Here is a 106,425-nt window from a genome sequence, read left to right on the forward strand (position 1 = left end):
CGGAGTAAACAGATGACAGTCCATTGACTATCTCACTTCCATTGTTCCAAGGTATGCAGCCCTGTTCTTCTCCCTTGTCGACAACTGTCATAATCAAACTGTCCTTGCGACATAAGCAAAGGTTCTTGGACACATCTTACTATTGTTCGCCTTAGTTCATTTAGGCATGGAATGCTCTCCAGGTGAAGGCAGACTTTTGCCTGACTGTGGTGCCGTTTCCAAATCTTTGGCGTAACCCGCGTTGCGAATCTTAATAAACCTGAAAACGATGCGCCTTTTATTATTCCAACCTGTAAAAGAGCGCATTGGTTTGCCGGGGAAGACCGATGGCCTAGGCAAGTTATAGGCATGAGTTCGGCCTTGTCCTTAAAACTCGAACCATGTATATTCGTCAGAAGCCCCTGTTGACCAGTCGTTTGTCGGCAAGTAAAGCCAGGAGCCGATGCACCACCACAGCTGTTGGGTCTTTGGAGTCCATTCTACGCCTATACATGGGCTCTAGATCTGCCGCTTCATTGAAAACACGCAGAATATCATCTGCTTAATAGATAAAACTATCGTAGATGTCCTTGAGTGACTTAAATTTTTTCCGAAAAATAATTACTTAAAAGAGTTACAGAATATTCTTGTGGAACGAAATAACAATACCTTCACTCCACTCTAAAGTTCAAACAACTGAGCCACACTTAGCACAGATATTGGAAGTTATAACAAATGAACTCCTTGCAAATTTACTGCCAAACCCGATAACAATTGCGTTTCTAGGGGCTCAAGAAATCAAACCCAAGCATCAGTTGATATGGGAGATACCATATCTATATATTATCCACGCGAAAACATCAGAAAAAATTTCCGCGGCTTTCATCCTTTGCTTGTCGGGCATATGTGCTAGTGTGCGTAATGTTTCCAAGCCCATGTGCCTCACGCACACAAATATGTATAGTAGTGTGTGTGCATTTGCCCGCCACAGGTTTATATCTTTAATACAGGCCGAGATACAGACCACCGTTTGCAGAAATTTGAAAAAATGGGTTGCATTCCAACCCATCGATAAACATTTTGATACAGCTCCTATATAAGGGTACATTTCGCAAATAGAGATTTTTACACTGAGTGTCTAGAGGGAATTTAGAGTTTATAGAATCTGCGTTGGGAAATGATTTATACATCGTTCGAAAGGTATGAAAATATCCTTTAAAATAGAGTCCTTTAAAATGAACTCTTATGTTTCCAGTTACTTAAAATCCGATAGAATAGAGAGATTACCATGGTTCTGTCATGGGCGTGAAAAAAGTGTTCAAATGTGTTAGTGTGCCCACCACTGGTACGCAGGTATTATTGAATAAAAGATTTTTTAGGAGCAGAACTTCGAACAAAACTTTGAGAGCGAAGCTTGCAATATATACATGTAAGGCAATGAGGTTAGCGAATTTATAAATTGGGACATAACGGAAGTCCTTTCCACTTTTAAGGGTGTTTCTTTTAGACGTGTGGTTATAAGTCTGGCTACACTTTTTACAGATTTGATCTTTTCGGCTGTTGTCACTTTGTTTATGCTCAGTTCGGGTTGCCATTACATAATGAATAGAATGAGCTTAAAAGCCGCAAAATGTGGTCGAAAACTGGCCTATTGAAATTGAAAAAAATCGGTTCTGATTTGGATATAGCTACCATATATATGTTCGTCCGATTTGCAGTAATACTGCAATAAAATGGTCATTTGTTAACCGATTTTCTCGCAATTTGGCAGGAAGGATTTTCTTATGACTCCTGACATTACAGGTAATTTTCATTAAAATCGGTTCACATTTGGATATAGCTCACATATATATGTTCTTCTGATTAGCAGTAATATTGCAATAATATGGTCATTTGTTACCTGATTCTCTAGAAATTTGGCAGGAAGGATTTTCAAATGACGCTCGACATTACTGGTGATTTTTAGGTATATCGGTTCAGATTTAGATATATCTCTCATAGATATATATATATCGCCCGATTTCCACTCCTAGAGTCTCAGCAAAGGCATTTATTGACCCATCTTGCCAAAAAAATACTTGCAAAACGCTTTCTTCGACGACTGCCACAGTATCTGAGAAGCTTGCTGAAATCGGTTCAGATTTAGGTATAGCTAAATTTTGCAGGAAGGATTTTCTTATGACTCTCAATATTACTGGCGAATTTCATAAAAATCGGCCCAGATTTGGATATAGCTGTCATATATGTATATAGATTTTCACTCCAAGAGCCACTGCAAGCGCATTGTTTGACCAATCTTGCACAACGTTTTACTCGCCGACTACCACATTATCTGAGAAGTTAGCTTGAAATAGGTTCAGAATTAAATATAGCTCCCATATATATGTTCGTCAGATTTTGGGTAATTTGCAATAATGTTGCCATTTGTCAACCGTAGTTATTACAGTTTGAACATATTTGCTAGCCGAGGTCCATCAAAATTGGTTCAGAATTGGATATAGTTCCCACATTGTATTTATAGGTTAGGTGTAGGGTATTATACAGTCGGCACCGCCCGACTTTTGCCCTTCTAAGACGCATGTCTTAGAAAACTCACGTCAAAAAAAAAAAAAATATTTCTTAAACACAAAAACTTCAACATATATCCTTATTTAGTAAAGAAATTAAATAAAATCATTAAGTTTCAGTGCGTTTTTTATTAGCATAAACTATTAATGTAATACATGTACATATTTATTTATTTACAATCAAAAAACTATTAGAAATATAATTACCATTCCAAGCATTCTTTGGCTTCATAAAATGTTCGGCTGTTTTCCGAATAAAATTGCTGATACCAGTTCCTAAACGCAAGTATTGAACTATCTTCTTTAACAAGCTGCGGTCTTTTGCGAAATATTTTATGATTCCACATAGCAATATCTCGTTCAAACTGAAAATGAAACAAATGAAAGCGAATTACTGGTGTGTCATATATACGCTGCTGTGGGCAAAAAATAGTACGTTTTTAATTTAAATTTCGCGAACCACGAACCAAGTCCAGGACGGCAATTAACAAAGGAATTGGTGTTCGAGAATCGACTATTAACAGTCATAGACCTTACTTATATCGTTGGAATATCAGAGGGTGTAGTGAAAACCAGTTTGAATGATCATTCGGGCAAATGAAAGGCACCATCACGATTGGTTCCAAAATCATTAAATTTTTGAAACACCGTCGCATACCGCATTGATTCTTCGTGAACATTTCGCCAAAAATTCAACCAATGTCGTTCCACAACCACCGTATTCGCCTGATTTAGCTTCGTTTGACTTCGGGCTGTTCAACAAAGACTGTTTTGAAGGAATTGAAGATATTAAACGTGAATAGCTACACGCATTGAAGGCTATTGTGGAAATTGACTTTAACAAGTGGACGGCAATTGGAAAAAACATTGGCATAAGTGTATTGCAGTCGGGGGGAATACTTTGAGGGTGACGAAATAAGAACGTGTCAGCTGTTTTGTTTTGCCTATGAATGGGCATGCAAACGATTACCGAACGTTTGTCGACCGTAACCGGAAAGTAGAATTCAGTAAAAACAAAATTTTACGTTCCTACTTCATGCCAGCTGTTAAAAATTGATGTTTGAACTATTTCAAACCCAAAAATGTGTATTATTAAAACAGATAGTCATATTCTATGACTACTCTGTGCAATTTGTCAATTTATTGTGAATGGTTTAGGTGGAATGAGTAGCCCACCTTAAAAGGGTGACTTCACTCGGAGGCCAGTCCGGCCAATTGTGATACCCTAGTGAGAAAACGAAGTGTGGATGAAAAGGAAAAGAGATGTTGAGAAATATGTGAGATATACGACGAAATTACAAGAAGAGAGTGGGGGCAAGAGCATATCTTACAATCAGAATTTCTTTTGTGGCTATTGTCATAGAACAGACCTCTGCTTTAAAGAGGCATTTCTGGCCGATAGTACGACATCCCGATATTGAGTGTATCGGAGTGTACTCCCAATCCAGTCCCTGACTTCATCTTGGAGCCATCTGTGAAGAACGAGGTCTCCACAGCCTTCTATCATACAAGTGCCCCAAATGTTGGCATTGGTCTAGCAAAGCAGGAGTAAAAGGCGCATGCGCTTTTCGTCTTCTTTCCTCCATTTTCCTTCTTCAAAGCAGTTCGAAAAGAATTCTAGGCCCATACATTTCGCCTTATTCGACAACTGCAGGGTGATAAAATAAAAAGGACAACCTATGTCTTTCCTGGGGTCATCCTGAACTCATTTCTCGTAGATCATCTCGACAGTCTTCCTAATGACTTCCTCGCTGATTGTCGACAGAACTTTATTTCATAATACAATGTCGCACAGTGGGATGGAAAAAATAAGTCTGCCATTTTGGAACGGATAGAGATATCTTCATGAAATTTTACATGCAAAATGCAAAATTTGCCCATGAACATGCCTTCATTGACTTTAGGTTTTAATCTTTCACACAGTACGCTCGAGAGTATTTTGTATGCGAGGGGAGGAGGCTTTTTCCTCTGTAGTTGGCACATACCGTCTTGTCTCTTTTCTTGTGTACGGGACATAGTATGCTAAGATATTTTAACTTATACGGATGCTAAATGTACCTCAAAATAGAGAACTTTTTATTAAAAAATTGGAAACCCCTTCGAGATCAAATTTTCCAAATCCCAGACCCCCCAATGTTGTGTCCAAGAACCATCTCTCTGCACAAATAAAATACTTTTGCGATCAGAACGAACTTTGGTGCCGCCGAAGCGGCCCCAAAATGGAGATTTATCTGCAGGAACCGGACCATAGCCAGGATTCAGAATTTCCACCACTGCTGCGTTAGCCCCATCTTTTGAGTCCACCAGGAGTTCATCCTCACAAGATTCGTTCGATCTGGTCATGATGTGTTTCCTAACCCATCCAGGGGCAATTGAGCAAGCAATGGAATCACACTTCCTCAGGACACTGGACATTTGTAGAGTGGTCGATTTATCCTTAGATACTTCGGCAATTGCTGATGTCGAAGTACCTTTTGAGTTCCGGTCGAAGTACCTTTACCGCTGACGCACACCTTTAGCCTAATCCAACCGGTTGACCTAATACCATCACCCCGATTTAAAGTTTTCCACAACCTAGAGTTTGATCCTAAAATTGATCTTCTTGGGGTACTTCATTTTCTCTTAAGGCCTTAAAGTTTTGCCTTAGAACTTTAAAGGCTTTTTGGGCTTTATTCTGCTGATCTTATACCATCACCCTTGACGTGGAATTTTTCAAATCCCATATTTGCTGTTGTACAGTGTAGTTCAATTCAAAATGAACAACAGAAGCCACACCCTAGATTAGATACAGTAGTTGAATAAAAAAAATTTAATTACACTTTAACACCGGTATTCACAAAACGTAATGTAGATTTCTAATAGTTATATTTGACAGATTTCCTTTAAAGAACTGTCACATATATTTAGGATTCATAAAGTTTAGGAATAAGGACGTAATTATTTTGTACATTAGTTTAATACAAGAAATGCTTTACAAATAGGTGCTAAGTTAATTTTTTACAAAATAAGATATATAAGTAAAATAATTCAATCAACAACAAATTATTTAATTAACTGTACTCTAATATGTGTGTGGAAAATAATGAGCGAAAGAGTTCAACCCCTTATAAAAGATTGACTATATACATATGCTTTCGATAACGATTATGATAATCGTCATCCCATAGGACTTAGCGAGGATTGCATAACCCATTGTTTAAAATTTATGAAAAATTTACGACTTCACTTACGGTGAATGAACACATTTCGAACCGAACACTGATTTTGGTAATAAAATTCAATGATTTGCAAGCGTTGCTCGTTAGTAAGTCTATTCATGATGAAATGTCAAAGCATACTGAGCATCTTTCTCTTTGACACCATGTCTGAAATCCCACGTGATCTGTCAAATACTAATGCATGAAAATCCTAACCTCAAAAAAATCACCCTTTATCTTCGAATTCTGTCTCTATCTCTGAAATGTATGAGTATTAAATATTTTAACTCATCGAAAAAATGATCTGAAACCTCTCAAAATGCTTATATTTTTTATCGTCTTGAAATTCTTAGACAATTAAGTCTTTTGCGCCCGTTTGTCTATCTATCTATTCAAATCACGCTTACTAAAGAGTTAAGCTAGATGCTAACGAAGGAGTGAAGATAGAGCCTCGAAAATTTGAACAAATACTCTTTGTTGGTGCAGATTCGATTGTAATGGGCTAAATTGGTTCCACCTGAGTTTGATCTGAATCTGTGCGAAAATATATCGCATATAAACCGATCCCCGATTTGGCTTCTTGCGCACCTGGTGGTGTAATTTGGATCCAATTTTGCTACATTTTTAATGTGCAAAGCTTAATCTGATTCGATACTTAACACTATATAGCTCCTATACAACCGTTTTCCCTTAAACTTTCCAAAACAAAAAAACTCAATAAAGGCGATTTATTCGGGCCGGCTGAACTAAATGCAATTTTAGTTGTTTTTTGATTTTTTAATCGTCTATGATTGAAATTAAAAACTCTCGTTATGTTAAAAAACAATGATTCTTCATTTTGCTGCAATGTTAGACATATTTTTCCCTTAAAACATATCGTCGCCCTAATGTTATCTTGTTTCATGCCATATTCCATGCCTTTTTGGGAAATCGAGAAAAACTCACTATATGTTGGAACCTAAATTACTCAAACTTTACTTTATATGGAACAAAAGTTTCTTTGGAATATTACACGATGAGGCGTCCCCCAAACACATGGCCCCAAAATAGGTTATGAAATTCGATTTCTAATCTCAAATACCTTTCATTTGAGCCAATATGTATTGGCATGGTCGAAAAATTTTTACTCTTTGGGGGGTGGTTTGGGGAAGGGGTGATGCCCTAAATACATGGTACTACATTTGGATATCAAATTCGTATTCTACTCCCAAATACCTTTATTTGAGCCCCATATTGCGATGGTCAGTAAAAAATTGGTCCCTGTAAATAAGCCCAGAAACTTGGTCCCACATTTGGATATTGGATTCGTATTCTACTCGCAAATACATTTCATTTGAGTCCCATATTGCCATGGTCGGTAAATATGTCAGATTTATGGGTGATTTGGGGTTGGGGTGGTCCCCCTAACACTTGGTCCGACAATTGGATATCAGATATGTTTTCTTTTTCTAATTATCTTTCATTTGAGTCCCATATTGTCGTGAATGATTTTTAATTTTAGGATATTATAAGTGAGCACACAAAATTTCGCTTAAATCGCACCACCCATTTCCGAGATCTGGCGTTTCTGAAAATTGGGGTAAGGGGGAGGGTCCGCCCATTTTTATATATCTAAAAATGTAGTACCCTATTTTCACCATTATGAAAATTTGGCCCATCTGTGAAAATTTCAAGAAAATCGGTTCAGCCGTTTCTGAGTCTATAAGGAACACATAAACAAACGAACCTACAAACAAACACAAATTGATTTTTATATATAAGAAGATATGGAACGACATTCAAAACAATATTTTTTTTAACTAAACTACATCTCAATATCTAGAAAACTAAGGAAGGATACATCAAAATTGCCTGAAAATCCTAGAAAGTGATCCTAACTCAAAATAGTAAACAGTGGCGTATGGATAAAGGCCGACAATATGTTTCAGTGAGTGGGTCATCCGTGTGGGTATTGGTAAACGATGGTCACAAAATTCTTTGGTAAGGCGAAGGTTAAATAGAAGCACATGAAAGTTGCATAAACAATTTTAACTATTTGCACCATAGCTTGCATAGATCCAAGAGGTGTCAAAATATCCCATTGTGTTTTCCATTTCATCATACTTATGAATCAAATCGAACTATCCGGGCTATATTGAAAAGCGTGAATCAAACACTGAAAAAATATTTGTACAAACTTTAAGAATCCGAGCCACAGATAAGCGAACTATATTCAAAAATTACCAATTTTCTAAAACTCACAGAAACAAGTAAAAAGCCGATAAGTTCGGCCGGGTCGAACTTTGGATACACTCAACCAAATTTGTTATTCAAAACAGCCAAAATGTTTGCCAAAACGACAGTTTTTGTCTGCTGAAAATGGAAAAGCAGAAATTACAGCTGCTGCTTCGAGTACACAAGTCTGCTGAAAAAAAATTTGGATGCTACTTTTTATGGTTGCCCGTTACTTGTTATGATAACGTTAGGCATTGGTTTTTTTTTTGAATTTTTTTAGAAATTTTGTTGGAAGAGATTCATCCATTGGTATACATTTCGAAATGTGCCTGAGCTGTTCGCATTTTTAGTTATTGCTCTACTAATGTGCACATGACTGGCATGATCTTTTGTATCGTAGTTTAAACAATAAAGGATATAGAAAGTATACATTCAGTGGTGATGTACTAACATCCAATGAGATACACATTTACATATGTGTTCTACTATTTTTTTTTTTTTAACATCCCCTTCATAATTAAGCAGCAGTCATTTTCAGCAAACAACAGGCCTTGCAGCGGCAGGCCTGCTGCTCTGAAATTGCAGTATTCCTGATGTAATAGCAGAACTACTGCCACAATAGCAGCAAAATAATCTACTAATATTCAGAAGACAGTGTCTACTATTTTCAGCAAACTTTTTTCTATGAGTGTACCCACCTCGAGTATGTATGCAAACCTCTTTTCGTCATAATCCGGTGAAAAATGCATTATTTACGCACCCATAGCAGCTATATCGAAATTTGGCCCAAATCTGGCACCGACATTGAATTGTCTGGTTCAATATTAGACTTTTTGGCAGCTATATCCATATCGACCGATTTGAACCATAAAGGATACGGATGTCGAAAAGCCTAACGCAGTCAATGTTTCAAATTTCAGCGAATTCGGATAATAATTACGTCTTTTATGGGGCTAAGACCTTAAATCGAAAGATCGGTCTATATGGCAGCTATATTCAGATCTGGAGTGATCTAGGTCATCTTCAAGAAGGATATCTAGGGGTCTAATTTAACTAACCGTCATACATTTCAGCGAAATCAGACAATAAAGGTGCCTTTAATGGGCCCAAGACCTTAAATCGAGAGATCACACTACATGGCAGCTATATCCAAATCTGGACCGATCTAGCCCAAATTGAAAGAGGATGTCGAGTGGCCTACACAACTCACTATTTCAAATTTCAGCAAAATCGGACAATAAATTTGGCTTTTATGGGCCTAAGACCTTCAATCGGCAGGTCTGTCTATATAGGTCTATATCAAGATATAATCCGACATAGCCCATCTTCGAACTTATACTGCCTGTAAAGAAAGAAAGAACCTATTCAGAGTTTCAGCACAATATCTTCATTTTTAAAGAGTGTGGTGTGGTTTCAGACGGACGGACGGACATGCCTAGATCGTCTAAGATTTTTACGACGATCAATAATATATATACATTAAAGGGTCGGAAATGGATATTTCGATGTCTTGCACCGTAGCGCAGAGGTTAGCATGTCCGCCTATGATGCTGAACGCCTGGGTACGAATCCTGGCGAGACCATCAGAAAAAAAATTTCAGCGGTGGTTTCCCCCTCCTATTGCTGGCAACATTTGTGAGGTACTTTGCCATGTAAAACTTCTCTCGGACTCGGCTATAAAAAGGAGGCCCCTTAACATTGAGCTTAAACTTAAATCGGACTGCACTCATTGATATGTGAGAAGTTTGCCCCTGTTCCATAGTGGAATGTTCATGGGCAAAGTTTGCATTTGCAAAAAGAATGACAAAATTAATGTACCCCCATCCTTCGATAGCAGCAAACGCAGTCTGTTGGCTGTTAGTAGTCAATTTTACCGCAATTACCGCAGCAGATCTGCTGTTAAAGCTAAATATATGCAATTTCAAAACAACGGTATGGCTACTGAAAAGTCAGTTGTTTGCTGAAAATGATTGCTGCGTGCTAAGTTCAGCCGGTCAAAATCTTGGGAACCCACCACCATGGATTCTGCTAAAAATTTATGCAAAATAAAGGGGCATAAGTTTATTCTACATACCAAACTTCTGTCAAACCAGCAAAAATTAAAGCTTCTAGGAACCGTACAAGGATAATCGAGAGACCGGTTGATATGGGAGCTACTATATCAGGTTATAGACTGATTCGGACCGTAATTGGTCAAGTTGTTGGAAGTCGTAACGGAACATCGCATGTCGGTTTATATGGGATATCAGGTTATAGGTCGATTTGTTGGAGGTCATAACATAACACTACATACTAAATTTCAGCCAAATCGGACAAAAATATCGGCTTCCAGGGGCTCAAGAAGTCCATTCGGGAGATCGGTTTATATGGGAGCAATATCTAAATCTTAACCGATATGGCCCATTTCCAAATATTTAAAAACTTATACAAACGGAATGACTAGATTAGCATACCACCATCCTATAGTCGTGGGTACAATGAGAGAAAAAAAAAATACATAAATAAATCAAAACACCTGGTGGTAACAGGCAAACAAAAATAAAAGCCCAACATTCGACACATCACGAGTGGTGTGCGAAACAAAACAACATTCATGTGATGAAAAATAGCAATAAGAAAAGGGTTTTCAAATAAGAAACAACAACACCCAAAAATTAAAAATGGCAAAGGCAATAGAGGGGTTTCAAATAACAAACAACAACATCCAACAGGAGGGGATAGAAAATTCGAAGAAATCGTCGAAATACTTAGAAGTCACTTTAAACCTAAAAATAATATAATTGTGGAGTGCTTCAAGTTTTTCAAGAGGGACCAAAGACTGGGAGAAACTTTGCGGTCTATCAAATTATAAAATTCAGACAGAAATTCTAAATGAGAGTACAATTGAGTCTTTTGATAAAATGTGTCAATTGGCTTTATCAATGGAATTATCGAATAATAACATTGAACCTATGAGAGCATCATCAAATCTAAATCGCATTACACGGACAACTAAAGAGAGTACGGAGCCATACGGGGGAAAAAAAGATAGACAGAATTACAACAGAAAATCATCCACATGTTTCTATTGCAAAAAGCGTGGCCACGTGGAGATGTTTTGTTGGATTAAACAGAGGGACGAAGAAGATGAAAGCAGCAGAACGAGTAAAAAGGAGGTGTATTCTAATCACGAAAACAAGTACTTTAACAGTTCGATTATACTAGTGACTGTTCAGACGAAAGTGATTACAATAATAACTAGCTGACCCGGGCTCGCTCCGCTACGCCTTCTTTTACTTTATATGAAACAAAAGTTTCCTTGGAATATTTATTTTCGACAATTTAAGATCTGTTAGTGAAATACCATGTTAACTTGACTAACAGTTTAACAATATAAGTGCCTTTACCTGAATCTCAAATGCTCTTTATTGGTCTACGAATTTAAGCTTGGATGTAAGGTGTACTCCATTCTTAAAATACTTCATTTCAGCCCGATATTCTCATGATGTCTAATTTAGTGGTGTTTTCGGGGGAGAGGTGGTCCCCTAGGTACTTGGCCATGACAAAATGAGCATCGTGCTGTTCTCTCAAAAACCATTTATTTAAACCCCATATTGCCATTGGCTTAAGAGGAGTTTACAGGATGAGGCGGCCCCCAAACACATGGCCCCAAAATAGGTTATCAAATTCGTTTTCCAATCTCAAATACCTTTCATTTCAGCCACATCATGGCATGTTCGAAAAATTTTTTCCCTTGTAGTTTTTGGGAGAGGGGTGATGCCCTAAATACATGGTCCTACATTTGGATATCAAATTCGTATTCTACTCCCAAATATCTTTATTTGAGCCCCATATAGCGATGTTCACAAAAAATGCTGTTTGTGGGGTATTTTGGGAAAGGGGTAGACACCCAGAAAATTGGTCCCGAAAATGGGTATCAATTCTTGCTCTATCCCCCAATTCCTTTCATTTAAGCTCCACATTGACATGGCCGGTAAATATGCCCGATTAAGGGGTGTTTTGGGGATTGGGGTGGTCCCCCAAACACTAAGCCCGAATAATAATCAGCAACGTGCTCTATTCTCATATATCTACACATCATTTATTTGAACCCCATATTGCCATTGGCCTCAAAATTGGATATCAAATTCGTTTTCTAATCTTATTTAAACTCCTTATTGCAAAAGTCAGCAAATATGTCCGGTTTGGGGTATTGGCCCTTAAAACTATGAATATTTAGTTCCACTTTCTTCAAGACCCAAATTGTCTTGGTGAGCAAATACGTCCTATTTGGGGGTTGTTATGGTGGTGGGACGTCCCCTAGACAGTTGATATCAGATACGTGGTCTACTCCAACATACTTTTAATTTGAGCCGCATATTTCCATAGTCGGCAAACATGACCGGCTTGGGGGGTGTTTTGGGGGATGGGCGGCCACTCAGTGAGTTGGCCTTGAAAATATACATCGGATTCGTGTTCCACTTTAAAAACCCTCTTATTTGAGCCTCATATTGCAATAGTCAAAAAATACTTACTATTTGGGTGGTATTGTGGGGGTGGCGTGACACTTTTCCCGAATATTTATATCAAATTCGTGCTTTACTCCCAAAGACCTTTCATTTGAGTCCCATATTGCTATGGTCGTAAATTTTCCCCCTTTGGGGGATGTTTCTGGTGAGAGGCGGCCCCCCAACCACTTGGTCCCATATTTGGGTATCAGATTCGTATTCTACATTCAAATACCTTTTATTTAAGTCCCATATTCCCATGGTCAGTAAATAAGTCCAGGTTGGGGGGTATTTTGGGAAAGGGGTGGACCCCCAGCAACGTGGTCCCACATTTGGATATCAGGTTCGTATTCTACTCGCAAATACCTTTAATTTCAGTCCCATATTGCAATGGTCGGAAAATATGTCCGATTTAGGGGTGTTTTAGGGCTTGAGGTGGTCCCCTTAGCACTTGGTCTGGCAATTAAATATCAAATACGTTTTCTTATTCTAAATACCTTTAATTTGAGTCCCATATTATCGTGATTGGTATAAATATATGTTTGGTAGGTTTTAGGGTGGGACAGTCCCCCTAGGTACCCCATCCAAAATTTGGATACCAAATTTTTATTTTTGGGGTACTATATGAGAGCACACAAAATTTCGCTTAAATCGCACTACCTATCTCCGAGATCTGGCGTTTCTGCAAATTAGGGTAAGGGGAGGGTCAGATATCAAAAAATGTAGTACCCTATTTTCACCACGGCGTCATTATGCACCATCTGTGAAAATTTCAAGAAACTCGGTTCAGCCGTTTCTGAGTCTATAAGGAACACACAAACATACAAACACAAATTGATTTTTATATATAAGATTTATATGCATGTAATTATACACAGTCCCTATATGTGTCTCTTAACGTAGGAGAAAATTTAGTAGATATGGAGGCAGACACTGGTGCGTGTATCTCTATTTGTAATATTTCTTCTTATGGTAGTTTTTAAAGCAATATTGGCGTAGAAAAAAGACGCGTACGTTATTTGCCAGCAGAAGAGAGCGCGAGAGAGTGAAAATTTTGACAGTTCGAAAATAGAGAACCTGCAAATTTCAGCTGGGAGTTTTTTGCCAGCAGAAATTTGCAACTTTAATCAGATGTTTTGTTAAGGTCAGCTGTTTTATGAAAAGCAGCAGTTACATGAAAATACTAAAGCTAACATTAAAATGGATTAAAAAGGCAGAGGTAAGTAAAAAATAAAAACATCACTTATTGGTAATTAATACAATAAATTTGGTTAGTTTTTATTTACTTTTAAGGAAGGCAACAGCCAGTGTCCAGGTACAGAGAACTCGTCAAATGGAGTTGAATTATTTGGAAAATCTTGAAAAATTAAAAATTGATGAAGGAATTATCCTCATCGAAGAGCTACGATTAAACCAACACCGATCCTTTGAATATGTTAAGGAGGGAAGATGGTGCCATAGGATTTGGTGAGTCTGGCTGGGATGGGCTGCTAAAAGTGATGCACATTGGGATTGGGAAAAATTAGTGCAAATTAGTCAGCCAATTGTGAACGGATGCAGATATCAATGATAACACAGTGTCCGTAGCCGCCGCATGAGCAAATGGAATACTCCCTTAGCCTCACATTAGTGGTAATTTGTCTAACCACAATACCCAAAAGCATTAGGTGGTTAGTCCAAGGTTTCTTTGTCAGCACACCAAGTGCGGCTGACAAGGGATTTAGGATCGTTGTTTCCACTTTTATGTACGACGATGGCATGTAAGCAGTTGTAGTCCTATGCATGCTGATGCTCGGCGAATGGAAATTGTCCAACGGGAGGAGTAATCCCTCAAGCGTCTTGGCTACTGATGGCAGAAGGGAGATCGGTCTGTACGACTTCCCCTTGCTCGTGTCTTTCCAGGTTTCCGTAGCCGGATCCCACTGCCCATCTTCCAAACATCGGGAACTATAGTAGTGTTCAGACAGGCTGAGTACAGATGTAAGGTACTCGACTCCAGGCAGATCCGGATTCTTCGGCATCAGTGTAGAAATTCTGTCCAGAACCAGCGCCTTGCGTGACTTGGTACCACGTATGACATACGCAGCTTCGTGCACGGTAAATTGTATTGGCTGTCCAGCGGCACGGAGATCACGGATACAACGAATGGCTCCCCTTCTAGCCTTATCACTCCCGGGTCAGCAATTAGACGTTTATCTAAGGAAAATACCTCATAAGTATCAACAGGATTTTTATACCCACCACCTTAGGATAGAGGGTATATTCATTTAGTCATTCCGTTTGCAACAATTTCCGACCCTACAAAGTATATATATTTCGGATCGTCGTAAAATTCTAAGACGATTTAACGATGTCCGTGTGTCTGTCCGTCTGTTGTAATCACTCTACAGGCTTCAAAAATTGAGATATTAAGCTGAAATTTGGCACAGATACGTCTTTTTGATGCACTCTGGTTAAGTTCTTGAACGGGCCAAATCGGACCATATTTGGGTATAGCTGCTAGATAGACCGATTTGCCGATTAATTTTTTCATCCAATTTTGCTGAAATTTGAAACAGTTAGTAGTTTTAGGCCTCCTGACATCTGACCCAAATATGGTTCAGATCGGACTATATTTAGATATAGCTGCCATATAGACCGATCTGCCAATAAAGGGTCTGAGGCCCATATTGTCCAATTTCGCTGAAATTTGAAACAGTGGGTTATTTTAAGCATCCCGACATTTGACCTAAGTATGGTTCAGATGGGACTATATTTAGATATAGCTGCCATATAGACCGATCTGCCGATAAAGGGTCTGAAGCCCATAAAAGCTTTATTTATTACCCGATTTCGCTGAAATTTGAAACAGTGAGCAGTTTCAGGCCTCTCAACTTCGAACCTAAATATGGTTCTGATCGGACTATATAAAGATATAGCTGCCATATAGACCGATCTCCCGATAAAGGGTCTGAAGCCCATAGAAGCTTTATTTATTGCCAAATTAAGCTGAAATTTGAAACAGTGGGTTATTTTAACCCTCCCGATATCTGACTTAATTATGGTTCAAATCGGACTATATTCAGATATAGCTGCCATATAGACCGATCTCCCGGTAAAGGGTTTTAAGACCATAAAACCATTATTTTTTATCCAATTTCACTGAAATTTGAAACAGAGAGTAGTTTTAGGCCACCCGCCATCCAACCCAAATATGGAAAATAGAACTGTATTAAGATATTGCTGTCATATAGACAGATATGCCGGTTAAGGGTCTGAAGATCATAAAAGCTTTATTTGCTCCCCGATAGATTTTGTTGAAATTTGAACAGTGACTTATAATTATAAGACCACTCAATATCCGTGCCGAATTTGGGTGCATAAGTTATCCAATTTTGTGACGAAAGGGGGTTTACATATACACCCGAGATGGTGGGTATCCAAAGTTCGGCCCGGCCGAACTTTTATTTTAAAACAGTTGTTTCGCTAAACAAGCAAATAAAAAACCAACTAAAACAAAAATAAACTGCTGTTCTACAAATTCTTACTGGAAGTCGTTCACCTACTTTAGCTTGCAAATTTTTTAAAGAGAGTAAAATGGCTCTTACTCTCCTGCACTTTTTCACTAGAAAAGTACGCGAACAGACCTAATGTGGAGTGTAGAAAGATGGTTTTCGCAATTTAAAATTGGAGTTGTTAGAAGTAAATGGGCCAGCCCTATCGTTGTAGTCAACAAAGGCAACGGTACCATTATAATATGTGTGGACTGTCGTAGAACAGCATACCAATTTTATTGAAGATTGTTGGTGAAATTTTAAAAAATTTAGATAAAGTTCAAATATATTTTAATGATATTCTTGTAGGTGGGAATGACCTTTATGATTGTAGGAAGAATTTGACGGTAGTTCTCGATAGGCCACTACTAGATTACAATTGTACAACTTAATGTCAAAGTAAATTTGAAAAAAGGAAATTTTTTCAGACTAAGATAAATTATCTTGGTTATACTATGAACAAAAACCGAATATCTCCATCAAAAATGAAAAAAAAGACAGTTAGGAACGCTCCAGCACCGACAGATAAAGGCCAATTGAAATCTTACCTTGGCATGATAAGTTACATAGATAACATTAAATGGCCTAGAATGGTACTAGGTGGACGTGGACAGATGAGCACCAGAAGGTTTTTGATGATATCAAGAAATTGGTAACTGAAATTGGCGTGTTGGCTCACCCTTCCAATGATGCTAGCCCATATGGTGTGGGGGGAGTGCTATCTCATATTATTGATGGCAAGGAACATTAGGCGAGAGAGGGGAATTACTCGCAGCTACATCGCGAGGCTCTCGCTATGGTTGCGTCCGTCCGTAAATTTCACAAATACATTTTTGGGCTGCCGTTTACTATTAAGAGCGGCCACCAACCCCTGAGAGAGATTTTTTCTTCCAAGAAGGATTTACCATTGGTCGCATCAAACAGATTGCACAGATGGGCAATTTTTCTTTCGTCGTATGATTATGATATTAAATATAAGAGAGGGGCGAATATGACTCAAGTTGATGCTCTCACGGTTGCCTTATCGTTGCGGTACAGGTGATGAATTTGACAGCATGATCATTTTGAGTTTGATTCATGAATTACCGATAAAGATAGAAGACGTAAGAGAAGGGATGACAAAAGATAATGAACTTGGGGAAGTATACATGTACATTCCTTTTGGTTAGCCTAATAACATTTCGAATAGTTTGTCGAGTTTTTATTATAAGAGTATGCCGTTGGCAACCGAAGATGGGTGTTTATTTTGTGGAGAAATACTTGTAATACCAAGTGCTTTAAGGTCTAAAGTTCTTGAGCTGCTACATAGTGGGCATATAGGTGTGGTTAGAATGAAATCATTAGCGAGAACATATGTATGTATGGTGGCCTGGGATTGATCAAGATGTTGAATTACACGTGAAGGCATGTGATATGTATTCAGTTACTCAGAATTATCGGAAACCAATTTTGTCGCTTGGCCAACTCTACGTTATAGAATACATATATAATTTTGCAAAATTGCAACTATACTTGTTATTGTTGATACTTTCTCCAAGTGAATTGAGGCAAAAGTGATGAGGTCGACTTGTGCCAATGCCGTTAATAATTTTTACGCTCTTTATTCTTGATATTCGGTTTGCCTAATCAAATAGTTAGCGACAATGGTTCGCCTTTAAGTTCGAGGGAGTTTGTTGAAACTTGCACAAAAGTGGCATTGAATGTCTGAAATCACCCCCTAACCACCCGCAATCGAACGGATCGGCCAAACGAGTTGTACAGACTTTGAAATCTTTTCTTCAGAAATTTTTGTTGAACCCGAAAACAAAACACAAATCATGGGATTTCAAAATAAACAACTTTTAACTAAAATACAGGACTACACCATCAACTTGAACCAAAATTGCACCTGGAAGCTCAATTTTTAAATAAAACCCGAAAACGATGTTAGATCTTGAAGCCAGAAAATAAGAAAAAAATTTAAATAACCAAAGGAAATATTATTGTATCGAATAGTTTCAAATAATTATTGTAAGTGGGTAACTACAAAAATTGAATCGAAACTTAGTAATTTTAGATATTCCATTAATATATGGAGCAAAACGAGTTGTCCACATAAACCAACTCAAAAAGTTTTATGGTAAAATAATAGCACTTCCTAGAAATACAAACACTTTTGTAGCTAAGACTAAGAAAATACTGATGTATAAATATCAAGAAAAAGTAATAATAAATAAGCGAAGAAAGTTATTTAATAACAGCAGCTCTCAAGGAAATCACTAACTAGTTTCTTTTATAAAGTGGGAAGGGAATGATACATATAATACTTCCCAGCTCTGAACATTGTCAACTTATACTATTGATCATTGCTTTTGTTTATCACTTTCTATTTATCGTGTTATTGTTCTTATCTTTATTTCGCTCATTTAACATCGCTAGAACAAGCCATAGGCTAAGCTCGCCGATTGAAATAAATGAATAGTCAGTTCTACAGTAACCAACAACTTTTGCGTTTGCCATTCAAGCAAATGCTAATCACACACACAAGTGCTGTTTTTGTACCTGCTTGTTGTCAAGAGACAGTAAGGAACAAATGATGTTCCCAAAAACGGGAGAAAAATTGCAGATCTAAGGAAGTTTCAGAAATGAGATATTTACCAGTACGCATAGTCCAATAAAACAATAAATGAGCCAAAAGATAGATTTAAGGAAGTTTCATGAGTGAGATGTTGAGCAGTAGACCAATGGATATATGCGTCTCAGTGGATGTAATGCAAATGCAAATTTAGCCACCGACCAATGGATGCGATCTCATGTGTACAAGGAATCTGTTGATCAGGCAATTCGTTTTCTGTATTTTTTTTTTACAAGTTCAACAATAATACCTTCAATATTTTAGCAGAATTTTGTATTTAAAACAGCAGACTTTTTTAGTTTAAATAGCAGTCGGAAATGTTTGTTAAAACAGCAGCCAAATTTTTGCTATTTTGAATAACAAATTTAGTTGAGTGAAGTTTTAAAGGAAACATTTCCTTTTGTGAAAGATATGTTCCTAGAAATAACAGATTTTTGATCCTTGTTATTAAAATCAATCTCATTTTGCCTAAAACTTTTTGAAAAATGGTTTTCATTTTGCTTTCTATTTTTAATAGAAACAAAACCAAACCCATTTTGGTTTCAGCTGGGCAAAAAATCCAACAACAAAATAAAGTAGCGCAAGACAAAATCATAAAATTTTAAACAAAGGTCAAAATGTCCTTGAAAATTACACTAATAGAAAAAAGTCTGCTGAAAATAGCAAACACTGTCTGCTGATTGTTAGTAGTAAATTTTGCTGCTACTACAGCAGTAGTATTGCTATCACAGAATTTCAGATCAGCAGGCTTGATGCTAAATAGTCTGTTGTTTGCTGAAAATGACAGCAGCTTAATTAATGATGGGATTGTTAGAAGAAAAAAATTAAAGGGTCGATTTTTGGAAAGAAAATAAGAAAAAAGGTTGCGGTCGCACAACCACACTGCAGACAAAATGATCACATTTTGTTGTTGTTCATTGCACATTGCAAACAAATTAGGGCACAGACAGACATCGCATATGCGTTTTATGACAGTAAAAAAGGGTCATCGTTTTTGTAAACAATACACAGCACACATGCGTCATAAGCATCAAGTAGTAGGTTTGAAACACTTATGTGACATTTCCCTGTTTAAAATGCCTATGCACTGCTGTTGTTCTACTTTACTCCTCGCAGAAGCGGAAAGTAAGAAGGGACAAACTTACATGCATACACAGGTAGACCAAACAAGTAAAAGCGTGCTAAGTTCGACCGGGCCGAATCTTATATACTCACCACCATAGATCGCATTTGTCAAGTTCTTTATAGGCAGATAAAGGATATCGGATAAACGTTGCCATGCTATTCAAGCTTTATTGGGCGGTACTTGGTTTGAATGCTGGAGACCATAATAAAAGTCATTGAGCAAACTTTTAGACAAATCTGACTAGAATCGGGAGCTCGGTTTATATGAGAGCTATATCAGGTTATAAATTGATTTAGACCATACCGTAGGTAATTGGAGATGCGTGTCTCAGTGGCTGTTACATTCCGTACAGCTTTTTTCATATAATAGCGATATGAGCAACAATGAGCTAGAAGCCAGTAAGTAGCCACGACAGTGTGGGCATTAACAGAGCAATAACAGAATGACAGGAGACTTTTCGCCATCTTCATTCCAATGGCCGCAATGGCTATGTGTAAAAGGATCTGTTGAACAGGTAAATTCTTTCGGTAACATTCCACAAATTAGAATCTTCTTTGCCAACATAATTTGTCATTAGCTCGACTCCCTTTGGAAAAATAAGTCCAAAGTAATCCAAGCAAAGAAGTGATTTTTCAAAAATAAAAATTGGAAGTTTTCTGTGAAGTAAAGTAGGAATCAATCAGCGATAAAAATTTGAAACGGATGGTCGTATCCGTAAGTTAATAGGAGCTTAAATTTAAATGGCTCGTTTTCATTGCTAAAGTCTTTCGAATAAGGAAAAATCTTAAATTTTCGGCCAGCTTTTTTTTCTGTGCCCTAATGGCAGGTCAAGGAGTGCTACTATAACCCATTATATAAAAATCCATTTTAACATATGACATTTCTTCTGTGCTCTCATGGAGTCAAATCTGAAGATTGATTTATGGGTGCGACCACATCTGTCAGTGCTACCAGGTCTTTTTCGTGAAAGATTTTCAAACATTATAAAAGAAATTTTTTTCTAAATTTATCACACTTAAAATTTGCGATTTTTTTTTTTGGCAAAAAATGAGATGTTTAAAACCCGACTGTAGGTTAAAATTCAAAAAATTTTGAAAATTAAGTAAATTTGTCACATCTGGATGCCATGAATATAAATCACCACTGTAGATTTCATCCACATCAAGTGATTAAAATATTAAAAACTTACCATTATACTTTCAGCAAAAATGGCACCTTTTATAAATGGTGCCAAAATGCGCAAGCCATAGAAGCGATGTACAACTTTTTGCGTCATTGGTCCGACAGGGGTAACTGTTTGCAGGATATCTATACGACCCATTGAGGACTCAAGGCGGAGGTGCACATAAGATGGCCCAATCTGAAAAAACTCCACAGATGAGTAACAGAAACATATACAGAAAGCGTGTTAAAACAAGTAAAAAGGCGTTAAGTTCGGCCGGGCCGAACTTTGGATACCCACCACCTCGGGTATATATATATAAACCCCTTTTCATCAAACTCCGGTGAAAATTGCATACCTTATGTCCCATAGCATTTATATAGAATATGATCCGATTTGGACCAAATACTAACAAGTACAAGTCACTGTTCAATTGTGTATAACAAAATATTGGTCTTTTTGGTAGCTATATCTAAAAATAAACCGATCTGAACCATATACAACATGGATGTCGAAAAGCCTAACATAAGTCAATGTTGGGGCCATGACTTCAAATCGAGATATCGGTCTATATGGCAGCAATATGCAAATTTTGATCGATCTAGACCAAATTGCAGAAATATGTGGAGGGGCTTAACTTATCTCTCTGTCCCAAATTTCTGCAACATCGCAAAATAAATGCCCCTTTTATGGGCCCAAAACATTAAATCGAGAGATCGGTCTATATGGCAGCTATATCCAAATCTGGACCGATCTGAATGAAATGGAAGAAGGATGTCGAAGAGCCTAATACAACTCAATGTCCCAAATTGCAGCGAAATCGGACAATAAATGCATTTTTTATGGCCCCAAAACCTAAAACCGGTCTATACGGCAGCTATATCCAAATCTGGAGCGATCTGTGCCATAATGCAGAAGTGTATCAAGGGGCTTAACTTAACTCACTGTCCCAAATTTCGGTGACATCGGACAATAAATGCGCCTTTTATGGGCCTAAAACCTCAAATCGGGGGATCGGTCTATATGGCAGCTATATTCAAATCTGAACCGATCAAATTGACGAAGGATTTCGGTGGGTCTAACAAAACTCACTGTCCCAAATTTCAGCAAATTCGGATAATAAATGTGGCTTTTATTGGCCAAGACCCTAAATGGGAGGATCGGTCTATATGGCAGCTATATCCAAATCTGGACTGATCTGGGCCAAATTGACGAAGGATGTCGGTGGGTCTAACACAACTCACTGTCCCAAATTTCAGCAAAATCGGATAATAAATGTGTCTTTTATTGGTCTAAGAACCTAAATCGGCGAATCGGTCTATATGGGGGCTATATCAAGATATAGTCCGATAGAGTCCATCTTCGTACTTAACCTACTTATGGACAAAAAAAGAATCTGTGCAAAGTTTCAGCCCAATATCTCTACTTTTAAAGACTGTAGCGTGATTTCAACAGACAGACGGACGGACATATCTAGATCGTCTTAGATTTTTACGCTGATCAAGAATATATATACTTTTTTAGGTCGGAAATGGATATTTCGATGTGTTGCAAACGGAATGACAAAAAGAATATACCCCCATTCTTCGGTGGTGGGTATAAAAATATATGCATACACTGCCACTCACTTGAATAGAACATAATCAATCAATGTACTAATACTGAAATTAAAGTGTTTTTTATTGTAATAGAAAGTGGCAGTTAAGTACATCGTTGTTTCTCAAAAATTGTCTAATTTCAAAATGAAATATGAAAAATCTCTTCCCTTTCTAATTATATGAACAATACAACAAAAACAAAACAAAGTTATAAATTCAAGTAAAATATTTGGGTCATTCGAAATCATTCATTTTTAATAAAAATTATTTATAGACGTTCACAAAATTTTGGTTTAAGCAAATAAAAAATTTAAAATAAAGCCAAAAATAGCAAAATGGATCGAGCTGAAAATCCTAATGAAGAAGCCAAATTATGGCCTATAACGAATTTGGTATTTCAATTCACTATGTTGCTAAAAAGGGCAAGCTGAGGTTGAAAAGTGTTTGCTGAAGTTTTAAGAGACGGCGATATTACCAAAATTCAAGCCGAAAGTGCGTTAACAAATGCTGATAACAGGACTATTCTTAAATAAGCCATAAATATCCTTGTTTAACTACCGAAATCAAGCAAAATTTTAGCATGTCTCATTTGACACGAACATGATAAATCACCTCTAAATCATTTTTCCTGCGATAGTCTCCTATTTTTAGTCTTGTCAAAAAGATATGGAGAAAAGGGTGTTGACTGTTTCTATTTTTGGGCCTAAAAATATTAAATTATAGGGTTTTGATGATTTTAATTATGCAGATGTAGTAGTCGTTGAAAGGAAAAACACTTTATCAATTTCTTTTCGTAGTCATTGTCATTTTGTGGGGAGCTATTACTCTTTTTGGACATCCATTTCTAACATTAAAGAATATACACTCAGTGAGATTTGTTGGTAAAATCGGCTGTATCAGCAAAAAGTCTGCTGAAAATAGGACTATTGTAATTTGCTACTATAACACTATAATCTAAAAAAGACTCAAAGATGTCATACATATTTTAAAATTTTAATATTCCGTCTTATCTTTAAAGCTTACAACGTACAAGCATAAAACGTAAAATTTTTTCCAACTTTCTACATCTTACTAAGTTTTGAACAAATGTAAATAACTGCAGACTATAATTACTACTACTATTATATTTAGGCTTTTAAACAAAAAATTAACTCCTAACATAGACAGTTTTTTGCTACTATATAGCAATTGTCGTTTAGAAGTTCAAACATTTTGTATGGATTCATTCAAAAGTTTAAAAATTTTATTATAATACAATCAGACTAATTTCTCTAGGTGTAGAGACACTAGAAAAACATTTTCGGTGACATGAAATGGAAATTTCAACACGAAAATCCTTTTTTGCATATGTTCCATTGTTCCCCAGATATAAATATTATAGAAAGAGTATAGGGATTGTTGGCAAGTAAATTTTTCATTCGGAAAAACAGGTTTCTTTTAAAGAAAAATAACTTTTTGAGGGGAAAACAAGAAGGTGCGTGCTAAGTTCGGCCGGACCGAATCTTATATACTCTCCACCATGGATCGCACTTGTCGAGTTATTTGCGTGGTATCTCTTTTTAGGCAAACAAAGAATAATGAATAAGAACTGTTATGCTATTGAAGCCATATCTAGTTATAGTCCGATTCAGACCATAAATGAATTGAATGCTGTAATATTTCAGTCCATTCGGATAGGAATTTTGCTTGTAGGGGCTCAAGAATCAAAATTGGGCTCAAGAAGCAAATCCTCCTACATATATGGGAGAGCTGTATCAAGCTATAGATCGATCCAGACCGTATTGGAAACGTTTGTTTAAGGTCATAGGAATAGCCGCTGTTCAAAATTTTTGCCAAATCGGATGAGAATTGCGCTTTCTAGAGGCTCAATAAGTCAAGATCCCAGATCGGTTTATATGGCACCTATATCAGGTTATGTACCGATTTGAACCATACTTAGCACAGTTGTTGAAAGTCATAACACAACACCTCATGCAAAATCTCAGCCAAATGAGATTACTAGAGACTCAAGAAGTCGCGACCCCTAGAGACTCAAGAATCCAAGATCCGAGGTTGGTTTATATGGCAGCTATACCAGGTTGTGAACCGATTTAGACCACGCACAATTGTTGGAAGTCAGAAAAAAATTCTTCGTGCAAAATTTCAGCCTAATAGGATAAGAATTGCGCCCTCTAAAAGCTCAAGAAGTAAAGAACCAAGATCGGTTTATATGACAGCTATATCAGGCTATGAACCGATTTAAACCATACTTACATTCTAAGTCGATTCAGCCATGTCCGTTCGTCTGTCTGTCGAAAGCACCCTAACTTTCGAAGGAGTAATGCTAAGCGCTTGAACTTTTGCTCAAATACTTCTTATAAGCGCTGTTCAGTTGGGATTGTAAATGGGCCAAATCGGTCCATGTTTTGATATTCGTGCCATAAAAACCAACCTCGGATTTCGGTTTCTTGAGCCTCTAGAGGGCGCAATTCTTATCCGATTTGGCTGAAATGTTGCATGTAGCGTTGTTGTGACTTGCAACAACTATGCTAAGTATGGTTTTATATTCATAATCATATATAGCTGCCATATAATCCGATATCGGGTCTTGACTTCTTGAGCCTTTACAGTGAGCAATTCTCATCCGATATGGCTGAACTTTTCCATGAAGTGTTTTATTTTATTTTTCACAACTATACTAAGTATGGTCTAAATCAATGCATAACTAACATCCAAACCAAGTATGGCCAAAATCGATCCATAACCTGGTATAGCTTTAATAGCATGGCAAATTTTATCCGTTATCCTTTGTTTACCCATAAAGAGATACCGGCCATAAAACTTCACAAATGCGATCCATGGTGGAGGGTATATAAGATTCGGCCCGGCCGAACTTAGCGCGCTGTTACTTCTTAATTCTGTTATGGATCAACTGACAACAAAATCAAAATGACTTATTTCACGCCAAAAATAAAACGTTTGTGCATTTTAACTACACTCAAAATATTTATATCACGAAGTTTTGTTTTTATTGTAACCGTGCAACGTTTCACTTCAACATATCAAACGTTACCCATAAACGTAGTATTTTTGAACGTAACTAACTTTGTTTATTGTAAGCCCTTTAAGCAGTTACGTCTACGTTACAAAAACCGTCCTTTTTTTAATTGCAAAGGTGCTTCAAAAAGCGCAAAAGATTATTCGTGTACCGGACCAATAATTAATAATTCTCTTGTGTCTCTCCTACTAGAAAGAAAGGGTGAGTATTTGAGCGTATAGACCACGAGAAAATAATCCGAAGTAGACCCATAGGCTTGCAAATAATAGCAATAATTGCTCGTCGTCGGTGTAAACACAAGTCAAGTTTTAAGAGACGGCGATATTACCAAAATTCCAGCCGAAAGTGCGTTAACAAATGCTGACAACAGGACTATTCTTAAATAAGCCTTAAATATCCTTGTTTAACTACCGAAATCAAGCAAAATTTTAGCATGTCTCATTTGACACGAACATGATAAATCACCTCTAAATCATTTTTCCTGCGATAGTCTCCTATTTTTTGTCTTGTCATAAAGATATGGAGAAAAGGGTGTTGACTGTTTTTATTTTTGGGCCAAAAAATATATAATTATAGGGTTTTGATGATTTTAATTATGCGAATGTAGTAGTCGTTGAAAGGAAAAACACTTTTTCAATCGTTTTCGTAGTCATTGTTATTTTGTGGGGAGCTATTACTTTTTGGACATCCATTTCTAACACTCAGAGAAATTTGTTGGGAAAAACGGCTGTAACAGCAAAACATTTTTTCCTTTTTCGTTTTGACTGAGCACAGAATATATATATATATATATCTATATATATATATATGTATTTGTTTTGATGGTCTCGCCAGGTTTCCAAACCGGTCGTTCAGCTTACATAAATAATAGGAAATAGGTAATACATTTATGTTTTTTTATTTGGTAATTCATTCATATTTGAATTACCAAATAAGTGTTATTATAAAATGGCAATTACACTAACAAATTCAACCTTGCCCCACTTGCTCTGCTATAACTCTTCCCTTACTTACGAGAAACTGAAGAAACTTTGTTTACCGAATGTATTGAAACTAAATTCGAAGTTAAAACTAAAAATGCAGAAAAGAAAAAAATTCAAAATTTTATTAAAGTTTTTACGCTAAGAAACAAACAGTGAATCGTTCTAAAGATAAATTCACACAAAAATACTCGCAAAGCTTAATGAGACATTGGACATCCAAAGCTATGGTTAACAAGGACTCCCACATAAAAAATATGATATGATCGAAAAAAAACGTGGATTTTGCCATTGTCAAAAAAGGCGTTAAACTCCTACTTACACTCCAAGACTGTTCGTGACCTTATTGTCCTGGTTGTTATTGTCCTGATGGCCTGTTTGCTCCCACTCGACATCCTCGTGTGATCACCACAACACCTCACGGATTCCGTGATCGCCCGGATCTCTGCCTGCAGAACAATATTATGGTCAGATCTCAGTCCCGGGTTGTCAATGCAGGCCCCCAGGTCCATTCTGCCCCTATCCTGATAAAAAAACGGTAATTTGCCAATTGACAAAATTTTAAATTAAATTTGGTATCAATTTAATACCAGACGAATGAGTCTATCAATCATTAACGGCGGCACATTTGAATCCTTGTTATCGCGGCAAATTGTTTTTTAGCTTTGTACTTAAAATATTCACGCCGCTATAAAATATTTGTTTTAATTTAAGATTTGTCTCCGTACTCGAAAGAGGTGAAAATGGAAGTAGTACAAACTCTAAGGAAGTTATCTATATCAAAAACATGATAAAGTCTCTTGTGTGTGTTGCAGGAGACTATAAATCCCCCTGCCATAATCGATACAGGAGAGGCTAACCTCAAAACGGGTACGGATACGTACGCAAGTCCATCATGCCAAGATCTAACGAATCTTGTGAGGATGATCTCCTGACGGAATCTGAAGACGAGGCTAATACTACCGTGATGGTAGTTCTGAATCCTGACTATGGTTCGGTTTCTACAGATAAATCTTCATCATTGTAAGGCCACTTCGGCGGCACTAAAGGTCCTCCTGATGGCAGGGAAATTTGACGTGGTTCTTAGCCAGAAACCATTGAAGAATGGTTCGTGGACTAAGAATTCCGATATTTAAACTATTCAAGAGTATGGGGAATGGGAGACACAGAGCCTGTATTCTAAGCACGGAAGATGTAGTAGCCAGCCTTGAAATAGACATGTCTCATTACTGGCTCGCTTCCCTATATATAGCACACGATACAGAGATGCCGCCTTCAAACCTTAAGTTGCTTGTCGAAGCCGCTTCTGTGGGGAAGAAGATCCTCATTGTAGGAAGTGATGCCAATGCACATCACCAGATATGGGGAAGTTTGGATGTCAACGATTATATTATAGGTTGCAATTTGGCGATTTGTTATAAAGGGGATAAAGCGACCTTTATTTCCAGGAACAAGCAGGAGGTACTAGATATTACCTTTGTATCGGAAGATATAAGCACAGGAATATGCGACAGGGAATTTTTGGATGACCACAGCTTCTCTGATCATCGTTATATTAGTTTCAGCCTTGGAGAAAATACTGCAGAAGAGCTCCGGAGGCCACCGTAGCGCAGAGGTTAGCATGTCCGCCTATGACGCTGAATGCCTGGGTTCGAATCCTGGCGAGACCATCAGAAAAAATGTTCAACGGTGGTTTTCCCCTCCTAATGCTGGCAACATTTTTGAGGTACTAAGCGATGTAAAACTTCTCTCTAAAAAGGTGTCGTACTGCGGCACGCCGTTCGGACTCGGCTATAGAAAGGAGGCCCCTTATCATTGAGCTTAAAAGTTGAATCGGACTGCACTCATTGATATGTGAGAAGTTTGCCCCTGTTCTTTTGTGGAATGTTCATGGGCAAAATTTTCATTTTTGCTGCCTCGGCTAAGTAGATGAAAGGCGGATTGGGATAAATTTCTGCACAAATTCTGCACCGGTATCCCTGATGGACCAGAAAAGGATGTGGAAACTGCGCAGGATATAGACATAATGGTCAAGCGGATCACGAAGGCCCTAAATGACTCGCTTGTGTCAAACAGCCTCCGCTATGGTGGACCCCAGAGCTGGTTGGTCCAAGGAAGGACTACAGAGAACTCTTCATTGGGACATCTATAAGGCTGAGCTGAGAACATATAAGGGCGATCTTAGAAAGGCTCAAAACAAATCCTGGATGGAATTCTGTAGCGCCTTAATGAATACATCTGAGGCCTCTAGACTAAGGAAAATTCCGTCCTCGAGACCTATTACGGAGGGGTATATTCAGAAGTCCGAGAATGTATGGACAATGTCTAGTGAGGAAACACTAGAACTACTCGTTGCTAAACATTTTCCGGGAAATTTTCCAATGGACAACGTAGCGCCAGAAGAGGTTGTCATTGGTATGCATTCCTCGGAGGTTATTAGGGAAATTGTGCCTGAGCCGAAAATCCTTTGCGCTATAAGAAGTTTCGACCCCTTTAAGTCGCCAGGTCCTAATGATGTATAACCGGTTGAATTACAAGCTGTATTTGATAGACTGATTTCTTGGCTTAGCAAGATATACTCTGCTTGTATCAGCATGTCATATATACCTGTGGAATGGAGGGACACAAAGGTACTTTTCATTCCGCAAGACGAAAAACCCTACCACACGAAGGCGAAAGATTTTCGTCCTACTAGTCTGTCATCATTTATGCTGAAGACTCTTGAGAGGTGATAGAAACAAATCCTAGGGCAAAGATCCCTACAGATCGCCTGTCACGGCAGTAGCATGCATATATTAAGGCAAATGTACTGAAACAGCCCTTCACGAGCTAGTCGGCTACATAGAGGGTTCTCTCGCTGTCAAGGAATATACAATGGTAGCATTTCTAGATATTGAAGGTGCTTTCAATAAGGTAAAACCGACGCCAATCATGAAGGAGCTGGAGTTTCTATGCATCAACACTACGTAAAAACGTTTATTAATACTTACTTACTTACTTAATAATAAATGCATTAGAGCAGGGATCTGTGAATCTAAAAAGATGGGTCAGCAGAGGAACACCTCAAGCAGGTGTACTGTCTCCTTTACTTTGGAAAATAGCCATTAACAATATATTATTGTCTCTGAAAGAAAAAGGTGTAAAAGAGGTCGCGTATGCTGATGACGGGGCTATTGAGGTTAGGGGAAACTTTCCCAGCACTCCAAGAGATACACTTCAGGAAGCTCTACATGCAATAGCAAAGTGGGCTACCGAAAGTGGTGTAGGTATAAATCCATGCAAGACAGAAGTTCTTTTGAGCAGGATTTACAAGTGGCCTACAGTGGCACCTGTCTCCTTGGAAGGAGAGAATGTTCCATTTACAGAAAGCGCAAAATACCTGGGTGTTTTGCTCTGGACAGGAAATTTAACCTCAAATCTAACATTTTGGAAAACGCAAGAAAGGCCACTCTTGCCCTTACACCTGCAAGAGAGCCACTGGCAAAAGTTGGGGGTTTAGACCGCGTATCATGCATTGGGTATACACTGCAGTTGTCAGACCTACTATGCTATATGGTGTTGTGGTCTGGTGAAAGGCGCCTTGAAAAGTCCACCTACTGGTCAGTACTTAACCGGATCCAAAGGATGGCTTGTTTGTGCATCACAGCCGCACTGAGGACTACACCATCTGACGCACAGAATTTAATGCTACATCTAATGCCTCTGGACATTGTGGCTACCCAAATTGCAGCGACCACTGCTGTGAGGTTAGGGAGGCTTTTTCTTTGGTCATGTGGTCGCTACTGACACCGTGTAATCCTTGATACAATATCCGATGTTCGAGACAGTATGGATTACACCCTACCTGAGCCATTTTCTTATAAAAAGTACTGTACCGCTATGCCTAATAGAACCGATTGGAACAACGATATACCTGGTAACAGAAGTTACATAGACTACTATACGGATGATTCCAAACTAGACGACCAGGTGGACTTTGGAGTGTACTATACAGATCCAGAACTGGTCATATCGAAAAGGTTACCCGACCACTGCAGTGTGTATCAAGCAGAGATACTTGCAATTAAGGAAGTGTTGGAATGGCTAAGACATTATGTCATTACAACGATTGACGTAAATGTCTTCTCAGATAACCAGGCAGCCTGGAGAACGTATTTCTGAACACAAAAATTCCCCTCGACTGTTGCAAATCGTTAAACCAGATGGCCGAACAGTTCAAAATTCACCTGTTCTGGGTGCCGCGCTACAAAGATATCCCAGGGATTTTCTAAAGCGGACGAGCTTGCGAGACTAGGAACTACCTTACACATACCAAGGATAATGGACTCTCTGGGTATGCCTCTAGCGATATGCAAGCTAAGTTTTCGGGACCAGGCCCGAACGCCAAAGAATGATAGATGGTCACCATCTAGACTTGAAGAGGTCTACCGCGTTTCCGTCACTGGATAGAACAGACGTCTCAGTCGCTGTGTCCGTCATGACTGGTCACTGTCTAATCGGAAAACATGCTGACAGACTGAAGGTTACCAGCAACGATTTTTGTAGAAGCTGTGAGGACATCGAAGAAGAAGAGACTATTCGCAAGTTATTGTGCTTTTTAAAGCGATCTGAATGGTTCAACGTTAGGAACTAGAAGGCATCTCCCTTCGTCTGTTCATGTTGTATCAAAATGGACGTCTAAGTGAGTCTGGTGGCAGACTGCCACTTAAACCTAACATAACTTAACCTCTTGTATGGTAAAGGATGCTGTATTGGTGTATTCACATGAAAACCTTTCCTGGAAATTATAGGATATGAAATAAATTGCTGAATACAAAGAATCGACGTTGATCAGGGTGTTTTTAGTAATCATTAACATACATACATAATAGAGGGTGGAATATTTAATAATGGTGTGGTACTAAAGCCAATAACAGTTTGGTTTAAAAATCAATACCAGTTCGGTAATAAGGCTTGTACCGAAAGGTACTAAGCATTTTGTATTTCATTCATAACATTCAGTGTTGCTTTATCTCCCTCCGTATGGTGATAATTATTGCTTTACTATTAATATCGCATGTTACTGAAATGAAGACGTTTGGTATCCGTTTTTCTTTGAGTTTAGCTTTGATTCGTGTAGCATGAACTTCCAGATTTCACTGCCAGAGTTCCGACAATTCAAGTGGACATGGAGTCCAATGTTGACAGTGATATACCAAACTTGTTTGCTTGCTTTTTCCAAGCGTCATGCAGTCATGACTCTTTTTTATAATGCCCCACCCTATAACATATTCCTACTTATTCTATTGTAATATGCCCTTTCCTTTGTCTGAATCTAAGGTTTTTAATGTTAGTATTCCACTATAAAAATGCAGTCTAGAAATTTCTTATTTCAATAAAAGGCTTAAACTTCTTTAGCAGAACCTGTATTGGAATATGCATTGCCCGTTTGGTCCTCTTGGAAACAATTTTTAATCCTTGCACTTAGCTTAGAGGTCTCGGAAGGAGTGGTCTACATCTTTTTCCTCCACATATTGACCATCTCAAATTAATTGATATTCCTGCACTTGAACGTTTTGTTTTAGATAAAGTGTTCATTATTAAGATTATCGATGGAAAATACGAATCGTCCTTTACAAATAATTGAATTATAATTTTTTTTTAATGTTGAATTGAATTATAATTTTCGGCATGTTCAATTTCTATATTAAACCAGTGGATTGTGTTTTCTGCGGATTATTCAGATTCCATCCGTTACTCCGTTACTGATCGTTCGAGCACGTCGACTTAATGCATTAGTAAAACAGCTGAACCTGTAGCTGCAGGTTCATCGCTATATCCTTCGACGGGATACGAAGACATTCGGTCTCAATCCATGGCTGGTAGTTTAGCTAAAACTTTGGGGTCAGTTGATCATTCTTTGACTATTCGATCTCGTAAATCTGAGCATGCGTCGGTAACTGCGGACATTCTGGCTGCTCCGATACCGCATATATATATTGTTGTCAAGGCAAGAAATACAAACACTCCCTGAATACTTGAAAGACATTTTTGTTTTTAGATCAACGCACTAACACTATCACAGTCGAACTTCTCTATAACGAACGAATTGTTATCTATACGAATAAAAATTGAAAACACAAGGAACTACCCTATAATGAATACTTCACTGTAAAGATTTTTTTTATACTCAAGTTGAACTTCTCACGCGGACTGTTTTTAAGTTCACACAAAAAAAAGGAACAAACAAAATTTACTGAACGTTGACTACATCCACACAGACAGCTCCAAAATATAAAATGCTGTAAAATACATTATATTTTTTATGCCCAGGTTCTATGACGCTGAATGCCTGGGTTGGAATCCAGGAGAGAATACCAGAAACACTTTTCAGCGGCGGTTACGCCCTTCTAATTTAGACGACATTAGTGAGGTACTTTGCCATATAAAAACTTCTTCCCAAAGACGTGTCCCACTGCGGAACGCCGTTCGTTCTCGGCTATGAAAAGAAGGTTTCTTATCATTGAGCTTAAACTTGAACCGGACATCACTCATTGATATGTGAGAAGTTTGCCCTGTTCCTTAATGGAATGTTCATGGGTATACACCAAACAACGGCTTGTGTTTAACTTGCGTATTCGAAAGCATACAAATCAGTGGTGTGGGTGATTGATATGAGGAGCCGAATTAGCGCACACGTGATAGAGAGCCCTTTAGTATCGATTGAAATTATTGTCGACTTGAACATTGGCTTTTTTGCTTTCTTAGATTTCAATAAAGAAATTCATAATTCACAATAGAGATATCTCGAACAATTTTATTTGATAATTCGGCCCTAGTTTAAAGTAACTTTTGTAGTGGCCGGACGACAGTTTGGAAAATTACAAACAATACAGGAAAAATATCAGGTTAAAATAAATTGTCGCTAGTCAGAAGTAATCTCGAGAACGGTTCAGTGGTATGGGATCCGTACTACAATATTCATTCTGATTTGATAGAATCGGCTCAAAAACAATTTCTACTATTTTGTCTCCGTCGAAATGGGTGGGACAGAAGTTCATTACCTTCGTATGAGTACCGATTAAATCTTATAAAGCTTCCAACATTAAAAAGTCGTAGAACCAAGCAAAACATTACGTTCTTGACTAAATTAATTCATGGTCAAATAGATTTTTGCTTTTTTCTTTTGAGTCGAATTTTCTTTAAAGTTCCTATCAGACCTACCAGATATTTTGATCTTTTGAAAATTTCTTATTATAGAACCAACTATGCCAATAATGATACTTTTCGGCATCTATGTGATCAATTTATTCAACTGAAAGATATAATAGTCCTATCTAAGAATCGAGAAAGTTTAAAAAAGATATGTATATTATTTTTAAATTTCTGGGTTAATACATTTGTATATATATATTGTTATTAGTCTGTAAGGGTATTTATTATCTATAGACTTAAATAAAAAAAAGAAGAAAAGTGTCGTATTGGCTGGTACTATGTTCGTTTTTCACCGTTAAAAACCCATGTTTTTCGCGAGTACTTGTTGAAACTCTACACAAACAATAATTTTATTAAAATTTTACCATAACTAAAATTTAAAATCTGTTATCTAAAAAAAGTAATCGGTGAATATATTGGGTTGCCCAAAAAGTAATGGCGGATTTTTTAAAAGAAAGCAAATGCATTTTTAATAAAACATAGAATGAACTTTAATCAAATATATAATTGCCATTTTGTTTGATAACCTTTTGCCATCTTCCTGGCAAATTTATTATTCCACGCTCATAGAACTTCTGACCTTTATCTGCAAAAAACTGAACCAAGTGCGATTTTATAGCCTCATCATCCATTTAAGGAGTTCTGCAAAGATCGAAATAAATGGTAGTCTGATGGTGCAAGGTCAGGGCATCAAAAGTTCCCAGCCAAGCTCACTCAGTTTTTGGCGAGTGACCAAAGATGTGTGCGGTCTAGCGTTGTCCTGTTGGAATATGACACCTTAACGATTGACCAATTCTGGTCGCTTCTCCTTGATGGCTGTATTTAATTTGTCCAATTGTTGACAGTAAACATCCGAATTAATCGTTTGGTTCCTTGGAAACAGCTCAAAATATACCACACCCTTCCAATCCCACCAAACAGACAGCATAACCTTCTTTTGGTGGATATCAGCCTTTGAAGTGGTTTGAGCTGGTTCACCATGCTTGGACCATGATCGTTTTCGACTAACGTTGTTGTAAACAATCCATTTTTCATCTCCAGTTATGATTCATTTTAAAAACGGATCGAATTCATTGCGTTTAAGGTGCATATCACAAGCGTTGATTCGGTTTGTTAAATAAATTTCTTTCAATACATGTGGTACCCAAATATCAAGCTTTTTCACCAGTCCAAGACTTTTTATGTGATAATGAACGGTTGATTTTGGTATATTTAACTTCTCTCCTATCTCACGCTCAGTTACATGACGATCCAATTCGATTAATGCTTTGATTTGGTCATCATCAACTTCATTTGGCCGACCTGAACATTTTTTGGCAACCTTAACATCAAAAGTTTACGAATGCCTAAAAATATGTGGCCGAAGAATTTGGAATGGAGAGGTTTCCGAATTGACCTTTATAGTCTCTCAATACAATGTACTTAATCATATTTTTTTTTCTCTTACTCATTGTGAAGACTTTGTTGGCGAATAAAAGTTGTAAATACAAGAACAAATAATCACATCACTTCATATATAACGTATACAACGTTATAGAGAAGATCGACTGTACTCTCGTTTTTATACCCTCCAGCATAGGATGGGGGTATACTAATTTTGTCATTCCGTTTGTAACACCTGGAAATATTCGTCTAATTCTTTATTTTCTTGATCGTCATGACATTTCAAGTCGATCTAGCCATGTCCGTCAGTCTGTCTAAAGCACGCTAACTTTTGAAGGAGTAAAGCTGGACGCATGAAATTTCGCACAAATACTTGTTATTAGTGTAGGTCAGTTGGGATTGTAAATGGGCCAAATCGATCCATGTTTTGATATAGCTGCCATTTAAACCAACCTTGGGACTTAAATTCTTATCCAATTAGGCTGAAATTTTGCACATATCGTTAGACTTCTTAAGCCTCTAGAGGGCGCAATTGTTATCCAATTTGGTTGATATTTTGCATATGTCGTTTTGGTATGACTTCCAACAACGGTGTTAAGTATGGTCAAAATCAGCCCCTATCCTGATATAGCTGCCATATAAACCGATCTCCCGATTAGACTTCTGGAGCTTCTGGAAGGGGCAATTCTTATCCGATTTGGCTGAAAATTTGCACATATCGTTTCGTTATAACATACAACAGTATGTTTCAAATAATCTATGTAGCTGCCATATAAACCGATCTCGGATCTTGACTTCTTCAGCCTCTGGAGTGCGAAATACTCATCCGTTGTGGTTCAAATTTTGAAATGTTTTGTTATGACTTGTTTGTTATGACATGATATAGCTGCCATATAGCCCGATCTCCCAATTTGACTTCCTGAGCCTCTTGAAAGCGCAATTATTATTCAATTTGTCTGAAATTTTCGAGGTGATAAATATGGCATGACAAGTACGGTTCATATCGGTCAATAACTTCATATAGCTCATATATATTTGAAAAAGTAATTCAAAGAAGTTGACATATGCGATTCATGGTGGAGGGGATATAAGATTCGGCCCGGCCGAACTTAGCACGCTTTTACTTGTTTTTTTATATGTTATAAATAGTGTTTAAGGAATGTTATGTATTATATTATGTAGTGATTTATGCTTTTTATGATTTATCAAGTTATCAATAGCTGAAGTAAATATATTAAATCATATTTAAGGTATAACTTATTTTGGTAGAACAATTCTTTCTTTTCTTAAAGCGTACTAAGTTTCGCTGGGCCGAATCTTATATACCCTCCACCATCGATCGCATTTGTTAAGTTCTTTGCCCGGTATCTCTTTATAGGAAAACAAAGGATATCGGATAAAATTTGCCGTGCTATTAAAGCTATACCAGATTATGGACCGATTCAGGCCATACTTGGTTTGGAAGTTGGAGACCAGAGGGCAAGCCATTGAGCAAAATTTGAGTCAAATCGGATAAGAATTGGGGTCCTTAGAGACTCAAGAAGTAAAATCGGAAGATCCTGATATAGGTATGTTAAAGGCTATTGGAAAAGTCATTGTACAAAATTTCAGCCAAATCGTTTACTAATTGCGCCCTCTAGAGGCTCATGAAATTAAATCTGAAGATCGGTTTATAAGGTATCTATGTTAGGTTATAAACCGATGCATACCATACCTGACATAGTTGTTGGAACTCAAAACGCAGCATGCAAAATTTCAGTCAAATCGAATAATAATTGCGCCCTCTAGAGGTTAAAAAAGTCAAGATCCGAGATCGATTTATATGGCATCTCTACCAAAACATGAACCGATTCGGCCCATTTACAATGCTAACTGATCTGCACTAATTATCTGTGCATAATTTCAAGCGCTCAGTTTGACTCCTTCGAAAGTTAGCGAGCTTTTGACAGACAGACGGACATGGCTAAATCGATTTAGAACGTCAAGACGATCAAGAAAATATATATAGTATGTTGGGTCTCAGATCAATATTTCGAGGAGTTACAAACGGAATGGCGAAATTAGTATATCCCCATCCTATCCGATAATTCGTTTTGTACCCTTCACCATAGAATGGGGTTTATACTAATTTTGCTATTCCGTTTGTAACTCATCGAAATGTTGATCTGAGACCCAACAAAGTACATATATATTCTTCATCGTCTTGACATTTCAAGTCGATTTGCCCTCTCCGTCCGTCTGTCGAAAGCACGCTAACATTCGAAGGAATAAAGCTAGGCACTTAAAATTTTGCACGAATTTTACAATCGGTTGGGATTGTAAATGGCCTATAACGGTTCAAAAGTTTTGATGTAGCTGTCATATAAACCGATCATGGATCTTGATTAATTGAGCCTCTAGAGGACGCAATCCTATCAGATTTGGCTGAAATTTTACACCAAGTGTTTTTTTTTTTTACTTTCAAGAACTGAGCAGAATATGGCCGAAATCGGTTCATAATCTGTTATAGCTCCCATATAACCCGATCTGGGATCTTAACTTCTTCAGTCTCTAGGTGGCGCAATTATTGTTGGATTTGGCATTATACCGCACGAAGTGCTTGATCCATAACCTGATATAGCTCCCATATAAACAGATCTACCGATTTAATTCCATGAGCCACTATAGGGCGCAACTCTTGTCTGACTTGGCTGAAATTTTGCACAGTAAATAATGTTTCGTTCTCCAATAGCCAAACAAAGTCTGGCACCAATCGGTTCATGAATTGGTATACCTCGAATATCATAGCAATTCTCATCCATAATCCTTGGTTTGCCTATGAAGAGTATCGATGGTGGAGGGATTCGGCCCGGCCGAACTTAGCACGCTTTTACTTGTTTCTGAAACAGATTATTTTAAACAAAACGTCTGATGGATTTCGATTGTAGAGCGCTAGAATAATACGTACCTGCTGACCAGTAATATCCATTTTAATAAAGTTTAACTGTTCGGTAAAACTTAAAGAATGTTTGAGAGTAAGCAAAGCTATGTGTTTAGTTGCTGAAGGCGTCCATCTAAGAATAAATTAGTTTGAACACATATACATTAACATACAATTAAGTACAATTACGTACATGGCTTCCCACTTGTGAGTTCCGACTCCCTTTAGAAAATTGTCATTTGGAATTTTTCCACCAGCTAACACGCTGATATCATGAATTGCTCGAAAATGCGCTAAGTCTGCACCATTTTCCGGTATTTCTTGAATGTGACAATTTATGTAAAATTCATTTCTTCCATGGTAGGCAAGTTTGTTTGTTGCTATTGTTGGTATATCCCACGGAACCTGATCGGAATCAACACTATACCATATGAAAATGTTATCATTTACCTCGCGCGATATCCATTTTTGTAATTTTGAGTTCAAAGGTACTACAAATTCATTCATTTTTTAATTTAAAATATTTTTCAAGATAGTAAGTACATTTGACGCAATCTTATATGTAAACTTACCGCAAGAGCTATATGGAACGTTAACACATCGTCCATCACTCCCCCGGAAACTCCACTTATGAAACGGGCATTCAATCGTATCTCCAATTACTTTTCCACCCATGCCAATATTTGCTCCTAAATGGGGACAGTACGCATTTAACACATAGACGGTTGAATTTAATGTTCTAAACACAACTAATTGTTCACCAAGTACGGACACATGTTTTGCTTCTCCTCGTCTTAGACAGTGTGATTCAAGTATACAGTACCAGCCATTTGGGTATGGAGGAGGTAGATCTTTAATTCCGATCTGCCGGAGTTTTCGTATTCTGTTGATGGCGTCTCGTTTTCTTAAGGAGTTTACCCTTCCTTCACCTTCCAAAGCGATCTGGTAACCAACGTCATCTATACGCTACGTAAAAATTTGAAGACAAATGTGTGTGTATTTTCGACATCTATTTTTTAATAAACGAGATGAAATATATATTATTCTCAAGGGAAAAAATCTCGCATGTTTTTATGGCACCGAAAAAAGAAACCATCATTGATGACAAACGAAACAAAGAAAAATAAAATTAACAAAGACTTGGCGACTACCAAATAAAAACAAATTAACTTCGCTCGATTCGAATCATATAAATTCTCCAAAAATTTTAAGGCTCGAAAGTATACCAGAAGCCCATATACAAAACTTCATACAATTCCGATAAGAATTATGATATCTAGCTTCTAAATAAATTCTAAAATAAAATAGAAGTGAGTTTTTTACAAGAAGGAAGATGCCTCCCGGTTTCTACCCTTGAGTCATCCAGCTGGCTTTTAAAAGACCAACAACTTGCTACTGATCACATCCGCTCATTCAGATAAGTTCTCAAAGAAAAGTGGAACTCCTTAAGCTTTCTAGGGGGGGACATTCACATAGAAGATGTTCTATAGTCTCCTTTTTCTCGACGTCCTCATATCTTCAGATTAGTTTTCTACTCTAAAATAAATTTATTTATTAATGTTGTCCCATTTTGTCATGATTGGTCTACATATCCTATTAGCGGGTTTTTGTTTTAAAGTTACTATAAGAGTGCAAACGAAATTTCGCTTGAATCCCAACTCCGAGATCTGGCGGTTTTGAAAATAGGGTAAGCCCAGGTTTATTTATTTGTGTCGTATGGCGGTTTTTGTGGTGCGGCAGCTATCCATTCACCTTTCTATAAACCTTTATTTTCAGATTTGTGTTTTTGTTCGCACTTTGATTTGGTTTTTGTTTTGGAATATGGTGAAGAGTCGGCCTTCACTTTGTGAAAATATCAAGATGTTATTGGGAAGAAGTGTGTGCACCTCGCCAACCCTCCCCTGAGTGGGTTTTAAGATACATAAAACCATTTCCCAAATAATTACTATTTGAGTCCCATATTGTTATGATCGATATATTCTTGATTTTATTTGCCTATTAGAGCGAATATAATTTTTCTAAAGATTTGTTAATTTCTCTTTCGAGATGAGCTTAATGATATATATTTGTTAATTGGGTTTTGAGGTAAGGGCGTCCCTCTCCTATTTTAACCATATTTTAGAACTCAGTTTCCTATTGTACTCCCAAATACCTTCTATTTTGGGGTTGGTTGGCCCCCAGGTACAAGCATTCACATTTTTTTTAGCATATTCGTACTATGGTCCCGATTTCCTTTCATTTGAATTCCACACTCAAAAAATTTTGGAACCCCAACACTAGTTAAAATGAATTAAATTTGGGAAATATTGAACTTCCTATGGCGCTAATATGCTCGTTGCAAGTTCAACAATTACTTTATAGCTACGAAATTGTTTATGCATAGTATTAGTCCATTTTAAACTTCCCTCAGGTAAAATATGAACTAAAGAGCATTGAAAATGAAAGATAAAATTATTGAGAAAATTCGATTTTTCCAAACTCTCCGGAGCATCCAATTGGACACATCTTTAGTGCTCAACCCATTTTTTTCCGATCCCCACGCTACCAATTGCTCAGCTATTGTGAATAATACATATTTAATATGAAACATTGCAATTATAAATCTTTTGTCCCAGCAGAGTATTGAACCAAGAACCTTCTGTTTACAAAGCAGACTCTCTACGCATTCATCCATGTCAGTATTGTTTGAGTCTTCGACTATTTTCTCATTTCAATATTTACTAAAAACTCAAAAGCAAAACATTTCCTTACTTCTTTTCATCAAAGAAGGCCATGCTTATTTTGTTCAGCTTTGTCATGTTCTATTTATAGGCACAATAAGCTGAACCGGGCCCGCTCCGCTGCGCCTTCTTTTACCTTATATGGAACAAAATTATCCTTTAAGTATTTATTTTCGACAATTAAAGAGCTTTTAGTGAAATACCATGCTACGTAAATAGTACTTATATATATATATCGCTTGGCTAAAAATGAAACAATTTAAATGCCTTTATCTGAATCCCATATGATCTTTACTGATTTATGAATTCGCTCAACGGGTCATTTGAGTTTGGATGTTATATGTACTCCATTCTTAAGAGACTCTATTTAAGTCCCATATTCTCATAGGGATTTTGGGAGTAAGGCTCCCAGGGTGGCGTTTTGGGGGTGGTGTGGGCCCCCAAAACCGTGGTCCCAGAAGTGGGTATGAATTTCGAGATCTACTTCCAAATACCTTTCATTTGAGTCCCATATTGCCTTGACCCGTAAATATGAATGTCAGATTTATGGGTGTTTTCGGGATGAGTTGGTACCCAGACACTTGGCCCTGAAAAAAATCCGCATCGTGCTCTTCTCTCAAATACCATTTATTTTCACCCCATATTGCCATTGGTTAGAGGGATGTTTATGGGATGAGGCAAAATTGGTTATCATATTCGTTTTCTAATCTCAAATACCCCAAATGTATGATTCCAAATTTGGATATCGGATTCGTTTTCTACTCCCAAATACTATTACTTGAGCCCCATATTGCGATGGTCAATAAATAATTGCTGTTTTTGGGAAGGGGTGGACCGTCAGAAAATTGGTCAGTTTCGTGCTCTACTTCCCAATACTTTTCAATTGAGCCCCACATTGACCTGGTCGGTAAATATGTCCGATTTAGGTGTGTTTTGGGGATTAGGGTTGTCCCCCAAACACTTAGCCCTGAAAATAAATCAGCATCGTGCTCTACTCTTAATATCATTTATTTCAACCCATATTGCCATTGGACTCAAAGTTGGATATCAAATTCGTTTTCTAATCTCAAATATCTTTCATTTGAACCCCATATTGGAAAAGTCAACAAATATGCCCGCTGTGTGTAGAGCTCCACTCTCTTCAAGACCCAAATTGCCATTGTGAGCAAATACGTCCTATTTGGGGGTTGTTATTTGCGCCCCATATTTGCATAGTCGGCAAACATGCCCGGTTTAGGGGATGGGACGGCCATTCAGTGACATTCTCTAAAAATATATATCAGTTCCGTATTCTACTCTAAAGTACCTCTTATTTGAGCCCCATATTGAAATGGTCAGCAAATACTTCCTATAAGGGTGGTGTTATGGGGTAGGTTGGCCCCATAGAAACTTTTTCCCGAATATTGATATCCACATTTGTCACCATCTTGTAGTCTACACAACTATTTTTCAGTTGAAGTACGTACCTCAAACGAAATTTTCGGTTGTAGCCAAGACATTTATGTCTCCACTGGAAAATAGTTGTCTAGAGCACAAAATGGCGACACACATCAACAAGTACTGGAATTAATCGTTTTTGTTTCATCTTGCCTAGACCTATCAAAACATAAATTTGCATTCGTAATTGTTACTGTTACGCAATGGTGTAACGTTGCTCATTTGAGCAGCGCACCTTCAAGCTTAGTTTTTGGTAACTGTATGAGTAACGAACGCATAGCATATTTCAATTCATTCCTTTTGGAAACGAACATTTTGCCAGGCGGGCATACTGCCCTTGACACATAAATACCATGGTTGCAACCGAAAATTTCGCTGGAACTGCTTATTGAGCTTTACGCTCTTGATAGGCATTTTAAGATCTTCCAAGAAGAAATCCCTTCCAAAAGATTCGTCTTGAGAACATAACCCCCAACGACGTGGGATTGGGCATCAACTCTTAGATAAATATATATGCCAATCCAATATTTTGCACGGCAAATAACCTTAAGGCAAAAGTGTGTCGTTTCTTATGGTATTGGCAAGCTATCTATGTGATCAACAGTCTGGGACTTCCTCACTTATTGATAAGTGCCTACACCACTACTGTGGCACAGGTATTATAATTAGTCAAATGTTTGTAACTCCCAATAAGAGAAAATATAGACTCATTGATAATTACACTGATCGACTCCGTATCACTTCCTGATTCGATTAAACTATGCCCATCTCTCGGTCTGTCCGTCCGTCAATCTTCTCATGTTAATTTGTATTTTTGATCTAGAGTCGATGCCTATTTAAATTGTTAATAATCGGTTTGGATTTCGATATAGCTTCCATATACATGTTTATATTTTTGTGCAATTTTAACAAATATTGCATAATGTGATCATTTGTCAAACGATTTTCTTGTGAATTTCTAAGCTGCCATTTAATAATATCGCCTAATTTATACTCATTTTGTACGTGGAGACATCAATGTCTTGACTGCAATCGAAAATTTCGCTAGAAGTGCATACTCAGCTTTAGCATACAACGTAACCCATGTAGGGCACACATTTTCTTTATTATACCACACTTGCTGAGCCGGGCCCGCTCCGCTGCGCCTTCTTTTACCTTATATGGTCTATGGCTTAGGGTCATTTGAGTGTGGATGTTAGATGTACTTCATTCTTAAGAGACTTTATTTAAGCCCGATATTCTCATTGGGATTTTGGTTGTAAGAAGGCTCCCAGGGTGGCGGTTGGTGGGTTAAGAGGGTGGTGTGGACCCCAGAAACGTGGTCCCGAAAGTGGGTATGAATTTCGTGATCTACTCCCAAATACCTTTCATTTGAGTCCCATATTGCCATGACCCGTAAATATGAATGTCCGATTTATGGGTGTTTTCGGGATGAGTTGGTCCCCAGACACTCGGCCCTGAAAAAATATCCGCATCGTGCTTTTCTCTCAAATAACATTTATTTTAACCCCGTATTGTCATTGGTTAGAGGGAAGTTTATGGGAAGAGGCGTACCCCAAACACTTGGCCCCAAAATTGGTTATCATATTCGTTTTCTTATCTCAAATACTTTTTATTTGGTCGGTAAATTTGTACTCTAGGGGAAGGGGCGGTTTCCCAAATACATAGTCCCACATTTGGATATCAGATTCGTTTTTTACTCCCAAAACTTTTACTTGAGCCCCTTATAACGATGGTCAATAAATAATTGCTGTTTGTGGGGTGTTTTTGGGAATGGGTGGAGCGTCAGAAAATTGGTCCCAAAAATGGCTATCAGTTGGTGCTCTACTCCACAATACTTTTCATTTGAGCCCCACATTGGCCTGGTCGGTAAATATGTCCGATTTAGGTGTGTTTTGGGGATTGGGGTTGTCCCCCAAACACTTAGCCCTGAAAATAAATCAACATAGTGCTGTACTCTCAATATCATTTATTTGAACCCCATATTGCTATTGGACTCAAAGTTGGATATCAAATTCGTTTTCTAATTTTAAATACTTTTCGTTTAAAACCCTTATTGCAAAAGTCAGCATATATGTCCGCTTTGTGGAGAGCTCCACTCTCTTTAAGACCCAATTTGCCACGTCCTAGTTGGGGATTGTTATGGGGGTGGGACGTCCCCTAGAAAGTTGGTTCCGCATGATGATATCAGATTCGTGGTCTAACCCAAAATACCTTTAATCTGTGCCCCATGTTTGCATAGTCGGCATGGACATGTTGTCCGGCTTGGGCGTGTTTTGGGGGATGGGGCGGCCATTCAGTGACTCTTTCTGAAAACATATATCAGCTTCGTATTCTACTCTAAAGTATCCTATATTTGAGCAATGGTCAGCAAATATTTCCTATCTGGGTGGTGTTATAGGGTAGGTTGGCCCCATAGAAACTTTTTCCGGAATATCCATATCAGATTCGTGGTGGATATGAGCCTCATATTTCTATGGTCAGAAATTTGTGCTCTTTGGGGAGGGGCGACCCCCAAATCACTTGGTTCCACATTTGGATTTCATATTCGTATTCTACTTTTAAATACCTTTCATTTGAGGCCCATATAGTCATGATTGGTATATATATATTTGGTAGGTTTTGGGGTGCGGCGTCCCCCCTAGGTACCCCATCCACAATTTTTTGTTTTAAGGTAGCTATGAGAGAGCACACAAAATTTCGCTTAAATCGCACCACCCATCTCCAAGATATGAAGTTTCTGAAAATAAGGGTAAGGGGGAGGGTCCACCCCCCTCCCTTCAAATATCAAAAAATTTAGTACCCTATTATCACCACGAAATCATTATGCACCGTCTGTGAAAATATCAAGAAAATCGGTTCAGCTGTTTTTGAATCCATACGGAACAGACAAACAAAAACAAATTAATTTTTATACCCTCCACCATAGGATGGGGGTATACTAATTTCGTCATTCTGTTTGTAACACATCGAAATATGCGTCTGAGACCCTATAAAGTGTATATATTCTTGATTGTCATGTCATTTTAAGTTGATCTAGCCATGTCCGTCCGTCTGTCTGTCGAAAGCACGCTAACTTTCGAACGAGTAAAGCTAGCCGCTTGAAATTTTGTACAAATACTACTTATTAGCGTAAATCAGTTGGGATTGTAAATGGACCATATCGGTCCATGCTTCGATACAGCTGCCATATAATCGATCTTGGATATTGACTTCTTGAGCCAATAGAGCGCGCAATTCTCATCCGTTTTGGCTGAAATTTTGCATGAGGTGTTTTGTTATGACTTCCAATAACTGTGCTAAGTATGGTGCAAATCGGTACCTAACCTGAAATAGCTGACATATAAACCGATCTGGGATCTTGACTTCTTGAGCCTCTAGAGGGCGCAATTCCTATTCGAATGAACCGAAATATTACTCAATGACTTCTACAATGTTCAGCATTCATAGTCCGAACAGGACTATAACTTGATATAGCTCCAACAGCATAACATTTCTTTTTCAATATTCTTTATTTCCCTAAAAAGAGATACCGCGCATGGAACTCGACATGGTGGAGGGTATATAAGATTCGGCCCGGACGAACTTCGAATTTATATATAAGAATAGGATTTGTTATATATAGGAAGATGATTTTCGGTTTGCTTGAAGTGCATTTGTACCCTTATTGATAGCAATAAAGTTAAATAGGCAGAAAATGTCTATTTTAAAAACTAACCCAAGTAATTTTGCAAAATTTTTTACAAACAAGCCATACGAATTCAGCTGTTTAAGAGGAGTAAGCACTTCAAACGAAGCTTTCGGTTACAGCCAAGAAATGGAGAATAGTTTCGTATGGCGACAAGCATCGATTAATAATTTAGCATGATTTATAATCATTTTTGGTTTATGAAGTTAATATGACGTAAAATTAATCGTTTTTATTTGTAACTCACTTTATTTCATGTTGCATGATGCGATCAAAATATACATTTTCATTGGTATTTGCAAGCAAACATTCTCCAATGCCTCTAATGACACGCTGTTACACAAAGAAAATTTAATTTGAGCTGAGTACATGCACGAAATTTTCGATAATGGTATCGAAACCAAAATTACACTTGGAATATGTCAATGGATTACTTATGGAAACGTACTTTTTGCCGGAGGAGCATACTGCTCATTAACACGGACCGCGCTGGTGTTGCTTTATGCATACGCAGCTTTCTAACTAAAAGGTGATAAGCGTGTCTTTCTAACAAGTGGTCCTATGTTTAAGTAGTTTGATTGGTTCTCATATAAAATGGTTGAAAAATTGGGCTTTTGCTCATATTACATTAATTTTTGGAAGACAAACAAATTTGTACTTCCTGGGAAGGGGTTAGGTTGTACATTCTGTACATCTCCATTACCTCTCTATGTCGACAAAACTTAGCGTTGCCAAAATCAGGGCTTTGGCGTGCAGTATTTTTATAGCTTCCAGGATATTTTGTCTGTCCAAACGCATGCTAAGTCTCGAACTTTTAAACAGATTTTTCTCATTGCTGCACGTCAGTTGGAACCGTAAATATGCTGAATACAATTGAATTCAAAAAAATATATATACAGCAGAAAATTTCAAGATTATTCGTGTTAAATATATTACAAGATAGTGGTTAAGTGTGAAGTTAATTGCAAAAAAACTCAGCTCAGCTCAGCTGTGTAGAAATCAGAATGATTTAGTAAACGACCTCACAAAACGCTAACAATGACTGTGCTTTATTTTCGTACTGGATACACAAGCCGTGAAGGGCAAAAATTAAGCGCAAAAAACGTTTGGCGCCAGGCAGTAACACTGTTTGCTGTCAAAATAATATATGAACAAGTAAAAAGGCGGTAAGTTCGGCCGGGCCAAACTTTGGATACCCACCACCTCGGGTATAAACCACCTTTCGTCAAAATCCGGTGAAAAATGCATACCGATTTGGGCCAAATACTAATAAGTACATGTCATTGTTCAATTGTGTATAACAAAATATTGATCTTTTTAGTAGCTATATCTAAAACTAAAGTGATCTGGACCATATATGACACGGATGTCGAAAAGCCCAACATAAGTCACTGTGTCAAATTTCAGCGAATTCGGATTATAAATGCGCCTTTTATGTGGCCAAGACTTTAAATCAAGATATCGGTCTATATGGCAGCTATATCAAAATCTGAACCGATCTGGGCCACATTGAAGAATGATGTCGTAGGGTCTAACACAACTCACTGTCCCAAATTTCGGCGACATAGGACAATAAATGCACCTTTTATGGGCCCAAAACCTTAAATCGAGAGACCGGTCTATATGGCAGCTATATCCAAATCTGAACCAATCTGTGCCATATTGACGAAGGATGTCGAGGGGCTTAACACAACTCACTGTCCCAAATTTCGACGACATCGGACAATTAATGCACCTTTAATGGTCGCAAGACCTTAAATCGAGAAATCTGTCTATATGGCAGCTATATCCAAATCTGGACCGATCTGAGCCAAATTGACGAAGGATGTCGAAGGGCTTAACATACCTCGCTGGCCCAAATTTCAGCAAAATCGGATAATAAATGTGGCTTTTATGGGCCTAAGACCCTAAATCGGCGGATCGGTCTATATGGGGGCTATATCAAGATATAACCCATCTTCGAATATAACCTGCTTATGGACAAAAAAATAATCATTGCAAAATGTGCAGCTCAATATCTCTACTTTTAAGGACTGTAGCTTGATTTCAGCAGACAGACGGACGGACATGGCTAGAATGCTTAGATGTTTACGCTGATCAAGATTATATATACTTTATAGGGTCGGAAATGGATGTTTCCATGTGTTGCAAACGGAATGACAAAATGAATATACCCCCATCCTTCGGTGGTGGGTATAAAAAAGTGAAAATAATTGAAAATTTACAAATAAAATTTCTTAAACATGCGCGAGCATAGAAGTCAACAAAAAATTTAATTAATATTTTTGCACATAACATTATAAATAATTAATTTATATTTTATTCTGCCATTCAAATTAGAAGTATTTCTGCAGGTAACGACAGTTAATTGTGAGAAATAGTTTTTCTTTATAAGCTTGCACTGGTAATTTATAAGCCGAAACTTATATACGCTCCACCATGGATCGCATTTGTCAAGAGCTTTAAATGACTTTTTCAATATATATAGGAGCTACAACAAGTGAATCACCGATATGGACAAGTGAACCACCAAGAAGATTAATCGGGAGATCGGTTTATATGGAGGCTATATCAGGTTATGAACTAATTTAGGCTATACTTGACACAGTTGTTTAAAGTCAATCCTCAACGTAATGTGCTAAATCGGATAAGAATTGCGCCTTCTAGAAGCTCAAGAAGTCAATACCACAGACCGGATTATATGTCAGCTATACCAAAACATTGACCGATTTAGCCCTTTTACAATCCCAACCGACCTATACTAAAAAGATAGAAAGATTTGTGCAAAATTTCAGTTGCAAATTGCAGTTTAACCCATTAAGGTCGAATAGGACATATATGCATATCTTGGATTTTGGAAAATTAGCATTTGATCCATAGAGAATAAACGAAGGTTTAAAATGTCCTTTCAAATATCGTATATATTTGAACTGTTTATTTCGGTAAGATGTCAAACACAAAAATTTGCATTTGTTTTTCATTAATTTAAAAAGTTTCTATTTCCTAGGAAGCAAAATTCTTAGTATGTTAGTATAGATGCCTGCTCTAACAGTAACTTTTTACTAAACTCAATTTGGTAATATACTTTTGGACATAGTCCTCAAAGGTAAATATAATGGGAGAAATAAGTTTTTGACTTTTTCGAATATTTTCATACCCTCCACCATAGGATGGGGGTATACTAATTTCGCCATTCTGTTTGCAACACCTCGAAATATGCGTCTGATACCCCATAAAGTATATATATTCTTGATCGTCATATCATTTTAAGTCGATCTAGCCATGTCCGTCCGTCCGTCTGTCTGTCTCTCGAAAGCACGCTAAATTTGAGCCTCTAGAGAGCGCAATTCTCGTCGGATTTGATTGAAATTTTGCACGTAGTGTAGCAGTAGTATCACTTCCAACAACTGTATTTAGTATGATTCAAATCGGTTCATAACCTGATATAGCTGCCATATAAACCGATCTGGGATCTCGATTTCTTGAGCCTCAAGAGGACGCAATTGTCATCCGATTTGTACAACGGCTTCTCTCATGACCTTCAACATATAAACCTATCTCCCGATTTTGCTTCTTGAGCCCCTACAATGCGCAATTCTTATCCGAACGAGCTGAAATATTACACAATTAACGGTCCGAATCGGACTATAGCTTGATATAGCTCCAATAGCATAACAGTTCTTATTCAATATTCTTTGTTTGCCTAAAAAGAGATACCGCGCATAGAACTCGACAAATGCGATCCATGGTGGAGGGTATATAAGATTCGGCCCTGCCGAACTTAGCACGCTCTTACTTGTTATTATTAATAGGGGCAAAAAATATATATTTATTATTTATAAAAACAAAAACATGATAAAATGACCTTAATTTGAATGCCTGAGTATCAACCAGGTGCAGTTTCCAGTTGTAATAGATTTAATTTCAGTAGCTACTTGCTTCTAAAACTTTTGAAAAGTAGTTTAAAATTCGATTGTTGAGAGCGGTTTAATCCGATATACATATGTATATAAAATTTTCCTTTAATTTGTATCTGCATATACAAATTGTGATGTTTTCAATTCTGGCAACTTTGCAATTTGTTTTAAATTCGAAAAAACTTATCTATTCATATATTTTCTAATGTGCAAATTATTGTTCGAAGCGTTGGGTGGAGCAGACGGTTTTGTTATTTCGCTCCGCAAGAATATTCGTAACTCGTGTTCGTAACCTCGACTGGTGGAGCGGCTGCTCCAGGCTCCACTACCCGACAGACGATCAGCAGGGTCAATCGACAGACGATTGGTCACCAATACGCTCTTAAAGAGGATGAAATAATAAAAAGCGAACCGTTCTCCGGTTTGTTGAGAGACTTGGTGCGAATGATCCTAAAACTATCACCGATAAGGAGAGAGGCTTAATTGGGCTCGGAGATTCGCTGAACGGGCTACTCCAAAGGCTATAGGTCAAGATTCGACTGAACTATGGAGAACAATAATAAGATGGGTCCAAGAACCTTTGCTAATGTCGCTAGGGGCAGTTTGGTGATGGTAGTTGTCGACAAGGGTGGAAAACAGGGCCTAGGAATAATTGGAGTGGTATAGTCAATGGAATGTTATCTGTATTCTTCGATGTCCTTGCGGAATTGCCTGAACCTCCTCCATACTTTGACGACTGCAGGAATCGGGGCAGATACAAACTAATATATATCGATGCGCCCTAAAAAAGATTGGTGAGATCTGGCCAGGTGCAGCACTGGATCTAGTCAAGAAGGAAGATATTCCTTGTCGACCAATGGCGCACGCTTGGATACCCTCAGATCCTGAATCCATACTTGGAAGACTAAGGTACTGTAATCCCCAAATTTCAACCACTGACTGGAAGAGTGGTAGATTGGATGAGGCTGATGGTGACCGGAGACATGCTGTATTCGTACTTAAGTCTGAAGGAGTTGTATCTTACGAATTCAACAAATTGAAACTGAAGGTCTATAGAAGCGGTGGGGTGGTGAATCAGTAGACGACTCAGCAGTTGATGCTGAACACTTGTCTGAGGAACTATCGACCTTAAGTCTGGCGGATTGCAGGATACTGAAAATCCCCTGCCACGATCGGAACAAGAGGGAATAGCATCGAAATGGGACTCGACAAGCCCAGTGTGGGTGAGTCATCCGTTTGGACTGGGCTTAAGGTGTGCGTCAGCGTAGATGCACGGAACTCAATAAGTACTTCTACAACAGTAGCTAGTGAACATCTTAGGAGGAATCGTCCACACCGCAAGTGTCCAGTGTCCTGAGAAAGAATGATTCCACTACTTTCTCAACTTCCCCTTGTATGCGTAAGGAAACTCATCATGACGAGATCAAAAGAATCTTGTGAGGTTGAACTACTGGCGGTGGTGGAAATTCTGAATCCTGACTATGGTCCTGCTTCTGCAGATAAATCTTCACCAGTAAGGCCGCTTCGGCACTTAAGGTCCTTCTGATGGCAGGAGGATTTGACGTGGTTCTTATCCAGGTACCATGGGCTGTGCTGAGGTATGCTTCGTGGACCACTGCAATGAGGCTAAGGGAGCTTTCTCTTTGGTCATGCGGCAGCTACAGTCACTGTGTTATCCTTGATACCGGGCAGTGCGGGTTACACCCTGCCTGAGTTGATTTTTGTTAAAAAGTATTGTACCACTATTCCTGATATAACCGAATGGAACTACGATATTCCTGGATATATAGAAGTTCCATAGACTTCTATACGAATGATTCCAAACTAGACGACCTGGTGGGCTTTGGTGGAAGAACTAGGACTGGTCATTTCGATAAGGTTACCCGAACAATGTAGTATGTATCAAGGGGAGATCCTTGCGACTGAAGAGGATCGGGAATGGCTTAGATATAATGACATAACAACAACTGACATAAACATCTTCCTAGACAGCCATGCAGTCATCAACACACTGGAGAAAGTATTTTTGAAGTCAAAAACCGCCCTCGACTGTCGCAGATCCTTCAACGAGACGGCTGAACTGTTCAAAATTCACCTGTTCTGGATGGCGGGACACAGAGATATCCCAGGGAATTACAAAGCATATAAACTTGCGAGACTAGGATCTACATTACGCATTCAATGGGAAGTGGTATCTGTTAAAAAAATGCTCAATAACTTGCTAAATATTTTAAAAAACTTTGTATTCTATATTATCTTTCAAATTAACAAGCATATAGCATACAAGTTTTTTCCAATTTTCTACAATTTGCTATTTTTTAATGAATTTAAATAACAGCAAACAAAATAATTACTACTATTATATTTATGCTTTTAAACATAAAACTAACACTTTTATATTATTAAAGCAAACGCCTCCATTGATTTTCAGAAGTTCAAACATTTTGTATGGATTCATTGAAATGTTTTACATTTGTATTCGTTATGGAGGCCACCGTAGTGCAGGATCCTGGCGAGACCATCAGAAAAAATTTTCTGCAGTGGTTTTCCCCTCCTAATGCTGGCAACATTTGTTGAGGTACTATGCAATGTAAAACTTCTCCCCAAATAGGTGTCGCACTGCAGCATGCCGTTAGGGCTCGACTATAAAAAGGAGGCCCCTTATCATTGAGCTTAAACTTGAATCGGACTGCACTCACTGATATGTGAGAAGTTAGCCCCTGTTCCTTAATGGAATGTTCATGGGCAAAACTTGCAATTTGCATGGTTGCCTATTACGGCTTGGTCATTGATTTCATATATTATTCTTTAATCTCCCAAAGGGGAGAGATACGGGCTCTTGGTCAAGAAAATGAATTACAGAAAAGAATTCGCCATGCATACAGGCGGCAAGGACGCAGACAACACACCACTGGCGGACCTTTCAGGGGCCTGGTTAGGGCCCGTCATCAGCTCCATCGTATTCAATTAAAAATAACGTAAGGCAATAGTCGGACGGAGCCGACTTAGAGCTGGCAAACTATCGATAATAGCAACATTCGATGTTTTCGACATTTCTAATAATAAATATCGATACTATCGTAAATTTCCAGTTACATATATTTCAAAAGAAAATGATAAGTAAAAACCAAGATCGATTTATATAGAAGTAATATCAATACACAGACTGAGAAAACCCAAAATTTAATGAAGTCAGTTGGAAGACATAAGAGAAATTATTGCACAAAATTATAGCCTAATCGGATGAAAATTGCGCCCTCTATAGGCGCAATGTATCTTAAATGATACTTTCAGTATCGGGTCGCTTATTTTTCTTAAATTCGGCAAGTAAGAAGTAACTATGCTGATAGTATCGATAGGGAAAATATCAATCGATATTCAGACAAAAAATAAAATGTCGATAGTGCCATCGATATTTTGCCAGCTCTATGCCGACTATATAATACCCTACTACTAAATTTGGCAATATTATAAAATGGACGCTAAGGACTTTAACAGAGGTGTTCAAATGTATAGTAAACGTTGGAGTCCTAACAGGCCACTGTAATGTCAGTACTTTGACATAAAGAAGCGGACTTTCACAGAATTTTTGGGAGTAAGATGGAGTTATAAATGGTTGGAGTTATAAATATTTATGCCACCACGCTGCAATTGCAGGGGCAAGGCACACAATTATGGGTGAACACCAATTTTCTTGTATAAATTTTCGTCAGGCACATGGTCCTTTCGCCATTCTTGACTACTGTAGACGCCTGAAATGGCAGATAAGAGGGCAATTCTCCAGCAGGTTTGGCTCCCATTATTGTCGTGGGCGTTGGTTCCCCTCCCTTCTCTTTTTCATTCTACTGTCTGGCACACAACAGAGCAAAATACGAAAACCATTTTATACAATTTTTGTTTTGGAGTTTATATTTAAGTTAAATTCTGTAATGAGAATTTAAAATGTTTTGACATTTACAGTCCAATACTCCAATGACTTGCTCCTGCTTTTTTCTGCCTATTTCTACAAAAAAAAAACCTATTATCAGTCTTATATATGAAGCTAGCTGGTATAGTGAAATATAAAAAAGACTAATGTTGGATTTGAGCTTATAGGTGTTCGCAGTATCTATGAATGATCATAAAGGTGAATTGGATAGCTTTCAGTAGTTTGTATTAGAAAACTTTCATAGTAATACATAATAAACAGTTAACTTACCTTTTTCCAATTACACGGCACATAGAACACCCAATATAATATAACTACTGTAATAAGCAGTGCGAAGTGATAATAAGATGGGAAGTTGTATCCATTTGTTGTGTCCATTTTAAAAATATTTTGAATTAATGTTTTTTGCAGAAAACATAACACCATTTTCTGTAAAAAAAATATTTTTTAACTTATGACAGTACACACACACTGATATCTATATAAAGTAACTGTCCCGGTATGCTTCGCTACACCCGACTACACTGAAAAGGTAGGTTTACTTGGCTAATAGCAAAACTAGCACTGCTTTGACTAACACATGACCATTTCAAGTGTTAGTTTTATACTAACAATTTGTTTACAAATGTTGTATTACTAGAATACATGAAAATCATACAACGAATCTAGAACGAGATACCAACGAAGTGATATCTCCACTCGTTCTTATCTCTAAATGTTATAAGTACATATGCACTGCACATACGGTGACACATGCCACAAACTTGCGTTTTATTGCATACAGGGTGGCTGATGAATATTGCTACAATGATGAATATTGCTACATTTTTTTTTCGGTGTATGGAATACATTTTTCTTTTATTCATGTTAAATTAAATTATTAAATTAATTATTAAATTATTATTAATTAAATTAATTAATTAATTAATTAAATTAATTATTAAATTATTATTATTAAATAGAAAAAAAGTTATTACATTTTTTTTTGGTAGCGGCTTTCATCAGCCACCCTGTAGATGTAAACGGGCAATCGTAATCGCAATATGATAATGTGCAATAGTATTTGTATATTTGCCCACCACTGACGTAGACCAAAGACCGCAAACAGGACCGCAATACATAACCTTCAAAGAAGCCGGTTGTTTTTTTGTGCAGCTCCAACTGTTTCGCATGTTAAGGGCGATAGAATAAATCTCGCAAACCGTTTTTACTGAAATTTGGATCCGTGTACCGTATATATTCAATGACGAAGAAGGCAAAGTGAAACAATCGGAGGTTAAGCAGCAATTTCACATTAATTTAATCCAATTATTCGCGGAATGAGTTAGAAATTCATTGGAAGTACTCCAGCCCAACTAGTACTACAATAAGCATTCAACAAACATCAGCTGCGCTCTTTCCTCAAACCTGCTGTTCGTAAGTCTATTATATCGTAATCGATTACATTGTAATTGTGGAATCATATGGTATTTTACAACCTTTTATTTGGAACTTATTTCGCGCCTAAAAATATGCCAACAATTTGATCACATAATTTCTGTTGTAACTGGCCTATTGCGATTATTCGATTTTATCGTATAAACTGTTATCGAAACGGATGGATAACAATAGTCATACACCCAATATTCATACACCCAAGAGGAAATTATCTGAAACTTCACCGGAAAAGAAACAAACTATTAAAAAAATGAATATTGAAACAACAGACCTTATTTCCATTATTAAAAACACTATAAATTCCAACCTCGATGAAAAACTAAAAAATCTTCCAACAAAGGACGATATCGAAGAGATTAGGAAAGAGATTACCTCGGTTAGTACACTGATAAATTCACTGCAAAATGAAAACCTCGAGCTTAAACAAAAGCTAGACGAAGTTACTAGAGAAAATAATGAAGTTAAAAGACAAATAAACTGGTTAAAATCTCAAATCAAATGTACTAAATTATTTATAAGGGGTCTCCCCACAAATAAATCAATTTATAAAGCAGTACAAAATTTAATACAAAATGACATGGGGATCAAACTAAAAATAGTAAATGTAAGAAAGATCTATGAACGATATAATATGATGTCTGCTTTAGTCGAATTAGAAAATCAAGAAGCAGTTAATGAAGTGCTGAGGAACACGAAAAAATTAGCTAATACAAGAATAACTATTGAGAGAGATATGGAGCCAATAAAACAACAAAAGAAGAAAAAACTTTTGGATATTAAACGGAAGCTTCTAGCAATAAACAAAGACCATAAAATTGTTGTAAGGGAAGACAGAATGAGAGTTAAGGATAAATGGTTCATGCTGAATAATAATTTTAAACTGGTTGCAGGCAAATATGATGGAATTGATGAACTGGAAAAAATATATGGCGAACAAATTAAAGAGCTGACAATTCATCTAAGCGGGAATCTAAGGGAATCAAAAAACTGAAATCAAATAATTCATTATCAATCAACAACGAAAAAAATCAAGTTACTACACACATATCTATTATTTCATACAATGTAAATGGATTGGAAAACAAATATATTTACCCATCATTCTTTGAGTACATAAAAACCCATGACATATTTATACTAATCGAAACACATTTAACTGAAGATAAATACGAGTCTGTAAAAAAATATTTTCAAGGATTTACTTTGAATTTTGAAGCAGCAAAGCGTTTTAGCAGATATGGTAGAGCAACAGGAGGTCTTATACTCGGCGTAAACACACGATTGAAGTGCATGGGAATATCTTCATATACATTTAGGATTGAAGAAGCAAACCTGCTTAAAATTGCAACTAGTGAGGTTTGTTTTACATTAGTACCGTCCTATTTCAGACCAGCGTGTTGGGATATGCAATTTGAATGTATCTCAAACCTGTTTCTATATAATGATGTTGTAAACCCAATTGTAATGGGAGATCTAAATGCCAGAATCGGAGAGTTTAAACAGGAGATTGATGATTCGTTTATTTTAACTTTTCAATCGGGTCTAGAAAGTAGAAATTCAAAAGACAAGATAATCAACCGCCAAGGAAGGCAAGTAATAGAATTCATGACTGATAATAACATGCTAATTCTAAACGGAAGAACTAAAGGAGATGAAGTTGGAAACTTTACTTTTATAAGTACAATTGGAGAATCAGTTATAGATATATGTGGAGTATGTCATGAACTTTTAAATAATGTGGAACTTTTTAAGGTTGATAACAAGGCTTGGTCTGATCATATGCCCATAATAATAAATATAGCAGTCAAAGGAGTTACCCCCAAAACAAAAACCATGAATCTTTTACCAAAAATTCAATGGATGGATAACCGGAAAAGGGAATATCAAGAAAGATTGTCGATTGAGACAAACAAAATTGGAAACATGGAATGTATAAAGTTAAGCGACTTAACGGAAGTGATAAAGGCTTCGGTTGGGAAAGCTGAGCGGCCTTCGAAGAATTATGTCCCGAAACAACAGTGGTATGATTCAAGATGCAACAAAGCACGAGAAAAGTGCTTTAGGTTGTTAAACACATATAGAAAAACTGGTGAGATTGAAGAAAAAAACAAATATTTAGAGGCTCAAAAACATTATAAGATTATTTGTAAAAATAGCCAAGAAAACTATTTTCATAATGTGATTGAAAAGATTCACACGGCAAATAACTCGAAAGAATGGTGGCGTTGGATAAGGGAAGTCCGAAATCAAAAATTTCAAATTGGCAGTAACGTAACGGCAGATGAATTTAAAAACTACTTTATGCACCTATTAAATCCAATTCAAGTTGTTGCCCCTATTCAATATGCACCTCCCTTTAGATTAAACCAATATTTAGATGAACCTATATCAATAGCTGAGTTAAGAGAAACACTGCGTAAGATGAAAAACAACAAAGCTCCAGGCGAGGATAGAGTGCCTTATGAGTTCTTTGTGAATGCAACGGATGAATTCCAGAATATATTGTTAACAAAGTATAATAAGATACTAGATGGTGAAAGCGTTGATGAGTCATTTAGTAAATCTATTATATATCCAATATATAAAAAAGGGAATTGTGAACAACCCAATAATTACAGAGGAATTGCTTTCTCAAACTGTATTGCAAAGATAATGATGGGGATTCTTAACGAGCGTTTATGGAAATGGGTAGAATCTGAGAATGTTTTGAATGAATTTCAAGCAGGATTTAGACGAGGCTACTCCTCATACGATAATATATACAACTTGTCTGCAATAGTAAGTCTTAAACTAGACGAAAAGAAGAAAGTCTATGCATATTTTGTAGACTTTTCCGCTGCTTTTGACAATGTGTCCAGACAAGCCCTAATTTATAAATTATTTGAACTGGGTGTCTCCTATAAATTTGCTAAGCTTGTAGAGAACTTATACGCTAATACACAGTACGCTGTATGGACGGGGGAGGAATTGTCCGCATATTTTCAAACTAAGGCTGGCGTAAAACAGGGATGTTTGCTCTCACCCTTATTATTTGCTTTATACATCAATGATTTGCATGATAGCCTGGAGGGAGGACTGCAGTGTAATGGTATTAATCTGAGGATTTTACTATACGCAGATGATATTGTGATTATCTCTGATGATATAGAAACAATGCAAAGCATGATTTACAACTTAGAAATCTATTGCAAAAAATGGAACCTTTCAGTCAATATGGCAAAATCGCAGATGCTAATTTTTAGAAGAGGTGGAAGATTAAGCTCTCTCGAAAAGTGGTGGTATAAAGGGGAAGAAATTAAAATTACCTCTGAATTTAATTATTTGGGAGTAATTTTTACTCCAAAGCTGAGTTTTCAAAAACATGTAGAAAAGAGAAATCTGCAAGCAAAGATTGCTCTTAATACGACCTGGAATCACATAATGAAGGAGAACCGAATCAGTCTACGTATGAAATGGAAGGTGTACTTAGCCGTTTGTAGAGCAATACAGAGCTATGCATCTCAAATATGGGGCTTTAGACATTTTGATGAAGTAGACAAACTTCAACGCTTTTTTATGAAAAAAATTTTACGGCTGCCGAAAAATACGCCAAATTATGTACTGATGTTGGAAACTGCTGCTGAAGAAAGCCATATATATACGATGGGATTACATTTGAAATATATAAATAACGTTTTACTACATTACCATGATAATCGGTTGCCAAAGATGCTAACGAGAGCATTAATAGAAAGGAATTCGTTTTGGGTGAAAGATTTGAGAAATATAGCAAGAGATCTAAACATCAATTGGCCTGAATTGCCGAATATTTTCGTCCAATGGAAAACTTTCAGCATTGAACTGCTAACGGCTTTAAAATTGAGAAACATCTATGGTAATATTCGAAATAAAAACTCAACAGAACGGTTTTACAAACATCTGGACTATAATAAGGGGCTTTCATATATAACAGATGAGAATCCGTTAGATAACATCATATGGATTCTAAAGGCGCGAGGTGGAATGCTTAACTTAAACGGCAATTTATATGGTGTGGAAGATAACCATAAATTATGTAACCTTTGCAATATGCGGGCTATCGAAAATATCCAACATTTCGTAGGTGTATGCCCAGTGCTAAAAGAATTTCGAATTTTGTACTTTGGCAAAATAGTACTAGCTGATCATGAAATGATCAATATATTGAATGGACAACGACAGGATGATTGGAGCAATTTGATTAAATACATAAAATGTGCAATGAATTATAGGCACTATTTGATACAAGAATTAAACTAAACACAAATGTGACAGACGTTTAATGCAAAAAAAACATTGTCTAAGTTTAACTATCTTTATTAAAGTTAATCAAAAAAAAAAAATACAAGCAATGAATATTATACTTATATAGTTGAATTTTGTTTAATAAAGATCTAATCTAATCTAAAAAAAAAAAAAAAACAGGTGATATGAAATAAGCATGTGGTGTCTATCAAGTACGAACGCCTCATTTCCCATGGTCTAAATGGATTTTGTTTTGAACATTCTACCGGGTGCATGAGTCTACGTAGTGGACTGTATTTTTATTGATGAAAATTCCCGCGCACGTTCTTACTATTTTATATGTCCATGTTCTTCAACACTATGCGGTGCACATAAATTTATCATAGTTTCTTTATAATTAATTTAAAATTTTCTTTTTTTTTTATTATTTTAGTCTGCTTACGGCTATCTTAGATAAATTAAACTTAACAAATATTTAATGCTTGAACTTATTGTTAGGTTAGGTTAGGTTCCGCCCAAGGCCATATACCTGAGCCAGTAATCGGCTTGTTGTGCGCTCTTAAAACTATAAGGTAACCTCTTAAAAGAAAATTTAAGTCGGGAATTCCATGCTACTAACGAAATCCTAATTTTTTCCCATACCACGCCCCTTAATTGGTTTATATCCAGCATTGTGTTCCCACCTAAGTGCCGGTGTCTGTTACATTTAGAATGGTGGAAACAACATCAGACTTAAAACAAAGGTATTGGGGAAAAAAGTACGTACGAATCTGAAATCAGAATTTGGGGTTGAATGCGTAGTAAGTGCGGACCACCACACCACCTCACACATTCCGTGATCGCCCGAATCTCCGCCTGTAGGACCGTAATATGGTCAGACAGTCCGAAATACTCAGTCTTTGGGTTCTCAATGTGGACCCACAGTCCCTCTCTGTTCTCTAGCTGTGATCCATTCGACTAACATCGTAATCCAGATGGCAATACAACCGTAGCGCAGAGGTTAGCATGTCCGCCTATGACGCTGAACGCCTGGGTTCGAATACTGGCGAGACCATCAGAAGAAAATTTCTGCGGTGGTTTTCCCTCCTAATGCCGGCTACATTTATGAGGTACTATGCCATGTAAAACTTCTCTCCAAAGAGGTATCGCACTGCAGCACGCCGTTCGGACTCGACTATAAAAAGGAGGCCCTTTCTCATTGAGCTTAAACCTAAATCGGACTGCACTCATTAGTTTGCCGATGTTCATTAGTGGAATGTTCATATGCAAAATTTGAAATTTGCAATAAAAGGGTTCCGTCAATCCAAGACTGCCGCTGGCAGCAGTGCCTCGCAATCGACCTCAAATGTCATTTCAGGTATCCGATCGGAAACATCTTCCCTCCCTTCCAGGTTTCCTATCGTCGCCTCGACTATACCTCGATGGTATAACCTGCTCCTATACCCAGAAAACAGATTCGCTGCCTCAACGAATTTTTTTGCCGCAACTTTGCTGGTGTGACAACCAACATTGGTGTTGAGGTATTGTCTAGTTAATGTTATGATACCAAAAATAAAAACTGCTTTAAGCGGGCGTCGTCTTTAGGGTGCGCTGCGCTTATACGTTCTTTTCTGCTTGCTGCCGCTCTCCCTTGGATTTTTCTCTCTCGACTTATTACGCTTTAAAATTAATTCTATTAGTTTTGTCGATGGTGGAGGCAAGATCTGAACTCATGATGCCATGTTCTAGCCTACTGACATGTCTCTAGCCTACTGACATAATTTTCCTAATGATGATACAGGGCAATAAGTATATCTGTACAGTAATAAGTTTCTCAATTAATATATATATATTAATAGAACCCCGGTATGGCAATTAGCAAAACTACCGGTAGGATAATTAGCAAAACTACGGTAAGGGTGTTGTGCTAACTCTCTATTTGTACTGCAGAAATTAAAACGTTGTTCATACAATTGGCAGAAACAAAATAAATTTATTTTTTATGGAAATTAGTGATAGATCTGATATATCGGTATGTAGCATCTTCTTTTAAACTTATTAATTGTATTGTCGTTAAGATAGCTACTGAACTATGGAAATAATCAAACTGTGGTTCAAACAATTGAAACTGCTTTGACATTATTATCTTATTGTTCTTATAATATAATTCCAACCAATGATTTCTCTGGATGTATCCTCTATCCATTCTCCCATCGCCTTAAGTCTCATAGCCGCAAAAGCTGCCTCAAATGTTCTCTGAACCTGTTGAATTATCCTAACGTTGACCTATTTCTCCATCGCAGTCCCCCAAACTACTGAGGCGTAAGTATGTATTGCTCTAATCACGCTCATGAAGAGCCAGTAGTGGATTATCCTCGGATTCAGGCCCCATTCGAGTCTACGGCTCGTCCACATAGTGCACAACATCTGTGAGCCCTCTTGGCACGCTCCTTAATATGACACTTTCTATTCAGTTTCCTGTCCAAGATTTGACCTTGTCAGATATCGAAACCGTTCTATTGAGGAAACGTGGTGCGTTAAATTGGCTCACCTTTGTCTTCCTCGTGAATAGGCATATTTCAGTTTCTCTGAGTTGACATTGATACTTCTAAATCAGTCGTATGCCATCTGAAGAATCCTTTCCGTCCTTCTGCATAGCCGGTTCGGATCCTTAACCCTAAGAAGTATTATTACATCGTCTGAATAGGATACGGTTTCAAATCTCTCCTACATCAACATCCGTTATAAGTAATTTATGGTGGCCACCCATAGGAGTGGCAATAAAATTCCCCCTGTGGCGTGCCCTGTGCCACTCTCTCCCTTACATTCATGTCATGGGATTCACAAATTATTCCTCCTGTTCATATGCGTTGCATATGCTTTATCCTAAATGCAAATGCAAATTTTGCCCATGGACATTCCACTAAGGAACAGGGGCTAACTTCTCACATATCAATGAGTGCAGTCCGATTCAAGTTTAAGCTCAATGATAAGGGGCTTCCTTTTTATAGCCGAGTCCGAACGGCGTGCCGCAGTGCGACACCTCTTTGGAGAGAAGTTTTATATGGCATAGTACCTCACAAATGTTGCCAGCATTAGGAGGGGAAAACCACCGCTGATTTCTTTTGTTTGTTTTTTCTGATAGTCTCGCCAGGATTCGAACCCAGGCGTTCAGCGCCATAGGCGGACATGCTAACCACTGCGCTACGGTGGCCTCCTATGCTTTATCCAGTCTCTAAAAATCAGGATTGGATCAGTGTGTCGGTCCGCACATTGTTAAAAGCCACCTCGTGTTAATGCATGTACGTCTTGGAATCAAAGGATTCTTCTATTTTATGCACAACCTCGTGCAGGGTAGTGTACACCGACCTTCCCTTGCTATGTCAAGGGAGGGTCGGTGGCATGCTGTTTATGTTTAAGGAGTTTGCTGGATGTCCTACCCTTTATCATGACATCCACAATACGTTCCATGCATTGAGTAGAAACGACGTAAGGCTTATCACCTATAGAAAAGTTGATACCAAACGTGCTCATTTAAGTACCTTACGGTTTTGATAGTAAAGCAACACCGTATGGTACGAAAACAATACCGGATGGTATGGATGAAACATAAAATGATTAGTACCGTTTGGTACTAGTCTTATTAACGAACTGGTATTGGTTTTAATACCAATTTGTTATTGGTTTTAGCACCAGGCCGTTATTGGACTTAGTACCAAACCGTTCAACCCCCTAATGAACAAAAAAACAGAACAATTGAAAATATTTTTAATCTAATTTTATTTTGATTATTTATGTCAATAATTACAAAAAGTAATGTTACACCGTGACCAACCTCAATTCTTTGTATTCAGCAATTTATTCCATATCCATCGATTCCCAAAAGAGGTATTCGTATGAATACACCAACACAGCATCGTTTTCCCCATAAGAGACCATCATGCTTTTGATGTAGAATATCCTTAGAATATGTACTATTTTCCTTTTTACCACTGTCGAGTATTTGAGCAGGTTTTTACGCACTCAAATTGCATTAAAATATTTTATTTATTTGTTTAACAAAAATTTTATAATGGCGTCAATAATTTAAGTACAAAGCTCAACAACACTTCTGGCGCGATGACAAGAATGTGAAACGTCACGCCGTAAATTCTTAATAGCCTCCTTTGTCTGGTATTGAATTCATACCAAATGGTATCACAAATCTTTGTCAATGACGCGAACAAAATAATACCAGGCGGTATTGGCAAAGTACCATCATTTTTCTGTCAGTGTAGGTCTTTAAGCCTTTGGTGTCGCATAACTTGCCTTGCCGGGCTAGGGTATAAAAACCACCCTAGCCTCCTGCCAGGTTTTCGGAGTATATGCAAGTGCTAGGAAAGCTGTGAAAATACAGGCCAGATGGGACGCCTAATAGTCCGCCTCTTTCTGTAGTAACGCCGGAAATATTACATCAGGTCGGGGCGAATTAAATGGTTTGAAGCTCCTCAAGGCTTCCCTTACCATAACAATTTCAAAATCATTTTATTTTATTTCGCCTCAGGGGGCGTGGTTGGGATCCTCGGTCTCTTCCGTCGTATAAATACAGATTAAACTTAATTGAATTACCTGAATTAAAAAGCCGAAGTACAATGCTAAATATTACTTTCCTTCCCAAAATTATGCAAGGCAAAATAAACTCAGATTTCATTTAGAATAGAATTTATATAAATGTTCCTTTTAGATCACCCCGTAACTATCAGCTGCTTCGATTAAGTCATTTTACATCGAACTATGCAAACAATGACCCTTTCCGACGCCTCCTGGATAAATTTAATAATTAGTATAATCTTTTTCATATCTCTGAAAAACGTGATTCTGTTAAGAGAAAGTTAATACTACACCTTAATACATAGCTTTCGTTTTTTCATTTAATCTAAAATTTTGTATATACTTGTATTGTATATATTGGGTTGCCCAAAAAGTAATTGCGGATTTTTTAAAAGAAAGTAAATGCATTTTTAATAAAACTTAGAATGAACTTTAATCAAATAAACTTCTTTTACACTTTTTTTCTAAAGCAAGCTAAAAGTAACAGCTGATAACTGACAGAAGAAAGAATGCAATTACAGAGTCACAAGCTGTGAAAAAATTTGTCAACGCCGACTATATGAAAAATCAGCAATTACTTTTTGGGCAACTCAATATATTTAGTTTATAATTTAGTCTGTTAGTATTATGTAATCTATAGATTTCAGAATAAAAATAAATAAATTCTGTAATGATAAGACTACGATCAATCTCATTATTCCCAGATTCCAGTACCTAAATGAGTCCCGTAGTATCACGTGGAAAGTGCGTTTTCATCAAAAGCGTCAACATGTCCTCCGTTGTCTCTGTTCTCTCTACCATGTCGTTTACTAACGTTTCAGTTTGGACATGGGTTTTTGAGAGAAAATTTTTCATCTTGGCGTCGTCATTAACGCTATCGACCTGGTCGCAGAAAAGCTTCCAGGAGGCACCTTTTGCCGCTCTAGTAATCATATTGTACTCCTTGAGCCGTGTGTAATACACATCCCAGTAAACTTCCGTTTTTTTACGACTTGCTCTGTTATAAAGTCTGCGGCCCTCTTTCCCAATATTGCGACATCTATCTTCGAAAGACCCCACTAGTGCAGTCGTAATCCAGTTGGCATTGTCGTCAATGTCTTCTATGCTTGGAAAATCTAAAAAATATTGCCCAAGTCTTCTTCTGATCAGTCTTCGGAATATTTTTCAGTTGGTTTTATTACAGAAGCTTATCGGATTCGGCACTGGTCGTTCTATTGTAACTCTAATGTATCGATGGTCAGAGAAGGAATGCTCCATGAAGACCCTCCAATCCTGAACCTCATTGATACGATTTTCCAAACATATTGTCACATGTAAAACCTCCTCCCTAATCCTGTTAACAAAGGTAGCGGCATTACCAATATTAGTTGTTATTAGGTCGTTAGTATTCAAGAATTCTCCTATTCCTTTAGTCTTAACCAAACTTGTCACGGGGACTTGATCAATGCCCACCACAAGGAGAGTTCGTTCCGTCTTCTCCTCCCTGTGGAAGACCTCCCATTTGTCTGCTACCAAAACTTTTTTTTGCTTGCCTAAGAATCCCAGCATGCGTTCCGTCAGAAATTGTCTAATCCATCCCTTGATGAAGACCGTTGCATTTGTGTGCTGGGGGATGTCCATTTTTCTCACTAAGTCGAGCTTTGCTTAAATAGAGAGTGTGCATACTTCATACGAGCTTATTGACGGTATCAATACATTCTTTTGACGCAAAGTGCAACGCATAGATACCCCCTCCATGCTCACAGCTCATCATTTATATGGGTGGACCCTCTTCAGAGTTCCACTCACGTTCGGGACCGATGATCTGGTTGAATCCTACCGAACGCACTGCTTCCTTGCCACTCTGGCGTAAGAGGGCAGGTCCTTGCCTTTCTCAGCGACCCTCTTCCACTTCTGTTATGCTTGTGTTGTCCTTTTGGAAGTTATAGTCCTCCATGAAGACTCAGGGGCTGTGCTCGCTTCCTTCGATCGTGTTTCAACTTTGTCTCCCTCCGCATCAAACTCTCTGGAGTCTCCATTGAGGGCTGGCTTGGTCCTCCCAGAGTACTTGAAAGCGGTGAGCTCTTTTTCAGAATTTTAGCAGTGTTATGCTCTGCGGGAGATCTGGTTCTCTTTCCAGCTTCCGTAGAAGTGCCTAATGTGTCAGTTTCATCCCTTCAAGCATCCTTTCTTTCCGCCTGATTGCGCTGCCACTGAATACACCTCTGTCTCCTTCGTCGTATCCCAGATTGATTTTTTTGTCTTCTTGTGAGCTTAGCGAAGCCATCGCTCACTACTGCCGTCATTCCCCTGTCCTTATCTTTCGATGCGGCTGCGATAACGGTTTCATTGACACTGTCGCTGTCTGAATCTGAATCGGAAACACTTATTTTACTTAAAGGCTGGGGACGAAGTGCGCATCCCTCTGGTTTACCCTTCTCTTCCCCATTTTTTAGTCTGGCGACTGGAGGAGGGGAGGACAACAGCTAAGGTCCGATACCACCACCGCAGCTGTTGAGACTTTGGAGTCCATTTTTAGCCTACTCCCGAAAGGCGATATACAGCTATGAAATTTTTCTTTGAAGACCCAAATGAAATTATATCGACTATGGTCAAAGGTTACTTACTTAAATCTTGATAAAATAAAATATTAAAAATTAGTTACTATATTGAATGTAGTTACTTAACTTAACTTATTGATAGATACTAAAGTAATTGATAGGTATTGGACCGTCGCTTCCTTACTTTAGCTATTAAACAATTTTCGTCTATTTTTGTATATCGTGATTTTTTACCATCCCCCATGGGCAAAGAGCAACTCCCATTTTTATCGATAGTATCAATCGAATATGGACCCTTGGTTAAATAATCCAATTTATGACCGGCATAATTCTCCATTTATACGAAATTCCCTATTTAGAGAGTTAACCATATTGGGATTTACACTAACACTTTGACTTCAAAAAGATTTTGGCTGCTCGTTGTTCGACATTCCACTACGCCATCGCCAACCGGAATAAGGGGGATTTTTTAGCAAAAAGGTTCATGTTTTATACGCAACTTAATCCAATGAAATAAAAAATTGTTTAGTAATGTGAAAATCGTCAATTATTTATTTTTATTAAAACAGTTAAAACATTATTTAAAAGAAATGACAAATTACAAATGAATGGTTTATTGAGTTAGTAACCACTTTAATTGGATTTTTGAGCTAATCATAAATCCAAATTGCAAAATTGTTAATCTATAATACAATTTTCTTTATATGTCCGATTTCACCAAATTTTTTAATAGAATGTACAAATTTCTTAATTGAACATAGTTTTTGTGTGGTTTTTATCTCTAAATAAAATGTTTTTGTTATAATTTTAAAGTTAAATAAATTTATTATGAAACATTTTGCCCTGAAATAGAGCAATGCAGAAAAAGCCGTATGAGAACAAATAGAATAGATAAATGCCGAACGCAACAAAATGGAGGATATTGTGGAATGTAAATATGGTATTTCTAAATACATATTATTAATATTATCTTTTAATATTTTAATATCCGTAAATAGATTATATTGACTTGGGCGCTGAGGATGGAATATAACACATGTGGATCTAGATTTCATGGTATTTCACGCAAAATGGTATTTATAACGATTCATTTTAAATATGTATGTATATAAATTATATTGTTTACAATACTCTTTACAGACGGTGTCACCGACAGCAAAAAAAGACTCAAAATGGAATCGACAATTTTTCTATTTTTCTAGAAGCCATTAAAAAAAATAGGTATATTCACCCTTATTCCCGTTGTCGAAGGCGAAAATCGGCAGCAGTCGTAGTCGAAGGCGTATTTCGAACAAACCCAATGTAGTTTCGAATTCAATTAACTTATATATCGATCGTTTTCGTCAAATTCGACTTACGTGATACCAAAAATGTGAACAAATTTTCGTCTTCAACAACCATAATACCATTTTGTAAAAATTTCGACATTCGATTACGCCAACGACAACCGGAATAAGGGGAATTTTTAGCAATATTTTTCATGTTTTATACTCAAGTTAATCCAATGAAAAAAAAGTTAGTAACGTGGAAAATATCAATTAATTATTTTTATTAAAACAGTTAAAACATTATTTAAAAGAAATGGCAAATGAATGGTTTATTGAGTTAATAACCACTTTAATTGGATTTTTAAGCTAATCATAAATCCAAATTGCAAAATTGTTAATCTATAATACAATTTACTTTATTGGTGCGACTTCAGCAAATTTTTAATTGAGTTTAAAAATGTCTTAATCGAATGTAGTTTTTTATTCTTTCTGTCCATATAAATGAAAGAAAGAGTGGACTAAGATAAAATAATGATACATTTATATTGAAACTTCACTTTCCTCTGGTGATAGATTTATTCACGAGTCATGTATTTTACGGCTAGGCAATGCTCTATGCCATGAAGGACCAATTATTTTTATTAGCTAATGCCAAATACATTACATAGTTCGCCACCAAGTCCAGATCTAGAGATAATTCAAGCAAAAAAGCTGTAATTTATTGACAAGAGCTTAAAAAGACATAATGGTGGAAACTGAAGCTTAAAATAAAATATCCCAATTTATTTTAATAAAACTATTGTAAAATCCACTCCAAACGATCGCCAAAAGTAACGCTCACTCTTCTTAGCTCAATTTTCTATTAATTTGGTCACAAAATATATTATATTTTATTTATGCTCATAATAGAACCAAGAAGGAAAGACAAAAGTCGGGCGGTGCCGACTTTATAATACCCTTCCTCTATACTATAAGTACAATGTGGAAGCTATATCCAACTCTAAGCCAATTTTGAGGGTCCTCGGCGAATGTCTTCAGATGGGTTATTAAACCATCCGTATCAAAAAATACAAATGCAAATTTTGCCCATGAACATTCCACTAAGGAACAGGGGCAAACTTCTCACATATCAATGAGTGCAGTCCGATTTTAGTTTTAAGCTCGATGATAAGGGGCCTCCTTTTTACAGCCGAGTCCGAACGGCGTGCCGCAGTGGACCTCTTTGGAGAGAAGTTTTACATTGCATAGTACCTCACAAATATTGCCAGCGTTAGGAGGGGGAAACCGCCGTATCAAATTTCGAGCAAATGTGTTCACACTGTAATAACTAACAACTGTTGACAAATGATAACATTTTTGCAAACTACCCAAAATCTGACGAACATATATTTGGGAGCAATATTTTAATCTGAACCGATGTCGAGCAAACTTCTAAGATATTGTGGTAGTGGTTGAGGAAAGCGATGAACAAAATGTTTCCAAGATTGGACAATAAATGTGCCTGCAGGGGCTCTTGGAGTGAAAATCGGGCAATACACATATATGGCAGCTAAATCTGGACTGATTTCTATGAAATTCAGCAGTAACGTCGAGAGCAGTAGTAACGAATAAGAACTATCGACATTCAAAATTATGACATTCGATAACGAGTGCATAATCGAATATCATCTGTTCGAAATCCACTCGTGAGCTCAGGAGCAATCGAATAGAATTGTTACTTGATATAAATAGTTAAACAAAAGTTAAAATGTATGTATTTCAGTGTAATTATAATATGAAACAAGAAAAAGGGTGCTAAGTTCGGCCGGGCCAAATCTTGGGAACCTACCACCATAGATTCTGCTAAAAATGTATACAAAATAAATTTATTTTAGGGTATTATTTATTCTACATACCAAACTTCTGTCAAACCAGTAAAAATTAAAGCTTTTAGGAACCGAACAAGGATGATCGAGAGACCGGTTTACATGGGAGCTATATCAGGTTATAGTCTGATGTTGGCCGTATTTGACACAGTTGTTGAAAGTCGTAACCGAACATCGCATGCATCGCACAAAAATTGCGGCTTGTAAGGACTCAAGAAGTCAAATTTGGGAATCGGTTTATATGGGGTCTATATCAGGTTATGGACTGATTTGGGCCGTACTTGGCACAGTTGTTGGGAGTCATAACGGAACACTACATGCAAAATTTCAGCTAAATCGGACAAAATGGCTTCCACGGACTTAAGAAGTCAAATCGGGAGATCGGTATATATGGGAGCTAACCTCTGTGCAAAATTTCTACCGGCTAGCTTTACGCGTTCGACCTCTATCGTGATTTCGATAGACGGACGGACGGAAATGGCTAGATCGACTCAGAACGTCGAGACGATCAAGAATATATATACTTTATGTGGTCTTTGACGAATATTTCGAGGTGTTACAAACGGAATGACTAGTTAAGCCTACCCCCATCCTATGGTGGTGGATATAAAAAGTGAATACATACTTTTTCGTATTTAGGACAAATTTATACAAAATAAATGGGCTACAAAAGGTTGAAATGTTTTAATTCATTGCCATTCGAATTTGGCAAAAAATATATTTCCAAATTGTAGCCAAGGGAAGGCAACATATAAATGTATATGGGAGGAATAGTCCTCACGGTTAATTTACTATGAGAAATGTAAGAAACAGTCAATTGCAGCTTTGGTGGTACCTCGGTAGACATGAGCCCTTGGTAGTTTAGCTTAAATCAAGTCAAATCAGTCAGTGAATGCAAATTTTTATTATGAAAACATTTTGGTAGCTATCTTGGAGCTTTGGGCAAATATTTTGGTCGTAGACCATGGATATGCCAACAGGACACGACACCGTCACATAACGCACGTGTAAACCAAGAAGGATAAAAAATCATGTTCCGCATTTCATTTGGTCCCCACAAAGGCTGTCCAATTCGCCAGATGCCAATCCAACGGACTTTTCTATTAGGCCATTTTTGAGTGCAAGGTAAGGACTAAAAAATATGCCTGTATAGATGCGCTGAAGAAGTCTATTGTACAGGAATGGGCCAAGGCAAAATGTGGTCATATCGAGACAAAGTGAATGGATTCAAAAATATAGTCTACTAGCTGACCCGGGCATGCTCCGCTACGCCTTCTTTTACTTTATATGGAACAAAATTTTCCTTGGAATATTTATTTTCGACAATTAAAGAAATAATAGTGAAATACCATGCAAACTTGACTAACATTTTAACAATATAAGTGCCTTTATCTGAATTCCATATGATCATTATTGGTCTACGAATTTAAGTTTGGATGTAAGGTGTACTCCATTCTTAAAATACTTCATTTCAGCCCGATATTCTCATGATGTCAGATTTAGTGGTGTTTTCGGGGGAGAGGTGGTCCTCCAAACACATGGCCCCAAAATAGGATATCAAATTCGTTTTCTAATCTCAAATACCTTTCATTGTAGCCACATAGTGGCATGGTCGAAAAATGTTTTCCCTTTGGGGGTGTTTTGGGAAAGGGGTGATGCCGTAAATACATGGTCCTACATTTGGATATCAAATTCGTATTTTACTCCCAAATACCTTTATTTAAGCCCCATAATGCGATGGTCAGTAAAAAATTGCTGTTTGTGGTGTAGTTTGGGAAAGAGGTAGACCCCCAGAAAATTGGACACGAAAGTGGGTATCAATTCTTGCTCTACCCCCCAATACCTTTTATTAAAGCTCCACATTGACATGGTCGGTAAATATGCCCGATTAAGGGGTGTTTTGGGGATAGGTCGAAAATTGTTTTCCCTTTGGGGGTGTTTTGGGAAAGGGGTGATGCCCTAAATACATGGTCCTACATTTGGATATCAAATTCGTATTTTACTCCCAAATATCTTTATTTTAGCCCCATAATGCGATGGTCAGTAAAAAATTGCTTTTTGTGGTGTAGTTTGGGAAAGGGGTAGACCCCCAGAAAATTGGACCCGAAAGTTTAGTTCCACTCTCTTTAAGACCCGAATTGTCTTGGTGGGAAAATACGTCCTATTTGGGGGTTGTTATGGTGGTGGGACGTCCCCTAGACAGTGGGTCCGTAATGTTGATATCAGATACGTGGTCTACTCCCAAATACCTTTAATTTGAGCCCCATATTTCTATAGTCGGCAAACATGACCGGCTTGGCAGGTGTTTTTGGGGATGGGCGGCCACTCTATTAGTTGGCCTTGAAAATATACATCGGATTCGTGTTCCACTCTAAAAACCCTCCTCGTAAATTTGTCCCCTTTGGGGGATGTTTTTGGGGAGAGGTGGCCCCCCAAACATTTAGTCCCATATTTGGATATCAGATTCTAATTCTACACTCAAATACCTTTTAATTAAGCCCCATATTCCCATGGTCAGTAAATAAGCCCTGTTTGGGGGGTGTTTTAGGGAAGGGGTCCACCCCCCAGAAACGAGGTCCCACATTTGGATATCAGATTCGTATTCTACTCGCAAATACCTTTCATTTGAGTCCCATATTGCCATGATCGGTATATGTCCGATTTAGGGGTGTTTTGGGGGTTGGGTAGTGTTGTGGGGGTGGGATGGCCCCATAGACAATTTTCCCGAATGTTGATATCAGAATTGTGCTCTACTCCCAAATACCTTTCATTTAAGCCCCATGTGTCTAAGGTCGTAAATGATTCTCTTTGGGGGAGGTTTTTGAGGAGAGGCGGCCCCCCAAACACTTGGTCTCATATTTGGATATCAGATTCTAATTCTACACTCAAATACATTTTATTTAAGCCCCATATTCCCATTTGCAGTAAATAAGTCCTGTTTGGGGTGTTTTGGGGGTTGGGGTGGTCCCCCTAGCACTTGGTCCGACAAATGGATATCAGATACGTTTTCTTATCCTAAATACCTTTCATTTGAGTCCCATATTGTCGTGATTAGTCTAAATATAAGTTTGGTAGGTTTTCGGGTGGGGCGGCCCCCCTAGGTTTCTGAGAATTAGAGTAAGGGGGAGGGTTCGCCCCCCCTTCAGATATCAAAAAATGTAGAACCCTATTTTCGCCACGGGATCATTATGCACCATCTGTGAAAATTTTAAGAAAATCGGTTCAGCCGTTTCTGAGTCTATAAGGAACACACAAACATACAAACAAACTGACAAACAAACACAAATTAATTTTTATATATAAGATTTGCAAATAAAGTTTGAATAAAAATAAATATGAAGTCTAAAATAAGTAGTCATAGTCATATGTGGTTATACTACGATTAGCAACATTAGCAAATTTTTTTTCTAAAATGTTTATGTAGGTTAGGTTAGGTTGAAAAGAGGGTGCAGATATTAATACGCCCCATGCCACTATGGATATACACCTGAGCCAGTAATCGGCTTGTTGTGCGCTCTAAAAACTATAAAGTAACCTCTAAACAGAAAATTTTAAGTTAGAAATTCCGTGCTGCTTACAAAATCCTCAATTATTTTCAATACCACTCCCCTAAGTTGGTTCATGTCTGATATTGTGTCTCCACCAAAGCGCCGGTATCTGTTGGACGCCAAAACCGGTCAATGAAAAAGGAAATGCTCCAACGTCTTATCATCTTCCGCATGCCCTACACATGCTATCACTTGCCGCATCGATTTTACATAAGTGACCTCGTAGTCCTATGTGTCCCGTTATGAAACAAATAGCTATACTGCCCTCTCTCTTGCTTCCTTTCAGTAATAGCCTCGTCTTCTCACGATCTGGATCCCCCCATATGATTTTCGCCGTCCTACCGACAGTTTCGCTGTTTCACAATGTTGCATGCGCATTCGTCGCCCACTCCCTTAACTCGGACTGCATCGACCCGAAAGGCTTTGGGCTAACCAAGTTTATTGACGGCAGTCCTCTGGCCTTCACCGCCAAATCGTCTGCCGTTTCATTTCCACTTACTCCGTTATGACCCGGCACCCAAACGATGCGGATTTTCCCATCCTCAGAGAAGGAGTTAATCTCCTTCTTACACTGCAAGACTGTTCGTGACCTTACCGTCCTGGTTGTTATTGCCCTTATGGCAATTTTACTGTCCGTAAAGATGTTCACACTCGACGTCCTCGCGTTAGCACCAAACCACTTCACGCATTTTGTGATCGCCCGGGTCTCCGCCTGCAGGACCGTATTATGGTCAGGCAGTCTAAAAAAGATCTCAGTCCCTGGGTTCTCACTGTAAACCCCCAGGCCCACTCTGTCCTCTAGCTTTGATCCATCCGTGTAACATGATCTTCCAGATGGCAATACTTGGGTTCCGTCAATTTAAGACTGTGCCGATAGCAGCAGTGCCTCGCACTCGACTTCAAGGTTCATCTTTGGTATCCGATCGGAAACCTCTTCCCTTCCTTCCCGGTTTCCTATCGTTGCCTCGATTTTACCGCGATGGGTTAAGCTGCTCCCATCCTTAATACATTCTCCCATCGCCTTAAGTCTCATAGCTGCAGTGTCTGCCTCACACTTAAACTGTATGTCAATGGGTCGGATATCTAGAATAGTCTCTAGTGCCCTAGTGGGCGTGGTCCTCATCGCTCCGCCTATGCCAAGACAACGTGTTCTCTGAACCTGTTGTAGGATTCTTATGTTGCACTTTTTCTCCATAGCAGTCCACCAAACTACTGAGGCGTAAGTAAGTATTGGTCTAATCACGCTCCTGTAGATCACGTGGACTATCCTCGGATTCAGGCCCCATTTCGAGCTTACGGCCCATCTTCATAGTGCCCAACATCTGTGATCCTTCTCAGTAAGCTCCCGAATGTGACACTTCCAATTCAGTTTCCAGTCCAAATCACACCTAAGTATTTGACCTTGTCAGATATCGAAATCGTCTTATTGAGTAAACATGGTGTGTACGTTTTGGCATCGAAGGATTTTTTTATTTTGTGCACAACCTCGTACAGGGCAGTCTCCACCGACCTTCCCTTGACATAGGCATGCTGTTTGTATTTGAGCAGTTCGCTGGACATCCTACTCTGTATCATGGTGTCCACAATACGTTCCATGGTTTTGAATAGAAAGAACTTAGGGGTCTGTAGGTCTTTGGTGTCGCCGGGCTTGGATATAAACACCACCCTTGCTTCCTGCCAGGCTTTCGGAGTAAATCCAAGTCCAAATTATTGGCCAGGCGAGGCGCCAGATAGTCTGCCTCTTCTGGAGCAACGCCGGATATATTCTCGGCTCTCACTCACATGTCGTCTACTAAAGTTTCAGTTTGGGTTTTTGAGAGAAACTTTTTATCTTGGCGGCGTCATTAACGCTACCGTCCTGTTCGCATAAAAGCGTCCAGGAGGCACGTTTTGCCGCTCTGGTAATCTTTTTGTATTCCTTGAGCCGTGTGTAATACACATCCCAATAAACGTCCGCCTTTTTACAACGTGCTCTGTTAAAAAGTCTGCGGAACTCTTTCCCAATATTGCGAACCTCCCCGGTCATCCACCGCTTGTGTTGAGCTGATTTCCCTTCCCGAAGAGGACAACTATCTTCGAAGGACCCCACCAGTGCAGTCGTAATCCTGTTGACATTTTCGTCAATGTCTTCTATGCTTGGACAATCTAAATTATCTTGCCCAAGTCTTCCTCTGAGTAGCCTTCCGAATTTTGTTCAGTTGGTTTTCAACTAATTCCGGAAGCTTATCGGATTCGGCGGATTTTCTGTAAGTTAAACTGTTCGTAAATTAGTTTGTCAATATACTTACGCCGATGACTGTATGTATTGGCTATATGTTACTAACTTATATTGAAACAACTATTTTAACGGATTGTAGCGCTAGGGAATCTACCAAATAACATACAAATAATTTTTTTTTCAAAAAGTTGACTGTGGTACCTTTTTTATAACTTTTCGTAAAATAAACCAAAGAAAAATTTTTTTCTGACTGCCTTTTTCTCGACCTTTATGCATGAAATAATCTTCAAGCATTAAATTATATGGACTATATATAGTACTATGAATTTAAAGTGTGTTTTTTTTTTTTTTTTTTGAAAAACTTTCACCCTTTATTTTGATAGAAAAAGATAAATATGTTATCATATTAATTTTAGTACTTTTCGAATCCACTAGATAAAATGAAAAATTTAATACCGTCCACCATGGATACCATTTGTCGAGTTCTTTGGATGATATCTCTTTATAGACAAACAAAGGATAAAGGATAAGATTTGCTATGCTATTTCAGCTATACAAAGTTATGAACCGATTGGGGCCATACTTGGTTTGGCTGTTAGCGACCAAAGTGGAATTCAAAATATCATCCAAATCGGATAAGAATTGCGCCATATAGTGGAACAAAAAATAAAATTGGAAGATCTGTCTATATGGAAGCTCACGAAGTGAAGATCCGAGATCGGATTATATGGGAGCTACATCATGTTAAGAACCGATTTAAAACATTCCTGATGCAGTTGTTAGAACAAAACACTTCTTGCAAAATTTCAGTCAAATCGGATAATAATTGCGCCCTCTAGCGGCGCAAGAAGTCAAAGTACGAAATCGGTTTTTATACGACATATATCATGTTATGAACCGATTTAGACCATACTTGGCACAATTGTTGATGGTCAAACCAAAACACTTCGTGCAAAATTTCAGCCAAATCGGTTAATAATTTCGCCCTCTAGCGGCTCATGAAGTCAAGATCCGAAATCGGTATAGGAGATATATCATGTTATGAACCAATTTGGATCATTCTTGGAAGAGTTGTTGGAAGTCAAAATAAAACACTTGGTGCAAAATTTCAGCCAAATCGGATAAGAATTAAGCCCCCTAGAGGCTCTAGAAGTCAAAATCCGATATGGGCTATAAGGCGGCTATAACTAAACATGGACCGATTTAGCCCATTTGCAATTCAAACCGACCTGTACCACTAAGAAGTATTGGCGTTGCCCAAAAAGTAATTGCGGATTTTTCATATAGTCGGCGTTGACAATTTTTTTCACAGCTTGTGACTTTGTAATTGCATTCTTTCTTCTGTCAGTTATCAGCTGTTACTTTTAGCTTGCTTTAGAAAAAAAAGTGTAAACAAGTATATGTGATTAAAGTTCATTCTAAGTTTTATTAAAAATGCATTTACTTTATTTAAAAAAAAATCCGCAATTACTTTTTGGGCAACCCAATATTTATGTAAAATTTCAAGAACGAAGCATTACACCATCGTAAGTTAGTGTGCTTTCGACGGACAGACATACGGACGTGCAAGACTCTATATACTTTTTTGGGTCTCAGATCAATATTTCCATGTGTTACAAACGGAACGACGAAAATATAAAAATATTTATATTTTCAATTTGTTTTAGATATTGAACAGTGTATTTGTCCTTCTTTTCCAGCCCCGATTTCTCGGAAACTATACTACATAAAACACGGAGTGTACCTTTTATTTATCATGGAATCGAAATCTTCTTACATATAAAGTTTCAAAACGAAACCCCTAAAAGGGGTAGTGGGCTAAAATGGGTTAAATGCTTACGAAATGTGCACCAATCAACTCTGCTTCAATGCTGTTGCCTTTTTGTGTGTTCTGGCGAAGAGTAGAGTCCGTCGGAATTCGCAATAATTTAGTAGGCATTTTCGCTGCGAATGAGTCAATTCTAGGTTTAAGGCGAAAGGTTAGAGATTGTAAAGTAAATCTTACATATAAAGTTTCAAAACGATTAAACCCCTAAAAGGGGTAGTGGTCTAAAATGGGTTAAATGCTTACGAAATGTGCACCAATCAACTCTGCTTCAATGCTGTTGCCTTTTCGTGTGTTCTGGCGAAGAGTAGAGTCCGTCGGAATTCGCAATAATTTAGTAGGCATTTTCGCTGCGAATGAGTCAATTCTAGGTTTAAGGCGAAAGGTTAGAAATTGTAAAGTAATGATCGCTCAGTCAAAGAACAAAAATTTGTATTGTGTCTACGCTCCAATAAATTCCCTCTCTATCGGGTAGGAGTGACACAAGATCATAACTATTGGTTATTATTCGCCGTTAAAGAATTTTTGATTTTTACTCATTTTTTTGGGTGTGGAGTTAATACTGCAGCCTTTAAAATGATCGGAGGAGAGCCTGTAAAAGTGGGTCTGCCGCTAATTAAAGATAAGACAATGTGAACGTTATCAACTATCGTTACATTATATACATACACCCGAACAAACAAATTAAGTTGTGAAACTATAACTTTGAGATAGCCAGCAAATTAATCTACCCACCACCAAAACACCACCACCGTCGTAACCAAAACGAATGACACCAGTTTTGAAATAACATACACATATTTTCCCATGAACATTTCATCAAGGAACAGGGGATATTTCTCTTATAGCAAAGAGTGTAGTCCTATTCTGGTTTTAGCCCTGCGATATGGGGTCTCCTCTTTTATTCCGAACGGCTTGCCGCTTAAGGCCAAAACAGAATGAGAACATTGAGCTTTGTTTTTGAGCGTTGCGCTGAAAAATGCAACTCTGCCAGCAAATCCCTCAAAAGTAACACGCATAGCTTAAACAAAGTTTAACTTTACGCCCAAAAACACTACTTCAGGTATGGCAACACAGAATGACGCTCGATTTTAGTCGACAAAGCTGAAAATTCTTTAACTTTCGCGTGTCCCTTTTATGGGAATTGGTTGCAGAATTGCATTTTCAACACAACGCTCAAAAACAAAGCCCAACGTGCTCATTCAGTTTTGGCCTTTGCGTCACCGCTTGTTAGAGAAGTTTTAACACTGCCAAATACCTTACAAATGTCGTCAGCATTTGCAAGGAGATAACAACCGCTGAAAAAATTTTCTGATGTTCACGCTGGGATTTGTACCCAGGCGTTCGGCGTCATTGGCGGACATGCAAACCTGTGCGCCACGGTGGCCTCCATGGTAATGAAATAAAACGAAGAGTAATATTGGCGACAGATGCACTTTAGTAACGGGGCCAACAGGGTCAATAGACGAAAATTACAGAATACAAGATAATGTGCGCCTATGACGCTGAATTGTCGTGATTGGTCTATATATCCATTTAGCGGATTTTGGGTGTCATAAATTGGAGAAGGAACGCAGAAGATCGAGGCTTGTTCGGCTATTGCGACAAATGTTCTGTCATAGCCAACTAAAGTAAAGTATAAATCATCTTGCGTAACTCCAAGAATAAGAAGAGTCAGACCCAATAAGCTGTGTACGTTCATCAATCTGTTGGTCCATATTTTCTAAAGTCCAAATGTCTTGCATTTTTACACCCCAATTTTTTGGGTCAAGAGAGAAATCCGTTGATTTAAAAAAAAAATCGGAACAGATATTGATTTAACTTTTTGTTTTTTTACGGATATAATGGTCTTATTTTTTTTTTAATTTATAGAATTTATGTGCTAACATTAATCGGATGACATTTACGTACTAAATTTATATCCGAATAAGTATAAAAATATCTCCAATTATGAATTTTCGCGGGCTGTGGGTATTTGCTCCTCGATGGTTATGATTCAGCCATTTTAAATGTTTAGTTAATTTTTAGGAGCTGTTTCCAAGTAGGACGAGTTTTCGTTCAAGTTTTGTGTGAATAAAAAACTAGTAAAAAGGCGTTAAATTCGGCCGGGCCGGGCTTCGAGTATATATGTAAACCACGTTTCGTTAAAATCCGGTGAAAAATGCATACCTTATGCCCTATAGCAGCTATATCGAAACATGTCAAATGGACCAAATACTTGTAAGTACAAGTCATAGTTCAATTGTGTATAACAAAATATTGGTCTTTTAAGTAGCTAACATAAGTCACCGTGTCAAATTTCAGTGAAATCGGATTATAAATTCGCTTTTATGGGGCCAATACTATAAATCGAGATATCGGTCTATATGGCAGCTATATCCAAATCTGGACCGATTTGGGCCAAGTTTTAGAAATGGGCCAAGTTGCAGAAGTATGTCGAGGGGCTTAACTTAACCTACTGTCCCAAATTTCAGCAAAATCGGATAATAAATGCGCCTTTTTTGGGACCAAGACCGTAAATCCAGAGATCGGTCTATATGGCAGCTATATAAAAAACTGAACCGATCTGGGCCAAATTGAAGAAGGACGTCGAAGGGCTTAACACAACTCATTGTCCCAAATTTCGGCGACATCGGAAAATAAATGCGCCTTTTATGGGCCTAAAACCATAAATCGAGAGATCGGTCTATATGGCACCTATATCCAAATCTGAACCGGTCTGTACCATATTGCAGAAGTATGTCGAGGGGCTTAGTTTAACTCACGGTCCATTATTTCAGCAAAATAGGATAATAAATGCGGCTTTTTTGGACCCAAAACCTTAAATCGAGAGATCGGTCTATATGGCAGCTATATCCAAATCTGAACCGGTCTGTACCATATTGCAGAAGTATGTCGAGGGGCTTAGCTTGACTCACGGTCCCATATCTCAGCAAAATAGGATAATAAATGCGGCTTTTTTGGACCCAAAACCTTAAATCGAGAGATCGGTCTATATGGCAGCTATATTCAAATCTGGACCGATCTGTACCATATTGCAGAAGTATGTCGAGGGGCTCAGCTTAACTCACTATCCCAAATTTCAGCAAAATCGGATAATAAATGCGCCCTTTTTGGGCCCAACATCTTAAATCGAGAAATCGGTCTATATGGCAGCTATATCAAAATCTAAACCGATCTGAGCCAAATTGAAGAATGAAGTCGAAGGGCTTAACACACTCACTGTCCCGAACTTAGGCAACATCGGACAATAAATGCGCCGTTTATGGGCCCAAAACTTTAATTCGAGAGATCGATCTACATGGCAGCTATATCCAAATCTGAACCGATCTATACCATATTGCAGAAGTATGTCGAGGGGCTTTACTTGACTCACGGTCCCAAATTTCAGCAAAATCGGATAATAAATGCGGCTTTTTTGGACCCAAGACCTTAAATCCAGAGATCGTTCTATATGGCAGCTATATCAAAATCTGAACGGATCTGGGCCAAATTGAAGAATGATGTCGAGGGGCTTAACTTAACCCACTGTCTCAAATTTCAGCAAAATCGGATAATAAATGCGGCTTTTATGGGCCTAAGACCATAAATCGGCGCATCGGTCTATATGGCAGCTATATCCAAATCTGGACAGATCTGGGCTAAATCTGGGCCTAACACAACTCATTGTCCTAAATTTCAGTGAAATCGGATAATAAATGTGGCTTTTATGGGCCTAAGACTCTAAGATATAGTCCGATATAGCCCATCTTCATACTTAACCGGCTAATGGGCAAAAAAAGAATCTGTGCAATTTCAGCTCAATATCTCTATTTTTAAAGACTTTAGAGTGATCTCAACAGACAGACAGACGGACATGGCTAGATCGTCTTAGATTTTTGCGCTGATCAAGAATATATATACTTTATAGGGTCGGAAATGGATATTTTGATGTGTTGCAAACGGAATGACAAAATGAATATACCCCCATCCTTCGGTGGTGGGTATAATTACGTGTGCGATACTTCTTGAATAAACCTGACACGACTATCCCCAAATTTAGCTACGTTAAAGTTATATCCGAAGTATACCTTGGACAAAAGGCACTTTAATAATAGTATACATGGAAAAATAAACACTTTCGTAGGAAATACAAAATTCGCAACGCCTTTTCTATCATCCAAAATGCGCTTTTATGGTCGTATCAGCTGCAATTTCAGTACGCCTTTTATAACAATTGGATGATATGTTTGATTTTATGACTCAATATGTAATATATAATTTTTTTCTTTTAATTTGGATCAGATGTCATTATAAACAGTTTGAAATGTATCGACCTGGCCCAACTTGGCGCGTTTTTACCTGAAATATATAATAAAGGCTTGGCTTGTTCTTTTGATAACCCGTTTTTCACATACATATCTACATATTTCTTTATCGATTGTGGAGGTTTAATGGTGTAATTTTTCGATATCGTGTGTACCCAGAACGAACAATCCGCATCGATATCATTGTATGGCAATAGGCCATGTTTATTAGGATACTGATTTATATGCTGTATGTCAGAAATTCAAACAATTATAATTTTTCGACTGATATTTCCGAACATGCATACACACTCAGTTTGCTTTGCAAGGTGGCAATTTGTAATTGGTATGACTGGCGAAAATAATGCAGTTACCTTAGCCGCTACTAGTACATACACATGCACTTACTTCATTATTGTTATTGTTGTAAAATCATAAGGTTGAATTGCCATGGAATGGAACATAGAAAATTTTCTCACTTACATGTTTTCTGCCGTAAGGGGTTAATATGTACTGTCACTTTTTGAGAAACGTCCCTCTTAACTAACATACTGTATGTGTGCTGTACTTTTTTTTATAAATATCTGTGTCAGTGGAAAATAGAGTTATCTCTAATCGAAAAAATGCAAACAAATGAATTCTCACTTCTGTTCTGAACCAGACCATGTGTACACTGTTCAAAGACGGAAAATTGGCAACGTTAGCAAATTAAATGTTAGGACATTGCCAAATGATCATTTTCGTGGGTCAAATAAATGTGTATGCTGTGCTTTAGATGGTTCATAGTCTAGTTAACTGCTTGGAACAGTTTTTAAATTGATCAATGTATTGTTAAGCGAAAGATACGCCATTTGGCATCTCAATGCATATCCAAATTAACAAAATCATATTATAGTTATTAAGCTCACGTAACCTCCGTGCGAAATGAATTTACGGCAGCAATAGTCAATAGTAACAGTCTTCCTTATGTGGTACTGATCAATTAATTTTACTTACCGGTTTGAGTATGCGTTCGTCACAAACTACCTGGCGTAAAATATTATAACCGATTCAAGTAAACGTTTTTTCATCATTAATTTGAAGCATCCGACTACGCCGTTATTGATAAATCATTGTTGAGTTCTATTTCAACTTTAAAATTACGAACCAAACCCATTCTCATTCATTTTGAATCAAACATGAGGTAAAAAGCAACTGGAATAATTGTTTGTACAAACTCTTGCATAGTTTATTTTTATTTACTTATATATTTACATATTGTGTTTTTTTTAGCATATTTTGAAACGGGATAACACGTAAAAAACTCTCCAGCTGCGGAAGTCTTGTGTTGTTAAATTCGCCACAAGGCCTTTTCAGCAGGCATTAGGCCTTAAGCTTCCATTATATAGGGTAATTTTACCAGTAGTCGGCAGTTTAAGGTTTTTTCCTTTTTCAACTGTCCTCCTTCCGGGTACAAATGTTCAATTCAATTGAAAATTGTATTTTAAAATTCGAAATTTTGTTTTGTTTTATATGCAACTAGCCGAACCGGGCCCGCTCCGCCTTCTTTACTTTACTTTACTTTACTTCAATTGACTATGACAGAATATTTGTTCCACTAGCCGAATGTAGAATAGCGTTCCAAGCGCCTCCATCTTCTGTGCTCATTCTAAAATCTCTGACACCAAGTTTCGAGGTGTCTCCCACAACTTGATCTTTCCATCGGGCTTTTGGTCTTCCCGGTTTGCGTGTACCACCGTGTTTGCCTTCAAAAGACTTCTTTGCTGGAGCTTCTTCATCCATTCTGACAACATGACCTAGCCAACGCAGCCGTTGTATTTTGATGCGTGTAACTATGCTATCGTCACCATACAGCTCATACAGCTCGTGGTTCATACGTCGCCTTCTTCATCTCTCTAATTTTTTTCTTTAGGGTGGGGACACTTCGCCCTGATTGTGAATTTCGAATTCAATGTAGCATATGTGCGCCTATGACGCTGAATTGTCGTGATTGGTCTATATATCCATTTAGCGGATTTTGGGCGGCCCCCGAGGCACCAGACTACAACAATAGAAACCATGTTTTGTTTTTGGTGACGGAAGGTTAGGTTGAAAAGAGGGTGCAGATATTAATCTGCCCCATGTCACTATAGATACACCTAAGCTAGTAATCGGCTTATTGTGCGCTCTTAAAACTAATCTCTAAGAGAAAATTTTAATTTTTTTGGAAATGGTCACCTTCCCCACATGCCCTACACATGCTATCACTTACCGCATCCAATTTCGCGTAAGTGAGCTTAGTCTTATGTGACCTGTTTTAACACCAAATGCTATACTGACCTCCTTCTTACTTCCTTTCAGTAATAGCCTAGTCCTCTCACCATCCTGATCACCGCCAAATCGTCAGCCCTTTCATTCCCCCTTACTCCGTTATGGCCCGGCACCCAAACGATGCGGATTGTGCCATCCTCAGAGAAGTAAGGCTTTAATCTCCTTCTTACACTCCTTGGTGGCTGTAGGAGTGGAGGAGAGAAAAATTTCGAAGGAATCGCATTACCAATCTCCGAGATCTGGTGGTTTTCAAATATTAGGGTAATGAGAAGTGCTTTTTAGGGGAGCGATGGCACCTTAGACATTTCGACTCAAATATGGATAACAAATTCGTGCAACGTTCCCGAATCCCTTTTATTTGAGCCCCATATTGCCATGGTAGGTAAATATGAACCGTTTGGAGGGTGTTTTGGGACTGGGCGGCCACTGGTACTTTGCCCTGAAAATAGATATCAAATTCTTTCTTTACCACCAAATACCGTTGATTTGAGCTCCAATTTGCCATAGTCGGATATGAAGTTCAGTTTAGAGGGTGTCGCTCTAAGGTATCCCCTAAACTGACCTTCATATCGGACTCGGTTTTGTTGTTTGTTCCGTAGAATCAAAAACGGCTAAACCGATTTTCTTAAATGTTCAAATGAAAGGTAGAAGAGTAGAGAGTAGAAAACGAATTTGATTTACAATTTGGAGCCAAGTGTTTAGGGGGATATGAAGTTTAGTTTAGAGGGTGTCGCCCTAAGGTATCCCCTAAACTGAACTTCATATCCCCCTAAACACTTGGCTCCAAATTGTAAATCAAATTCGTTTTCTACTCTCTACTCTTCTACCTTTCATTTGAACATTTAAGAAAATCGGTTTAGCCGTTTTTGATTCTACGGAACAAACAACTAAACCGAGTCCGATGAGTCATGATGATGAGTCATATGCCAATTTAAGGCATTTTTAGGGGAGTAGGATGACCCCCAATACTTCGAACTGATTTTGTATGCCACTGCCATTCGTAATCTACTCCCGAATACCTTTCATTTAAGGCCCATATTGGCATGAACGTTCAATATGCCTGTTTAGGGGAATTTTGGGGTTGGGGCGTCCCGATGGGTACTTAGACCCAAATTTTAATACCGTATTAAATTTTTCAATACCTTTCATTTGATATCCATATTGTCTCGATCGGTCCACTTTTTATTTTGGGTGGTGCTTTTGGGTAACGGGGGAAGGTCCGCCCCCTCCGAAATCAACAAATTATAAAGCGTATTTCTCATTCCAGACCATATTCGCAATATAGACCCGAATACCTTTCATTTGAGTCCCATATTGTCATGATCGTCCAAAAACCCTATTTTAGGATGTTTTTGGTTGGGGCGGCCCCCAGTTACTTGTACCCAGTTTTCAATATGATATTCGTACTCTACTCCTGAATACCTTTCATTTGAGCCCCATATTGTTCCGATCGGTCCACTTTTATTTTTGGGTAGTACTTTTGGTGTAAGGGGGAGGGTCCGCCCCACTTCCGATATCAAAAAATTATATAGCCTATGTTTCCTTCCAGACCAACCAACACAATCTGTGTAAATTTCAAGGTAATTGGTTCTGCCGATTTTGAGTCTATGCAGAACAAACAAACAAATAAACACAAATTCAATTTTATATAAAGGGTGATTTTTTTGAGGTTAGGATTTTCATGCATTAGTATTTGACAGATCACGTGGGATTTCAGACATGGTGTCAAAGAGAAAGATGCTCAGTATGCTTTGACATTTCATCATGAATAGACTTACTAACGAGCAACGCTTGCAAATCATTGAATTTTATTACCAAAATCAGTGTTCGGTTCGAAATGTGTTCATTCACCGTTCAGCGATGAGGCTCATTTCTGGTTGAATGGCTACGTAAATAAGCAAAATTGCCGCATTTGGAGTGAAGAGCAACCAGAAGCCGTTCAAGAACTGCCCATGCATCCCGAAAAATGCACTGTTTGGTGTGGTTTGTACGCTGGTGGAATCATTGGACCGTATTTTTTCAAAGATGCTGTTGGACGCAACGTTACGGTGAATGAACACATTTCGAACCGAACACTGATTTTGGTTTGGATAAAAGTTGGAATATTTATTTTCGACAATTAAAGATCTTTTAGTGAAATACCATGCTACGAAAATAGTATATCGCTTGATTAACAGTTTAACAATATAAGTGCCTTTATCTGAATCCCATATGATCTTTATTGATTTACGAATTTAAGTTTGGATGTAAGGTGTACTCTACTCCCAAATACCTTTATTTGGGCTCCATATTGCGATGGTCACTAAAAAATTGATGTTTGTGGAGTATTTTGGGTATCAATTCTTGCGAAAATGGGTATCAATTATTGCTCTACTCCCAATACCTTTCATTTAAGCACCACATGAACATGGAGGGTAAATATGCCCGATTTAGGGGTGTTTTGGGGATTGGGCTGGTCCGCCAAACACTAAGCCCGGAAAATATATCAGCAACGTACTCTATTCTCATATATCTATATATCATTTATTTGAATCCCATATTGCCATTGGCCTCAAAATTGGATATCAAATTCGTTTTCTAATCTCATTTAAACTCCTTATTGCAAAAGCCAGCAAATATGTCCGGTTTGGGGTATTGGCCCTAAAAACTATAAATATTTAGTTCGACTCTCTTTAAGACCCAAATTGTCTTGGTGAGCATATACGTCCTATTTGGGCGTTGTTATGGTGGTGGGACGTCCGCTAGACAGTTGGCCCCTAATGTTGATATCAGATACTCCCACATATCTTTAATTTGAGCCCCATATTTCCATAGTCGGCTTGGGGGGTGTTTTGGGGGATGGGCGGCCAATCAGTGAGTTGGCCTTGAAAATATACATCGTATTCGTGTTCCACTTTACAAACCCTCTTATTTGAGCCTCATATTGCAATAGTCAGAAAAAAACTTACTACTTTTCTCGAATATTGATATCAAAGTCGTGCTTTACTCCCAAAGACCTTTCATTTGAGCCCCATATGCTATGGTCGTAAATTTGTGCCCTTTGGGGGAGTGTTTTTGGTGAGAGGCGGCCCCCCATACACTTGGTCCCATATTTGGATATCAGTTCGAATTCTACATTCAAATACCTTTTATTTAAGCCCCATATTCCTATGGTCAGTAAATAAGTCTAGTTTGGGGGGTGTTTTGGGGAAGGGGTGGACCCCCAGAAACGTGGTCCCACATTTGGATATCAGATTTGTATTCTACTCGGTAAATATGTCCGATTTAGGGGTGTTTTGGGGGTTGGGGTGGTCTTTTTCTTATCCTAAATACTTTTCTTATCCTAAATACTTTTCTTATCCTAAATACCTTTCATTTGAGTCCCATATTGTCGGGATTGGCCTAAATATATGTTTGGTAGGTTTTAGCGTGGGGCAGCCCCCCTTGGTACCACATCCAAAATTTGGATACTAAATTTTTATTTTAAGGGTACTATATGAGAGCACGCAAAATTTCGCTTAAATCGCACCACCCATCTCCGAGATCTGACGTTTCTGAAAATTAGGGTAAGGGGGAGGGTTCGCCCCCCCTTAGGATATCAAAAAATGTAGTACCCTATTTTCATCACGGGGTCATTATGCACCATCTGTGAAAATTTCAAGAAAATCGGTTCAGCCGTTACTGAGTCTATAAGGAACACACAAACATACAAACAAGCAAACAAACAAACATACAAACAAACACAAATTGATTTTTATATATAAAATTATAAACAATTTAAATTTCTTTTACTAAATTCTTAAAATTTTCAATTTAATGAAAAAATTATTTTTTCACCAGTAGTCGGCACCACTTTCCAATGCTCGGCATGACATGTTCCTTAAGTCGGCATATAGTATTTTAGTAAAGAAAATAATAATTGATGCACCTCGCTCTCAGGAAAAAAATAAGCCATAAAATCTTGCGACACAAAGATTGGATACGCACAACCATAGGTTTATTTCTTATCCAAAGATCGGTCTATATAACGGCTATATTCATCTGAGATCCGATATGGACCTATTCGGAAAGCATGGAAAAATGTCAATAGTATCCAATTACGTCATTTATGAGGTTAAGAAGTTCAATCGAGAGATCCACCTATATAGAAGGTATATCTAAATATATTCCGATCTGGATCATATTCTGTGCGAATGTAAAGAGTATCATACCCTCTCTCTTCGTCTCTCTACAACTCATTGGTTAAAATCTCAGCAAAATCGGATACAAAATTAATTATAAGCTCAAATTCTTAATTGGGATAAAAGTGTATATGACAGCTTTATCACATGATCCGATTTGGACCATTTTCGAGTACTAAACATTGGATAAAAATATTGTTGTTGTTGTTGTAACCACATTTGCATGTGGAGGTGGCTATCCTCGCCATGCTCCTGTAGATGTTCCGGCCCAACGGACCGATCGCTGCGGAAACAGGGTGGCCATTGGTTATTTAAAGGCGTCAATCGAGCATCTTAGGCACTCAGTACCACTCAGTACTTGTGCAAAAGCCGGTGCCGCCCGGCCTCTCACTGAGACTCTCCGCTCGATACAGCTGATTTATATGCCGCAACCTGAGGCCGCGCCCGCTAGCTCACAGCTAAGCTTCCCGTAACAGCAATGAACACCACACAGATCGGACCTCAATGTTCCAGCCTGTGTGGTGCTCACAGCTATCCAGTGCCTGGGGATAAAAATATTCGTTTTAAGAGTAAATCGGATGATCAGGCTACATATACATGTAGTTCGAAAATGGACGTCCTATTATCGAACTAAACCTGACTATGGATGGAAAAGTTTAAAAATTTCTTAATTTTAAAAGGCTCAATTTCTTAACTTTAAAGGTTTAGAATCCTAGCATGTCACATGGTTTGAAGCCGCATTTTTATAGTTTGGTGGGCATAAAAACATGCGATGGACCACCATATCGGATAGTTAAGTATGTCCGCATGCAAAAGAAGTAACCGTTGAGTGGAGCAGACGTGTTTTTTCATTTCGCTCCTCAAAGAAAATATGGAAAAAGAATCAGATCCCCCGAAGAGCATAACACTGTTAAAACGCTGAAATGAAAAGGAGCTCCCCGCTCTTAAGTACTCTTGGAAGACCAACCCAGCCCTCGCGCAATGGAGAATCCAGATAGAATCCTGCTTAGGGGGACAAAATCGGAAAAGGAACGAGAGAAGCGCGCACTGCCCCTGAGATTTAATGAAGGACTGTGACTTCCAACAGAACGCCATGGCCATCACAGAAGGGGAAAAAGGTCGCTGAAAAAGGTAACGAGACGCCAACTTACGCCAGAGTGGTAATGAAGCACAACAGAGAAGAGCTGACGTATGCAGTCATCGATATCAGCAGTGCAAAATCTCCTAGCAGTGGCCATTGATCAAGTTTCCGAAACAAATTTGGCTAAGACTGAAGTCATGGCGGAAGACTAGGATAGATAGAGTTCCAAATATTGAAACACCAGGCATTGTAGTGACAGGAATCTCAATGCAGTCTAACGAACAGGGAGCCGACGATGACACCATCACCTACTCCCAAGAAGCCAATTTACTCAAGATTTGGAAGAATAGGATAGATAAAAATCGTAATATTGGAACATAAGGCAGTGCAGGTGTGGGAAACTCAATGCTACCAAACGAACATGGACCCGAGGATGGACTTTCTCAAAATTTAGATGACTAGGATATGCAAAGATCCTAATATTGAAACATCAGTCAGTGCAGTGACGGGAAACTCAATGCAGCCTACATAACAGGGAGCAGGCGATGAGACCATCACCCACTCCCATGAAGCCCATTTAGTGGAGCACCAATGATTGAGGTCATCCAGATAAACCTCCACTGGAGCGACACAGCTACACACTCTAATGGAGAAAATCAGAAAGGGCGAGAATCATATTGCCTTTAATCAGAAGCCATGGACGACCCGGAACAGAGTTTCTGGTATATGGGCGAGGACCTGCGTTATATGTCATAAAAATTTTAATTATATATTTTTCCCAACGTACCCAACGAACAGAGGGTGACGGTGGAACATACCTGACATCACTTTATCTGGCTTTCGACTCGATGAAGAGAGGAGGACGGTGGAACATACCCTACATCACTTTATTTGCCTTTCGACTCTCCGACACCACCACCCACGTCGGACCAGCAACTGCTGGTGAGGAAGACAAACAGGCAATGAGGTACTAATAGGTTGCGATGTGAACTCTCACCACATTTCGTGGGACAGTATCAATATAAATAAGCGACCTAATAACACCTAATATTGGTAAAACCGCTACCTTTGTTAACAGGATTAGGGAAGAGGTTTTAGATTTGCAACATTGGGAAAGAGGTCCGCAGAATTTATAGCAGACCACGTCGTAAAAAAGCGGAAGTTTACTGGGATTTGTATTACACATGGCTCATGGAATACCATAAGACTATCAGGGCGGGCAAACGTGCCTCCTAGGAGCTTTTCTGCGAAGAGGTCGATAGCGGTAATGACGCCGCCATGATGAAAAAGTCTCTCTTAAAACCCCATGTACAAACCGAAACGTTAGTAGACGACATGGGAGTGAGAGCAGAGACAACGGAGGACATGTTGAAGCTAATGATATAAACGCATTTTCCACAGGATACGATGGGACTCATGGATACACCGGATTCTGGAAATAATGAGGTTGATCGAAGGTTTATCAATGCAAAATTTATGGTAATGCGAGCCTTGAAGAGTTCCAAACCATTTAAGTCACCCGGACTTGACGACATGGGAGTGAGAGCACAGACAACGGAGGACATGTTGAAGCTTTTGATAAAAACGCATTTTCCACAGGTTACGATGGGACTCATGGATACACCGGAATCTGGGAATAATGAGGTGGATCGAAGGTTTATCATTGCAGAATTTATGGTAATGGGAGCCTTGAGGAGTTCCAAACCATTTAAGTCACCCGGACTTAATGGAATATTTCCGACGTTACTACAGAAGGATGCGGACTATTACGCCCCCCATCTTGCCACTATTTTCGTAGCGTACAATTACATATACTCTGAAAGCCTGGCATGAGGCATGGGTGGTATTTATACCCAAGCCCGGCAAGGCAAAATATGCGTCATCAAAGGCCTACAGACCTATAAGCCTTACGTCCTTTCTACTCAAAACCATGGAAAGTATCGTGGATAACTTAATAGAGAGTAGGACATCCAGCGAACTGCTCAAATAAAAACAGCATGCCTATGTCAAGAGAAGATCAGTGGGGTCTGTCCTACACGAGGTTGTGCATAAAATAGATGAATCCTTCGATGCCAAAAAATAAACACTGGCGGTATGAATTGACATCGAGGGTGCAGACCGACAAAATGATGCAATCCTTATACCAGTACTGGATGGACCGGGTACTTAGAAACGTGATACATTGTTAGTCCCATGACATAAATATAGTGGAGGAAGTGGCACAGGGCACGCCATAGGGGGATTTTATGGCCACTCGTATGGATGACCACCATAAAGAACCTATAACAGATTCTGACTGAGGAGGGATTTGAACCCGTCTACTACGCAGACGATGTTATAATACTTCTGAAGGATATAGATCCGAATTAGCTGTGCAGAAGTACGACTTTAACCCAGAGAAGACTGAAAGCTGCGTTTTCACGAGTAAGACAAACGTGGGACAATTTAACGTACCACGTTTCCTCAATAAAACGATTTCGATATCTGACAAGATCAAATACTTAGTAGTGATCTAGTGTGATTGGATGTGTCGCATTCGGGAGCGCACCGAGATGGCTCTCAGATATTGGTAGTCCATTGGCTCTACAGTACCGTTGCACAAAAATGGGGGGATTCCTAGAGTAGACGGAGCGGAGGTGAGTGATGTAATGAGTGATGTATGTGGACTTTTGCGCTGTGACGTCACTGGCGGAATTCCCTGTGGAGTTAGTGGACTGTATAAGCGGGGTTTGCTGCTTATCAATCAAGACCTTCGAGCCAAAGTTGTTGCATCAATATCTTCGATCTAATTACTACAGGAGCAACCCAACCTGCAGGATCAAATAATTGAGCCACGGCTGAAAAAACCTTGCGTTTACTAATGGGTTGGTCCGTCGGAATGGCGCCGAGAGTGTAACTGAAGGAATCAGTTAGCGCATTCCATTTGATGCCAAGTGTCTTGGTAGTGCTCGACTCGTCAAAGCGCAAGAACTCGTAGTCATATAGACTCTCTTGTGGGAGATGATCAAGCAATTTGGGGTCATTTGCAGTCATTTTAACAAGAGGAAACCCTGCCTGCTTAAGGACTGAGCTTAAGTTCTCTTGTGCTCGAATAGTGTCCTCTATAGAGAAGCCTCCGGACAAAATGTCGTCGACATATGTCTCTTTTCTCAATGTTTCCGCGACATCGGGAAACTCCCTTTCAGAATCAGAGGCGAGTTGTAGGAGCGTGCGAATTGCTAAGAACGGCGCACAGTTCACGCCAAAGGTAACCGTTTTTAACTCAAAATCTTTTACCGGTCCCTTGGGATCTGGCCGGAAAAGTATACGCTGATAAGCTCTGTCGATAGGGTGTAGCCATATCTGCCTATACATCTTTTGAATGTCCCCGCAGAAAACATATCTATACTTTCGCCAATTGAGAAGTACTGATGTCAAGTCAGTCTGGAGCGTAGGTCCAGTATGGAGCACATCATTTAAAGACTGTCTAGATTTGCTCTTACGAGACGCGTTAAAGACGATTCTGACTTTAGTGGACTTATGCTCTGGACGGACGACTGCATGGTGGGGAAGATAGAACGAATTGTATTTTCCACCGGAGTTTATTTCTTGGGATGAGGTCTCTTCAGCATGACCGAGAGAGATGTACTCGTTCAAAACTGAATTATATTCGGTATTTAGCTCGGGATCATCAGAGAGCTTTGACTCCATTCGATTATATTGAGCCAGAGCGAGAAAACGAGATGAGCCAAGAGATAGGGAGTCGGAGAATTCAGCTTTGAAAGGCAGTCTCACGACGTATCTACCATCCGGGGATCTGGAGGTAGTTTTCGAGTAGAACTCCTCGCAAAACTGATCTTCCTCACACAGAGGGGGAGCCATGGGTACCTCTTCTTGCTCCCAGAATTTTCTCAGAAGTTCGCTTATTTTTACATCCTCGGATTCAACCACGTTCGTGGAAAATGAGAAAATTCTTTCAGTTTCCATTGGACCGCTCAACACCCAGCCAAAAACCGTATTGTATGCTGAGGTATCACCACATATATTCTTCCTGATTCCTTCAACATTTATGAATCGTTCAGAATCATTGCCCAATATCAGGTCGATTTGAGCTGATTTATTAAAGCTTGGATCGGCTAAGTCAAGCTCCTCCAACTCTGAGGGATTTGATATCTCGAATGAGACGGAAGGAAGCCATTTTGTCACTTTAGGCAAAACTATAGCCGAGACAGTAAAGCGGACGTCGTACTTCTCCGCAACAATGACGAGTTGGCATTCCTTTTCCGACGTCTGAGTTTGTTCGCCAATTCCAAAAATCTCAAAGTGCGCTTTAGTAGTGGGAAGTTGCAAGCGCTTCTGCATTCTTTGAGTAATGAATGTTCGTTGAGAACCAGGATCAATAAGGGCTCTTAGAGTAAACAGCTCCCCCTGATGTTCAATGCGAACCAGAGCTGTTCGTAGCAAAATCATTTCATTGTTGGCCGAGAAATTGGCCTGAACATGAGAGAGGCGTCTTGCCCCTGAAGTTGAGAGCCAGTGTCTCATCTGGCAACTTGGTCGATACCAAGTATAACAAGATTGGATCCCAGCTTTCCACATTGACGTCAAGAGTTCTTAGATTGCAGAGACAATCATTAACTGTGGATTGAATCCTGCGAATTGCTTCACTATTCTCCACAGAGGCCGTTGGGATGTTGAAGAGGATTTTCAGCTGATTATCTACTAAGACTCGCTTATTCTCATAGCGAGCTTTGAGGGCACTCCAAGCGAGCTCAAAATTCTCATCACATAGAGTGTACCTCTTGACTATGGCACCGGCCGCACCCCTAGTCTTGTTTCGCAGATGATATAACTTTTGAGCTCGGGTCAATTTCGGATGGTTTGCGTAAACCGCCGTGAACATGTCACGGAATGACGGCCATTATTCGTAACCTCCTTTAAATACCTCAGTATCACAGGGAGGGACCTTGATATAGCTAGTACCAATCTCTTGAGAAGGATGGTTAGCCGTAGATTGGGGAATATAAGCCGGAATAAGGCTGTGCCTCGCGTTCTGGCGAGCATTTCCACCCGAGATTCTCAGAATGTCGAGAATCTGGGATCTTGCCGTATAATATGCCTCGGAACTGGCGTTGAAATTTATCCTTGCGTTCGCCCTAAAGTCCTTGGTATTGGTGTTACTTGGAGCTAGCATGAGACCTTCATAGGTAGCCTGAAGTTGTTGCCACCTATTCTCCAAATCTTCCAACTTCACCTCCAATAGCGAATCCGTTTGATCCTGAATGTCACTTTGCTCAAACTGAGTGCAAAAGTTGATCAAATGGTCGCAATCAAAGAGAAATTTGTCCTGACTTGGAGACGTTTTCACTGAGGAAGCGGAGCTTGTAAGATTATCAGATCCCGAAGGTGTAATATGCGTTTTCAAACGTAACGATTCATTTTGAATTATTTGGTACAGTACATTTCATGACTGCTACTGAGAGCCATGAAAAGGGAGTCAAATCGATAATCAACTTGTATGGCTATGGTTATTTTTCTGCTACGTTTTCTCTCCTGCTTCACCATACCCCTTCAAGAGGTTTGCTTAGACAATTTGATCTCCACTATCATTCTTTTTCGTTGATCTATTAACCAGCAAGGAAGTGAAAGAATTAAGCCTATGGTGAATCATTAAAATTTTCAAAGTTCGATAGTTTTGTTCTTAAATATTACAATTATCACTTTTATGATACTTAAATTAAATTACTTCTTTGTGGATTTAAGGATTTTTGAGGTAAATATATCCGTTTTCATGTGGAATTGTTAAAAATTTAGTGAAAATTTATATTGCCAGAAAGTGCTTTTTTCCACACGTGGTTCTTATATTTCTGGAACGGTATCCAAGTATTGAATTCCGTGAAATCAACCGATTATACACAATAAGGAACGAAAAACGTGATGAAAGAGGTACCATAACCTCATTTGAACGAGTCGGAGGCTCCAACGGAGTCACCACTCCCCCCAAGTTATCGATCCAAAATCCCCGAAGATTTTTATTGCAGGCTGCTGCCATAGCCCAAAATTTGCCTTCCAATCCAACCAAAATTACCTTTGAATAGAGAATTAACCCAGTAAAGGAAAACTCCACTCTCGGCCTTTGAACTGCCGTGAATTGATTAAAAGGCAAAATCCCCCCCTCCGTGGATAGGTTCATCGGAAGAGGAATCGATGGCCTAAGTATATAAACTTCCTTCCATGCCGTTCTCTAGTTTGGTTTAAAATCACCAAGCTATTTGGATTTAAAGCACCACTCCATTCTAAGAAACCAACTAGTATGAGAGTATGAAGACCAGTATCATTCCCCACCAGTATCACCGAAAAAAATAAGAATTTAGTGAAGAATTTTTTATTTTTACTCAGGGAGTATAATTATATTGCCCAAAATTATCATATGTTTTTTTTTTGAAAAGGTATGGAGTCACCCATATTTAATTAATTGCAGTCACAAATTTTGTTACAACCAAGAGGATAATTACCTATCGCTGACAAACATCATTAAGCAATCAAGCCTAAGTACGAATTGATCTTTTATCATAGCCTAGCAACCAACCACAGCAACAATGGAAGAGGCCTCATCCAGCGGTGTATTTGTTTGGTGAGTAAAATTGTCTCTATCATTTATTACATTGTGCTTTGTTGTTTTGATGTCGCGTCTAAGAACCAAAAGCGAACTTAACAAGTCATGTAGTGACGTCATAGATTTATTGTTTTTTTATTATTTTGCTCTTTGGTTGTACCAACATCTGGCTGTTTGTTAAGCTAGGCTCGGTGAACAAAGTGTGTTCGCAGTTTTTTTTTCTTATGCCCAGCAAAAATTTTTTTAATGATCATTTCCCTTGCAATTAATATTTGTCAAGATTGTTTTTTTAAATAATAGTTATGGTGTTCAGAATAAGTTTTTTCGCTATATTAAGAAAATGAATTTTTTATATACCGCCACTTAAATTTTCTTAGTTGTAGTAAATTTATATTAAATGTTTTTTTTTTTTGGTTAAAATAAATATTGAATCCACAATGAAAGGCTAAATTTATTTTCTCTTCTTACAAGGTGTAATAAAAAAATGACTTAGATGATCGTTAGGGATTTTAGCCAATATTTGGTGCAGGGTTAAAATCATAGGTAGGGTGGGTATAGAGCACCGGGCTCCAATCCATCTGGAGACCCAATGACGTGTTTTGATAGACGTTTTTATTTATTTCCGAAATGTTGACCCAGTGTGGGGTATTAATGTCATCTATTGTTGTCGTGGTCAGCCCATAGTTTGAATTTTGTATTCATATTTGTAGGGAGTCTAAAAAAACAAATTTATTTCTTGTGTGGACCAAGTTTAATGGAGTGGAGTGAACAAGAACCTCCCCAAACCGGCTGATAGCTAGCCCAGTCAATGGCTCCCACTCGTTCCTTTGCTCTATAGTAATTTGAGACCATATTATTGGACAGTCCGAAGTGGTCCATTACAGAAATTGGCGCCCAACGTGGGGCCTAGTAGATGTAGATGTGTAAACGTTTGTATCTTCTTTCCCTTGCATTATCATCCAAAATAAGTTATAGTCTTCTTACCAAACAATGGAAGAGGAAGTTTTAGCGATTTCTAAGTAATTTTTGTGTAGATAAAATTCAAAGCGTTTGGAATTTTGATTGTTTGAGTCAATATCTCGAACACATCAACTAAATTAATTTTGAGTTTCTTCTACATATAATCCTCTGGGATTGCTAGATCCTTTTAGATTTCATTGACCATTGGAATTTACGGATATAAGTTTTTCGAAGCTAGTTTTCCTTCCTCCTACCATATTGTAGGATTAACAAGATAGTTGCTGGTGGCACATCTTGTCCACGTAGGGTAGTACCAAGAAAAGAAAATAGAGGTTGGTTTGTTTTGAAACATTTTATCTTAGATTGCCATTCCATAGCCCGGTTTTGTATCGTCAATCAAAATATGTAAAATTTAAGTCATTTTTTTAATTACACCGTAAATTGTAAGAAATTATTTTCATGAGAATACGAAAGTCGTTAAACGAGAAATTGTTTCAGGAAATAGAGCTATACATTTTTTAGAATAATCATGGAGAGAACACCACAGCAACCTTTAGGCGCTGCGGCTGCAGCTGATGCTTCTGATTCTATATCGGAGAATATTTGTATAATTTGTGATGAGCCTATATTGCCCGAACATGACGCTTTATTCATTTCTGAATGTAAACATACTTTTCATGGCAATTGTATTGAGTCTCATTTGTCTAACTCCGCGGATTGTCCGACGTGCAAAAGGCCTTGTTCGCTTACCGAGCTTAAGAAAATTCTTCTACCGGAGAAAGGTAGGAATTATAGGGGGCGAGGTCGAGGGGCGAAGCCAAAACAGCACAATACGAGGAGTACAATTAGGAATTTATTCAAGGATCGGTCTTACGATGATGTGATAGATATGGGGCTTCCGTTGGATGATGATCCAAGACTAAATCTGCCAAAGTCACCTTATGCGAACGGTAATCGTGATGCTAGTCGAGATGCCAGGCAATGTGCTATTCAGCCAGCAATTGATTATTCTCAGTTAGTGACAATCATTGAACACACAATGACTAGAATCCTTAGGAATTTGGACCTTGCACCTTCTGCTTCGGCAGTGGAACCTAATACGAGTGCTTCTTTACACATGAATCATATGGGTTCACAAGTTCAGACAGGCACTATTGATAGACCTTCGTGTTCAAATCCGAATACTGCTAATATTCCTTCACAACCGGCATTTGATGGTCGGCCACAGGTTGAGGTATTGAGGGATGCGCCTTCTCGGGGAAGTAGATCACCTTTTTCACTGGATACACAGCAGATCAGACCTGACAAGGTTACTTCAATCATTCGGGATTGGCACATACGATTCGATGGCTCTTCCGCGGGAATAAGTGTGGACGAATTCTTATACAGGGTCCGGACACTGACCAGGGAGAATTTGAATAATGATTTTACACAGCTTTGTAAAAATTTACCATTACTATTGACTGGTAAGGCGCAGGATTGGTATTGGCGCTACCATAAACAAGTAGACCAAATCGAATGGGGGTCGTTTTGTGCGGCGTTGAAGTACCAATATAAGGAATTTCGATCATCATTTGATATCAAAGAGGAGATACGCGCTAGGAAAATGAAGCCTAATGAAAGTTTTGAAACTTTTTACGAGGCGATCTCGTCGATGTTAGATAGGCTCGATTCTCCAATGCCGGAACAGGAGTTGATTGAGGTTTTAACACGCAACTTACGTCCGGAGATTCGACATGAGTTACTGTATGTCCCCGTTTTTTCTATTGCACATTTGCGCAAGCTAGTGCAGATGAGGGAGTCGCTTTTAGGCGAGGACTACTTTAAAAGGAATGTGCCTTCGAAAATTCCATTTATTCGTCGTCAGATAGCAGAAGTGGATTTTTCTGCTGAGGATGAGTTTGAGAATGAGGCAGTTCCACCAGCTTTATCCGTCGATGCTATTCAGTCATCTTCCCGCCCGGTCAGGTGTTGGAATTGTGATGGCATAGGACATTTTTGGGAAGATTGTGAGGAGGAAAGGAACATTTTCTGCTATGGCTGTGGGGCTAAAAATACCTATAAGCCTCAATGCCAAAAATGCGCCTTAAAGAGGATTTCCCGGTCAAAAAACTAAATAGCGCCAACAGTTCAGAGCAGGATCGGACTACCGTCCTATTGCCAGTTTCTTCTGACTCTGACTTACATATTCCCGAGATGGAAACTGGAAAGACTATACGGATTTTGACTAGACCAGGCACGGACAGACGTATTGATAATTGTCCTGAACCCATATTATACCCGATTTTACCTTATCATAAGAGATGGGAGAGATATTTGTCTAAAAGGAATGAGATATTTGTAGACTCTGTCTTGATTCGGAGACCAAAACGTTCTACTTTACGACTACGTCGTTATTACCAACAGAGGCGGTTCGTTTCGAAGTTTTGCATATCTGCTATTGTCAATAATACGTTGGACAAACGTTATTATGCCTCGGTGAAATTTTTGACATTTTCGGAATTAGGTTTGCTCGATACTGGGGCGAATGTGTCATGTATCGGTGCAGAACTAGCCCAGACCAATTTTAGTACTTTTAAGGAATTTTTCCCTTTACGGACTTGCGTTAGAACTGCGGATGGTAGTAGACTGAATGTGTCAGGTTATCTGGAGGTCGACGTTGAATTTAAGAATACTGTCCACAGGATGAGACTACTAATTGTGCCGGCGATATCACAGAGACTTATCTTGGGATTGGATTTCTGGAGGTCCTTCGATTTAGCACCAGATTTATTCGGAGATATTGGTTTTTCCTCTATTGGTGAGGACTCGTCCAAAATTGTCTCAGAGATGTTGGCGGCTGCTGATACGTCTGATTCCAAATTAGGTGGTGCACAGGCATACCCTCTCACTTTACGACAGCGTCAACAACTTACTGCTGTTGTTGATTTGTTTCCAAATTGTGACGGGCAGGGCTTGGGCCGAACACCCTTGATTCGACACCACATTGAGGTGGATGGGGCTCCCCCCGTAAAGCAACGGTACTACCCTGTGTCACCCGCCGTGGAACAATTGATGTACCAGGAGGTAGACCGCATGTTGTCGCTGGGGGTGATAGAGCCTTCCACTTCGGCCTGGAGTTCGCCGATGCGGCTCGTCTTAAAGCCTAATAAAGTGCGATTGTGTCTCGATGCTCGGAGGCTCAATCAGGTCACTCGAAAAGATGCTTACCCTTTGCCGAGTATCGAGGGAATTTTCGCTCGACTCCCTAAGGCTAACATCATTTCGAAGCTTGACCTGAAAGATGCCTATTGGCAGATTGGCCTTACTGAGGCGTCTAAAGCCTTAACAGCCTTTACAATTCCCGGCAGGCCTCTCTATCAATTCGTTGTCATGCCTTTTGGCCTCTGCAACGCTCCTGCTACAATGTGTCGTTTGGTCGATGAGATTATTCCTCCGGATTTGCGAAATTGTGTTTTCGGCTATTTGGATGACTTGGTAGTCGTATCGGAGGATTTTTCTTCGCATCTCGCCGTACTAGTGAGACTTGCCAATCAATTTCGTAAGGCAAATCTGACATTGAACATTGCCAAATCGCATTTCTGTGTCACCGAAGTGAATTACTTGGGGTATATTATCGGGGATGGTGGCATTAAGACCGACCCACAAAAAATCGATTCCATCTTGTCTTGGCCTATACCCAGGAATATTAAGCAGGTCCGAGGCTTCCTTGGCCTTGCAGGATGGTATCGAAGATTTGTGGCTAATTTTTCATCGATCGTATTTCCCATTACAGAGGTATTATCTACCAAGAGGAAGTTTTGTTGGACATCCGAGGCGCAGACGGCATTTGACGGTCTTAAAAAGCTCTTGACTTCTGCTCCGGTACTCTCTAATCCAGATTTTTCCAAAAAATTTTATTTACACTGCGATGCCAGCGACTTTGGCATAGGAGCAGTCCTGGTACAATTAGATGAGGAAGGAAATGAGAAGCCAATTGCATTCATGTCACGTAAACTGAGTACAGCACAGCGGAACTATAGTGTGACCGAGCGCGAATGCTTAGCGGCGGTCGAGGCGATAAAGAAGTTTCGTTGCTATCTCGAGTTGCAAGAATTCGAGGTAGTCACCGACCACTCCTCATTGTTGTGGTTAATGAGGCAACCGGATTTAACTGGACGCTTGGCCAGGTGGGTATTCAAGCTGCAAGGCTTCAAATTTACCATTCGCCATCGAAAGGGTAAAGAGAATGTGGTGCCTGACGCACTCTCGAGAATTCCCTTTGGGGAAGTAACCGGAATCGAGTGCCTTCAGCCTGAGATAGATTTGGATTCACCCCATTTTGACGATGAGGATTATTGTCGATTGAGGGATAGGATCAATTCTGATATTGCACAATACCCTGATTTGAAAATCGTAGACCGATTTGTCTATATCCGAACTGACCACTATGACGGAGATCCTGAGCAGGAAGCCACTTGTTGGAAGCTTTGGGTTCCGGAGAAATTAAGGCAGAGTGTGGTGATTCGCGCTCATGACTCGCCGGTTTCTGCTCATTGTGGCACTGCAAAGACGGTGGAATTGATTCGTAGGAATTTTTACTGGCCTGGGTTAGTTTCGGACGTTCGCAGTTACATTCGGTCTTGTGAGAATTGCAAGACTTGTAAGGCACCGAATTTTATAATGAAGCCGGACATGGGTCGGCAGGTGGAAATATCTCGCCCTTTTCAGAGGATGTATATAGATCTATTAGGACCATATCCTCGTACCAAGCAGGGCTACATTGGCTTGTTGATAGTATTGGACCATTTGACCAAGTTCCACTGGCTATGCCCACTAAGGAAATTTACGTCCGCTGCCATTATTGACTATTTGACTTCTGATATCTTCCATATCTATGGAGTACCGGAATCTATTGTGAGCGACAATGGTTCCCAATTCAAAGCCCATGATTTCAACGCCTTCCTGACATCCCTTGGCATTTCGCATACCTATACCGCCTTATACTCTCCACAGGCAAATGCCTCGGAGAGGGTCAACCGTTCTATTATAGCGGGAATTCGGACATACCTCAAGGGCGACCATACCAAGTGGAACCAACATCTTAGTGCTATAAGTTGTGCCTTGCGCAACACATATCACCAGGCGATTAAATGCTCCCCATACCGCGCCGTTTTCGGTTTGGATATGGTGACCCATGGCAGTTCTTACAAACTTCTTAGGAATTTAGAGGCTTTGAATGAGCCAGGCGCTCAGTTGCATAGGGATGACGAACTACAGACCTTAAGGAAGACTCTGAAAGACCACTTGTCGGCTGCCTACGAGACAAATCGTCAACAATATAACTTGAGGACTAGGCCCATTGTTTATAAAGTAGGACAAATTGTGTTCCGCAGGAACTTTGCACAGAGTTGTCAGGAGAAGAGATTTAACTCGAAATTAGCACCCCTTTTTATTAAGGCCGAGGTTAAGGAGAAAATAGGAAGTCATTATTATATACTTCAAGATGTCGATAGTAAGAATAATGGTACCTACCATGCCAAGGACATACGTCCTTGAACTGATATGCTCCCCCTAATACTTTTACATACTATGCAAGTATTATGTGGTTTGTAATATGCGTTTTCAAACGTAACGATTCATTTTGAATTATTTGGTACAGTACATTTCATGACTGCTACTGAGAGCCATGAAAAGGGAGTCAAATCGATAATCAACTTGTATGGCTATGGTTATTTTTCTGCTACGTTTTCTCTCCTGCTTCACCATACCCCTTCAAGAGGTTTGCTTAGACAATTTGATCTCCACTATCATTCTTTTTCGTTGATCTATTAACCAGCAAGGAAGTGAAAGAATTAAGCCTATGGTGAATCATTAAAATTTTCAAAGTTCGATAGTTTTGTTCTTAAATATTACAATTATCACTTTTATGATACTTAAATTAAATTACTTCTTTGTGGATTTAAGGATTTTTGAGGTAAATATATCCGTTTTCATGTGGAATTGTTAAAAATTTAGTGAAAATTTATATTGCCAGAAAGTGCTTTTTTCCACACGTGGTTCTTATATTTCTGGAACGGTATCCAAGTATTGAATTCCGTGAAATCAACCGATTATACACAATAAGGAACGAAAAACGTGATGAAAGAGGTACCATAACCTCATTTGAACGAGTCGGAGGCTCCAACGGAGTCACCACTCCCCCCAAGTTATCGATCCAAAATCCCCGAAGATTTTTATTGCAGGCTGCTGCCATAGCCCAAAATTTGCCTTCCAATCCAACCAAAATTACCTTTGAATAGAGAATTAACCCAGTAAAGGAAAACTCCACTCTCGGCCTTTGAACTGCCGTGAATTGATTAAAAGGCAAAATCCCCCCCTCCGTGGATAGGTTCATCGGAAGAGGAATCGATGGCCTAAGTATATAAACTTCCTTCCATGCCGTTCTCTAGTTTGGTTTAAAATCACCAAGCTATTTGGATTTAAAGCACCACTCCATTCTAAGAAACCAACTAGTATGAGAGTATGAAGACCAGTATCATTCCCCACCAGTATCACCGAAAAAAATAAGAATTTAGTGAAGAATTTTTTATTTTTACTCAGGGAGTATAATTATATTGCCCAAAATTATCATATGTTTTTTTTTTGAAAAGGTATGGAGTCACCCATATTTAATTAATTGCAGTCACAAATTTTGTTACAACCAAGAGGATAATTACCTATCGCTGACAAACATCATTAAGCAATCAAGCCTAAGTACGAATTGATCTTTTATCATAGCCTAGCAACCAACCACAGCAACAATGGAAGAGGCCTCATCCAGCGGTGTATTTGTTTGGTGAGTAAAATTGTCTCTATCATTTATTACATTGTGCTTTGTTGTTTTGATGTCGCGTCTAAGAACCAAAAGCGAACTTAACAAGTCATGTAGTGACGTCATAGATTTATTGTTTTTTTATTATTTTGCTCTTTGGTTGTACCAACATCTGGCTGTTTGTTAAGCTAGGCTCGGTGAACAAAGTGTGTTCGCAGTTTTTTTTTCTTATGCCCAGCAAAAATTTTTTTAATGATCATTTCCCTTGCAATTAATATTTGTCAAGATTGTTTTTTTAAATAATAGTTATGGTGTTCAGAATAAGTTTTTTCGCTATATTAAGAAAATGAATTTTTTATATACCGCCACTTAAATTTTCTTAGTTGTAGTAAATTTATATTAAATGTTTTTTTTTTTTGGTTAAAATAAATATTGAATCCACAATGAAAGGCTAAATTTATTTTCTCTTCTTACAAGGTGTAATAAAAAAATGACTTAGATGATCGTTAGGGATTTTAGCCAATATTTGGTGCAGGGTTAAAATCATAGGTAGGGTGGGTATAGAGCACCGGGCTCCAATCCATCTGGAGACCCAATGACGTGTTTTGATAGACGTTTTTATTTATTTCCGAAATGTTGACCCAGTGTGGGGTATTAATGTCATCTATTGTTGTCGTGGTCAGCCCATAGTTTGAATTTTGTATTCATATTTGTAGGGAGTCTAAAAAAACAAATTTATTTCTTGTGTGGACCAAGTTTAATGGAGTGGAGTGAACAAGAACCTCCCCAAACCGGCTGATAGCTAGCCCAGTCAATGGCTCCCACTCGTTCCTTTGCTCTATAGTAATTTGAGACCATATTATTGGACAGTCCGAAGTGGTCCATTACAAAGGTAGGGATGCCAAATCTGAGGCCGCGTTTTCCAAGCTCATCTTAAATCGGTTTCGTACAATAGCGCGAGAGAAAAAAGGGATTGAGGAGAACAGCGCGGGGTTGGCTATATTTTCAGCGTAGTTCAAGAATTATTTGGTAGTGTTCCGGTCGAAATCTCTTTGTAGAGAGAGAGAGAGGGAGTGAGAAATGATTTGGATTTGCGGTGTGAGTAGGTGCAAGGGTAAGCTCCAATAAATCACCAAATCGTTACTTCAGCGTTCAAAAGACTTCTGAATTAGAACGGTAGCGGGATATGCAATAAATGCCGAAATATAACCTTATAATTCAGAATTATGCGGTTGTCTAAACATAGATGAGCTTAGACTTCAAGTGTGAGTATTCTAAACTCAAGATTTCATGGAAACCCCAAATAATTCTTTGCAATGTAAGCGGGAGTTTCAAATGTACGGGATGAGCATAATCATAACAGTGATAAGCGATATACCGATGAAAGACATTTGAAAAGCAAGCCGAATTCCATTAAATCGGCGTCAAAAAACAAATCGTGTTCAACAAAATATTTAACTTGTAAAGCAAGTTCACTGAAGGCTGGAATGTTATAAGAATCTAAAATGCTTATCCTGTGCAATAGGGGTTAGTATCTGGGTGCAATTGGGCTTTTGTTAATATGTATACAAATATCTATTATACATTGACTTCCAATTCCTTCAAATGAATTGAAGAGTAAAATCTGCATGAGTGCATTTTTCGCCATAAAAAACGGGGATATTCCTTTCTGTGTACGGTTTGGCTGATACGTTATTACCATATCATAAACCAGTACGCAAATCAGATGTTCTATACAAGTAAAAGTTACCGTGAACTTTGATTCATTGTCAGCTTCAGTTAGGAATACACACAGAGGAATCTATGCAAGGAAACACAATCCCACAAATAGGCACAAATCAACTAATCTGGCAACACCGTACCCGTGGTGTATGTCTTCTACTTGGTCAATGACCCAAAAGAAGTAAGCAAAACAGAAAATGGGAATGTTTACATACAAATAAATTTAATATGGAAATAACTCTGCACTAACACGGGAACGTAACTGTGATATTAGGCTTAGTTTCAATGGTAGAGTTTTAAATAAAACCCCAAGTGTAAGATATTTGACAAGAGCAAATGGCTTGAAAATATTGTTTAATGTAATGTCTTACCGTCCTAACACAACAATGAGATAGACCGAGAAGTGTGCAAAAATTTCAACTGATTCTAATTGGCGATATAAATAACAAGTGAAATATACAACACCCAGTATTTCCTCAAGTGCATACATCCAATTTAATAATTATTGTAATATTTCTTCCTTCTACCCTATATTAGGGTACCTTGCCTTTTGGTATACGTCACGAGTTCAATGACCACATAGACGGATTGATCTCGCTTTCGTTCTGTGGTTCAATTCGTTTGTAGGTATGTGCCTTTTTTTGTTATTCTTTCTCTCAATAACAGCAGCTTTGGTTATGCCTTGGTCTATTTTTTTCTTCTTCTTTTGCCATTGCTTTTTAGATTGGCAAATAGTAATAATGTAAATATAAATTGTGCAATACGGAGTATATATTTTTAAAAGCGGGAGAAGTGCAATACCAATATCTTCATCGACTATTATGTTGGGCAATGTGCGTAGATGGGTTTTATCTCAGCTGATGGTCGTCTCAGTGAACGGCTAACGATGGACCATGCACAAAAATGGGGGGATTCCTAGAGTAGACGGAGCGGAGGTGAGTGATGTAATGAGTGATGTATGTGGACTTTTGCGCTGTGACGTCACTGGCGGAATTCCCTGTGGAGTTAGTGGACTGCTTATTATTCCTCATACCAAGAGGAATAATAAGTTCAATAGGAGTAGAGGTAGCCCAAAGAGAAAGGGGGAAATAAAAAGGCGGTAAGTGTTCGTTTTATATAAAAGAACAATGTTAAGGGTTTATTAAGGAAAGAGAGGAGATGGGTAGTGTGCGTGCTCACCTTGTCTGCGGTTGTTGAAGAAGTGAAGTAATGTAATTCTAAGACAAGGAGAGTGGCTTTAAGTACTAAATTTGACAGCTATTAATTCACAATCGACTTATTCTATTATATCTTAGTACTAAGGG

At 38.4% G+C, this 106,425-nt stretch overlaps 2 protein-coding genes across 2 annotated transcripts; both read right to left on the minus strand.

Annotated features, from left to right (window-relative positions):
- Positions 1-2,655: 2,655 nt before the first annotated feature.
- LOC106084232 (cholesterol 7-desaturase nvd) lies at positions 2,656-82,579 on the minus strand. The gene is made up of 7 exons (XM_013247789.2): positions 82,497-82,579; positions 53,952-54,110; positions 38,564-38,957; positions 38,185-38,482; positions 38,019-38,124; positions 20,907-21,077; positions 2,656-2,911 (listed from the first exon to the last, which is right to left on the minus strand). The coding sequence occupies exons 2-7, from the start codon at positions 54,105-54,107 to the stop codon at positions 2,750-2,752; spliced, it is 1,287 nt and encodes a 428-aa protein (XP_013103243.1). The 5' UTR covers positions 54,108-54,110; positions 82,497-82,579; the 3' UTR covers positions 2,656-2,749.
- Positions 82,580-91,790: 9,211 nt separating this feature from the next.
- Positions 91,791-93,500, minus strand: LOC131994785 (uncharacterized). Its single transcript, XM_059361668.1, has one exon. It carries the CDS (start codon positions 93,498-93,500, stop codon positions 91,791-91,793), a length of 1,710 nt encoding a protein of 569 aa, XP_059217651.1.
- Between the last annotated feature and the right edge of the window lie 12,925 nt (positions 93,501-106,425).

Source organism: Stomoxys calcitrans, chromosome 2 (genome assembly GCF_963082655.1).
Source record: "Stomoxys calcitrans chromosome 2, idStoCalc2.1, whole genome shotgun sequence".
Classification (NCBI taxonomy): Eukaryota; Metazoa; Arthropoda; class Insecta; order Diptera; family Muscidae; genus Stomoxys; species Stomoxys calcitrans.

Bases quoted from the DNA above. Each gene is read 5' to 3' on its own strand.
- LOC131994785 (XM_059361668.1), bottom strand. From the start codon at position 93,500: ATGATTTTGCTACGAACAGCTCTGGTTCGCATTGAACATCAGGGGGAG.
- LOC106084232 (XM_013247789.2), bottom strand. From the start codon at position 54,107: ATGGTGTTATGTTTTCTGCAAAAAACATTAATTCAAAATATTTTTAAA. The intron at 38,958-53,951 runs GTAAGTTAACTG...ATTTTTACGTAG, and splicing joins TGCCGTGTAATTGGAAAAAG to CGTATAGATGACGTTGGTTA. The intron at 21,078-38,018 runs GTACGTATTATT...GAGTTTTTTCAG, and splicing joins TGGATATTACTGGTCAGCAG to ATTGGGCCATCTTATGTGCA.